The sequence below is a fragment of the Haliotis rubra genome, unplaced genomic scaffold, assembly GCF_003918875.1.
Source record: "Haliotis rubra isolate DU_JTF1 unplaced genomic scaffold, ASM391887v1 Scf641, whole genome shotgun sequence".
NCBI lineage: Eukaryota > Metazoa > Mollusca > Gastropoda > Lepetellida > Haliotidae > Haliotis > Haliotis rubra.
This window is the reverse complement of record NW_025767348.1, coordinates 121,126-265,304: the sequence shown is the minus strand read 5'-3', so window position 1 is coordinate 265,304 and position 144,179 is coordinate 121,126. Positions and strand designations below refer to the sequence as shown.

The 144,179-nt window shown below is 41.5% G+C and overlaps 2 protein-coding genes and 1 long non-coding RNA gene across 3 annotated transcripts; 1 reads left to right on the top strand and 2 right to left on the bottom strand.

The window, feature by feature from the left end:
• Positions 1 to 19,752: 19,752 nt before the first annotated feature.
• On the bottom strand, positions 19,753 to 32,548 carry LOC124256882 (renin receptor-like). The gene is made up of 8 exons (XM_046690850.1): positions 32,463 to 32,548; positions 30,536 to 30,681; positions 29,024 to 29,155; positions 28,160 to 28,258; positions 27,319 to 27,507; positions 26,600 to 26,749; positions 25,326 to 25,448; positions 19,753 to 20,033 (listed from the first exon to the last, which is right to left on the bottom strand). The coding sequence occupies exons 1-8, from the start codon at positions 32,524 to 32,526 to the stop codon at positions 19,839 to 19,841; spliced, it is 1,098 nt and encodes a 365-aa protein (XP_046546806.1). The 5' UTR covers positions 32,527 to 32,548; the 3' UTR covers positions 19,753 to 19,838.
• Positions 32,549 to 39,430: 6,882 nt separating this feature from the next.
• Positions 39,431 to 91,525, bottom strand: LOC124256880 (protein FAM124A-like). Its single transcript, XM_046690849.1, has 3 exons — positions 91,097 to 91,525; positions 52,873 to 52,916; positions 39,431 to 41,804 (listed from the first exon to the last, which is right to left on the bottom strand). Exons 1-3 carry the CDS (start codon positions 91,174 to 91,176, stop codon positions 40,354 to 40,356), a joined length of 1,575 nt encoding a protein of 524 aa, XP_046546805.1. The 5' UTR covers positions 91,177 to 91,525; the 3' UTR covers positions 39,431 to 40,353.
• Positions 91,526 to 110,056: 18,531 nt separating this feature from the next.
• Positions 110,057 to 111,417, top strand: LOC124256883. Its single transcript, XR_006893121.1, has 3 exons — positions 110,057 to 110,115; positions 110,272 to 110,379; positions 111,256 to 111,417. It is a non-coding gene; the product is annotated as an uncharacterized LOC124256883 (long non-coding RNA).
• Positions 111,418 to 144,179: the final 32,762 nt, after the last annotated feature.

Here is a 144,179-nt window from a genome sequence, read left to right as displayed (position 1 = left end):
AAATGCTAAAAGCCTGTTGCACGTGCAAATCGTTGAAAACACAGTTCATGTAGAGGGTTTTAAAAGCACGCGTAGTTTGTAATTTTTCTCTCATAATTTGCTCTGCAAATCAAGTTCGAAAATGCCCCGTTTGAGTACAGCAAATCGAAATATTGCCATTGGTCGCATTGAGGCCGGGGAAAGCTTTGGAACAGTTGCCCGTCATCTAAACGTACACAAAACAACAATCTCACGACTTTGGAATCGTTACACACAGTTCCATGCAATTGAAGATCGTCCCAGGAGCGGTAGACCTAGGATCACCACACCGGCTCAGGATCGCTTTATTCGACTCAGCCACCTACGTAATCGGCATGCCACACCCACCATCACTGCAACACAGGTGCCAGGTTTGAGGAGAGTATCGGCCCAAACCATCAGGAACCGTTTACATGAGGCAAATTTACGTGCAAGAAGACCAGTTGTTGGGCCCGTCTTGAAACGCCAACATCGACGCCAACGTCTCAGGTGGTGTACTAACGTAAGGAGATGGACCCTAAGAAACTGGAGAAGAGTCTGGTTTAGTGACGAGTCTCGTTTTCTTCTTCAACGACGTGACGGTAGACAACGTGTCTATAGACGAGCAAATGAACGTTTTGCACCGAACTGCGTTCGACAGGTCGACAGATTTGGAGGAGGAAGCATCATGGTATGGGGAGCCATGTCTTACAACCAACGGTCAGACTTGGTCATCATTCGTGGCAATTTGACGGCACAACGGTACATTGATGACGTCTTACAGCCACATCTTCTGCCGATAATCGACCAACAGAGGAGTTGTTTCAACATGACAATGCCCGCCCTCATACAGCTCGTGCAACAGTGGCATTCCTACAGAATTCAAACGTCAACGTGATGTCGTGGCCCTCCAGATCGCCAGACATCAATCCTATCGAACATCTGTGGGACCAGCTGGATCGTCGTGTTCGTGCACGTACACCACAACCGCACACGTTGGTTGAACTGGCCGCAGCACTCCAGGAAGAGTGGGGAGCAATCCCCCAGGAAAACATCCGCCGTCTGATTCGTTCTGTTCCGAGGAGGTGCACTGCTGTGATTAGAGCTCGTGGCTCTACAACGAGATACTGAAGACAACGCCCCCTAGCGTAAATTGAGAGTTCGATACTGACCTGCATTAACTGTTACCTTATACCGTGCTGACCTAAGGTTCACCATGTCAAATTTCATGGCATTATCTTTAAAAATACAAATGTAATAACCTGTTAAAATTGATATAAACATTACCAAAAAAAACAGGGGTTGCGTTTCTTTTTTGAGAGAGTGTATATATTCCTCATCTGACAAGGATGAGTTTTAACATGTTTCTTTCATTGTATCTGAACAAAAAACATATTCAACTTCTGAAAATGTCACTCAAAGAAATTTTTCCTCGTCGTTAAACTTTAAGGGGGATACGGGTGGGAGTCTTACCCGGAAAACAACCCTCATCCAACACATATATAGGTTCATTCTAGAATACATATTTTAGATCGATGTTCCGTTACAGAAAGTGCGCCCCTTTTTTGTCCCAGGATCCGGTGATTGCAGATGTGAGAGAATGAAGTCTTTAGGATTGTTTTTCACTACAATGTGTACGGGAACTGAACGCCGCCCGGAACAGCAACACCGCCGGTAACAGCAACGACACCGGGAAGAGCAGCGACGCCACGACAGTACTTAAATACAGTCTTAGTGAAGATTGTACGGAGAAACTCTGCTTCATACCAAATAGCGTAAATGTTTGGTCAATATTTTTATCACAGCACATTCAGTCTTCTGCAAACCATGCTTGTCGTAAGAGGCGACTAACGGGATCGGGTGGTCAGGCTGGCTGGCTTGGTTGACACATGTCATCGGTTCCCAATTGCGTAGATCGATGTCAATGCTGTTGATCACATGATTGTCTGGTCCAGATTCGATTATTTACAGACCGCCGCCATAGGGTTTGAACAATACTAATTGCAGCATCAAACATCAAACATCAAACAAACAACAATAACACATTCCCCCATAAACCCCATTCCTGGTTATGGGGAATCCAAGGGACAAGGAGAGAGATGTTACTACAACATGACCAGAGTTTATATCGACTGTGACCACCATTTGCGTTAATATACTCGAGACGGTGGTTGTGCACTGAAGACACAGCTCAAGTTACATCTTTCATTCCCAGGCGGTGTTTGGCAGAGAGGTCTGGACAAAGACAGACATAGTCTGTCGTACAGACCTAGACTAACAACTAGTCTCTGAAATGAACATATTTTACTGAAAAAAGTTCATAGTAAAAAAAAAAATAATAATGAAAAGGAGCCCTGAGACTTTCTTCATTTTCAGACAGACTAGTACAGACCCTGAAGCAAATATATCCAAGAAAGCCAAAGTCTAGAAAATGTGGCAAGTCTAGATTTCCTCAGCTTCTGAAAATGAAGAAAGTCTCAGGGCTCCTTTTCATGATATTTTTTTTTTTTACTATGAACTGTGCATTAAAAACTAAACTCACTCACTCAGTTTTAAACCTACATGCGTTGCAATTGCGTAACGAAGTTAATGTTCTATTATTGCACGAAGCAGTGATATAAAGAATGGACGCTGGGTGTAAAGATTTGGAAAACTGTTCCCATATGTAGTTGAATCTTGGGGTGTTTGTGAATGGGGTGCGTGTGTATTTAGCTGGAAGAAGGGAGGGTAGGGGTGATGGGGGGTGTCAGTATACTCAGCTGGCTAATCTGTGACGGGTTTGGAGGTTAAAGAGGTAGATAAGACGGATGATTGTTTATTATCTATCAAGCGAGCGTTGGTTGGGAATTGGGATGGATTTACACCCATTGACCCCAGCTTACTCTCGCCTGATGACGAGGTTGTTTTTTCTAATTGTCTTTGAAGTCTGAAGTCGCTTGTGTGGAACCAGTGTGATTAATGCTGTACTCCCTCATAATTTCCCATTGAAATATGCCAGGTTTGTCGATGTGCGTCACTACAGAGAAATACGACAGGCAAACCATATTTGGTCACTGTTCACAAACACTTGGCGGAGTCAGAATCACAGGTGGAAGTGAAACAACATGGTTAAAACAACACGGCGAGTGAGTGAGTGAGTGAGTGAGTGAGTGAGTGCACATAACAATATCATAGGGTTTTTTAAACTTTGTGAATTGATAGGTACACAAATAACAAACATGTTTATATTACTGCCAAAACCTGCTTTTATATACTTCAAAGAAGAAAACAGCTTTTATATGGCTAATTTTATATTGTTACTTTTATCCTATCTGTCACTTTTATGCAATACATTTGCATACCTTAAATATAATCTCTCATAACCCTTAAACGGTGGCCCTTTCTATGTATATTATGTGTATATATCTGTACTTTTACACAAGGTGAGACTTAAATATAAAATCTGTCTGTCTCTCTGAGATAGTGTTGGGTACATGGTATTCATTGTCATGTCTGGTTGTTAATAAACTATGCCCGATTTTGTGTTTTTTTGAAATTCAGTGTTTTCATTTGGTGACAAACGGACTGTACACCTGTGTGTCCTTTCAAATAGTCCGGACACCACCCAAGTGAGTGTGAGTGAGTGAGTGTAGTTTTACGCCACTTTTAGCAATATTCCAGCAATGTCACGGCGGGGAGACCAGAAATGGGCTTCACACATTGTACCCATGTGGGGAATCGAACCCGGGCGTGACGAGCGAACGATTTAACCACTAGGCTACCCCATCGCCCACCACCCTCCACCCAGGTGAGATACAATTAATGCCTCACAGACACATCCTACTCCGAGCCCACCAATCCCTGTGTCCCCTTGTGGAAACAGTGTCTGGCCAGAGGACGGACTGTCGGTCATTCTTTCCCCGGTTGGGTCAATGCAAAATATGGCACTTGTTGTTACCAAGCCTTGTGTTGAGAATTTAGTCGGTAAATGAAGGACAAGTCGGTTTGGAGAGAGTACACTATGTGGGAGGGTGGAGAGTCTCCAATACCAAGGTTAGTTCTTACGACTAGCCCGCTTGCCCGGGGCTACTACAAATCTGTGCGGGTTAGTTAAAATTTCCAATTTTCCATGTTGTATGAACATTACAAAAGCATCTTATCTTTAAAGTTCGAGCAAATATTTTGAGGTGAGTTCTAACCCTATATACGGGAGTCCATAAAGAACATTTCGTGCATAGGTTCCATAACCGTTTCTCGATCTGTCTTTAAGAAAAGGGGCGGTGGGGTAGCCTAGTGGTTAAAGCGTTGGCTCGTCACGCCAAAGACCCGGGTTCGATTCCCCACATGGGTACAATGTGGATAGCCTATTTCTGGTGTCCCCCGCCGTGATGTTGCTGGAATATTGCTAAAAGCGGCGTAAAACCAAACTCAGTCAGTCAGTCAGTCTTTAAGAAAATTCCTAAACAACAAAATAACGGGGTATCCTGTTTATTATGAATTATTTGGTAAATTCGGTCACTAAACCGAGAACAAAACACAGAGTTGTTCTTTAATGTTGAGTGCCCTCTGACACCGTTGATAACTGAAGGGTTTTAATAGATAAACATGCCATCGATGTAAGGTCTTGGCGTTTACCGAAACTCTTCCAGATACAAACATCACCGACACATGGCCGCCTGATCATTCACTGGGTTTAAATTAGTGAATGATTTATGATGTTTGGGTGCAAATTGTTACTTAATGTCAGTAGAGATCCCTCTGCTCGTGTGTCAACAGAGTGCATGCGTATCTCGTGTTTAATTAGTTATCGTGAGCGGCACTTATGTACCGTTATTTAGTTGTGTCGTTGTGGCACCTGTGTTGATGTTGAGTAATTCAGATCTTAACTATTCAACTTATCAAAGTACATTTTTAAATGTAAAAGAAACAGATGGGGATGCTGAACGCATCACGTTGTTCCTTGGTGCCAGATCTTAATTACAAGATCGATGTCTGCTTCTCAGTGCCAAATGATTGTACACCCGTGAAGATCCGGGTTAGAATTGGTCTTCAGCAACCCATGCCTGTTGTAAGAGGTGACTAATGGGATTGGGTGGTCAGGCTCGCTGACTTTGCTAACATGTCATCGTATCCCCAATTCGATTCTCATGGTGTTGATCACAGGATTGTCTGGTCCAGATTCGATTGTTTACAGACCACCGCCATATAGCTGAAATATTGCTGAGAGCGGTGACAGACAAAACAATGGAACTAGTGTTACCCTGTCTGGAATTTGGCTTTAAGAGGATAAACTAGGGATCGGTCAGCTCGGCGTCTGTGTACTGTGTCTAAGGGCATACTGTAAAACATGGAGTGGAGTCTTGGAGTGGGGTCTTGGAGCGGAGTCTTGGAATGGAGTTTAAATGTAAATATTTTGAAGACCGAGTTTGTTTTGTTTTGATCATAAGGGGAAACTAAACCAGCGCATTCGTTCCAACATCTGTAGCTGGTTGGTGTTATCAGTTTTATCAGAAGGCAGGAGCCATTTTGTATACACTTATCAATTAGCCCTGTCAACTCCAGAAATGTCATTCTGTAACTGTATTAACTGCGGGTCCTGTTCTGGGGCTTTGTTGACATCAAGAAAAAAAATGTGTAAGAATAGATCGGGAGGATGGATGTGTCAACGCGTAGATATGATCGACAGGGGAACTAGCTTGGAATTATACGTACAATAAGTTGACAAAGACGAAGGATAGGTTGAGTTCAAACTACTTTAGTTGGTTGCACAAGCCAGGACAAACATTAGTAATAGTATATATGAATGAGGTTAGTGGAGTTCCGGCTCAATACCAGGGCGCTTCCTACGAGGGATTATCCTGCTCGTGGTCGTCCCAACAGACAGTCGGAATACCGGACTCCTTGACAATATGGATGTGAGCATATATATACAGTTTTTGACAACAATGGACAGGCGAGCACACAACAGTGGACAGATAGAGAAACAATAGCACTTCTTTGTAACAGTGGATGTGATGGCAGACGCGGCCAAGGGGGATGACCAGTTAAGGTTCTAAATGTCATATTAATGAAAGTGACAAAGTGGTACAGGGTTGCTGACAAGAAAACGATGTACAGTGCGGTAGTGATAATGAGTAAGTATGCAGATTAAATAATTGCAATTAAGTTTCACATGGTTTCGCTACATAGTTTTTTTATCTTTAGGAATATTTGAACGATGGCTGTCCTGAATTAGGCGCCATAACAGATGAATGTATGGATGGAAATGATTTACAACCTATACACCAAATACTAATAATGGCATTATTTATTGTCCAATGAAGGACATACATAACATTGACACATGCAAATGCACATTTGTGTAGAGGAAGCCGTTGTAAGGGAAAGGTACAGAAATACGGTCTATGCTAAGACATATTACATAACAAAGAAATTGAAAACATAAGATACATAGCACTATATTATTCAGGAACAGGATTTTTTTTGTCAGTGATGGCAAACGTAACTGTTGCAATGTCATAATTGTCTTGTGTTTTTTAATAAAAATAGTTATCTTTTTACATCCTTGAACTTACAAACAAAAAGCAAAAATAAATACAGTTGAATATTTTGCAAGCTGATTGTTAGTGAGTTTCATCAGTTCTCTGTGCCTTCGAAAATCTTAACTTTCTGTAAGGTTATGTATGGGCAGTCCATTGGAATGTGACAGATAACAGGCAACACATCACTGATACGATCTGCCCTCAGAATGGCAGAAAGCTAAACCAGTGCTACTGAGGATTGCCATGTAAACATGTTCACACTCTTGATTACGTTGCTGTCTACAAATGAAAGCATAATTGCAGCGAGTTTGAATTTTTGATAATCTTCGCCATTTTAGGTAGTTGCCAAATTTCTGTGTGGGACTGAATTCTTTTCCCTCTTCTTCAGTATACAGACCAAATTTGTATAGATGGAAAGTTTCCACCAATGTTTCAATTATCACTTGGATAAACTGGTGGAAACACCCTTATGGTAGTAAATATAGTAATACTGCAATAGGAATCCTTGTATAGCCAAGAATCTTTCCATTATAAACTGTCTTCTCCTTGAAAGTGCAAATATATTTTCCAGTTAAAGTATTGTAGACATTGTATTCATTGTTATTTGTTGACAATATTTCTTTTTTAAAGAAATTAATGAAATATTTCGAGGAATTACCGTTTTCCAACTACAGGATGTTTAGTTCTGATAAACATCTACAATGTCAATGCCTTGATAAAGTTCCAGGCAAACCCTTTTCCAAGAATGAATGACCAGTCCTCAACCCATGACACTTGACAGCCATCCCAGGGATTCAGCACAAATTTCAGTATGGCAGGATATATCGTTCATCGTTTAGATAGTTTGTTTTATAAATATGTCACATGTAACATATTTTGAACTGAAAAAGATTTGAAATGACATCAGGAGTCCCATCAGCAAAATATAAACGTGAATACAGTATTGTTGTTTGGTTTTATGTTTTACATAACAAATAGCACAATTACAAAGACAAAACCATCTACCCATTCATGATTTATATACTTGTATTAACTTTCCCTCATAAATATCAAATTTCAGAAATAAAACATAACTATCTGGACTGTAAATGTGTTGGATTATCTTTAGGATTTGCATCTCTATGTATAGATATGAACAATGACAATTTCCCAAATCTGTAAGGCAAGAAAGACTAATATCTAAGATGAATTAGATAACATATTTATTGCATAGCAGTCAATGAAGGAACAGTGGCAACATCCTGTATAAACTACAAATATAATATATAGTTACATTATATTTGTAAAAAAAATAGGTATTTCAGCATGTATATGAATTTGCAGTACTTTTTTAAACCGGTGATTCAAAAGGTATAAATGACAACTAGGAAGAGCCATTAATGGTATATTTCTAAACAGTAATCAGTATTTACTGAAGTGGCAAGTGCACATATACTCCAGACTCCAGACTCCACTCCAAGAATCCACTCCAACCCTCCACTCCAAGACTCCACTCCATGTTTTACAGTATGCCGTGTCTAAGTGGGGTATTCCTACCAAGTTGCGGCCAGGGCCCCGTTCCTCAAAGCGATCGTAGCGCTACGATAGTCGTAAGCGTATGTTAAAGTATGGGAGTTAGGATCATCTTAGCAATACGATCGGTTTGAGCACAGGCAAATTGTAGCGCAAATAGGGTTGCGCAACAAAGAGAAAATGACCAGTCTTCGCATATGCGAGCCGAAGACTGGTAATTTTTTCTTTGTTGCGCAACCCTATTTGCGCTACAATTTGCCTGTGCTTTGAGGACCGGGCCCCGGTATCTCAGTGGGCTAGCACCAAAAGAAAATTGATCCGGATTAGTAGTCTACAAACGCACCCGCCCGCGCATTCACGTACGCACTCACCTACAAACGCACACTGTGCGTAAAACCATACTCTTTCAAATATTCTTCAATGTCTACTGAAGCGTCTATGAAATATGCCAAGACATTTTTTGCAACCTATCCCTCATATTCTTACAGCGAAATGATTTATAGGAATTCCGAATTCTGGAATACTAAGCCTCTTTAAAAGTAGACCTGATTTTTTTACCTGAAATTTCTGCAAAACATAAAATGACCACATTCGTTAGAAGTAGTGTGGATTTGCAAGCGTCAGAATGCCCGACCCTCTTTTTGTACGCGGACAATCCCCCAAATCTGAGGAGGACCGACTACCTTTTAAATTGAACAGTATTATTTTCAAAAGTAATGAAATTCGTTTTGTTAGAACAGGTAAACCTCATAGTCGACTTTGTCGGCATGATAAGTTAAATGTCCTGCGCAGTTTCACGACCAGAATGAATCATACATAATATTATGTATACCACTGAAGATGTATATCGTGATGTCTTTTCACTTTACAGTGTGAAGAGTAATATTTCAAAATTCCAAAATGAATGATACACAGATTCCATGCTACACTGTTTTGCGAAATTTCACATAAGTTTCGCATTGAGAAGCGAACAGTTCAGGTCTTAGACGGAAGCCTTGGCGTACACACTCAGACAAAGGTTGAAATTGTTGACTCAGACTGTCGGAAATAGATCTATGTCATAAAGGTGACCCTACGCAAGCGATGAAAATAACCAGTACGATTTCTCAGATAACCTCCCACCTAGGGTAAATAAATCTTGCCTTTAACACTCGCGGTTTGATTTCAACATTAGATATAATTAACTTGTGTTAGCGTCATCGTTTTCTATATTTCGTGGTTATTTACGTTATGTCTCGGCTTGTAGTAACAAGGATATGAGATGCCATGATAAAGTCGGCAGTGTCTGGGGTGAAATACTGGTCGCCATTATCCGATACCGTTATCGGCCAATCTCGTATCACGGAGTATATATCCCTATCAGCAAGTCAAGCGCTTACGTCTGCTGGGGACTATTTTAAGCTAGAGGGAATACAGTATGTTCCTCAGGGAGCTGATCACACAAAATGATAACACACGCACGTTGGTCAGGGTAATATTGAGCACTTGTGGAATATGTGAATGGACTTTAGTCTTGTGATTATTAACATCATAATCATCATTGAATTGGTCATCATGAATGAGTGAGTGTGGTTTTACGCCGCTTTTAGCAATATTCCAACAATATCACGGCGGGGGACACCAGAAATGGGCTTCACACATTGTACCCATTTTGGGTATCGAACCCGGGTCTTCGGCGTGACGAGCGGCGCTACCCCACCGCCCTTGGTAATTTTGAGCACGTGTGGAATAGGCGAATGCACATTAGTATTATGATAATTATCATCATAATCATCGTTGAATTGGTCATCGTGAATGAGTATGGTTTTACGCCGCTTTTAGCAATATTCCAGCAATATCACGGCAGGGGACACGTACCAGAAATAATGGGCTTCACACATTGTAGGGGCGGTGGGGTAGCCTAGTGGTTAAAGCGTTCGCTCGTCACGCAGAAAAGGCCCGGGTTCGATTCCCCACATGGGCACAATGTGTGAAGCCCATTTCTGGCGTCTCCCGCCGTGATAATGCTGGAATATTGCTAAAAGCGGCGTAAAACTCACTCACTCACTCACACATTGTACCAGGACGCTTTAACCATTAGGCTACCCCCAACGCCGCTGTTTTTTTTTTATAAATACATGTTTGTCGTATTAGGTAACTAATAGAATCGGGTGGTTAAGTTCGTTGACTATGTTGATGAATGTCATGGATGTTCTTGATGTTAGTCACTGGATTGTATGGTACAGACTTGATCATTTACAGACCACCGCCATACATATTTGAAATATTGCTGATTGCGGCTTTAAACAAAATGCATTTGGTTGTATTTAGGGACACCGTCCAACTGCTCTTTGGGAGATGACATTCGTCACCAGTCGGGCCTTTCCGTAGTTCGTAAGTTAATATTCGACTTGTCTCGGAATGGTTCCGAATAGTGTTTGTTGATTGTCGCTGAACGCTGCATCCCCAGCTGCATGACAGCTGCCTGCGAATAATCCAATCCGGGCTTGACAAACCAGTGATCGATATCATGAACAACGATCCACGCAGTTGGGGTACGATGACATGAATTAACCAAGTCACTCGGCCACTGGATTCAATAGATGTGACAGTCTGGACCTGCACTACAAAATCGCCACCTCAGTGAAATAATCTTGAGCGAGACGCTGAACCCCAGAGCCCCGAAACACACTCACACCGGACGTTCGAGGTAGCCATGTGTGTAGACAGTCAAGTTAAAATGTGCACTCAGCAATATTCCAGCTACATGACGGCTGTCTGTAAATAATCGAGTCTGGACCAGACAATCCAGTGATCAACATCATGAGCACCGTAGAACCGACCTACGCAATAGGGACAATTAGTCGCCTCTTAGGACAACCATAGGCTGCCGAAGACCAATTCTAACCCGGACCTTCACTGGTAAAATTAATCTGTGCATCCAATTAAGTTAATCTTGGCATAGAACGATAAGTTGTCTGTGTATACAGTCATAAGTAAAGTTTCTGTTTTGACAACATACAATAAAGTACTTGAAAAGGTCTTCAATTTCGAGCAAAACCTCCAACTAACACCCCATCTAAAACTTTGTTTGTCATATGAATCCTTCGCAATGATTTATGTCTGTAGTCCGCCTTAGCTCTCGAGTCACGTCGACTGCTCTTTCGCTCAACTTTTTCTGGTACTTCCGACGGAGGTGGCGTTCATGTTAAACTCAATATGGCTATTTGGGCTGTTATTTATTGACTTGAACTGAATATCCCGTGAAAAGTAGAGTTTGCCTGGTGGTAAAACTTGCAAAACATGCTTGTCTGAGATTCCCCAGATTTGTCAACTTTATGACCCTCTTGTGTGTGCGTGAAAATTCAAACATGCGGATATTAAGCAAGCTAATAGTAGCAACATTGAACAGTATTGCAGATACATCAGGAACAATATTTCAGTTACACCACTTCAGATACACCGGAGAACGTACGCACTTCAGATCTACCAAAGACCGCACTTCAGATAAACCAGAGTGAGTAAGTGAGTAGTTTTACACCGCTTTTATCAATGTTCCAGCAATATCACGACGGGGACACCAGAAATGGGCTTCACACATTGGGGAATCAAACCCGGGTCTTCGGCGTGACGAACGAATTCTTTAACCACTGGCCTGACCCACCGCTAAGGCCGCACTTCAGATATACCCGAGACCGCACTTCAGACACACCAAAGACCGCATGTCAGACATTCCAAAGACCGCATGTCAGACACACCAAAGACTGCATGTCAGACATTCCAAAGACCGCATGTCAGACACACCAAAGACTGCATGTCAGGCACACCAAAGACTACATGTCAGGCATACCAAAGACTACATGTCAGACATACCAAAGACGGCATGTCAGACATACCAAAGACTACATGTCAGACATACCAAAGACGGCATGTCAGACATACCAAAGACTACATGTCAGACATACCAAAGACTACATGTCAGACATACCAAAGACTACATGTCAGGCACACCAAAGACTACATGTCAGACATACCAAAGACTACATGTCAGGCACACCAAAGACCGCATGTCAGACATTCCAAAGATCGCATGTCAGACACACCAAAGACCGCATGTCAGACACACCAAAGACCGCTTGTCAGACACACCAAAGACTGCATGTCAGGCACACCAAAGACTACATGTCAGACATACCAAAGATCGCATGTAAGACACACCAGAGACTGCATGTAAGACACACCAGAGACTGCATGTAAGACACACCAGAGACTACATGTCAGACATACCAAAGACTACATGTCAGGCACATCAAAGACTGCATGTCAGACATTCCAAAGACCGCATGTCAGACATACCAAAGACTACATGTCAGACACACCAAAGACTACATGTCAGACATACCAAAGACTACATGTCAGACATACCAAAGACGGCATGTCAGACATACCAAAGACTACATGTCAGACATACCAAAGACGGCATGTCAGACATACCAAAGACTACATGTCAGACATACCAAAGACTACATGTCAGACACACCAAAGACTACATGTCAGGCACACCAAAGACTACATGTCAGACATACCAAAGACTACATGTCAGGCACACCAAAGACCGCATGTCAGACATTCCAAAGATCGCATGTCAGACACACCAAAGACCGCATGTCAGACACACCAAAGACCGCATGTCAGACACACCAAAGACTGCATGTCAGGCACACCAAAGACTACATGTCAGACATACCAAAGATCGCATGTAAGACACACCAGAGACTGCATGTAAGACACACCAGAGACTGCATGTAAGACACACCAGAGACTACATGTCAGACATACCAAAGACTACATGTCAGGCACATCAAAGACCGCATGTCAGACATTCCAAAGATCGCATGTCAGACATACCAAAGACCGCATGTCAGACATTCCAAAGATCGCATGTCAGACACACCAAAGACTGCATGTCAGACGACATTCCAAAGACCGCATGTCAGACACACCAAAGACCGCATGTCAGACACACCAAAGACCGCATGTCAAACACACCAAAGACTGCATGTCAGGCACACCAAAGACTACATGTCAGACATACCAAAGACCGCATGTAAGACACACCAGAGACTGCATGTAATACACACCAGAGACTGCATGTAAGACACACCAGAGACTACATGTCAGACATACCAAAGACCGCATGTCAGGCACACCAAAGACCGCATGTCAGACACACCAAAGACTGCATGTCAGGCACACCAAAGACCGCATGTCAGACATACCAAAAACCGCATGTCAGACACACCAAAGACCGCATGTCAGACACACCAAAGATTACATGTCAGGCACACCAAAGACTACATGTCAGACATACCAAAGACCGCATGTCAGACACACCAAAGACCGCATGTCAGACACACCAGAGACCGCATGTCAGGCACACCAAAGACTACATGTCAGACATACCAAAGACCGCATGTCAGACATACCAAAGACCGCATGTCAGGCATACCAAAGACTACATGTCAGACACACCAAAGACTACATGTCAGACATACCAAAGGCTACATGTCAGACATACCAAACACGCATGTCAGGCACACCAAAGACGGCATGTCAGACATACCAAAGACTACATGTCAGACACCCCAAAGACCGCATGTCAGGCACACCAAAGACCGCATGTCAGACATACCAAAGACCGTGTCAAAGACCGCGATGTCAGACACACCAAAGACTGCATGTCAGGCACACCAAAGACTACATGTCAGACATTCCAAAGACCGCATGTCAGACACACCAAAGACCGCATGTCAGACCCACCAAAGACCGCATGTCAGACATTCCAAAGACGGCATGTCAGACACACCAAAGACTGCATGTCAGACATACCAAAGACTGCATGTAAGACACACCAGAGACTGCATGTCAGACCCACCAAAGACTGCATGTAAGACACACCAGAGACTGCATGTCAGACCCACCAGAGACCGCATGTCAGACCCACCAAAGACCGCATGTCAGACATTCCAAAGACGGCATGTCAGACACACCAAAGACTGCATGTAAGACATACCAGAGACAGCACTTCAGACACACCAGACACACCAGAGACCGCATGTCAGACACACCAGAGACCACATGTCAGACACACCAGAGACCGCATGTCTCATAACAAAAACAGCACTTAAGAAATACCCGGATTTCATTTCCACCAAAGACTTCACTTCAGACATACAAGGTCCAAATGCTGCTGTCTTCAGAGTCTACCACTTTGGTGAGAACCATGGTGATTAAAAACACCAAGAATTTTCAACCTGTGGTAATTCAGGATTTAAAAATATATCTGCTAATTACACACCTGCAACACTTGAAGTCGGCATCAACACAAACGTGTGTGTCTGGTGCTTGACAAAGACATTACAATGCCAGGAATGATCTGTTCAGGAAATAAACTGCAACATGACACATTAAATATTCTATCCAGCGTTTATTGCCACATAATCAACATTCATACACATATGACGTCATCTACAACTAATCTCGTAATATACAAACATAAACTTTGTTCATAGGACATCTGGATTACATTACAACCTGACTGATACCTATTCAAGGCAAGACATATACAGCTAGGACCGGGTCATACAGCTAGGACCAAGTCATAGAGCTAGGCCCGAGGCATAGAGCTAGGACCGGGTCATAGAGCTAGGACCGAGGCATAGAGCTAGAACCGGGTCATAGAGCTAGGACCGAGGCATAGAGCTAGGACCGGGTCAAAAGGCTAGGACCGAGGCATAGAGCTAGGACTGAGTCATAGAGCTAGGACCGAGTCATAGAGCTAGGACCGAGGCATAGAGCTAGGACCGAGGCATAGAGCTAGGACCGAGTCAAAGAACTAGGACAGAGGCATAGAGCTAGGACCGAGTCAAAGAACTAGGACCGAGTCAAAGAACTAGGACCGAGGCATAGAGCTAGGACTGAGTCAAAGAACTAGGACCGAGTCATAGAGCTAGGACCGAGTCATAGAGCTAGGACCGAGTCAAAGAACTAGGACCGAGTCAAAGAACTAGGACCGAGTCAAAGAACTAGGACCGGGTCATAGAGCTAGGACTGAATCAAAGAGCTAGGACCAAGTGACAAAGTTAGGGTAATGCCATAGACAAAGAACTAGAGCTAGGATGATGACAGAGGTTGCACTATGACAAAGAGCTGGGACTATACCAAAGTGCAAGGACAGTAACAGATGTCGGACAATGCCATAGAGCTTGGACAATCCCATAGTGCTTAGACTATGGTAACAAGTTATAAACAATGACATTGATACACAGTATCATCATACACCCAAGACAATGACAAAACTGAATGAAGCCATCCTGCTATGTAATAGAGATGTAGGACTGACTGACTGACTGAGTTTGGTTTTACGCCACTTTTAGCAATATTCCAGCAACATCACGGCAGGGGACACCAGAAATGGGCTTCACACAATGCACCCATGTGGGGATTCAAACCCGGGTCTTCGGCGTGACGAGCCAACGCTTTAACCACTAGGCTACCCCACCGCCCAGAGATGTAGGACATGTATAAAGCTGCATATAATAAGCACTGTATTTGCAGCAGATATAGAATTCCTATGTTCCCAAATACTTCCAGCTGTTAACAATATAGCTCTGTTCTTTTGCAATGTACGATTGCTTTGCAAGCATTCCATCAAAAGGATGAGATAAAACATACCCCAACCTAACCACACAGATAAGCCGTGTGTTGAGGAGCCGCCCATCCAGCTGTGATGGATGACGAATGGATGAAAGATGTGTCGCTGATGTCATAAAACTGCCTGAGGCATGCTCCAGTTCCTGTGACCCCCATCACCAAGGCATTCACTACATCAGGAACATTCATCATAAACTAACATCCAGATAACCTCAGCTGCAGGAAACATAATTCATATATCATAAACTGCCCCGCCCACTTGAGCTGCCAAGGTCCACGACACTGCATGTACAAATCAGGTGTCTTGCAGTCTGGAGATAAAACCTACGGGGATAAGATCTGGCGCTGGTACACATCCAAGCTTTCTTTCTTTAATCTAACTCATCTACCTGGCATAGATCCCTCAGTTAGTCCTGCTCTATGGCGTTAGAACATCAGTTACATTTAGAGTTTACACACTTTAATGATATGGGTGCCACATATTCCCTGCAGAGGTATATCAACACAGAAAGTTTACATTCAGATCACAAATATATTACTATTATGTCCATACATGCACCTACAGAATCAGCTTTCAATATGACAGAAAATGCCTGACCAACTTTACATATACTTTCATACTTTCTGAATCAGTGCCAAAGAAAAAACTTGGAAAATTATGAAAAAGAAGATGTGAAAAATGTTTTCCTTCTAAAATTGATTAAGATAAATTCAACACTAAAAAATTAAATTAAAATTATTTAACAGAAATGTTTTCTAAAGAGCCTCATTTGTGTCAAAACAATAACATAGTGCTGGCTTATACACACATTTCAGGAACAAATATACAACTGTCACCCTGACTGAAGGATCTCAGAACTGTATCTACACATATCATGGAACATCTGACAAGGAGGAAGAAGCAATATGATGAAAATGAGAGAAAAAACAAATAAATTTGTAAATAAAACAAAAACGTATGGTCAAGCTTGTGATAATACTGCAAGCTATATACAGATTCCTTGTGCACATAGGGATGTCATTGTATATCGTGCACCTCTAAATGTTTAATGAAACAAATTTATAAATATTTTTATACTACACTAAGAATCAACTGCCACAGAAATGTTGAGATTAGTTTACATTAATCTGGTTAGGATGGACAATAAAAAGTCCAAAAATATACATTTTCATTTCAACATTGAGAGGATCCAGCAAGTTCATATTTTCTATGCACTTGATTGACTGCAGGTTTGGATAGGAGAGTGAGTGAGAGAGTTGGGTTTTATGCCGGTCTGAGCAGTATTCCACTTTCATTATGGTGTTTAGATAAGACAGCGTCCAGATAAAGTTTTGACCCTACAGAAGAGCTAATTTTGCTACTGACCTGTCAATGCTGTACATTACAGTCGATATATAAACACAAACATTTCCAATCAATGACACCCCTAATCACATATGAGAACAGGTAACAGAATGTAATCAGTATCACAATAATCATAATTTGATTAACTATGGTAATATACAATGGTTGCAGGAATGTTATTAATCGTTATCGTGCACTAGCTCCGCAGCACATACATTAACTGCTTTCAGTGTCGTGTATAACAGCTATATTACCCTCTAACACAATGTACTACCGTATTCGCTGTCTAAAAGCCCCCTGCTCGAATAAGCACCCTCTGACCAACTTCTAGACCAATCTGTACATAACCCTTATAAGCCCCTATTATAATAAAAGTGCACAGGTTAGTCAATATTTGCATATTTATGACAGATCTGCAGCAGAAAACCAAAGAGTGGAAGGGTTATTAATTAATTATAATATAACTATTTTGGATAGAAGTGCTAGTATCACTGATGTTTGAACTAAGGTAATCCACTTCCGTTGATCGCAAAACAACTCCATAATACACCCCCCCAATATTCTGAGCAAAAGTGTCGTTTATGGCGAATACGGTATGTCAAATATGATATGACACCATCACAGGTATGCATTAAAGACCAACCACACTCTCCATCTACACGAGTATGAGATAAACCATGATTATTATTCCTTCTCCAAAAAATGGTCAAACTAAAGATTATACACAATAGTCATAAATGACTTGAAATACACAGTGGGAAATAGCACAGCCTTGTCTTGAGGGAGTTTACCGTTCACTTGGGTGTTGTCAACGGTTACGGTGCAGCACTGGAAGTACCAACATCTGTTATCACATAGTCATGGATCTCATATTCGGGATAAAAAGTGAGTGAGTGGATTGTACGGATTAATCTGAATCAGCAGTATTTCAGCGTTACTAGGACTTTACATAATGGACTCTGAGTGAGTGAGTTTTTGTTTTACAGTGCTTTTCACAATGTTCCAGCAAAATCACGGCGGGGTACACCAGAAATGGGCTTCACACATTGTACCCATGTGGGCAGTCGGGTCTTGCTTGATTTAGAAATAAAATAGCTCCATAACAAGAGTGGTAGCATTATTGTTCTGAGATACAAATTGTCCAGCTTTGTTCAAGAACTGACTTAAAGATGACTCGTGTCATATCTTGACAGTCACAAGGTCAATAGTGATCCTGGATCATAAACTTGAAGCTTTAGCACAGATACACATTCAGCACCTCAAGGGAGGTGAAGTACAGTATTTGCTGTATTAAGCCTGTATCGGACACACCTATGGACCAATATGAAAGCAATCCTTACAATCATCTGTACAGACTGAAAACTTCCACGTCTTTACTTCAATATCAAAAACATATTTTCGTCTTTACTTCAATATCAAATACATATTTTCAGGAAACTGAGTAAAAAGGGCATATAAATTCCAAATTACCATTACCAAAACAATTTTCTTTTTCAATGACATTTGGACAAACTTGATCACTACTGCTCGATATCTGACAACACATTTAACAAGATTGTAATGACAAATCCGGTAGATCCATTGACAACACCCCTGGTGACAGTCCCAGTCATTGGTACTGACTAGTGTAAGACCATCTACAGCTGCGGAACAGACAGCGGTAAACTAGTACCAAATGTTACAAATCAAACACTTGTGGAATGCAGTGTACGCCTATCAGGTATTTTAACTGTTTTAAGATGAAGTACAAATTTAGAAGGTACCAGAGCTGGTTTCATAACCTGGTACCAATTAGGGGGAAAGTCTGTGTATCCATAGTTTCCCTAACACAAGAGCAGAGTCCTCAATGGTTCTTGTTAGAACCACATGTTCTGACATTTACCACTCACTTTTAACAACGACATGCCATGTTATTAAAAATTAAGGTGCATGGCCTTGTTCCACAAAACTGTCTTAGCGCTACGATGATCGTAAGCCTATCTTGTTTCACAAAGCTGTCTTAGCGCTACGATGATCGTAAGCCTATCTTGTTTCACAAAGCTGTCTTAGCGCTATGATGATCGTAAGCCTATCTTGTTCCACAAAGCTGTCTTAGCGCTACGATGATCGTAAGCCTATCGTAACGTAATGGAGTTAGGATCACCTTAGTGTTAATATCGCTTTGTGGACTGACTGAGTTTAGTTTTATGCCGCTTTTAGCAATATTCCAGCAATATCACGGCGGGGGACACCAGAGATGGGCTTATCGCTTTGTGGAACTAGCCCCAGATGGGGATCCAGTTTCGTATCTCCTGGAGCATTATGTGTACTCTAAATGGTCCAGAATGACGTGTACAGATCTCTTTGTAAAATTGAAATGCACTTGTACATCTAGTAGACTGTCACATAAACGAAAGAATAATTCGTTGGAATGGTTTTAGACTTAGAATATGCATGTCTGTTCCATAGGTGTGATGGGTTTTGACATGCACATTCCCTCAGTGTCCCAACAACTAGAAATAGTCAGTTCAAAATGAAAACTTTAACAATCAACTCTACATTTACAGAGATTTGGGTCAACCAGTCTTTCCATGTAAGGTAGTAAGAGTTACCTCCCTTTGACATGATTAACCTTAAATCACAAAAAACAAGTATACTTCGTTTCTAATTTTCATTTTTTAGAATATTTCAAAGCATTTGATATTAGAAAATGTTTTTGAAGGGATTAAATATATATATGACCATGGTTAAGTTCAGGGACACAGAAGGAACACGGTGGATCAACTTGAAATTTAATCTTTCTTGAGTCGTTGACTGGTCATCCTGTAGATGATGCTGTCCACGCCGGGGTCCATGTACCACATGCCGTAGACGATGGCATACACTGCGATGGCCAGAACCAGCATCAACCACAGGACGATGTTGAAGATGGCAGGGTACTCCTGACTGTAGTCATCTGCCAGATTCAAATTGTTCGAGGTTGGCTTCTGTAAGAAGAATATTGGACATTATACAGAAGTATGACTTTGACCCTTACATTGTTCTGTCTAGACCAGACCAGAGGCCAATATCAGGTCCCAAGTCTGCAGTAGACGTCAGTCAAATTTCCTTAATCAGCAACAGAAACTGACATTTTTACTCCACTATGCTTACGAACATGAAACATAGGAATACCCTTAAAACTGCCAAATTTCTAACAGACCCTATGATAAGTGAATGAATGAGTTGGGTTTTTATGCCGCTTTTAGCAATACATGTATTACAGCAACATCACCTCGGGGACACCAGAAATGGGCTTCACACATTGTACCCACGTGGGGAATCGAACCCGGGTCTTCGGCGTGACGTGCAATCGCTTCAACCACTAGGCTACCCAACCGCCCCCTATGATAAGTAACTGCAGGACTAGTGCCAACTTCTGTCTTTGAAACTGAGAATATAAACATTCTCAAGTAATATTAATCATGTATACTTATTACTTATGTCTTAATGTAGGGCAAGGTGACTGATATTTTACTGAAAGTATAAAATTTACAAAGTATTTAAGTTTACACTGATATTGCATTGAATACAAAATTAAGACACCTGTTAAATGAACAAAAAATAAAATAAAACATAAGAGAATAAAAGTTTTGAACCACACAACTTTACTATTTGCTGCAAAAAAGCACATAGTTCCAAATCCTCAAGAACTACTAGCCTCATTAATCACATTTCAAGGAACCGAGCCAAAGGTGATTTCGTGGATTCCTGGTTTTTTACCACAAACAACATGTCGTCTGATCACGCACATACTGACATTAATCAATTGCATGCAGTTTTATATACACAAGTCTACAACACGATAAACAACTCCCCAATTAATCAGATTTTGGCCCAGTCGTGATTCTCAACGTGTGTGTTTTGCTAATCATCTGCTGCCAGTAAGTTGGGCCACGCCTTCGCAGTGTTTATGCTTACCTGTACAGTTGTCAGTCTAAGATGACAACAGATTACCGGTAAATGTATCTAGTAATCAAATGTTAAATAGATGTTAAACGACTCGGCAAGGACCCAGTGAAATTATCTAGTTTTTTCTAGTGAAGTGGTGAGACTGCTTCAGAGCAGGTAAATACTGAAAAGCCTGCCTTTCAATAGTTCATGCTGCTGCAAATTGAGAGTGTTGTTTTTACTGTAACTAAAAACACTGGCCTGACACCTATGTCAATTAAAATTCTGTTCGGTCTAGTTAAATCAGTGAATGACGGTTCATGGTACGACACTCAACTCATCTGAATTCAATAATGAAACATATGACTGTATGCCTAACATCTTGTTTATTGCACAGAGCAACATTTCAGCATAGATTCTTACACCTTTATCAAACAAAAGTGAGACATCGCTCTGTACAATGAACAAAGTTGTTATCCTGAACATAACATGCTTCATTATTGACTCACCAACTTCTATAACACAGATCTAACAATAAAACAATCTACTGAGTTTGATGCTTAAAGCCACATTCAGGGCAGCTGACTCATAAGCACAGACTGTTAATATTAGATTGATTACAGCTATATCAAGGATGGCACATTGGTTGATCCAAAAGAGTGGGGTGGGGTGTTGGTGGTGAAGGTGGTGGGTGTGGGGGTGGTTTCAGGGGTTTAAAAAAAACCTTTTGAAAATGACTAAAGACCACATTGAAGTTAGTGTTTTGCACTGGTGGAGCCAAGGGGGGATTCAGGGGGTTTGAACCAACCCACTCCGTATCCGCCTTTGTGGGTCCACTGTAAAGGGTTTCACTCATTGTATCAGTGAATTGGGTCAATCCTTGGTCTACTTCCACATTAAGCTACACCATTATTAGCTGAAGTGGACATCCTGTATGTAGATCATAGAGCATGCAGCTCAGAGAGTGAAAGGTGGTCTGATCCCAGACACGTCTCAGCAAAACAGTGAGTGAGTGAGTAATATATTTCAGCAATATTTCAGCAATATCACGGCGAGGGACACCACAAATGGGCTTCACACATTGTACCCATGTGGGGAATCGAACCCTGGTCTTCGGCGTGACGAGCAAATGCTTTAACCACTAGGCTTCCCCACCGCCCCCTCCGCAAAAGATGTTTAAAGACGGTAGTTAAGGCTGCCCTTCCTGGCGTGAGGTATTAAAGCAAAAAACAGTGACTAGTTGTCTTGGAATCAGCAAATTCTGTTTGAAAAGGGTATCCATGTTCAGGTATGGTACACCAAAGCTCTAGCATCAAGGAACCAGCATTAGTTTAGACATACCATCACTAGTTTAGACTGACCATCGCTATATAACTGCAATAAGCACTAGGGCTGCAACGATTCGGTTCGATTCATCGAAAATCGAATCTGACATCTTAGTTTCGATTTTCGATAACCATTATCACGATTTTGATATGATATTTGAATACCTATTTAAATTATTTCACCACGAGGCTATTCCAAAACCCCCAAAGAGAGAAAAGAGTAATCACTATGATGAGAATAATTAGGCTGTGGTTGTTCAGTAATTCAAACCTTGCACACAAGGCAAATGCTATGATGATGCTGATAGATGCCACAGATATATCAAGAGTGAGTAAGTGAGTTTAGTTTTACGCCGCTTTTAGCAATATTTCAGCAACATCATAGTGGGGACACCAGGAATGGGCTTCACACCTAGTACCCACATGGGGAATCGAACCCGGATCTTCGGCATGATAAGCAAAAGCTTTAACCACTAGGCTACCCCACCGCACCTTAGGAATGTCGCACTGATGGCTATAAAAGTTAAACCAATTCTCAGAAATACATTCAAGTTAAAATTTAGACTAAATAGAGACTGTCACCTTGGTCAATTTTATTAGGTCAGCAAATTATTAAAAATCGTTTTCCTTGAACACTTTTGATAAGCATTGAGCATGCTGGAGGCATACAGGTCCGCTGCTGTGATACTGCTGGAATATTGCTGTGAGTGGAGTAAACATGGTGAAGGAGCCTTTATAATTAATGTTTGTTTGCTTGTTGTTTAATGCCACACATAGCACAGTCCAGCTATACAACAGCAGTCTGGAAATATCTGGGCCAGACTGAGTGAGTGAGTTTAGTCTTACGCCGCACTCAGCAATATTCCAGCTATATTGCGGCGGTCTGTAAATAATTGAGTCTGGACCAGACAATCCAGTGATCAACAGCATGAGCATTGATCTGCGCAATATCTGGGCCAGACATGCTAGTGATTGACATAATGATCATCAATCTCAGCAGTTGTGATATGACGACATGCATCACCTAAGTCAGTGAGTCTGACCCTGTCACCCACTGATACCATTAGTGAGGTGAGGTGAAATTGGGTTTAACGTCGTGCTTGAGAATATTTCACTCATATGGCCACGTGCATGCACGTGTATGTGTATGTGTGGCTGCTTGTACTAGCTGCTTGTACTAGACTTAAGCTGGTTTTATAGTGCTAGCCCACTGAGATACCACGCCGCAGTGAAGCATGAATACCCCACTCAGACACATTATACTGACTCCGAGCTGACCAGTCCTTGTTGTACCCATTAATGCCGAGCGCCAGGCAGGAACCAACAAGTACCATATTTTAACGTGTTTCGGTATGACGCGGTCGGGGATCGAACCCGCGACCTTCCGCTCTTCGGGCGGACGCTCTAACCAATACACCACGGAGGCGGTCGATACCATTAGTTGCATCCTTTGACAAGCATGGGTTGCTGAAGGTCAGTTCAAACCTGAATCTTCACAGGTCATCAAATTCATGACCACGAAAAGTTCTGTAAAGAACTCTTGAAATAAAATAAAGCTGCTGTAACAGCATTTTTAGAAGGCAAGATATCATACCTTTCCAAATATGATACCACAACAGCAGGTTTGGAAACATGATAATACACCACAGTCTACATCTACGGGGATCACATTTTCGTAACCCTCCACTAACCCCTGGATCCATTCCTGTGCTTCTTACAATCACAAATTACCTTCCCTTGACCTTGTCATTAACATTTCACCCTCGTCTTGGAATCTGCGAGTTTCATTCTTTTTGCCTCTCAATTAGATCACGTTGTGACGGAACTACTTTTTCATTCATAACAAACACGTGAATTCATTCATTCTACAACTTATATGAATTGTGGGAATGTAAACATTGCGAACGTTGCCGTATCGCTGTTTAATTGTCAGTCGAACTGAGACATTATATGCGTCGAAAAACAAATGCAAAGTTTCCACCAGTGATGTTATCCGAGTGTGCTACGGAGTAGTTTAATGTAGGAGGCTGTACGAGGCGATGACAACTGACATGTATCGTGACGTCGGTCATTACAGTGTGACATCATGCAAAAAGTGTACTACAAAACAACATTCTTCCGCAACCTCTTTATGAAACCGGTTTCAGTTTGAAAAAAACATAAAAATAACAAATATACGCTATTTTGTTATAATAATACAAATATAATAATATAAAGCATGTAAGACGTGGGTAATAAATATAATGGCACACTCGGTCTTATAACATACGAATTATACGAAACTCGGACATTCCTATGGTTTCTGACCTCGCTTTCACTAGGTCAGATACCATAGGAAGGACACTGGTTTTGTATAATTCGTATGGTAATGAGACCTCGTGTAGTATTCTCTATTTACAGAGAAACCATTTTAAGACATTGTTTCCTTCCATGTTTTGAAGGCTTTTTCTTGGTGTTGTGGATTCTTTCAATACTGAATTTGTTGGATCACAATCAATTCGACTGGCCACCATGTTTGTCCATATTGCCAACTCAATACTGAGGCTGGAACGTAAATTGCATTCAGGCTGCTACATTAGACCTTGTAGAGTACCTATCAAATTGTCAAATGGAAGTCAAGGGCAGGTAATTTGTGACTACAAGAAACACAGGTTTGTGCAGGTTTATGAAGATGATAGCCCTGGTGAGTGAGTGAGTTTAGTTTTTACGCCGCTTTTAGCAATATTCCAGCAATATCATGGCGGGGGACACCAGAAATGGGCTTCACACATTGTACCCATGTGGAGAATTGAACCCGGGTCCTCGGCGTGACAAGCGAAAGCTTTAACCACTAGGCTACCCCACCGCCCCTATAGCCCTTGAGATATCAAGGCTGACTATAATAAACATCAGACTAAAGCACCTTGCTTCTAGCTAACACAATTATGAAACTGCAAACAATTCCCATCTATGGCATTTCTAAAGTTTTCAAGATTTCTGACCAACAACACTGAACAACATTGACAGTCCGTGTTGACCACTTACACTGGGTGCTGGAGTTGTAGCCATGAGACTGCGGACTTTACGGACATGTCCCTTCTCTGGGGCGGCACTGAGCACCTCCACCACAACATTATCCTTGTACAGCGACTTGAAGTGATCAGTCACCTGGAACACAAGCAAGCAACTGTTGTCATAGCAACCAGAACTCATACAGGTGATAATATCTAAAGATCAACATGATCAACAACTTTAGCCTGAATGGCATCAATAAACAAGCTAAAGACTCATCCAATGATATTGTTTTCTACACCGTATCAATTTCAAGGGTAGACATGCCACTAGTCCTGTATTTGGAGGCTTGTATACTGACTGACTGAGTGAGTTTGGTTTTACGCCGCTTTTAGCAATATTCCAGCAACATCACGGCGAGGGACACCAGAAATGGGCTTCAAACATTGTGCCCATGTGGGGATTCGAACCCGGGTCTTCGGTGTGACGAGCTAACGCTTTAACCAATAGGCTACCCCACCGCCCCGGAGGTTTGTATAAATCTGGACAGCTAGTGGTACTAGTTATTTCACATAAACCACCAGTACAAAATAAACTGTGGATTTTTAGAGAAATGATCAATGTGTTTAATCCAAGGAAATTGCTTTTGGAAATGAACAAAACCACAGGTAAACAGTGACCCGACATGTTTACAGTTTCTACTGATGGACAAGCAGGTCATAACACAAGGTAGTCACCTGGCCGTTAGTGTTGGGAATTGGTTAAAATCTCAAAATGGATGATTGCTTCATTACAACCGACCAATCATCGAAAATAATTGGTTAGCGTCATTTATGAATTTTTCCAGGTTATTTTTGTTAATGCACAAAAACATAAAGAAAAAACATGAAGTTCTTTGGTTGTTGTTTTTTGGCAAATTTCACATCTTGAAAGGATGACTAATATGTTAGGAACATAACTTTCTTGGGTTTTTTAAAATATATTCAATCATGACTTGGAACGAGCTTGTAGTGCTCATGAAATGTAACTGATAAAACCAACCTTGTGAAAAATATTGTTAATGCAAAAAGTGTTCCAGAATTGCTTGTGTTCGATTATGAGAAAACATGATCGATTGCTTGGTCGTTTAGTCACTGCGACCAATCTTCGATTGTTTCAATTAATCGACCACCAATACTGGCCGTAATAGCTTATCCATTAAGTAAGTGAAAGAAAAATAATCAGTAACATATTTTCTGATAGACGGGATGTGCCCGAGACGGATCATTATTTCGACGGACTAACGTTAACGCCACGAGTACACTTACATGATCTACGAAGTCTGAGACCATCTTGGTTGCATCCTTGGCTTGTTCCGACTTTGGTCCATGTTTATCAGCCACGTTCCGGAGACCGTAGATGGTGAAGGAGAAGAGATCTGGCGTCTTGTTCTTCACCAGCTTGGGGTTCTCTGACATCTGTGGAGCCAAGAAATTCAGGATTAGAACTAACAGGGAAACATACATACACCACTATAAGGAGCTGAGTCATGTTTTGACTTGTAATTTTTACTCTGCTTGAGTGTTTTAAGAGGCCGTCTTCTGCTTTAGCTTTGGCCTGGTTGTTGTTGAACGCCCCACTCAGCAATGTTCCAGCTATATGACGGCGGTCCTTAAATAATCGAGTCTGGACCAGACAATCCAGTGAACAGCAGCATGAGCATTGTTCTACGCATATGGGATATGATGACGTGTCAACCCAGTCAGAGAGCCTGACCACCCGATCCTGTTAGTTGCTTCTTACGACAAGCATGGGTTGCTGAAGATCAAATCTAACCCTTCGCGGGTCTTCTTTAGCAGATCTGACTGACTTGCATCTCTCTGGGACCAAGAATCCCAACAGAGGAACTATTTCTGTCGAACCTGTAGTGATTTGATACATTTCATCATCTTAGCCCTCAGGGCCATCTCGTTCTCCACCCAACCTAAACCACCCCAAGAATACAACAATGACACAATCATATCAGAGACACCAAGAAAACACTCACAGTCTTCATAACGTCAGCAATCATCTGCATCTCACTCATCAAGGACAGGTCAGAGTTCACGGTCATGTTCAATGATCCAGACGACAGTTTATGGATGATGGAGTCTGAGTCCAGGAGACGGTCGCTGAGTTTGCGGATGGAATTTGGCAGCTTCCTAAACAGCTGCTCCTCCGTCTTCAAGTCAAACATCTGTGTTGGGAAGGAAGGAGACACAATCAATGAATGTATAAGGGAGAAATGTGGCCATACAACATTATTCCATGGTATGACACCAATCTACAAAGTAAGCTAGTCCTTGGTTCTAATTTGTAGGGGTCAAAGGCATTTGGGGGTTCCAAGGTGTCCACCATGAAAACAGCAAGTAGAATACAACGTACCGGTGCTGCCAAACCATGCCAAAATCATACGAGTTTAGTATCCGAAACATGGCTCTCAATATCATTTTAGCATAAACATTATTTAGTGTTATTAAGTGGGTGCCGTTGTACAGAACAACCTAAGCGCTAAGACTGTCGTAAGTGTTTGCTAAGGTGTGGGAGTTACGCTCACCTTAGCACTATGATTGTTTTATACAATGGAACCACCATCAGCTATGTTTAGTGGACCAAACAGATTTTTACTAGACATGGACTTAGGACTAGCGGTTAAGTCATATACTGTGATCTTTTATGCTTATTATAGACAGACATTTACTTCAAACCTGATTGAGTGACAAAATATTTTACAAGGGACAGTCCCAAAATTAATCATGAAAATCAAGGAAGACCAGACGAGAGATGCAGGTTCTCTTGATTCAAGCACTACGGGAACAAACCCCTACAAATGTGTAAACTGGTCTTACATTGTTGTCTGCGTGTAGATCAAGCATGAGCGGGCTCTGCTCCAGGAACATGCCCTGCAAGGAGTTCATCACTCCCTCCACGTCCGGAAACGCCACATCCTGAAGCAGTCAAAGCGGAGTGAGCATACTGGCAACTCTGGGAAGTAGGTTAAACCCAAACATACAGGTTAAACGATACTACAAGTACAATACATGGAATCTGTGTTTGCTAGAGGCAACCATGCTACCACAAAGCTGGATACAGAAAGTTGACTGTTATGTAACAGGGTGTTCTACAATATTCAAGAGTATGAGGACAGTCTGTAAAGTATACATAATTGAAGTGAGGTGAGGTGAGGTGAGGTGAGGTGAGGTGAGGTGGGGTGAGGTGGAATTGGGTTTAACGTGGTGATTGAGAATATGACGACGTGCATGCGTGTGTATGTGTATGTGTGGCTGCTTGTACTAGCCCAGACTTAAGCTGGTTTTATAGTGGTCCGAGCCGACCAGTCCTTGTTGTACCCATAAATGCTGAGCGTCAGACAGGGACCAACAAGTACCATATTTTAACGTCTTTTGGTATGACGCGGTCGGGGATCGAACCCGCGACCTTCCGCTCTCCGGGCGGCAAAGGAGTACAGAAAAGTCCTATGTGACTCAGGTTATATTCTCAATACTACTCATAAAAATCTCATCATAATCGCAAAATGAGAAGTGGTGATTCAATCCACATAACATTGATAAGGGAGACAACTCACCACGGTCTGTCGGTGGTCTTGTGTGTGCTTAGTACAATAATGTACATATCATTACATGAGTATACCCCTATGATATGGATGTTTAAATGGGCTGTACATATGAAACCTGACAGCATTGTTGACTTACATCATTGACAGGGAACTTGGCCAGTTTCTTGAGGGGCAGAGGCTGGTCAGGGTGGGTGACAATCGTCATGAGAACATTGGCCTTTGGCCTCTTGAACAGTGAGCCCTGTACCATCCCCTTCCATCCCAGGTCCTGAAATAGATGCAAGAAGACTTCAGATTGCTATTACCATGGCTACCAAACTCGCCTCACTCCAAATGAATTGCAGGAACTTGGCTCGTAACCTTTGTATCATTAGTGAAGAAAAATGGATGAAAATACACAATGCCATTTTAGAAAGTGGTCAAATGTAACATATTTGTAACTTATGTTACATTTGACCACTTTTTAAAATGGCATTGTGTATTTTCATAGCTTTCGGCCATGGGCACCGTGCCAATTAACACTTATCAGAGGGGTACACAAAGTCCGCAGTCTAGACTACCAGTTGTCCGACTTCCATTTTTGTGGAAGCCGCAGTAGCTGAGCGGTCTAGGCGTCTGACTTTGTGTGCTGGAAGATTAGGTGCCTGACTTTGAGGGTGTGGGTTTGAATCCCGGATGGGACTCAACCCCAGAAAAGTACCAGAATCTGTACTTTACTAAGAAAGTGTAATCCCAAATATAGCATGTCTTACAAGCAAAATGGAGTTTAACATAATGTCCAACAATATGACATAAACAGTGATGTGCACACACTCAGGTGAGTGTCTGTGTGTGGTTTTGTGGCTGTTTGTACTGGCCCACTTGTATCACTTGTATAGTGCTAACCTGCTGATATACCCTGCCACAGCTTAACATGGATCCCCTATTCACACTGACTGACTATGGTTTTACGCCGTTTTTAAGCAATATTCCAGTAATATCGCGGCAGGGGACACCAGAAATGGGCTTCACAAATTGTACCCATGTTGGGAATCAAACCCGGGTCTTCGGCATGACTAGCGAACACTTTAACCACAAGGCTACCCCACCGCCCCTATTCAGAAACTGAACACCAACTCTGAGCCAATCATTCCGTGTTTTATCCCCTTAACACCGACTGCAAGGCAGAGCAACAACAAGTACAATCTTATTCATGGTTTTGGAGATAAGACCAAGTCTGAACCACTGGCTTTAACTTCCTGATTAATGCTCTCTCAAAACATGACAGAAATTTCCAAAGGTGTCAAGGGAACATGCTAATACCCCACTTCTACAGTTCTGTATATACAGCTGAATAGTGTAATATAGTTTGTTGTTTATATTTGATCTGTTATATGAGAAACGATAAGAAAGACTGCAAGTTGCCAAGTTCAGGTGCTGAAATAGACAATCTGAACCTCCCAATATACCATGTAATGTCAAATTTATTGAGTTTTTACAAAACTTTAAGCGTACTTGTACGCAATAGACTTAAAAGGAATTGAGTTTTCACATTTATAATTATTTGCGTAATGTACGCAGATACGCAGCGTATCTGTACCTCTGAATTCAGATATAGCATGTATAGGAAGACAATGAGTAGCCATGCTCATGCCTGTCCTGTACTTACTGATTCTGTCTTCAAACCAAGAGTGTGAGCGAGGACTTTGGGCACCTCACTGGTGTGCAGTTGATCTGCTTGTTGCTGGAATGACACATAACTCGGGGCGTGTGTGATCACCAGCTCCTGGCCAGCCAGACACACACTCAACACAGCTGAAATACATAACAGGGACATGATAAGTGGACAAAGATTGGTGGGTTGGAGGGACACTACAACATGTGCTGACCTGGCACATACTAGTTCTTGTATTTACCTATTCACATTAAGCTTGCTGATTTCTGATTGTGAGTTCATTTAAATGGTCAACTGAGCCATTTTTGCATGCAAAATCTACCAATATTTCTGCTTGTCCATACCTTAATAGATGAATAGCATAAATTATTAAATATTTCTTATTTCGGGACACGTATTAGTATTTTGTCTTAGACAGGCCTGTAAGAAACTGGTTCACCTCTTACTTTCCAGCACTGTGTTAAAACCCTTGCTAACAGATTCAGCACAACCCTGTCTGTGTAGACAAGTAATTCCACAGCAAGGTTACCAAGTTGTCACGACATGTGTATAACTAGAATCACTCAACTGCTATTAACTGGAGAAGATTAACTCTTATTATTAGTCTTAAGCATGTTAACCCTTTTGTACATGCACTGTCAGCTACTCTTGACGAATGGAGCAATTTTGCCACTCTTTATAAAAAACCCAGTTGTTTATACACAGAAGATCTAATCCATGTCAGGTGATGGTTATACAAGTCTTTCATAAACATGATAAAGTTATATAAATCAAGATTTGAGTTAAACTACAGGGAAGAAGGTCTATGGTTAGCTAATTAAGTAATGATCTACGTCAACGATATATTGCCTAGAAATATTACGAATATCCTACTATGACAAAATTAAATATACTCATGTCGTCTAACCAAACATCTGTTGTTAGAAATTTAGCCAGTTTTATTTACCATGCCTCGCAGCTTAGACATGCTGTTGTAAAGTAAACTACCTCATACCTCATGTACATCTCTGTAACACATATATACATGTATGTACATACTTATGTGTAATGGACCAATTAATGTTGTACCTGGGGCCTGTTGGCCCACATTTGTAATGAAATAACGAACAAATAGAAGTAATAATCAATGTTGAATGCATCTCTAAATCTAACCTGCTAACATACTGTAACCTGGTGTAAGAAGGTTCTGTGAAATTGTGTTAAAATACAATCATTTCTTACCATACATTACATGGACATTTCACACAGTAATACAAAATACGCTATTTAACACCTAATATTAATAAATGTAATCACTGATCCATCTCCAAACTTATTTAATTATACAATGAGCCACGTTTTCAGCACATAATACCATATGCCACTGAGTAGTGTGTTCAGGAATTCAAGATAATTAGATAATCCATACATCACATTATAAAATATTGCCAGTAAATTTATTCCGACAGAATACTGATACTATCAGTGATAAATCATAGAGGGTAAGTCCTTGTATCATCATGATACTTGATCTTTCCGAAAGGAATTTAACAAAAACTGGTGTTTATATTTTAATCTAGATACACCATAAATATCATCTCAAGTAAACTCAAGTAAACAGATGCTAACAACAAACTAGTAAGAGATCCTTTACGGTATTGAAAATTAAGAAAGGTTTACAATCTTCATATCGACTTGGAAGATAGACAAAGTGAGACATACTAGTCACTACATGACCGTGTGATCCGTGTAAACAGTGACATGGTCATATCCGTGTGATCATGTGTGCAGATTTTGTGACGGCTGGCCACACCAATATAAAACAGTTCTGTTTGAGTACAACAGTGAAATATTCGAAGATAAAATGGTATAAATGGTGGTATAGTGAGATATCAACCTTTCCGTAATGTTATGAAAACATTTTAACATAAAATCAGCTTACCACTGAATACTAAAACACTGAACCGGGTCATTACGGACGTCCTCCACAGCTTCAATGTCGCCATTTTCGTTGATCATGTGATTATCAAAGGGAGGTAATCTGGTAACAAACCATGATATGCTGCCCCGTAAAAATATAACTGTGACTCTGTGTTTGACGGTTATTAAAGATTATGATACATATATCTAGTTCTTCACTTTGAATTTATGAATTTAGTTAAGTATTACACATAAGTTATAAGCGATGGGATTCTTGGCCTTTTTTAATTGGGAATCGCTACTGGATGAAAAAAACTGATGTTCCGTTTTCCAGCTGTGCTCTTACATACCAGCAGTCCTTAGACCCGGAAGTATTTGACCTATTTACATCATAGCTGGAGGTAAAGCGCGTCAGACCTGTTAATTTTGCCGGAGGAGGACATGACACTTATTTACCTGTCGTTATATCAGATATTAAGTATATTTATAATTGAATGTTCAGTAGTCCACATAGACTAAGGCTTAGTCTCTGAATATATATAATTTTGATAGTAACAAACAAGCCCATTTATATTGAAAAGGAGCCCCAGGGAGACCAGAGATTCAGAACCTGAGGAAATCTAGACTTGCTTCATTTAGGGCTTTAGCACTGCAGAGAGGGCTTGGCAGTAGGGAAATTAATGTGGTTCAGGGACTGTGAGACAGACTATAGTCCACATTGCTCTCTCTCTTTCTCTCTCTGTGTGTCTCTCTCCGTCTCTCTGTGTCATTGTCTTTCTGTCTCTCTCTTTCTTCTCTCTCCCTCTGTGTCAGACCGCCGCCATATTGCTGGAATATTGCTGAGTGCGGTGTAAAACTAAGCTCACTCACTCAGTCATTCACTCACTCTCTGTGTCATTGTCTCTCTCTCTCTCTCTCTGTCACTCTTTCCCTTCGCTCTCTCTGTGTGTCTCTGTCTCACTCTCTCTGTCATTGTCTCTCTGTCTCCCTCTTTCTTTCTCTCTCTCTGTGGCTCTCTCTGTGTGTCATGACCCGTTCAGACGAAGATACGGGGTCGAATAAGGTCTTCAGCAACCCATGCTTGCCACAAAAGGCAACTGTGCTTGTCGTAAGAGGCGACTAATGGGATCGGGTGGTCAGGCTCGCTGACTTGGTTGACACATGTCATCGGTTCCCAATTGCGCAGATCGATGCTCATGCTGTTGATTACTGGATTGTCTGGTCCAGACTCGATTATTTACAGACTTTCGTTGCATTAAGAATCCGCTAGAAACACCGACTGACTTCAATACACACCCTGACCTCTCTCTTTGTCTCTTTCTCACCGTCTCTCTCATTACTAGTGATGTTTTAAAAGTGTATAATGCAATCCTAATACTGAGAAGTGCATATCTGTCTAGGAAGTAGGGGAGATGTGGCGCCCGGTGACCTCATCCTAATGACAAACTGGCGTCCGAAATAGTCACATCCGCACGTGATCTTATTAGGGATCACCCGTTTCATTTCAAGAGAAGAGGGAAGGGGAGCGTTTTTAATGTTTGTTCAGAAATATCCCCTGAATGAATACATGTATTTTATTGGCAGTTAGTTTGTTGAAAATACCCAGATATCACACATTTTGAATTAATAATGAAAATGAATAGATCATATCCCCCATCCCTCTTCGTTTCTTCTTCACAGTTTGTTCATGGTAATTGGTTAAACATGTCTTATATCAGGGGATATTTTCCTTAATGCAGCGTTCAACAATAAAACACCAAAAGATTCTGATTATTTTTTATGACGTGTATGCCTTATGGTGAAAGGTTTTCCCCATCAGGCCCGGGTTCGATTCCCATATGTGTTCAATGTGTGGAACGCGTTTCTGGTGTGCCCCGCCGTAATATACAATGTAGCTTGTATACTGCTAAAAGCGTATTGAGACAATATATGCAATATAGGCCTTGATTTCGTGTAATTTACAATTGACAGAGGTTTCGTAAAATCTTCCAACTGTTCCTGGTCGCAGGCACCTTTCTGATATCGTTGTATGTTTATATAGTTTGATATCGTTGTGGAGTTCACACCAATGCCAGAGTAAGATATCAAAGGCATGGGGAAAGCCAACGGGTGCATGTATTTAGATGTGGTCGTTTGAGCCACATTAGAGAGCCGTACAACATAGCAAACAAGTACAAGATATGTTAAAAGAAGTCGTCTTTGAAAATTTCGTCTGTGTACGTTGTATTATCGATGAGCAATTCATGTTGTCAACGAATTCGTAGCCATCTTCTATTTTCTAAACATATGATGATTACAAACTGATATTCTTATAAACTGATATTCTTAATGCATTTTTCCATGTGTGCGTTTATGTGATTTCAATCAGATACATTTCGTCTCAGTACGTTAAGGGGCGGTGGGGTAGCTTTGTGGTTAAAGCGTTCGCTCGTCACGCCGAAGACCCGGGTTCGATTCTCCACATGGGTACAATGTATGAAGGCCATTTGTGGTGTCCCCCGCAGTGATATTGCTGTCATCTAAAGGCGGCTTAAAACTTAACCCAGTCACTCTACGAACTTCAGGAAACGGACGTAAAATACGCCACTCTGACTTATTTATGCTTCAGAAAGGGAGTCTTCAAAAAGCATTGTGATTAATCAGCGACTCTGAATGCCCTATTGCACTCACCAATGGCTTCGGATATAAAGGCTGCAAATTCGATCCACTTAAATACGCATACACACAAATTAATTTCCATTTGATTTTTCGTCATTCTGCTCATTTCCCCGTGTGTATTTTAAAGTATATCTCAAGCGAGGGAAGACGTATATTTTTAGTCCTTGTTACACGATATAAAATACTTGAGATGCTATAACATCCCCGACTGGAGAATAAACGAGCGATAGGAAATAAGTTATAAGAAATAATTACAATTTTAATATCCCTGTCATCGACCGTTTTTCAAATCAGTCTTATAATTGTAACACATTTGTCCACCCGTAGACAAATTTTGATATTCTAAATCTCTGCAAAATTTACTAATCTGACACGGTGATCTACCTTCAGCTGCTGGCGATCTGTAGTCCAATTTTATAGCGTTGTGCATAGAAATATCTTCTTATGGTTACCGGCTAGCAGAGCGCCTCCGCTGTGTAGTGGTTTGAGCGTCCGCCCGGAGAGCGGAAGGTTGCGGGTTCGATCCCCGACCGCGTCATAACCAAAAGATGTTAAAATATGGTACTTGTTGGCCCCTGCCTGGCGCTCGGCATTAATGGGTACAACAAAGACTGGTCGGCTCGGAGTCAGTATAGTGTCTGAGTGGGGTATTCATGCTTCACTGCGGCGTGGTATCTCAGTGGACTAGCACTATAAAACCAGCTTAAGTCTGGGCTAGTACAAGCAGCCGCACATACACATACACACGCATGCACGTCTTCATATGAGCGAAATATTCTCAAGCACGACGTTAAACCCAATTTCACCTCACCTCACCGGCTAGCATTAAATATCAATGTATGATAGCCTAGGTATTTAACTGTGCTCTGTCGACAGGTATTTATATAATCTAAGTTTGTTTCTATTAATCTATAACTTTCATAATCACGACATGGCTGAAATAATGCCGACGTGTCTTAAAATTCTAACTCACTCACTGTAACATACCAAGCATTGTAACGGACGGAGATACGTCATTATAGGCGCTTCCGATGTGTGTGTCGTGCTTGAGAATATTTCGCTCATATGACGACGTGCACGCGTGTGTATGTGTATGTGTGGCTGCTTGTACTAGCCCAGACTGAAGCTGGTTTTATAGTGCTAGCCCATTGAGATACCATGCCGCAGTGAAGCATGAATACCCCACTCAGACACATTATACTGACTCCGAGCCGACCAGTCCTTGTTGTACCCATTAATGCCGAGCGCCAGGCAGGGACCAACAAGTACCATATTTTAACCTCATTTGGTATGACGCGGTCGAGGATCGAACCCGCGACCTTCCGCTCTCCGGGCGGACGCTGCAGGTGGGGAATCGAACCCTGAACTTTGCCGCTTCGAGCAAACGCTTAAACCGCATGGCTACCCAGCGTCCTTTCAAGTTTAAACGATTACTATGCTTTTCATAAAACTGATGAAAGCAATGGCGGATGCTGTGCTCATCTACACCCCTACCCCGTACAGAACAAATCAACAACCTCCACAACACCCCCTTCCCCCCAAAATAAATAATAAATAAGATAAAACCAACAATACGAAATAAAGAGCCATCATAATCGAGATGAATCTTGGATTGGAACCCGTAACCAGCGTTAACATGGTAATTGCAATACATAATAAAGACAAACTATATATGCATATGAATTTATTACTGACCAGAACACAGGAAATGCAGACAAAGACAAGGTCACGATGACACAAGGGAAACACTTCGATGGTGTTGACGTCAGTGGTGTTGACGGTTCTAGTTCGGATGTACATGCTAAGCCTACGGATACGCCAAGGATCAAGAAGACGTTCACGTTGACGTAGTTCCAACAATCTCTTGTTGTGTCTCTAACATCATCGTCACTGGATGCATCATGTTAATTCCTGGGGGTATTTGTTGGAAGGAACAGTTTATTTTGTAAAGTCAACTATCACAGTATTGACAACTTTACTTGACCCCAATGCTTGTATAGCATTGCATTCCCACGAGCAAAAAAAAATTGTGATCACATTAAGTTTTGAATGTCAAAAGAACAATATTGATGTATAAAAGTGTGGATTTGACTTTCCACAGTTCCAATATTTCAATAACCTGAAAATCGGTCTGGTCTGGTTTCAGGCCAAATGGTGCCATACGACTAACAAGAATAGAGTTTGAATTTGGGCATAAATTCTAATATATCAAAACAACGATCTTCTGACCTTCAGGCCTCAACTTTAAGAATGTTCATGAGTATGCTATTCACCTAGAAACACATCATATTTAGGACTTGTTGAATACTTTACTGAATAGACTTCAAGTACATTCCTTGACATCTAAACGCACGTGGGATCGTCTAGGGTCTACCTCTGAGCCTGCCTGAGACAGTTGTCACGAATACTGTATCTGGAACAATATCCCATACGAATCTGAAGTTCTGAATTATATAATTATATTTGAGTATATTTAGTATCAAATACACGTGTATTATAGACATAAACAACAGGAATGAGCCACTGATATGGTTTAGCGTCGCTATGAGCGAGTGAGTGAGTATGGTTTTACGCCGTTTTAGCAATATTCCAGCAATATCACTGCGGGGGACACCGGAAATCGGCTTCACATATTGTATCCATACAGGGGAATCGAACCCGGGTCTTCGGCGTGACGAGCGAACGCTTTAACCACTAGGCTACCCCAACGTCGCTTTGAACAGTACTCAATGAACATGTATTTCATTATCGCGGGGAAGGCCGAAAAGATGCAGGTTTCATATATGTATTGCCACCACGAGCTTGGGAATGGTGTTGATAAGCTTAAACCATAACGTAACACATGTAATATTTGGGATAACTCTTTCTCAGTAAAGTACAGATGCTAGTACTTTTGTTGAGTTGAGTTCCAACTGGGATTCGAACACACAATCTCAGAGCCTGATCGCCAGCACCTATGGTAGCCGCGGTGGCTGAATGGGTTAGACGAAGTGAAAAGATAATGTTTACTACTGTTGTATTAGTGATATACAGGTTTAGTAAGTACTAACATGAATGGCACATCGCTAAAGAGAAAATACTACAGTGAAACCCCGTTTATCCGGCCTGTCGCTGAGACCGTGATTTTCTCAGTAAGGGGATTTACTACCCAACCTGGGTAAACGGGTTTCACTGTACATCATAGACAGACATGACGTTCAAGCCTTGTTTACTGGAAATGTATTTTTGAAAAATCTTTTGTATTCATTTAAGAAGCAACCTCATGTATTTGTGACTTAGATGTGATTAAACCGGGTGGCCAAGGGACACAACTCCGTGCAGAAACATGCTACCATAATTGATGTTCTTCTGAACGTCCCGTTGAATATAGTATGACCAGAAATTATTGAGAATTTTAGGAATATGTTTAATTGGATTTCTAGTATAAACAACCTTGACCAGCTATCAGGTGCTTGGTTTCATTCAAGAGAGACAACTCCGTTAATCCTTTTTCATTAGTTTGTGAAGAGTTATCCCCCCTTTGTTTACTTGCTAGCAGACGACATTTTCAGTGATCCTCAGAATGGATGATTTAGAGAAGAGGAAGTTGATTTTAGAGTATTATAACAAGGACATCAGATCAGCTTAAGTGATTTCATGTAGAACAGGCACTCCTTTGTCCACTGTTTATCGTGTTTTGAAAAATATAGCAAATGGATATGGCATTGAGCACCAGGGTATCGAGAAATGAGTGAAATTGTTTTTTTAAAAATTTAAAATTCTCAATAATTTCTGGTTGTACTGTATAAATATACGTCACTTTTTAACCAAATCTGTCTTTACTTACCAAACCTCCTGATTTATCTAAGAGTATTTTCTCAAATATGATGTTAAATACACAACACAAAACAATACAAAAACACAACAACATTAATATAATGTAGATTTCTCTGTAACAGTCTACATAAATATTGTCTTCAAGAAGGAATACTCTTTCGTGACTCATTGTAAAGAACACAAAACAATGTTGTTTATAACAGTTTTCTTATTTGTTATTAAAAACAAATACATATAAACGAATATATACTCTCTATGTAATAATGTTCTATGCCAGAACAGACTTCCGCGGTATTGAACAATTATGTTGAGATTCTTGTTTATAAATTAGACTTAATCAGAAGAAAACCATCAATGCCAAATGTGATGCTAATAACGCTTGTTTCATATCATCACGATATCCAGGGCCCCGTTCCACAAAGCGATCGTAGCGCTAAGATGATCGCAACTCCCATACTTTAACATGGACTTACGACTGTCGTAGCGCTACGATCGCTTTGAGGAACGGGGCCCTGATCGTGAATCACAATGTGACAAAAGAGGTTCCCTAAATGGAATCTATAACCAATGACACATACTGAAGAAATGTTCCGTCATCGGAACGTGTTAAATAAATATATGATGACGATGATGATGATGATACTGTACACTTAGTTTCAATGAGAAACATGTGGGTGATTATTTACATATCAACATAAGACCAGCAGCTGACTATTTACATATCAACATGGGTATAGATATTCTGTGTCTTGACCTCACGCTGGACTCCTTCCTGGCTGTGCGCATAACAGTCGACAATGAAAGTATGACCCGGATGGAGAATGTCTATATCGAGAGTGTGACCCGGAAGTAGAATGTCTCATCGAGGGCAGGACCATGACTCAGGTCGCCGAGGTGGCTGTGAATGACGAAGCACTTAGTGATCAAGGTCCTGTTCCACTGGTCGTTTCAATGTCTGGCAAGATAAATCTGTGGAAGTTTACTGTCGTCTACTCGTGATCACGCTATGCCTTCAACGAGTCTTTTGTACACACGTCCTTTCCATCGTTTGTCTCCACCGCCAGTGTTGGTTATATGGTTAGTGAAAGCATAGATTGTGTGTCTCTGATCTGTACCACGATGTCAAACATGTGTGCGTTCAAGCTTGTTCTATTACTGTATAATCAACACATTTTCTGTAAGAGGAACATCATGGCTCCCTTCTTATAAACAAACGCGGTGTTTTTTCTGGACATTAAGCTTTTGAAATCTCCCAAGTCCAAAAATACCCTTTCTAAGTCACACCGCGTTTGTTCTTTGTGGAGATTTTTTTGATTGACGTGTGAGCGTGAAAACGACTTTATGACTCAGTCTTCTTGGTACTGGTTAAACCACCCGACGGGTAGTGGTCAGGTCTCTGGTACACTTCAACACAGTTCGAGAGAATTGTCGAGTAGCGGTCATACATAGAAGCCCTGTGCCTCAGTCTGTGGGTTCCCTGCCTTGGCGTCTATATAATAAGCAGGCGAGTTGTACGGTTGGGAATTGTTTGTATACACACCGCGGGAATGTGGATGATCCTTGTGGACCAGAGAGTGTTGCTTGTCACTTTGAGAGTTTCTATTCTCAGCAGGAGATGGAGAGTTAAGTGTCTTGCTTTGAATTGAATTATTCAAGTCATTGTGTCTTTGCTCTTGTTCCTTAAATGAGGAACAGACCCGTGGATCTCGTTCCTTGAAAGACCAGTTCACATCCGTGTCCTTAAAGGAGTTCTTTGGATCCCGTTCCTTGAATGAAGAGCAGTTTCTCGGTTCTCCACCTTTGAAGGAGCTTAACTGTCCCCTTTCCTGAAAGGAAGTTCTTTGAGCTTGCTCCTTGAAAGAAGAACAGTTCCTCAATTCTGCTTCCTTGAAACAGTTCCTCTGTACCTGTTCTTTGAAGGAGGGTGTCCTGTCCTGGTGTGTCTCTTTGTTGCTGAAGACACTACTGGATGAGGAAGAGACACTCATCTGACCATGTGACCGGTCAAGAGAAGAGTCCAGCGTGGTCAGTCTTGAGAAGGACTTATCCAATGACGTATTAGGCGAGGAACCTGTCACCTCCAGCACGATGGAGTTACCATCGTGGTCGGTCGTCTCCCAGCGGTTGTCACACAGAGGACGACATATGTTGGGGAAGAGGGGGACAATGTGTCCAACTTCAGCGACTTTGAACTGCAACGTGACCGACTGGAGGATCTTTGGGGACGTGGTGGACGGTAGACGCTTCAGGGCGAACTGAACGTTGTAGTGTATCTGGGCATGGATCGTGAAGAGACAGAAGTCTGTTCTTGTCAGCTCAGGGTCAGCTCCCAGAATGAGTTTGTAAAAGTCAAGCATGTCATCCCAGTTTTCATCACTCGCGTACACAACCAACCGGATGTGCTCCTTCCCATAATGCACTTGTCTCACCGCCCACAATGGCAGATCGGATGACGTGTAGTAAAATTCTTGTGAATTATAGGGATACGGATTTATCTTTCCTTTCACTAGCTGCTCGGAATGATGAAATTTCCATGGCGGTTTTTCAAAATGTCGCCTGGCTGATTGAATCCGTTCACACCCAAGCATACCTTCTTCATGCAGGAACACAATTATCGCGAGACTGGACACGTGCTCTGAGAGTGTTTCTTCGCGAACAGTATTGGAACTTCTTTCTCTGATTTTGAAGAGCTGAAGGTCGGAGTCTATCCAACTCAGGACCGGCTGGTAGAGGTCAAGCAGGGGAATGACCTCATGGGTGTCCGCATAGAACTGGACGGTCAACTTGGTGGGGTCGTTCTGGAGCAGTGAGTCCGAGTCGGAACCAGACAGACTAACACTTTCACTCTCCGCGTCAGACCGGCTTGAGCTCATCGAAGACACGCTGCTTCCTGCAAACAGAAATACATCTGTGAATATGTGAGTGAGTGAGTTTAGTTTTACGCCGCACTCAGCAATATTCCAGCTATATGGAGGCGGTCTGTAAATAATCGAGTCAGGACGAGACAATCCAGTGATCAACAGCATGAACATCGATCTGCGCAATTAGGAACCGATGACATGTCTCAACCAAGTCAGCGAGCCTGACCACCCGATCCCGTTAGTCGCCTCTTACGACAAGCATAGTCGCCTTTTGTGGCAAGCATGGGTTGCTGAAGACCTATTCGACCCCGGATCTTCACGGGTCGTGAATATGTGACACAATGTGCAATAGCGAGTTAAAGACAGTCTGTCTATAATCAGGCCTCACAATTTCGAAAAGCCAGTGGTTGATAGTATGAGCTAGGTTCTCATAATAGCGACATACATGGGACTTTCTCCAAATTAATTACCATTAAAAATAACTACAAATACAAATTGCCCCACGGCATATACAGTAATTAGGTTTCACTTGGGTGAGGATAGTTTTATGTCGCTTAAAGCAACATTCCTTCTCTTGATCGGTTGAGGACACCAAAACACGTTTCTATCGTCTTCATCCCGAGCTATAGCGGCTTTATACTCCTATTGGCGTAAAACTATATTCACTCACCCATTGGTAGACTCACATGCCTACCTACAATACTGCCAAAGTCTCCTCCTTACAATAAATAAGTTATGCGCAATACGTGTCTTATCTTTTAATGGACTGTTGTGGTATAAAAGGTTTAAATTCCATATCATACTTTATCGAATGTACGTTCATGAATGACATGCGTATCTACTTTAGGGATATACATTAACTTGGTAAATACTACAAATAGTTAGGTCAAGTATCGCTTAATACCCAACATCAAGTACATGCTTGAAGTTCCGCTCTTATGCATGAAGAAATATGAATTATTAAACATTATTACACTTCCGAAGTCCAATATCATAAACATATAAGGAACTTATGTTCTTAAATCTGAAATGCACTTTTAACATTACCTGTTGGTCCTAAAAGGAAATCCCATATGTCGAACCATTAGAAAGGAAGCAGGATTTATCTACAGCGATCAAGATGCCTTTTAGAATCACATGAAGTTTTATTTGAATGACATTTCAGAAAAAGGTTCGCTGCACAAAATGGGGTCACCTCCAGGATATATCAAGTCAGTTAAAGACAAACGAGTTTTTCAGCATTGACAACATTGAGGTATAGCATGAGTTGACTGATCTAACAGGAGGTCGTGGCAACCAGGTGTTTATCTGGCAAGCAGGAAGAGATCACATTTGATTACGCCTTTGCAAAAATAGATTTTAAAAATAAACGAATCCTAAAATAGTAACCATGGGATAAATAGAGGTCGCGATTATTGTTATACGTCATTTCCGCTTGATTGGGTTCCGGGATTGGAATTGGGTCTCCAGCAACTTGTGTTTAATGAATCGGGTATTCAGGCTTTCTTGATTGGTTGATGGTGCAAGACCTGATCTTGTCGTACAATGTGACTTCATGACTAGCGGGATGTGACTTTGTGAATTGGTTGATTGTGGAAGACCTGTGCTTGTGTTGGAGGCAAGTTGATGAAAGAGTGGTTGTTTGCACGCGATCTATGTCTTGGAGCCGACTTAAAGAAAGTGTGGTTGGACTCGGTCACTTGGTTGGGTGCGTGTCATCTTACGCCGTAGGACGTAGCTCATAATATTAATCACTGGTTTGTCTGCTACAGACTGTCATCGTATAGCTGGACTGAGGCGTTATGCAACAACAACAGCAGCAGCAACATCACCAACAACAAACTGAATAAAACGTTCAGGTAATCACAGCGAATTGCATAATACAATTATAAGTATATGATGAAGGATAGCAGCTTCATTCCAAGACAGTATATCTTAAGAAAGATTTCAGCTTAAGATGTCATTGCACTACGCATAATCATTTCAATGATACCCCTAAAAGAAAAGAATCTTGAAGACTTTATAAATATTGCATTAATGAAGCCTCAGCCCCCCCCAACAAAAAAAAAATAAAAACATGTTAACGATTAAGTTTATCCTTTTGAGATGACATGCGGGTTATTTCCTGGTTCTGGGATTCCACGTGAATACCCCGAGCCCTGGAATGTACGTACAGGGCGTCAATTGGTCTGGGTAATCAATGCCAAACAATACAAACATGGTAAAGTATGTTGATTGTCTCAGTGACTCCGGCTCCAGCAGTAACGTGTTAGTCGTCTTAGGTCGTGACTTCACTCACAGAATCCCTGTCGTCTAATCAATGTGCCCCTATGTACAGCGCTAATGTGTCAAGAGCTAATTTGCACAAACTGACGACGTTTGTTGTTCGTGTCAACCCCGTTGTGAGGAAGTCGGATGTGGATGACGGAGGAACGAGGAAGATGAGGTGAAGGTGTGGGTGTGAGAATATTATACTCAGAGGCCAGGGGATGAAATGAGAAGCATCTGTACAGTCGATGATCGCAGGTGTGAAAGGTATCGATACACGGAATGTGAAGGTGGGGTGATGTATGGAGAAACTGGATATAAAAATTGAAAACGAGGTGGATAGAGGGATTTTGACGTAGAAATCTGACGGGAAGAATAGAGAAACTGGGCAAGAAAAATATGACGACGAGTTAAAGTATAACGTCTTTGAAGTTGGCGTGATGAACAACGAGGAGCGTCCTATGGGTATAAAAACTTCTTTCTTATCAATATGAGCGACGTTTAAGTGTAGCTAATAATACCGTTATCCAGCAGGTTATTGACAATGCTGCAGGAAAGGCTATTTTACACATGAGTTGAAGAATATATTTGGACGTAAAGATTTGTCGGAAAGTTTCGAGAAACTGGGACAGAGAAATATGACGACGAGTTACAGAATAGAGAGGTGTGGACGGAGAATTTGACGAAATGTGTAGAGAAACTGGGACAGAGAAATATGACGACGGGTTACAGAACAGAGAGGTTTGGACGGAGTATTTGACGAAATGAGTAGAGAAACTGGGACAGAGAAATATGACGACGGGTTACAGAATAGAGAGGTTTGGACGGAGTATTTGACGAAATGAGTAGAGAAACTGGGACAGAGAAATATGACGACGGGTTACAGAATAGAGAGGTTTGGACGGAGTATTTGACGAAATGTGTAGAGAAACTGGGACAGAGAAATATGACGACGGGTTACAGAACAGAGAGGTTTGGACGGAGTATTTGACGAAATGAGTAGAGAAACTGGGACAGAGAAATATGACGACGGGTTACAGAATAGAGAGGTTTGGACGGAGAATTTGACGAAATGTGTAGAGAAACTGGGACAGAGAAATATGACGACGGGTTACAGAACAGAGAGGTTTGGACGGAGTATTTGACGAAATGAGTAGAGAAACTGGGACAGAGAAATATGACGACGGGTTACAGAATAGAGAGGTTTGGACGGAGTATTTGACGAAATGTGTAGAGAAACTGGGACAGAGAAATATACTGAGAGAAACAAATAAAGGATCACACGAAAATTCCAGCATTCCTTTAATACTTTCCTGTTTTCATCACCACAGCTCTATTCAAAACTGGTGATGAAAACAGGAAAATGTTAAAGGAACGCTGGAATTTTCCTGTGATCCTTTATTTGTTTCTCCCAGTATATGACGATCAGTTGAATATTAGAGAGATTTGGATACAGAAATGTGGCGATAAGATGGAGTATAGATAGACTGGGCAAAGAAAAGTGAAGTTGAGGAGATGTATAGACAGACTGGGTCATTAAACTTGGAAAGAATAGAAAGATTTGGGTAGACAAATGTGACGATAAGGTGTATTATAGAGAGAACGGGTCAGGGAAATTGGAAATGAGGTGACGTATTTAGAGTATTGAGAACTATAAGACCAAACGGTGATGTATGGAGGAATTTGTATCGAAGAATGACACGATACGGTGACGTATAGAAGGATTTGGCAATGGAAATGTGACGATATGGTGAAGAGGAGAGAGACTGCCCATAGAAATATGGAGATAAGATGAAGTACAAAGATTGACTGAGTTTGGTTTTACGCCGCTTTTAGCAATATTCCAGCAATATCACGGCGGGGGACACCAGAAATGGGCTTCACACATTGTACCCATGTGGGGATTCGAACCCGGGTCTTCGGCGTGAAGTACAAAGAGAGCCTGGGGCATGTGATGTGATGGGTCAACGAAACGCGACGATGAGATGAGGTCTAGAGAAATTGAGCGAAAACACCATCGAACCTGGGTTCGATCACACAGTCATAGTATTCTGGAGTGTCCAAGGGAGAGAACTCTACACAGTGAACTGCACCACCTCAAGAATACCGCTTCAGTAGAGACATAATTAAACAGCTGGTGAACACGCGCAGTGACCTTGAGGATTCGGTAGTTGTTCGACCCGTGAAGATCCGGGTTAGAAATGATCTTCAGTACCCCATGCTTGTCGTAAGAGGCGACTAACTGGGTCGGGTGGTCAGGTTCGCTGACTTGGTTGACACATGTCATCGGTTCCCAATTGTGCAGATGCTCATGCTGTTAATAACAGGATTGTCTGGTCCAGACCCGATTATTTACAGACCGCCGGTGTATAGTTGGAATATTGCTGAGTGCGGCGCAAAAATAAACGCACTCACTCACTAGAGTCGTTCAAACAATCGTCATTGAAAACAACGGAAGTGATTCCAAGAACCGAATAGGATAGTTAATATCAGAGACTGCGTGGCTAATAAACAGCGACCCGGAAGTAAAATAGGTTGATTTGAACAGAGGCAAACATTTTATGACTAGCACAAATTAAGTAACACATCCACCGAAAGAGACCTTCAGACTTTGTTCCTAGGTTACTGAGCACCGGCATACAACGAGGTCTTAAGTGTGGTGAAGCATGGGAGATACGATCGTCTTAGCGCTGAGGTCGCTTTGTGCAGGCGGGCAATAATGGGCCTTTAATAAATGAACGTTAGACACTCTACTTTGTAATGTTTGGGTCAGCTGACCACTAGGGGTGGGTATTGCAGAGAATTTTCATATTGCGATATATTGCGATTCGAAAGCATATATTGCGATACGTATTGCAATATATTGCAAGAATATTTTTTTCATAAAAAATTACTCATAATCGAGTTAATGCTTGATTTATAAAGCAAAAACACAACAAAAGCACTATGCTTGATTAAGCTTTAATACAAACTTTTAATCATGTTAAAATGAAGGAAACAAGGAAAAGAACAATTTAACATTAACACAGTGGCTACTAGTTTGAACTAGTTTCTCCACTCTCAAAAAAGCCCTGAGATTTTAGACAGCAAATTGACCTGGTCAGGACATATCAGGGATCACTGGTCAATAATGAGTAAATATATATATAACATTCAGATCCAAAACATGGCGAAACACTTGAACAAAAATTAAGAACACAACTTCAAACCGAACTTAACTTGATTTCCGGTGTGAAAAACGGAAATATCCGAAGATTTCCGAGTGTTACGAAGTTTTCCGAATGCATGTCGAAAAACCGGTTTTCGATCCGGGTATCGCAATACGTATCGATTTCATGTCTGAACCGGTAAATACCGGTAAACCGGATATATTGCGCAGCCCTCCTGACCACCCATTATTTACGTCAATCTGAAACTCTGGGAAACCATGACAGTCATTATTTCGCGAAACGATCGGGACCAGACTTTGTGAAACAAGCCCATATTACTTCGCAGTATGTGCTCTAAAAGACTATCTCTTTTGCCAGATACTTTAGAAATGTTGTGGTACTGCAGTACCGTGCCGGAGACGAATTCCACCGTGTATGCAGTTTCAGGTCACATGTTATGTTTGGTATTCCAGTCTTTTAGTATCACTTGATTACTACCTTTAACACGGGTAGGAAAACATGTACAAATTGAGACAAACGGAATCCGATACCAGACTATAGTGTCGGTAATAGTTTTGTCATGACATTTCAATCACTGGGGACATACGGTTATAACGAACTCAAAGGGAACACAAATTTTAGTCCGCAGTAACCTAGTTCTCTAATAGCATTGGACCCGTGAAGGTCCGGGTTAGAATGTGCCTTCAGTAACCCATGCTTGTCGTAAGAGGCGACTAACGGGATCGGGTGGTCAGACTCGCTGACTTGGTTGACACATGTCATCGGTTCCCAATTGCGCAGATCGATGCTCATGCTGTTGATCACTGGATTGTCTGGTCCAGACTCGATTATTTACAGACCGCCGCCATATATCTGGAATATTGCTGAAAACTCAACTCACTCACTCTAAACGCATTGTCCGGGGCCAAAACATTTCGTAATATCCGTTCTTTATAAGCGTGTTCGCGTTAAAAGAAGTTTACTGTAGCTGACAGTAACTGTATGAGGACACAACTACCTACTTGATCACGGAATTAAACTATTATACCGCCATAATATACAACTAGATAGCGCGTTATAAGGAGATTCCCGGTTTCATTGATTTTTTAAAATTCCGGTTGCTCGCGTCTGGAAGGTGATGACGATATACCACAATGATTTTGTTGAGTGCATTCAATCAGATGACTTCACGGGTTCTTCATACAAAGAGCTTTTTTCACAGCGTGTTTGTCTCCTATTTGTCGTTTATCTCAACAACAAAATGAGAAATACTTTTGCTGTGTACACACGGGCATTAGGATCTTGCACCAGACTGTGTAATCGTCAGCTGAATTTCGCACTTGGTGATACCGTCACCAACGATTCCTGCATTGTGTCGGAATTGATATCATCTAATTTAAATTATTTTATTTTTTATCGCGTTAGGTTAGGTCATCTCATGGGAACAGAACTGTTTCAGTTTTGTGTGTGTTTTTGTTGTCAATGAATAATGTCGATAATAAAATACATAATGAAATAATTTTGAGTATTTTATGATTTTCTTGCCTAAATGATAACACTGAATAGCAATACTGACGTACAAAAGAAAGTATACATCTGTTTGGGGATTATTTTCCAAAACACAAATTTAATATTTTGAAAAGTGTTTTGATTGTGACTTACAAGCCATACACACTGTGTACATATTAAGATGTAATTATCAGAAATATGACAGTTTTGTACCAATGTTCACGGGGTGTTTGTAAGGTGAATACCTGACTTGCCGCTGCATGTGTTTGTAGCAGGCGGACCGATGCGGCAGGATATGCCAAACTTTTCGCCTACACCCTACGTCACCACTATTGGACAGTAATTCATAAACACATGCTACAATGTGTACAATCGAGTCTGATTTTAGCAGATGAATCTCGTGTGCATTTACATATTTGAATAATTAAGGCAGAAACGTATGCCATGCCTGTTCAATAAATGGATTCGTTTTAGTCTTTATCAAAGAAACGGGAACATCAATATCTTCATTCCGCCTAAATATCAGGTATTTGCAAGGAGTCGCAAACATAGGAAGAACAGAGCACACACCTACACCACGTGTTCTATAGTATACCTAGTCGCTGGCTGACAAGATGCGCTACTCAGTTGATGTGATTTTGATTTTTAAATATAAATATTTCCACTTCATGTTATACAAAGTTTAGGATGTTCTCCGTACAATTTACAAAATATAAACATCAGTGAATACTAGTACAGATACAGATGACAGGATGGAGCTATTCATGACAAATATTTACACATATTATTAACTTATTAAATATTAGACGATATTATATGACATGAAATGCTTGAAAGATTGTTAGGTTGGATCAAAATGCAGCACAATCGTAAATAACAGGTTAAAAAAATATTAGGTTCTTTCAAATAAATTATGGAATGATGGCTAGAACGCATAAAACTTGTCATTTGCGCATGTTAAAAAGCACTATATTTTGTAGCTTGATAGTATGTGAAATGTGAATTTTTTATGATGTTGATTTTTAAGGTGTATGCTTTCTTTCAGTTTGCAGCAGAGAGGGGAAAACCAACATATGAACGCAGAAACAGGGCAATGGGTAAAATCAAATCTAGGCCCTGAACATGTCTGTAAAGCTGTGGTCGCTTCAGCGAAGACCGCCCGAGAAACTGTCCACTTTTCGGACACTGGCCCGCCTCCGTCAGTCCATGTGAGAGAGTGTGAGATGGCTTGGACTTGTGGGGATTATCATGTTTAATCTCTAGGCGGCTTAATCTCAACAAACGTCGATTTCTTCTGCCAAGACGATGTATTTACCTTTTGAAAATAATCAATGTACAGAGAGCTCATTAGTTGACATAGAGGCTCAGAGGGAATTTTCAAATTAGCAGTTTACTGTTAACGTTTAAGGGCGTTAGACTGTGAGACAGTAGAGAACTGATGGGCGGGCAAGGGGAAGACAATTGCCGTCCTGGTTTGAGGCTTGGGGAACAAAAGAGATTTATTGTCAAGGTGTGATACACCACAGCCTTACACTGAAAAAAGGTGGCAATGATTCGCCACAATCCGGATTATCTGTCGTTTGTGATAACCTAGTATATTCCTTAGCTGCTTCAGTGTTACTTATGTTTAAAAGAAGAAAATTATTATAACATATGATATTACACCATCCATCTTATCTCTAAGTTTTACTATGTGTGTATAGGGATATGTGTGTATAGGGATATTTTATCTATGCATTGTTTTATGGATTTTATGTGTCTCGTAGGCCTGTAAAGGCCGGGCAGATGTTTCATATGTGATACAGAAGATTTTATTTATTATGTAAACATCTGTGTGACACAATAAAAAAATAATTTCTCTCTCTCTCTCTCTCTCTCTCTCTCTCTCTCTCTCTCTCTCTCTCTCTCTCTCTCTCTCTCTCTCTCTCTCTCTCTCTCTCTCTCTCTCTCTCTCTCTCTCTCTCTCTCTGTATCAGTTATTACATGAGGTAAGATAGGGTTTAACGTCGTTTGCAAGATTATGGTATTTATCTGACGGTGTGCATGCAGGTGTGTTTGTGTGTGTGTAATTGCTTGTACTAGTCGGTGTCAATGCCAGTTTTATAGCTCCAGCCCACTGAGATGACGCAGTTAAACATGAATATTGAAGACACACACAACATACTGACTCTGAACCGACCAGTTCTTGTTTTGTCCCACTACTGCCGAACGACAGTCAGGGTAACATCAAGTACCATCTTTGAACGTGATTTGGTTTCACGCGGCAGGGGATCGAACTCTGTTGTTACGTCAAGGGGAAGACTGGATGTTGTCGACGTACGAGCAGAAACCCGGTTATAACTTGGTTCAACAGATTAATAAGGGGAAAGCTAGGGGCTTAATAAAGGACCAACGGTTATACAGAACGGACATGGGACTCTTACGAAGAGTGGATCCTGACAAACATAGAATCAGGAAAACTGATATAAACAATGAATTATCTTAAAATAGATGGAATATGTGGATCAGGTATGACTCTATATACATTTAGTTTTGGAATGCTTCTCGGTGAGTGGGTTTTCCGTCGCTTTAGCATCATTCCCACAATATCATGTTGCCAGACACAAGAAATGGCTTTCACATATAATACTGAAGTAGGATCCGAACCTGTACCTTCGTGGCAATGATCGAACGTAAGATCAGGGTTAGCATTAGGCTTGAGCAACCCATGCTTGTCGTAAGAGCCTACTAACGGGATAGGGCGGTCAGGCTCACTGACACAGTTGACACATGTCATCGTATCCCAATTGTGTAGATCGATGCTCATCATGTTGATCACTGGATTGTCTGGTCCAGACTAGATTATTTACAGGCCGCCACCATATAGCTGGAATATTGCTGAGTGCGGCGTTAAACAACAAACAAACTATGATCAAACGCGTTAACCTAGAGGCTACCCACCCTCCCTCTTTTGGAAGGCTGATAGGAAGAGATAGACAAGTACGATAGTGGCCGAGGACGGCTGTTGGCACCTGCTGATCTGTTCCGGGGGTCAGTGATGATGTTGGCTCAACGACTGCCCCGCCCCTTCCCCCTTTGAAGCAGTGTGGGATGGGAATGTATGGGTGAGGGTGGCGACAGGCCTTGCCCCTGATACACACGGGAGGCGCATGGGTACAGTGAAAGGCAAACTGGCTGTGAGGCGGGATATTGAAACAGAAGTGTTGTATATGGCTCGTGTACAACTCAAATAGTGACCCATGACCTAGTCCTTTACTTATACCGCTGCTCTGAACGTGAAAGGACATTTACACTTTTAGAAGTTGGTGTGATGAACAAGAGGGGTGGTTCTATGGATATACAATGTCTTTGATACAATATATGCAACGTTTCGCTGTAGATGCTAACACCGTTTTCAAGCAAGTGTTGAATAGTACTGTACATAAAGTATTTATACATACACCGAGAAATTAATTAAGCACCCCCTGTTTTTTAACCATGTCTATTCAGACACAAGGTATCACATGTCAAACTTGAGTAAGTGAGTGAGTGAGTTGGGTTTTACGCCGGTTTCAGCCTTATTCCAGCAATATCAAGGTGGGGGACACCAGAAATGGGCTTCACACATTGTGCCCATGTGGGGATTCGAACCCGGATCGTCAGCGTGACGAGCCGACGCCTTAACCATTAGGTTACCCCACCGCCCATGTCAAACTTTAGGTATGGTGAAGAACCATACGTTAAATGAAAAATAAGGCTCTTGAAAACACCGATCCTAACAATATTCAATATTTAAATGGCTTCAATAGCCCTGTTCCTAAGGTATGGTAGTAAAGCACAATTGGGAAGGTTCCATGAAGACTATAGATCTGTACGGTTACTACATAATGTTTGATAGTACGAGTGACGATCCACGTATCGAAAATTGTGGTAAACTACACTAACCCCGAGATCTATTCCCGTGGTAGTCCCGATCTCAAATTGCCTGCTTATATTTTCATTGAAATTTAATCACTATGCATAATAAAGAACGTCTCTGCGGAAGAATACCCAGTCTTGACTATCCTCAGAAACCAATTTCTGTTGACGTAAAGGGAAATAGCTTGAGACATTGTATGAATTGATTTCTAAAATCAGTGATGACGCCGGGTGTTCGTGAACGCCGCCCTGACGTCACGATGACGTTACTTACCGTCACTGGACGACGTGGACGTGGAGAAACTTCCTCTGCGAGACCTGAAACATGGGAGACAGCATACATTAGAGAAGCAGGGATGATGCAAGGATGACGGGGAGATGCTGGGGGCTGGGTCCCGATCCACTACGGGACCACTACGACACTCGTAAGCCTATGATAAACTGTAGAGTCGTAACGTTACGAGTGCTTTGTTGATCGGAACCCTGGTCCCTTCTTCTCGAAACGTTCGTAGCCCTACGAATTCTTAACTTTGATCGTAGCCAATGTGTTAAGAATGGGCTTAAGAAGTTCGTATTGCTACGAACGGTTCGAGAATAGCCGGCCTGGGCCCTTATTCTCGAAACTTTCGTAGCCCTAAGAATCCTAATTTTGATCGTAGCCAATGTGTTAATAATGGGCTTAAGAAGTGCATAGGACTACGAACGTTTCGAGAATAGCCGTCCAGGTTCGGAGATTTTACGTACGACATACAATAATAACCCCAGTTAAGAAAAAACAGTACACCCTTTTTATTTAAAAAATGAAATATGACATCCTGTAGGATGTAGTATCTGACAACTGCATGAAGGACAAATGGCAGAATTTCTGTCGGGAATTAAACGTATGCACTGTCAGAATGCATACATCGTTGTTATACCATTCTTCACCATCCTTATATACATCTTATAATATATGTATCTTACATTCATATTCTGCTGATTCCTATTAGAAAACCCGTATTTACATTCTCATTGGACAAGAATATGATCTAAAACAACAAAAGCCAAAAACATATATAAAACGTAAAACTATATCATTTGTTGAGGACAAAGTCAGGTGTGTGTAGGTGTGTATGCATATATGCTTCTTTGAGTGGCATTTTAGAAGTTGGGAAGTACAATATAGAACAAACTTTATGGATAACAACTTCTTTTTATTCGTGAGTGCGACGTTTCGATACGGATTCTTGTACCGTTGTAGCATGTACAAGAATCTGTATCGAAACGTCGCACTCACGAATAAAAAGAAGTGGTTATCCATAAAGTTTGTTCTATATTGTATGCATATATGCACAGAAATACTGTTATCGTATTTAAACATATATCTATATATCAATATCTAGACCCAAGAGCGATGTTTAATTTCAGACTCGACTTCCCAAGTCATTCTCGACTTGCGTTGGATTCGTCTTTGAAATAAATTCAGTCGGGTTTGGAGACAGACCCTAGGGAGTGTTGCATGTAACTAATCCCATCTAGGCGGTATCTGAAGCCTTGTGTACACTAGGGTTACTGGAGTGTTGACCTAGCCCCTGGGGTTAGACCAGCCCCGCTGACACAAACACTACAGTGGGCACCGTGATATCACATAGAGAATATTGCTACAGTATCGATAACCTGGGATAAACACATGTTATGGTATTCAGATTAAGTTGTGGGACGGGACGCTATACTTGGCCACGGTGGTGTTATCACCAGCTGCAGCTGGCCCGTGAGAACGGCTTTTTGTTGCTGCTTGTAACAGTATATTGTCGTATTCATTTCAATTATTACTTATGTAACAGTTTTCCGTGAATAAATGTAAGTGGCTGAGATTTCGTGTTATAGTGACAAAATCACCTTCTTGGTATTGTAACTGAGTGCAACTGTGTTCGTTCTTTGTGATGATGGGGTGTTATGTAATTGGGGATTTCGAAGATGGACATTTTTAGTACATTCTGGAATATTATAATTAATCTCAGTTCGGAAGATGTGACACTGAGAGAGACAATGAATGCATGTACAATGGGTAGATATTAAAATGCACAATCGGGAGCGGAACGAAAAACTAATGTATTTTTTTTGGTATGAATGCACATTTTTAGGGTCGATAATCACGATACACGTGAGTGTGTCCCTCACGCTGATGAGTTCATTTGATTCGCCGCATGTGCTTTGGCACGTCATACATGGATTCAAACTCCACATTGCAAGCAAACACGTTGGCAGTTGAGGAACCTGAGATCTATAATAATAATAATAATAGTCCATTTATATTCCGCGTTTATCCATGCGCATTGCATGCTCAAAGCGCTGACATATTACCCCTGGTCAACGAGTACAGAACACACCATGTGGAGAATACAACCGGTCGCCTGTCAGGCGCTCAAAGTTCAAATTCAGACTACCATCATATCATACCAGGTACCCAATTTCACTGCTGAGTGGACAGAGGCAATTTTGAACAAACTCACTTGCCTAAGGTGAGACCACATGCGTCACATGTGCTTCGTTGTGGGGCAGGACTGAAGTCCTAGAAACTTTCAGGAGTCAAGCTGCCAAACACGGTCACCCATCCGAGGACTGTCCGCGACCAACGTTGCTTAACTTCAACTGATTGTGACCTGAGCTCTACGCACAGGACCACACACCGCCACATTATAACTGAACTATCATTTCTAACCTTCAGCATGAGTTCAGATGTGGGGTCCCACCACACAAAAACACACACATTCACAGCCACACAGACAGACGGACGAACACCCATATACACAAACACAAACACAAACATAAACACAAACAAAGCACGTTTACAGGCCAGTCACTCTCTCTCTCACCCGTGAAGAAGAACCCATGCTTGTCGTAAGAGGCGACTAACGGGTTCGGTTGGTCAGACTCGCTGGCTTGGTTGACACATGTCATCGTATCCCAGTTGTGTAGATCGATGCTCATGCTGTTGATCACTGGACCGTTTGGTCCAGACTCGATCATTTACAGACCGCCGCCATATAGCTGGAATATTGCTGAGTGCGGCGTTAAACAACAAACAAACTTCCCCTCTCTCTGTCCGTCTCTCTCTCTCTCTCCCTCTTTGTCTTTCTCTCCCTCTCTTTCTCTCTCACTCTCTTTCTCTCTCTCTTTCCCCTCTCACTTTCTTTCTCTCTTTCACACACACACACACACACTCTCTCTCTCTCTCTCTCTCTCTCTCACACACACACACACACTCTCTCCCTCTCTCTCTCGTTCTCAGAAGCACGTACGCCGTCTTTTAAGTGCGATATTTCAAAATCTTGAACATGACCGTAATCCCCACTTCACCCCACTTCACCTAAAAGATGTAAAAACTATCTGATCACCCCCTGGGGCTATTTACATCAACACATACCTGGAAGGTGATTGATTGGTACACTGATCCAACTTCCTAGCACCAGATTTTACAGGCATGGTACAACTATGTCCTTCCTCTGCCGCATACCAAACCTCTAGTCCGTTTGGTGACAGAGGCTCTGCGACCACAAGGGAGCGCTAACGTCTCGTGCTGGGGCCTCGTGCGGGCAGCAGAGAATTTCAGTCACGCAATTTTTGAAGAAACTCTACATATAAATACAAAGGTCTATTGTTCACCGCGCGTTCCTTGAAACCGATAAGCCGTTTCTCCACACACGAGAGTGTGAGTGTGGGCTCGGGGCAATATTGGGTAATTGTTCGAAATACTGAATGGAATTTCGCAAAACATTTATAGGCCACTTAGGGTCGTTTGTGGAACGCTAGCGTAGTGAACACGCGAGTGTGGTAATTCATTCAGAGTGCATGAACCTATTTCTAAACCAGTTCATTCACCAGTGCTAATGGCTGCCATGTTTTGTGGCGATTCCTTGCTGTGTATCCGGTATTTGTTTCTTCATCATTGAACAATGGCTTCTCTTTCAGGAACAACGTGAATACCCATTAATCCGGATGATGAAGGGTCTGGATTAATGGGTGGCATGGAGTCACGTGCGTGTGAGGGTGTGTGTGTGGGTGTACCTGTCGTGACTTATGTCGGGTTTATAGTCCACTAAGATATTTGTTTGATTGATCGATGTTTAACTAAGCACTCAGCAGTATTCCAGCTATTTGGCGGCGGTCTGTAAACATATTGAGCCTGGACCAGACGATCCAGTGATCAGCATCATGAGCATCGATCTACGCAATTGGGACACGGTGTACAGTGACATAATGCCGTAGTTTAACTTGGATGTTCTACTCAGACGTTATCTCCTTAACGCCGAGGGGCAGCCAGGGTAACAACAAGTACCAGCTTTAAACTATATCGGCAACACAACGTTTGTTGGTTTCACCAAAGGGTTATACTAATACGACCTACATCACAATTAGCTGTTTGTTTAAACATATTTTATTCTTGAGAAAAGGATTGGGTACTAGTTATACAACACCCTCTCCGTAGTATTTACATAATATTATTTACACTCATTCTACAAGATGGACAGACAAGAACAGACTGATGGGAAAGAGTGGAACATTTGCAATAATTAAGAACATCTTTTTGATTGACAAATACATGAATAATTTTAAATATGTTTTGATTTATGTGAACAGTCAGATCTGCATTGCTATGTAATAGACCCAGAGGCGCCAGGTGGTCGGCAGAACCAGACATCACTCATCAGGATGGCAAGCAGAACCCGACAGAAACTAAGACCAAAGGAGCCCAAGGATTTGTCATTTGAGGTACTTAATTATTATTCAGTAACAGTGCTTTCCGGAGTATGTCTTGAATGCAAGTATATATCTTTATAGTTTACATTTGAATTGAGCGCCTTTTAAATGAACATTTTAATAACTTGTACTGTTATTGCAGATTGCTGAAGACTTCTTTCAACTATTGTCAATTCATGCTTTTGCTCGTATTGGGCAGGACATGAAGATGTTGCCTCTTGCTTTTGTGATAATGTCTCGCCGTCGGACCAGTGGCTACGTCAGCGTATTGCGACATCTCATTAGCATCTTACCTGCTGTGCCTGACGTCACGACCATTGTCGCCGATTTTGAGCTGGCAACGTGGAAGGCTGCCAGGACTGTCTTGGGCAACATAAGAATCCGTGGATGTTTATTACACCTAACTCGGGCAATATGGCGCAAGTGCCAAGAACTTGGACATCAGGTAAGAGGTTTAAATATACTAAATCTAAAATCTGTCGGGCTTTCATTGATAATGACCTAAATTATGAGTTTCTTTTGACTGATTTTTGTACTATTCTTTCTTACTAGGTTGCATATATGAAAGAGGGCTCAACACACAAGTTCATCAAGAAATTAATGGCTTTGTCGTTCCTGCCCGCTTCACACATCTCAAGCCTGTTTGAAAGGATGTCAGAGAGAGTGCCTCCCCATGGAAAGCTGCGGGACCTGGTGTCGTATGTCTCAAGACAGTGGATTGAGCACCCTACATTCACACCAAAGTCCTGGTCAGTGTTCAATGTGACAGTTCGGACAAACATCCATGTCGAGGGTGGGTTTCTTTCAGTATATCAATATATATACCCTATATACAAGATAACTGACTGGCTGAGTATGGTTTTACGCCGCTTTAACCACTAGGCTACCCCACCGCCCCACAAGATAACTAAAATGTATGAAAGAGAAATAAAGATCTATGTAATGTTTTAAACATTTGATTGGATTCAATATTTGATGGATAGCATTGGGGTATTGTTAATTGTTTTTGTATTCTTAATAGGCTGGCACAGGCGAATCAACAGTTAAGTTGGCGACCAGCCCCTTGGCATATACGGACTAATCCCTGAATTGCACAGAGAAGCCAGTCTGTTGCCCTTGCAAGTTCGGATGATTCAAGAAGGCCGACTTCGAACCTACCTGCGCAACTCTGCCACAGCGACACAGGAAGATATCTTCGAGAGGTTACAAGGATGGATACCTATCGCTGGGTCAACTTTTGACCAGATGCAGCCAAGTCCATGGACTCATCAGCCGCTGGCTTTATATCTAAGAACTGTTCCCTTGTTGGTATCATTCTAGAACCATTGGAAGACTATTGTCTGTGTCGTTATTCTATTTAATACCCATTATGTAACTTCAGATAACACTAAAATTGAAAACAAATACATGGTCAAGCACGTTGATAGTACTGCTGTGTGTGCCGCAAGGAGTGTATTGTTAGGACTTTTTTCTGTTTTCAATATATGTTACATGTCAATGTAAATGCTCAAATATATTTCACGTCTTTTTTGCAATTGTACGGGGTCATTTCAAGCAATCTCTGGCTGTTTTCACTTAGCAACATCGGGGCCGTTTTGAACTGGGGCCGTTTTAGCCAAGCAAAATTGGGGCCGTTTTGCCATGGGGCCGTTTTAGCCTGATCCCATTATACTGACTGAGTTTGGTTTTACGCCGCTTTTAGCAATATTCCAGCAACATCACGGCGGGGGACACCAGAAATGGGCTTCACACATTGTGCCAATGTGGGGATTCGAACCCGGGTCTTCGGCGTGACGAACCAACGCTTTAACCACTAGGCTACCCCACCGCCCCGATCCCATTATAACACTCAAATAGGTAATGATAAGAATTTTCACAAACATTTCCACAAGAACAACTTGGGTTATCTCTTATACCAGCACGGAATAGATCATAATTCAATTAACTACACATGTAGCGTAGTTTTGTAAGGACGATATTAGTGTTAGCTGTAAATGCGTTCCCTTGACGTGTTATCCCCAAATCACTCATTTTTCTTCCTATAGCTGGAAAATTGCTGAGTGAAACAATAGACAACAAACAAACAAAACGTTTTTTCATTCTGGACAAGCTGCTTTACGTCAACCCAAGACACGATTACAAGTGTAAGTGAAACTGTCCACGGAATACCGCGGGAATATAATACCATCGCCGTTAAGTTCGGGGTCGTTGTTTTAAACAGGTTCGACCGACTGAACATAAACTTTTCAACCACTGACCTCAACGCACTATTTACAGATCATTGTCAAGATATATTCAGAAACACTTGACCTGAAACGCTACCCCCTAGTAAAATGCCGCCCCTCCCCCTTTAGTCCGACTTGACTACACCCGTAACTTAAAATCCCATTAGTATTGTTGGGTTTAACACCGCAGAAAACCCAGCTGCTGACGACGATGTAAGTAATCGGGTCTGCACCAGACACTCCAGGGATTGTGATAACGACATCTAAATATGCAAATGGGATATGATGAAGTATATCAACCACATCATCATGACAACCCGATCCCGTTATTCGCCTCCAGCGACAAGCATAGGTTGCCGAAGACCAATTCTAACCCACATCATCACGAGTAGCAATCCGGTCTTGAAACTCTAACCACGAACACGCTCAATCTGTTCACCGTTATGACAAAACAAGGGATATCGAAAAACACCAACTTAGGATTGTTTGCCTAACATATTACACCGCAGTTAACAAACAAAGGGCTGTGAGTCCATACAATGTTTTAGGATTGTTCACATAGCATGGTGTTTGCTGATAGGCAAACAAAGGTATTTACAAGACGGAACGGGGTCGTGTGTGTGACATGTACATTGGTTATGAGATATGAGTGCGCGATGACAACCTTGCATGTCTAACGTAGGATTTCTGGTTGAGCAGTCGTTCCTGATATCCTTAATTTCCTTGACAGGAAATAATGCCGCTTTGTGAAGACACACAAGCTTAATGTAGCTCACTACAGCTATCAGGTTGAAAGTGCTGTAATATCTTCTTTTGGATTGTAAAGAATTCCTTAGTGACATTCCAGAAGTAGATCTATATTAGCCGATGACAAATGTCTTTGTCTTGTCAAAGATCCTAGAAGGCGACAACATGCACCTTCACATTAAGTTGTAACTGGTCCAATTTCGTGTTTTGTGAATGTGTTTTTTCTGACATGACATGTGAATGGTAATTGGCTTCTAATTCTTGATGCCAAAATGATTATCTTGTCATTAGTTATGATAAGACTGTATATCTGTACTTCTTAAGGGCTTAACAAACATAAACAAAGACGGTAGTTAACAGAAAAACTTTTGAAAAAATATTGACAGGGTGAGTAAGGACATGAAATTGAATTGCTCCATGGAATGAAGTACCAATGACACATGTCTCGTAGTGATACTATTTGTATTCAACAATGCTCCAACTTTAATGTATTTTGTTTGTTGTTAAACGCCGCACTCAGCAATACGCACGCTATATGGCAGCGGTCTGTGAATAATTGAGTCTGGACCCGACAATCCAGTGATCAACACCATGAGCATCGATCTACGTAATTGGGATTCGATGACATGTTTCAACCAAGTCAGCGAACCTGACCACCCGATCCCGTTAGTCACCTGCATGGGTTACTGAAGACCAATTCTAACCCGGAGTTCATGGGTTTCTAACTTCAATAACTCTATAGACAACAATACATTGACAAACTATCTCCGGTCTTATTTGAAGGGTGAAACACAAACACAAGCTACGTACACTTCTGGACAAAAGAAAGTATACATCATTTTTAAAATGGCTGAAATGAAACAAACAAAAAATCGTGATGTATTTTCCTATTATGTTTAGACCTAAACCTTGCAGTCTTCCGGCCAAATCCAATATACTAGCGTAATCTATACTTTCTTTTGCCCGACAGTTTACGTTTCCCCCTTTCGCGCCATGAGTATACAATCAAGTTCGGCGCCTTCATAAAAGGGGAATCAAAACGTTAGTAACGGTTCGTTTGGCAATCTGGTAAAGAACACAATAAATTTGCCATTCCACGGAATATATTGAGCCTAAACGCATAACCATAAAGTTATACCCAATAGACGCCAAGTACTAACCGATCTGTGATTCCTTTGATAAGGAATTTATTTTCGTTGTGTGTTACCCATTTGACGCATAAAACGTCAATATAGGCGATCAGTTGACAGTCAATACGTATCGCTGTACAACTCGGGTTGCAGGTTGTACAGGTACATAATAGTACGGAGATTGGGCCATTAAGCTCCGTAATACGTAGTCATCGATATCGTCAAACACAGGAGCAAATCGCAGCAAACAATATTAGCTCCTGAAAGAACTTACTCGGCACGGTCGCCGTCGTAATTGGCATATATCGAGTTCAAAGTCAGATGTGACTCCGTCATGTCGTCACAAGATCCTCACGGGAGCATGGACAGATTAGTAATCGAACATACCACGTGGTGAAGAATAGGGAATAATCTGAGGATTATAGAGGCTAATCCGTTAATCCGCGACCCAACAGATGTCCCCTGTGCGTAGAGAGCTGCTTATAGTTGTCATGCAGCGGATCTGGCCTCCGCTCGTTTGGAAGCATCTTACGTGAATAATTTTGTCACAATTCCAACTGAGCTTTACAGATTTTATTTTAATTCCCAAGAAAGGTTTTAAAACATTGGTGAATTTGGCGTTCACTCGTTAAGGTTAATTAACCCATCGATTCTTGATCTAGTTTCAGTGACTGTGAAAACATGCATGATTGGTATTCTAATGAATGGAATCAATCATAAACAATCAATCAATCTGTAGGTGTAGTGACTTGTCATACTTAGCTCGCACGCATCTGGGCGGTAGTGCGGTAAAGAATTTCTAATTACTAATTGCTAATCAATGATCTGATATCGTTCAGTAACGGTCTCATGGACAATGTCCTTTCTGATTCAGCCATCTGAATGAGAAGTAAAGGAGGCCAGTGAGACGATTGCATTCTTGTCATATTTCGATCTATGCAAATATATTCACATTAACAAAAAGACTGTATGACAAATTCTATACCCTCATGGCATCCCAAAATCAAACAGCCACAAAATACCTTGCAATGTATATATACCATGCCATGAATATGAGATCCTCTGCTTTACAGATGTGATATTATTTACTGTATATTCATTTATATTGCACCCTCTGCTACTGTATGTTAAATGTACTATAGGCGTAAGAATACATGCTTGGACGGGTCGGATACTGTCTGTAATGGTGTAGACTATTCCGTGTGCTTGTATTAGCGATACTCCAAGTACAGGCTCATTATATACATTGATCAGGATTATCATAATAATAATAATAATAATTATAATAATATAGTTTATTTTGGTGTCATGTGTACAGGTGGATAAAATACTTATACATTCATTATTAACACACCGGGCCATTACTGGCAGAAAAGACACCTAAGCGTAAAATTACAAACATTTCCAAACATTCTTTAAAAAAAAATAAAAATAAAAATAATTCAACATTCATAAAATTCAACCAATACAATATCTTCTTACATACCTCACACACACACATCCCGACTGATAAACTTTACCACTCCACACCTCACACCACATCCACCCACTCACCAACCTCCTCATGCACGCTCACACACACACACACGTGCACGCTCTGACATACTCTGCACTTCAGCCCACCCCCCTCACACACCAGCTGTCACTGAAACACCCTCTTCACTGATTTTCAGCTACATTTTTCCAATCAAAGCCGTTTTATCCAATTATCCCGAACTTGCCAAATAAGGAGGAATAATGATGTTTTGAAATAAATGCAAACAATACATTTTGGGGTCATCGACAATAGTCTGATGTCATATAACAAACAGGTGGCATTGTTAAAATGCAGTCGATTAACTAATAACTTTCCAACGGATCTTTGAGGTGAAATCTGTTTGTCAGGAAACAAACAATTATACTATATTCTCTTAAGGTTCGCACCTGTGTCTTTTCTGCTTAAATAGGAAAGAGTAAACTACTTTAAGTTTCTTTACAATTGTTTTAAACTATTCTTCAGACTTACAATTACACTTAATAATTAATTACACGAGTGTCTCGTTTCATGACTATTGTTAATCCCAGTGTTCGGGCTATTGTTAAATGTTAATCCTTGTGTTCGGTAGGGGTGGGTATTGCAGAGAATTTTCATTTTGCGATATATTGCGATGCGGAAGCATATACATGTATTGCGATATATATTGCAAGGATTATTTTTTTGACAAAAACTACTTATAATCGAGTTAATGCTTGATTATAAAGCAAAAACACAACAAAATCACTATGATTGATTAACCTTTTATAAAAACTTTTAATCATGACAAAATAAAAATGTAAGTAACATTTGGCACTAATGAAACAGGCAAAAGAACACTTAAAAAACGGAAATATCCGAAGATTTCCGAGTGTTACGAAGTTTTCCGAATGCATGTCAAAATACCGGTTTTCGTTCAGCGTATCGCAATACGTATCGTTTTCATGTCTGAACCGGTAAATACCGGTAAACCGGTTATATTGCGCAGCCCTAGTGTTCGGGCTCTTGTTAAACCTAATGTCCTGACTAATAAGCTTTGTACTATTTCGCCTGTCGTAGCTATTGCAATTATTCAATTTAACGTTGGTAAATGTTTTTATGAACTTATTTGCTCAGAGTACAACCTTTAGTGACCTTCATGTCTGCCAGGGTTCTCACAACTATACATTCTAAGTGAAAGGTGCTTTTTCAAAGGCATATTTTTCGTCATACACGAGCCAAATGATATCTGCCATCAGATACAATGATCCTGGTTTTGACACACTCTCTGAGAGTTCCACGTATTCCACAACTGTGCCCCAGGTCGCTATGTTTCAATTGTGTATGAAGTGCTGTTCTCAAACAAACACCAAGCTACCTATACAAGTGTCACAGCACCAATCGTGAACCCAAACACATACACCATAAACCACAACATGACCTGCTATTGACGCGGGACCGACACAGGAGATACACGCACCTGCCGTGTACATGGCAGCTATTGACGACCCTGTCAATCACTTTGACAGCAATGTAAGTCATACATGACTGTTTGCCAGACGTGGGCTAAATGCATGGACAGGCGGCCTGATTCCAAAATACCATACTGTTTTATTGGTCAGTGGAAAATTTGCTGACTTTAGCTGTTTTGTAGTGTTTTATTAGTGACAGACACAATTTTTTTCATGGCTGAAAAATTTCAATATAAAACAAAGTATATTTACAACTTGTTAACGCTGTCATCATTTAATTGGTAGATCGTTTCATTCGTCACCTTTTGGTCCTATCTGACACAATGGTATACTAATCCCCTTATCTCGAACAATGGACCAACTCGAAAATTTCCCATGGTAATATGAGTTCCATATTGTAAACAACATCTTCAAAAGTGTTACATGACGTATCCCGGTTTAATCGAATTTGTAAACGACCTTTTGATACTGTTATGATACTGAGGTTCATGCTACAACGACTGAATTACAACAAACAAATGACAATGAACTGCCGCTTAATCACCACTGCTTCCACAACGACGTCACCACATACACACTTCTTTATGTGAGCTTCGATCACACGGACCCGTGAAGATCCGGGTTAGAATTGATCTTCAGTAACCCATGCTGGTCGCACGGTATCGATAGCTCGCTGACTTGGTTGACACAAGTCATCGTATCCCAATCAAGTTTATATAAACTTAAACTCGTATCCCAATTGTGTAGCCCGCTGCCCCTCTTGTTGATCACTGGTTTGTCTGGTCAAGACTCCATTATTTACAGACCACCGCCATATAGCTAGAATATTGCTTAGTGCGGCGTAAAACTAAACTCACTCACACTCGATCACACGGCAATACGCGATCACACGGCAACACATATTCGACAGTGGGAAAGAAATAAAATTAATTTCACCCTGACCAAACATATAGCTCACAGATGACACATATATGTCATATGTCCAAAATACATCTCAAAGATCCTACAAGATGGCATCCATCACACATTTACAGCTTATAATACTGGTCGTGTAGTATCCATCTCACACAATATTCATAATACTGACGATGAAAAGAAACGTAGAGAATATAGAATTGATATTCAACCCAAAACGTCTTCAAGTCGTGGAGTGGTAGCTAAGCACATGAATTGACCTCATTTGTCTACAGAGTTTCCCTAACTCTCCCACCCCACCCACGTTCCACGTCTACCACCCAAATTCCCCCCCCCCCTTAACAAAAACTGCCATAATCGCTCCGCCACCACCCCACAGACCTCTCTTGTAACATCTACCGTTGAACGTGTAAACGTCTTAAACAGCGATTACATTGCAGACAAAACACCTTTGTGAGACAGCTTTGTTTGTTCTTATAATTAGCAGAACCAGATCTACGGCTTTGCTGCCCTTTGTGAAATCTACCGTCCACACAGAGACTTGTAGACCGTTAGGCGGGTCACACACCACGACATGTAAGTCCAACAGAGGCGGTAACGCTACGACGTCGAAAAGGCTTTAAGTAGTCAGAGCCCTGTCCAAACCATACGTAACCTCGACGTGCAAACACATCGCAACGTGCAGATACTTTAGATAATGACGGATTATATCTACTTAACTTAGTTAAACATCTTTAAACAAAACAATTTTGTCAGTTCAAACTGGAAATACAAACTGCACTTCAACGCCGAGCGACTTAAAGCAAGCGGATTTACGTGATATGTTAAACACTGAAAATACATCGGCATCTTAATATGCTCTATCTTACAACAAATATGTTTTATGTTTTAAAATGACATATATAAATATAGACGGTGGGTCAGGTCGAGTGCAGAACCGCGTGCCAGTGCTTGTATTGACCGGAGTATTTATATATCTTGACTTCAAAGGGAATATTGTATCTTATGTGTATTGTACGTTTGTTGTCATCGTGAACACGTTCGTAAATGTCTGGATCAGAAGCAACTATTGCAAAGCGACATTTTCCTTCGAGACGAAATTCCTTAACCGACATTTTTTTACAATTTTGTCATGTATAACTTAACACATGCTCCGGACATTAACGTTTGAAGCACAACACTAAAACCAGCTTGTTAAAATTTTTAAAAGAAATACAAAAAGTGGACCCTTTTAATTCTAAATATTCACTCGGTAATCCTATTCGGAAATACATTTGTTTGAAATAGAAATCGTGTTGTTTGGCACAGATGCTGATGTTGATATGATGCGTTGATGGTTTTTCTGTAAGACTCAATTTTAAATAACTCAGATACAAACGTAGGAATAGAGAATCGAGTAAAATTCGTTTGTAACGAACATGATTATAACGAGCTGACAGATAATACGAACATGTAGTCCCGCCCACTTAATTATTAATACTGTACTCGAAATGCATAAAACAAACATACAGCGTGTATGTGTATATTGTTGGGGATTGAGTGACGAGCGTTAAGTTTATATTATTGGGGTACGGGTGCAGGGTGCAGAATGAATAGGTTTGAAGTGTATATTGTTGGGGTTTGGGGGTTAAACTCTACACCCAACAAAATTCACATAAATGCTTCTTATTGGGTCTAGAGGTTAGAACGTGGAGCGTTTTTGTGTATACTCTTGTTGTGCGGGTGTAGGGTGAAGAACGAACATGTTTGACGTGCATTTAGTTGGGGGTGTGGTATTTAGAAAGTGGGGCGTATATGTGCAATTATTAGTACTATTATTTTTTATCATTTATTTTTATTTATTGATTTTATTTATGCATTTATTTATATTTTTGTTGTTGTTGTCTTTTTTGGATTTTTTGGGGGGAGGGGAGGGAGGGAGGATGGGAGTGGGTGACTGTAGCGTGTGTTGGAAAGTAGAGAGTAGTAACATGTACCTTTCGGGTTTGGGTTTCCGGTGTATAAAGGAGAGGGTTGGTGTGTGTTGTTGTGGTGGTGTCTGGGTGGAGGGGGATAGGATCGTTGATGTATATAATTTTTTAAGCTGAATGGAGAAATACGTAGAACAGTGCGTCAATATTGTTTGTGTTTGGATGAGGTCAGTAGTATCTTGACACAGACAATATATACAAACACTTAAGTCAACACAGAGGAACATTCCCTTACAGGTTTAATTCTTTACACAGACAACGCTGATTACACACACTGTGGCTTTGTTAACTCACGTTTGCCTCCGACTGATTTGGGAACCGGCGCATATCGCACGTTGAGTTAATATTAATAAATCTATGAAAACATCATTTTCCCTTTGTGATTGCAACGTGTGCACACAGATGCTTGTGGTTTATCTTTATATACTGGGAGATTCTATGTACAAGATATTGACAAGTAAACAGCTCAGGTTATTACATAAAAACATAGTTGTCTCCCCTTAAACATATATGGAGATCTGTTTAATATAATCGCATAAGTATTTGGCAGTGACGTAATGTTTGCGAGCTGGTTCTGTATTGGCGGGTCACCAAGATAGATTGTCTCAGTGTCTAGTCAATGCAATGGAGTCACAAGGTGTGGGTATATTTAGAAATATAATTTACTTTTGAATGATGTGGCTCAAGTATGAATTTGAACAGTTTGGATACACAAATCAAGAACACATTTTGTGTTTGCGAAGGCTCAGTTCTCGTCGAATTCACGAACAAGGTTGGAAATATATAGCTTTATTGATATTTCTCACATCTACTCTTAGATGTACAGCCGTTCTAATCTGATGTCTGCATCGAAGTCGACACGTAGATCTTGAGTTCAACGTTTCTCAATTTTCGCACACACAAATAATTGACATACGTATGGTTTAGCTGTAGAAATAGTGATCTAAATTCAGATTTGTTGTGAAATACTCCATGATTTTCGATATCCTTTCGTTAAAGTGTTTTTTAATCCATTTCATGTAATATGTGTTTCATGCACAATCGTATGTTTGTCAAAGGGTGATAACTGCATTAAAATCTGTGTACCCCGGACTACTGTCTAATTCTGACTCTTTAGTCGGTCCAAGGCCGGTCCGAATTAGACAGAGTGTACTGTAAGTACACGAGACAGTATGTGAGATCACTTATGCTCACTTACCGTGATATGATTTGGTTTCCGATGATCATTAAAACCAACTTTTCTGCCCAAATTGTATAACATGACTTACTGTAAGGCCATACACCAAGAACCAACAGTATTAGAGATAGAGAAACATTGGAACGAAATGAAACGGACTCCGGAATATTTGTGTGGTTTTGTATTGTGAAGTGTGTAAGTGAGTGAGTGCGTTTAGTTATACGCCGAACTCAGCAATATTCCAGCTATATGGCGGCAGTCTGTAAATAATCGAGTCTGGACCAGACAATCCAGTGATCAACAGCATGAGCATCGATTTACACAATTGGGAAACGGTGACATGTGTTAAGCAAGTCAGCGACCCTGACCACTTCGATCCCGTTAGTGGCCTCTTACGACAAGCATGGGTTACTGAAGATCAAACCCGTGAAGGTCCGGGTTAGAATATTGATCTTCAGTAACCCATGCTTGTTACACATGGTTGACACATGTCATCGGTTCCCAATTGCGCAGATCGATGCTCATGCTGTTGATCACTGGGTTGTCTGGTCCTGACTCGATTATTTACATCCCTTTTCATTTATGTTGCGGTGGCCCGCCTAAAGAAGGTTTCCTTATTAACCAGGTTTCCAAACAAACAGGATTTCCAGTCCAGCTGGATTCCCGGATTAAATTGGTTTCCCGAAAAACGAGTTTTACAAATCAAAGGTGTGTCCAAATTAATGGGGTTTCCAAATTCACTCGATTTCCGAACTAATGGACCCCGTTAATCCAGAATCCTTTTCAGTCTGGAAAGACTAGAGGGGAATCTGGATTAACGGGGTTTCACTGTTTAGAACATCTGTGATCTTACATGTGAGTATCGTCGACAGGAACAGCTGCACTCATATTTTTTTCTGTTACATTTAAACATGCCCTAACTACGATTCCACTCTGGTAAAAAGTCACTTAAAGACATCAATGTTTTATTGAATTTGAATTAAAAATATTTTTAAAATACTCGGTTGTCGTTTAAAGGAAATGCTGAAGATTGCTTAAGGTTGACAGGTTGTGTAACATGTCTCTGTCTGTTGCTGCGGAAGTGCAACTTACTCGCAGTCATCTTTGAGACATGTCGACCATCCTTTAAGTCATCAGAGACTTCCATTAATTTTATTTTATAAAATTAAAACTAAAAAAAATTATTTACTTCAGGAAAAGAACTTGATTACTCGCACTTTGACTATATTTATCGTTTGTAAAATTAATATTTTCTGTTTTAATTTGATCAAGAATAGCATCATCAATGTTTTATTCTCAGCAAATATTTCGGAAGTCGCATCTGGGTAATCACCGTTGTACTGTCAACAAGTTGGGGGTTCGTGTATTCAGTGCATATGACAAGGCTAGTAATTACACAACACAAACACGCCTGTACATTCAGTGGATCCCAACACCCCGGGAAGAGTCAGGTCCGAGTCAATATTACTATTTGACGACAAGGAGTTACTCCAGCAATTTACATTCTTATGCCCATGTCGCCTTTCGACTGCGTTGTTGGAGACGTTGCTAGGATAAACACGTCGTCATTACGTCTTTCCTGAACAGGGTTCGGCCTCCACTCCAGGTTGCAATTAATTATGATTGTAAAGTTAAATTAATGCCGAAAGGGCTAACCGATGTCGTAAACATTGGATAGTAACGTAATCACGTCTGAAATCACGTGAAAACTCGTTGTGGTAATTGGACGGTAACGTGTTCTGGGTATGGGTTCTGGGGGATATCACCATACATGATCGTTGAGAAATCAGGTCGTGGATTCCAATTCATCAGATATCGAAGTTCAGTATCATTAATGATTTTAAAACTACGTCAGTTTGTATTAATAAATACCGTTGTGCTTAAACACAGTGACAGACAGTTCTTTGATCGGAGGCATATCTTTTCTATGACATCATGTTGAAGAAATTCCACCTTTCAACGTCAGAGGTGGAAAGGTATCGTGGTTACTTCATCTGAAGTCAAGTAGCCGCGGGGAAGCCTAATGCTCAAAGCGTCCGTTCGTCACGCAGAAGACCCGTTTTCGATTCCCAACATGGGTACAATGTGTGAAGCCCATTTCTGGTGATATTGCTGAAATAATGCTAAAAGCGGCGTAAAACCATACTCACTCACTCGTTTAGCCAAGCAGATAAAGCGTTCGCTCGTCCCAGTGAACTCCAGGTTCTGGTCCTATAAGTTTAAATGTCTGATGCCTATACGGGATGACCATGATATTGTTGTTACATTTAGGGGCGGTGGGGTAGCCTAGTGGTTAAAGAGTTGGCTCGTCACGCCGAAGACCCGGGTTCGAATCCCCACATGGGTACAATGTGTGAAGCCCATTTCTCGTGTCCCCCGCCGTGATGTTGCTGGAATATTGCTGAAAGCGGCGTAAAACCAAACTCAGTCAGTGTTACATTTGAACTCTGGTGCATTATGGTACGGTTAAAGTTTTTAAAAAAATATACGGAAAAAAAGAAAAGGATAAAATAGAAGAATTGTGGTGCATAAACACATACACCGGACCACCACTCTGAAATACTGTAAGGTAAATTAGAAGAGTAGATGTGACGGTTGATGGTATTGTGCTTGGGTTCACTTACACAAAGAGATTTCAGAGATAATACCAGTTTAAGCCTACATATACGTATCGAACACTAACCTTTGATCACATTCAAATGTGAATCCAGGGTATCACCAATAAACCGTTCTGAAGTTACACCGTACCAAGCAAGGGTTTATCATAGGCTAAGCACGGATTAGCAGATGTTAGGCATTAGTAAGCACTTTGTAAGAGCTAAGCGCAAGTTCAGCATAGGTTCATCTGACGGAGATAACTGGACTTCAGTAACACATCGGTACTCATGCGTCTGTTGACTTGTTTAGCTCATGTTTGCTACAAACGTCTTCCATGGGTTTAATGGTGAACATCTAGCACATCCCGGTCCTGTATTTACAAACATCAGACCCATGTGTCTTGACCTTCACCTTTGGTGAGGTCACGCCCCTGTCCGAGCTGCCATGTGACCAGTGGTGTTGTCACAGTAACTCCTATGGTCATCTCAACAAATATTTCCCCTGACCATACACTCCGGACCCTCCCAGCAGACGACGCAACACGTGCTTGGACAGACGACGCGGAGGATGGTGAAGGTGGCATTTTTGCACTCCGAGCTGTGACACTGTTTGGGCTTGTCTGGAATCTCCAACGTCTTTGACGTCACATTCCCCAGTAAGCTTGGAATATTGGAACACTCTCTGGTGCAAACATCTCCACACATACAGCGTTTCTGGTACATTACACACACACACGTGATCCGTGATACTGCGTTCGTTTCGAAGGATCTGTGACCCAAAGAACCAGATTTCCTTTGATGCTGAAATATTGCAGGCATGGTTTGACGTTGAGAGTGATAACGAGAGGGAAAAAATGTGAATCATAGCTACCGCTAATCCTCCATTGCTAGCATGGTTAGGAAGTTACACCGTCAACGTTGACGTAATGCGGCCATAGTTGGCGTTGAGGCGATAACGATTCGAACGATTTGAATCACAGATAGGTCAACCTCCGATACCGTTGTAATATTTCTGGCTTGGTTCGATGTTGAGATCGATCAGTAGTGTCGTCATGTTTGATTGACGTCTACGCATTGCTGGCATGGCGTGATATTAATACCGACAACGTTGGCGTTAAGATCAATTAAGGCTGAAGATTTTCTAGCATAGTTGAGGGATCTGCGAATCACTGGTACAATCATCTTTGATAATGTTGGCATATTTCTCGCTTGGTTCGAAGCTAAGGTCGATTAACGTTGACATATTTCTAGCTTGATTCGATGTTGAGATCGAATAACTTTGACATATCGAATTTCGAAAGGATGGTAATGCGAGATATTTTATACGGGAGTCAGTTGTAAGAATGCTTATGATATGAAGCGCGAAATATTTATGGAAATCAATTTTGGCTAATGATCTAAATATATCAAGTAAAACTTAAACAAACGGAGTATATACACCTCAAACTCACCTCATTGTGATGACGTCATCGAAGGAAATGTTTATAGTATGGGAGGGGCAGTCACGTCAGACGCCACACCACGGTGCAGATATGTGTCCCAAATCCGTGGCATGTACATGAACCGTGGGTCCGAACTAGATACTCGAGCACCTAAGAATGGGTTTTCACTTAGGTGACATTAAGGTGACATGCAGTCAAAAGCACACCCTCTCAAATGCTGTTCAAAGCGGCGTAAAACACAATTCATTTGCAGGGTAGATCTGTAGATGCAGTACATTAGTGAGTGAGTGAGTGAGTGAGTATGGTTTTACACCGCTTTTAGCAATATTCCAGCAACATCACGGCGGGGGACACCAGAAATAGGCTTCACACATTGTACCCATGTGGGGAATAGAACCCGGGTCTTAAGCGTGACGAGCGAACGCTTTAACCACTAGGCTACCCCACCGCCCCTGCAGTAAATGAACCCACAGGGGCTGCAATTGTTAATTGGTAACTTAATTTACAGAAGGACGTAGTTCCCTTCCCCAACAACAGATGTTTGGTGCATCATTCGGAGCGATAGATATTTGAAAGTTCCAGAACATACAAGCATGCATTTATAGGTGAACTTGTTGGCCCTTTAGTCACAAAATAATGTTTTATATCGACCTATTCAATACATCTCGAGAAAGTTTTGTTTTGTCGAAATTTGTTTTTGACTACGGTTGTTGTGTGTGATAATACTTTAGCAGGGGATTTGGTATCTGTAAGATTAAGATTAGCAGCCGGATTTGGATTTCAGTAACACTTTTCTAACGCCAGTCCTAATCCAGTGATTATAGTTAATCTACAGTTGATATACAGTGAGTGAGTTGGATTGGAAGCCCTTCATACAATAGAATAGAGAATCAAAATCAACAAGGTTCCATGGTTGCTGTCTACAGATTTGGAGTGAGTTAGTGAGTGAATTTTGCTTAATGCCGCCCTTAACCGTATTCAAGTATTCAAGTTTCACCAGCTTGAGGGGCGGTTGGGTAGCCTGATGGTTAAGGCGTTCGCTCGTCACGCCGAAGACCCGGGTTCGATTCCCCACATGGGTACAATGTGTGAAGCTCATTTCTGGTGTCCCCCGCCGTGATATTGCTGGAATATTGCTAAAAGCGGCGTAAAACCAAACTCACTCACTCACTCACCAGCTTGATGTGGGAGTAGAGCATGATAAATGTTGCTGTATTGTACCAGATTGCTGAAACCGTCGAGCTCGGGCATGGTACAGACAAACCTAGAAACATGATCGGGCAACCCGGGATTCGAACTCACGATCACAAGATCCCGGTGTACTCAAGGGACACAACTCTTCATTGTGAATCACAGCGCCTTAATCTCATGGGTTAACCTTGACATGGCCGAAACAACTGCACGGGTGAAAGGGGGTCTTAGTATTAAGACTGCTTTGTGAAGACGGCGCCTGGGCCTTTAACCGAAATAACCCTCCTCGGTGCGTCGACCTTTACAAGAAATGTACCGAACGATCTAACAAGCTACTACTTTGCTTGGGGACATTCTTTCAGTAACTGTCGACATCAATCTAGTGTTTTCCGATCTCTCGCTTCGCTCGCGCCATTCATCAAGACCAGAATTGTGGCATTCAGAGACACCAAATCAGCATTTCGCAAAGTCCCGAAGTCGGTCTAGATGAAACAAATCAAAACCATTGCGGTATTTTTGGAATAAGAAAACTGCCTTCCTTTAATGCACAATGGAAACCTTAGCAACTTTCTACCCCAGCTTCCGACGAACCTATTGACGTATTGATTACCCTGGACACTGGGTCGGTTACACGTAATTCAGCAATAGCGACGGAATATTATGATGTAAATTCTGACAAAGTAATCTTCTGAAAAATAAGTCCTTCAAAAGGGTTCCAAATAATCTGCCAATTTCATCACGACAAAATATTTAAGACGCTTTTGTATCGACATGATTTTATCTTCGAGGGACAGCTTTAGAAAGTATTTGAAAAACATTAATAACGTGTTTGTTCAAGTATTATTTCTACATTATTAACTTTAATGACACATTGAAACATAACCGACACAGTCGAACGAGTAGGCCTAGAGGTTTTGAAGATGTAATGAGCTGTGCATTTGCACCGACGCTGGTGATGCAGCGTGCACTAGAAAGGTCAGTATGGTGTCGTACGTAACTAATGTCATCACGTCTACAACGTCGTGTTGACACAGTTGAACACGGGCAGAGAAAGCCTCGGGGATGCTAAATGTATACCTGTAGATTCAGTGAGTGAGTGATGTTCTACGCTACGACTGTCGCAAGTGAGTGAGTTTAGTTTTACGCCGCACTCAGCAATATTCCAGCTATATGGCGGTGATCTGTAAATAATCGAGTCTGGACCAGACAATCCTGTGATCAAGACCATGAACATCAATCTACGCAATTGGAAACCGATGACATGTGTCAACCAAGTCAGCGAGCCTGACCACCCGATCCCGTTAGTCGCCTCTTACGACAAGCATGGGTAACTGAAGATCAATATTCTAACCCGGACCTTCACGGGTGGACTGTTGTAAGTCTATGTTAAGGTATTGGAGTTACGATCACCGTAAGATGTCTGATGGACTGTGACTGGCATTGGTTGTGAACGGGGCCGAACTGTGAGGTGACAGAGCTGAGGCATTATATTATTTTCACATACTGTTTGCCATGTGCGTTAATATAACACAGCGTTCGTAAATTATGAATCCAGGTTTTAAAACCTGTGACTGACAGAGTGAGCAACATCGCTAAGTTGCCGTGGCCTCAGCATCCCATTATCCTCTTGTCAGTAGCGTCACCGCCCAACCTTGTACAAAGTGTGTAAATATACTCATGGACACTAATAAGGGAACATCTGAAAGTACAAGTGTTCCTTTATTCTTTTCCAGAATTTCACCCACAGTGCAATACAAAGCTTGTGAAGAAACGTGGGAAAAGAATAAAGAAACATTTGGACTTTTCAGGTGTTCCCTTATTTGTTTCCATGAGTATATTTTGTTTGCTTGTTGCAGCGATATGATGGCGGTCTGTACGAATCTGGACCTGACAATCCAGTGATTGACATCATGAGCGTCGATCTATCCAATTGGGATAGTATGCCATGTCAGCGAGTCTGACCACCCGATCCCGTTAATCGAACTCTTACAACAAGCCCGGGTAACTGAAGACCAGTCTATACCCGGTTGTTTCAATTTGCGTGATAGGATTAACACTGACACTAAATCATGAACTAAAGTACTGTCGGAAATAGAAAAAAACCTGTTTTTAGGCTGTTACTCTGTATCCCTAAACTTTACACAACTGCAAACAGCAAATGTCGAAATAACCCACTTCGGCCTAACTTGGCATTCAGTGGGATGCGTAATAGAATATCCAGAAAAGCATGTTTACTCGTAAAATTGGGCAAAACTGAAACTATAGATCAGACTATAGATGGCAATTAGGTCGCTCAGCCAGGTATGACGACGGACCGTCGACTCACCTGGCATGGAATGCACGTGCTGCCTACAGGCACAAGGGGTCATCTCAAAGATATTTTGTGCTTTTTCATGTGTGTTGACTATGCCTCATCTATTGATAAACATCTTACGTGTCTTTCTTTCATGAAGTTTATGTTGAGATATGTAAAAGAGTATGATAGGACTGGATATTATTTGTAAATTGTTATGACATGCCGTGTACTTCCCCAGTATAATTGCCCTAAAGGATTATCGTATCTTAGCGGATATCTCTATCCCCAAGCCCGACCCCAACGATCGTCTGCGACACCCGTCCAGGTTTTGCTTTTGAGACACTTTGCACACTTTTGATTGAAAGTGATCCATTTTGAAACCGCACATCCGGTACCAGATTTCAAACACAAAATGGCAGCATCAACGAACGCCTCTATATAGTTATAACTAGCCACACGATCACAAATGTACATGGTTCTTTCCAATAAGAATGATGACGCTTTCGGGTATCAACAGAGAAATAAAATACCCTTCCGTGAAAAGTCGTACACCGCCTTCAGAAATACCACATCGGGAACAGGGTTCCCATATTGTATACATGTTGGGAAGCAAACCCGTGTCTTCTGTGAGAGGCGCGAACGCTTTAACCAACTAACCGCTTTCACTACCTAACCGCCCCTTGAGACATGGAGTTTTACTGTCACTTGAGAAGTGATGCACATTGTTCACAATTCTATATACTTTCCACGAAGATGCCATGAGTAAGCTACTTGCATACATTAACACTCAGCTCTCAAATATCTTCACATAATTGCTTTTTGTGAACATAAAGATCAAATAGGGAGAAAATATTCTCAAATTTATCTAAATGTGAAGATCATAAAAAAACAATTGAGGTTGAAAATGAAAACCTCAAAGAAATCTCTTTCAACCAAAACAGACAAACGCCCCTTATCCGTGATTTATCAATTGTAAAACGATTCAGTGCCAGAGGAGCAGGTGCTTACGCATAATTTAACATTGCGTGTTTAAAACTAGATCATGCGAACCTGCATTGAAACCCTGAATCTTGATGAGGAAAAAATACGGTTCATTTTTAACAACCGCCTTCGTCTATCAAAGTAATATCACTAACGTCATGCATGACGACTATGTAAACTTTATGGCCCATTTCAAGATAATGATTATTGATTAGCGGTGTTTTACGATTCATTGTAAATTATAACCGTGTTTGTTTGGATGTTTGGCAAGATCACAACGCTGGTGTTCACACGAGAAAAGCAAACAAATACTAGGCACAGCCTGACTCACCCCAAGTAGATAGTAGACATAGAATTCATAACAGGTATATACCAACATAAACACCAGTCTCAGTCACGCCCGGACAATAGCCCGTGACGTCGCGCCGCAAACAATGACACGGTACAATTTTGGGTAAGGGAGGTAAATTACGAGAAGTTGTTGGTGCATATTGTATACATGTAGTAAGATGCATATCGTGCAGAAAAGTGAGTCAATCTTGTGCTGATTTAGCCGGCTGGTTTGTAAAATTTACCGTCCGGAAATGGAAACAGCGTATCCGTTACAGACAGTCACTTTTACAACGTAAGGGATTCTTTTAATGGAAATTGACAGGAAGGTGAGGTTTCCGGATATCTGAGGTCCCGGTATCTGGGGTCTCACTCTATACAGCGGTCTGAAAAAAATCGACCAGTCAATCCAGTGATCAGCATTATGAGCACTGATCTACATAGCTAGGATACCATGACAAGCATCACCCAGGTCATCAAGCCTGCTCACCCCACCCCGTTAGTCGCTTCTCATGCAACCTTGAGCTGCTGAAGACCAATTCAAACCCCGAATCTTCACGGGTCTCAAAATTCCTGTACAACCGAATGTTGTATTTTGTGTAATAAGTGATTGGAAGTTACCACTTTGTTTCATTGATATTGACATAGGTTTAGTTACTTGGGCATTTATACGTGATTATACCGAGTAGAAGGTTTGAGATTGGTAGTGTAATACGTAACAGATCGTCAGGCTTATGATCAAATAAAATCAACTTTCCCGAGGTTATATAATTGCTATCAACAAAGAACAGCACAGTATGGAATCCAAGAAGGGTCATTGTCGCGTTGTCGCCTCACAAAGACAAGCAAAAATTGTAAAATTCACCAAGATGCGACAACGCGACATTTTGGCCATTTGTCGCGTTGTCGCGCTTTGAATGATATTATCATATTCATCAAAACGGCGACGTCAATGCGACATAGCGACATTTTTTCAACGTCCAAATATGTCGCATTGTCGCCCCATTTAAGATGTGTGAAAAAATGCTGGACAACGACGACGATGCGACATTATGAATGTGTCGCATTTTCGCGAAATTTTAAGGCTTTTTTACACATCTTAGATGGGGCGACAATGCGATAACTTGACAATGTCCCTTCTAAGATTCCATAGTATAGGTACTGTTATAATGAACAGCGTCTCAATCCGAGATGGGAATTAAAGGGACCAAACAAGGACAAGATCGCATTGTGTCTTAGTTGCGGGTCCATGTTGAAATGTGGCTTGGTATCTCAGTGTGCAAGCACTGAAAGATCGGCATTAATCTCGTCTTTATCAAACAGTGTCGTATGCGCACGCACGTACGCACACACACCTTATTTCAGTTCAGTAATCTTGAACACAGCATATTTCACTCAGTCTGACCTAAAACAAGTAAAACACTCTCACCTGATAGCAATGAACTCGAAAGCTCTGACTCAACACCAAATGTATCATCACTCAAAGTAGGATTCGCTTTGAAATCTCTTTGCGCATGTCAACAATTCTGGGTATGTTTAAACACTAAAAGAATGAATTGGTGGTTGATTTTTAAATTTTTAACTCTTGACTGCTCCTTTACCAAGTAATGACCACTTGGGCTAGAACGTGACACAAAGGTGTGACATTTGTCACACTGGTACGAAAAGGGTTAAAAAAACGCAGATAAACACAGCAGATTTACTGCCCTTTGAAGGCGGATTTATACTCATTGTACTCTTACTGCGCATGACCAAACGTTAAGGCTTTGCAGTCTTCGCAAGCAGTTGTGTGAGCTTTCGGGCAAGTTTAGCGTGTTATTGAAAAGGTCGAAGGATGACGAATGGGTTTTATGGATTTAATTCGTTTCAAATGTGAAATTGTAATATACATTAAATGTAATCGTGTTATCACTTCTAAACTGGGGGTCTGACGTTTAGAACTGCGTAAATTGGTCGATTCATTCATTTTGATTTTGGGTTTACGACGCACTCAATTGTCCCACCTATATGACGGGGTATTGTAAATAATCGAATCTGGGCAAGACAATCCAGTGATTGACATCATGAGCATCGATCTACGCAACTGGGATACGATGATGTGTCAACTAAGTCAGCGAGTCTGACCACCCGATCCCGTTAGTTGCCTCATACCTGCCGGCTCTTGTTATGGTATATACGGTAAGTAATAACGCTGGAAAGTATAATAACTGTCACTGATAACGGGATATCCAGCATGTAGAAGTCAGTCGGTCGTTGTTATGTAGATACCGTCAAGACGTGTCTTTGACTTGTCAGTGTGTACGGATAGAAAAACAGATCTTCCGAGTTTATTTGTCTCAAACCAGATTAGGTAGATATATACGTGGAAATTCTCCTATTGAACTTTGAACTGAATAAACTAATTGTTTAATTAAACCAGATACGCCGAGGAAAGAGACGGAATGGAGGTCTGAAATGGCATCCAATTCCTAAATTAACATTCTGTGGGTGATTGGTAATAAAACTGTTTATTTTGAATAAAATATAAAATAAATAAATTCGGATTGAATTTAGAACTTGTATGCTTGCTTCTAAATGTTCGCAGAATAGCTTCACCTAAAACACATTGACGTCGACAATGTCGACTCCAGCATATACTCCACTAGATCGGCGTAGTGAGGACGTTGCCGCTATACATGCACGTATGTCGGATGACCAATGAACGGTGACCTGTTGAAAGTAGGTCACACGTCAACATCGATTACCAAATCCTTCTTTCGTAGATAACAGTCCAGTTTGCACACCCTCATTGTAAAACCGGTCCCCCCTCAGCAATCCCGCAGGGGCGTGAGATAACGATACGATCATAATTATACAGTCGCCATGTGCATGACCGTATCCCATCCCCAACCATGTTCGGAGTTTGTAATGTTCACACGTTTAAACCATATCATTGGCTTAATGGGCATTTCAACACACGTTCAACCTCCTTGCAGCGTCACGCTGAGCGCCTGAGACCTGACGCACCCTGAGGGGGCATCGTGTTCAACATGTCGCCTCGTTGCGACGACAACATTAGAACACTTGACCCTCGGCCTGGTCAGTCAGGCGTGGCGTTTTATTGAATTTAATTGCCCAATTTCAAGGCAACATGTGAGAGACTGCTGGTAAGTTTAATCCCATTTAAGGTGATAATGGTGTCTGAGCTTGACTGTGAGAATAGCTGATGCCTTATTGAACAGAACAGTGTCTTAGATATAAAATATGTCAATAAAACTAAATGGACATAGTGCGTATCTTGTTTGTAAAAGCTGAATATATGCTTAAACATAAATGACTGGTGATTTAACCCACAAAAACGCGATTATGAAAGTAATATGTTTTAAAGTGGAGCTGTTAAATTTACGACATCGATGTCGCATTTGAATTCGTAGTTGCGTAACTAAATCTGTAAAGTATAACTGTACTTTAGAGGGCAGGGAGCATTACACTTGACGAACGCTCATGAGAAAGACTGTCGTGAGTAATGGCAATATGGTGTAATTATTACACATAAATTCTTACATAAAAAAACTGTTTTTCAGTGAAGAGCTATGCAACCTGTATAACTGACGCTGATAAACTGAATATGGACTGACTGACTGAGTTTAGTTTTACGCCGCTTTTAGCAATATTCCAGCAATATCATGGCGGGGGACACCAGAAATGGGCTTCAAACATTTTGCCCATGTGGGGAATCGAACCCGGGTCTTCGGCGTGACGAGCCAACGCTTTAACCACTTGGCTACCCCGCCGCCCTACTGAATATGGAACACACAGGAAATAAGAAGTATCGGATCCTGTTACAGATACGGGCGCATATCTGCAGTGCATGAATAACTTTGTTGCGTGTGCCACCACAATTAAGAATAACAAGACATAAAGTGACGTAGTGAAAGAGTATGGTTTTACGCCGCTTCTAACAGTATTCCAGCAATGTCACGGTTGGGAATTGAACCCGGGTCTTCCGCTTGAAGAGCGAACGCTTAACCGCTAGGCTACCTTATCGCTCTTTAGGAGAATATTTATAACTAAACTATACGCTTATTACTGATCTTGCACAATTTAACGGCTTTAACAAATTATCTAAATCTATGACTTCAGTTACATTTGTTCAGCTTCAAGCTCTGCGGAAGATTCAGCTTTCCTGGATAAGAAAGAGCATCTTACGGTGGTTTTACAAGTGTGACATTTGAATGTCAATGTCCCAGAAATATACCTGAAGATAATCACATCAAAGATTGCTTCCGAGTTTACTAGTATTCATCGCTACAGCTCTATTCTACGAGTAAATGACTTTAGTGTTATGTAGCTGTTAGCAATATTCCAGCAATATGACGGCGGGGGTCACCAGAAATGGGCTTCACACATTGTACCCATGTGGGGAATCGAACCCGGGTCTTCGGCGTGACTAACCAACGCTTTAACCACATGGCTACGCCGCCCCCAATATTCCGCGAATGTTTACTTACACTTTCTAAAGTCTTTACAGCTCCAGAAAAACAGGACATACGGCATGTCCATTTTTGGAATTCTTCATACATAAATATACACCTACATACACGGAGATAAGACATTGTCACACCTACTGAGTCAGGGGATATTTTAAACATCCTCCCGTACGCCGTTCTAGCCGTATGTCAAACACTGTATGGCATAATCTCACATATGGCATTGTCCTTATTCTGACTCAAGCTATAGGTACACATGATCACAGGGAACTGACCGGGAAGTCAATAGAGATATAGGCACAGGCCTAGAGAACACATAGGGATATATACATAGGCGTGCAGTACACATATACATAACATTCAGGTTATGAGCAAACAAAACCCTCCTCTAGTCGTCTCGATGGCGACATGGCCGCCCTTGGCTGACCAGGTGGATTGACCAGACTGGCCGGACCGAGGTCGACATTGATCATAAACACATTGCCCACCGGAACTGAATTCCTTTTGAGTGGATTATCGAATGGACTTTGTAAATGGAGCAAGAATGTTTATAAAGTTTGTGTAAATATTGTTAAGGCAGACTATTGCTGACCTCGTGTCACGAGGGTGAGAGTACGAGTGTTGAACAAAGGTGACTGAGGGGTGGCGGCTGGGTAGGATGTGGTGTGTCAACATTGAGGTGGGTGGTCAGCGCGGGGGGAGGGGTGGGGGCTGTGTGGGAGAAAGTAGATGTGTTCGGTGTCGCGGTGTTAACTGTGATCATGAATGTTTGATCTGATGTTGGGATGGTTAAATGTGTTTAAGTGTTTGTTGGAGACAAAGAAAATAGCTTCTGTTTGATCTGTGACCTACAGGATGGAATGGCGGGGTTCTGAAAGTTAATTAATTTAAAACTAATAGGACAAGTGATGAAGTCGCACTTGTGGAATTGGTGAACATGTTGCTCTAGATTCAGTACGTTTGAGCGGCTTTACGCAACTTTTAGTCGTCTAGATCTTTCAGCAATGTCACGATGGAGGACGCCAGAACTCGCTCTTTGATGATCAGATAGTGAGTGAGTTTAGTTTTACGCCGCTTTTTAGCAATATTCCAACACTATCACTACGGGGGACACAAGAAATGGGCTTCACACATTGCACCCATGTGGGAAATCGAACCCGGGTTGTCGGCGTGACGGGCGAACGCTTTAACCACTAGACTACCCCACCGCCCCTGATGATCACATAATTAACAAAGCATCCTGATGTATGTGAGGGACTGACTGAGTTTGGTTTTACGCCGGTTTTAGCAATATTCCAGCAACATCACGGCGGGGGACACCAGAAATGGGCTTCACACATTGTACCCATGTGGGAAATCGAACCCGGGTCTTCGGCGTGACGAGCCAACACTTTAACCATTAGGCTACCCCACCGACCCTGTTTTCTATGTGCAAAAGCACGGTTACATGCATTCTACAAAGCATGAAGACGGCATCTTGATGATGATGATGATGATGTTGATGATGACAATGATGTTGATGGCGACGGCAACGTGCTTTTTGATGGTTTGCTGTGACGATTATGGCGATGACGTTATATGATAATGATGATGATATGATGATGATAATTTTCATCATCATCCGAATACGTTCGGGACAATCCAGTGATTGGTATTGCGAACAACGACCCAGGAGGTCGGGTACAACATCACCCTATGACCAAAGTCACCACCACCAACCATGGACCACACAATCCATAGTCTTCCCCTTCGACTAGCATAGACAACTCTCGCCGAGACAGCAGGAACGTCAGTTTCAAACGCGCCCATATAGAGACAGAACATGGGAACACACACGGACTTACATCACACCAAGGTCATAAAACAGGAAATGCGACGAAGAGAGAAGAGCATGCAAATCGTGCATACACGATTCAAGGCCACAGCAGCAATCCCCCGAACTCCTTAACAGTGCTTGAATAATGTGTGTGGAGTTTCAAAAAACACCCGGACTCGCTTCAAATGATTCACGATGTTCTGGCGAATCTTCGCAATGGACTACATCCCATGTCATACACAAACATTTTTCCTTCCCTCTGTCAATCCTTCTCCCAATCTTTAAGTAGTATTTAGCAAGATTACATCAGATCAGCGATGTTTCAGTTGCCAATTCATCTGAGCTTGGCATCAGAGGATGAATAATTGTGATTAAGTGTGAAGGACGTGTCGACGATGTTGCGATGGTTTCATCACGTGTATGTTGTGCTGCTGTCGTGGAGATGTCAAGAGTTCTTCCTACATAGTACTGCTCGATAGAGACGTGCTATCGAACACACTTAAGTGCTAGTTTGTGTTCAGCAGATCAAGAGCTTCATCGTATCTTGCGCCTAAAGTGTGTTTGTGTCTCACAGAGTAGAACGATACGGTTGGAATGTGAAAGATAACCTTCGACCACCGTCTGAGAAGTCAACATATTGTCTTGTAGCAGTTTTGACATTATCTCAAGTTGTTTAGATACTAAACTAGGTTGGATTAAAGTTTTGTGATAGCCTATCTGCCACTCGCAACGTTCCTCCATCACCCAACCACATATCTGACGATTTTGAACCACAAATGGTTGATAACGCTACTCATACAACTGATGGCGGGAAAACTCGCCGGGAAGTCAAACATCTTGCTGTTTGATGAAAAGTTGAAACGAAAAAAGATATGATAACACATGCTTGAAAAGTTTTAAAAAGATATGATAAAAAACACGAGTCAATGTTTGTTGAGTAACAATTCAATTCATTTGAATTGACTCCGCAAATAGACATGTTGCTCAAAAGCGCCATGTGTTGAACATACTCGGTGAACAGACAAGCCGTGTTTAGGAAATTGTACGACTACAAAGATATCTGTCTTCGCGGTAAAGGGGGTGTACAGCGCGCTATTATCCGCCATCTATAATGTATAGCGTTGAACCCACCATTGTATTCGTCTTGTAACGTTACGGGTATACGTCAGCTGGTCCACGTGGAGCACGAGCAGGTGGCTCGTGCAGGGTCATGAGCGCACGTGCTGGGGCGTGAGTAAACGACATAATGATTGACGGGGCTGTCATTATTGGTTTTGGCTATTGTGCGTTGAAATTGATATGGTTTGATGTTGATGCCCATGAAAGGTTGAGTCGTGTAACAAAAAGTGAAAACGTTGTAATTTCACGATCTTGAACAGATGTAATATGCGAACAACATAGTTACAGAAGGTATTTGAGGAAAAGTATTGGGTTTTTTAAGCTAACTTAACTATGCAATATGGTTTAATTCGGGAGTAGAGTTTTGTGGAAATGTACACTTGACAAATAACACTGCACTCGAACACTGCTTTGGGTATATTGACATCTTTTGAAGTTTCGAAGATGTATAATTTCATAGAGTGTTTTTAAATATCCATTATTACATCTTACATCTTATCTTTTACATATTTTCTTGTCCTCAAGTTTGACTAAATATCATGTATTAGTAAGTGACTTTACAACATTTGATTTGAAATGTAAATGTTATTGACATTTAAAGATTGGATTTACTTCCCGTTCGTCATGTCTGAATTCAATATCGTATTAATAAACGTAATTTAATCTTAATGATAAAACAGGGTGGGTTGAAATAGGAGATTCGAGGGAGAGGGCTGATGGTCCATTTATATTGACATTTAAAGATTTGATTTACTTTCTTCGTTCGTCATGTCTGTTTCAATATCGTATTAATAAACGTAATTTTGTGTTGATAATAAAACAGGCTGGGTTGAAATAGGAGATTTGAGGGAGAGGGCTGATTGTCGATTTCTGTATAAGTCGTTAATCGCCATTGACCAGCGTGTTGCCAACGACGGACCTATGATTATCCCCAGTGACCTTGAGACGCTGAGGTTCCCCAGAAGCGTGATCATAACAAACCTTTTACCTTGGGTAGATTTACGTCAGTGGTGGCCGGGCTTCAAAACCAACCGCCTAAGCGGCCTTGTCCACTGAATAAAATTGGTATCGGTCGGTTATTTGGCTCGACATCTGACGGTCGATTAACATTTGGCGAGTATTGCCGAATAATTTAAGCGATTGACCTGACCCAGGAATAGAGCTCAATCTTCAATAAACCGAGTTCGCCTTGACGGATAAAATCACAAGTATTTCAGGTAAAGTAAACAATTTGTCGGCAAGCATCCTGGCCGAGCGATCGGTATTCCGGGGTCGGTTGACGAATACGTAAGATCGCGATCGCGAGACAGGGAAGTGCCGATATCCTGAGTTGAAGTACAGCTCTTTACATAAGGAAATCTGAGAATATTAGATGCTTGACGTGAGTTATGCATGGTAGAAGTTTAAAGTAGATTTCAACCTGACCTTCAGATTCCTGGCTAGATACTTTTGTTACACGATTAATATAATGAAATGAAACAGATTTTTGGAGATTTCGGGTTAAATTGTCAAAACGGATATTTCATAATTCCATAATTCTTTCAAGTTTTGATATGGCGAATAGGCAGCAGAAAACATGTTACAGTGTCCTTGACCTTCAGAGTTAATGGCACGACATCTAAATACAAAATACGTCTCCCAAGGGTTCTATATCATTGAGTGAGTGAGTGAGTGAGTGAGTTTGTTTTAGGCCGCTTTTAGCAATATTCCAGCAATATCACTGCGGGGGACACCAGAAATGGGAATCACGCATTGTAGCCACGTGGGGGGAAACGAACCCGGGTCTTCTGCGTGACGAGCGAACGCTTTAACCACTAGGCTACCCGACTGCCTCGTATATCACATGTTCATCATACAACGCAATGTTTATCCAAGCTGTGGTAGACGCGTTGAGGATCACTTCCTTTCTTGACTAACAAGATCTTTTTATTAGACAACTGCATTTTGATGTCTATTTCCGGTCTACGTCTCGTGACTTTGATTACTGCCATATTTGTAACAAAGACATATCTTATAAGTGAGTGAGTTTAGTTTTACGCCGCCCTCAGCAATATTCCAGCTGTTTGGCGGCGTTCTGTAAATAATCGAGTCTGGACCAGACAATCTAGTGATCAACAGCATGAGCATCGATCTGTGCAATTGGGAACCGATGCCATGTGTTAACCAAGTCAGCGAGCCTGACCACCCGATCTCGTTAGTCGCCTCTTATAAGTGACTGAGTTGGGGTCAACAAAGAAGATGACTTTTGTACACTATCACAAAGTTTCTGAATGACTAAATTCAAAGTTACTTTCAGTGTCGAACCTTCGCTCCTCTTAAAGGACCTTTATAATGCTTATCCATGTGAATACCGAATTTTAATCTAAGGTCCAGTGTTTAGTTTTCTTCTGGTTTTGTATTCGAAATTTGCATGTCTATTACAATCCAAGATATTATCATGAACAATCATTGTTTCTAAGATATACCGTTTGCGAATTTTGTGTGATTGTAGTTTTACTCCGCACCTATCAATAGCAATAATCAAGCAATATAACGGGGGGCAATATAACGATTCAGGATCAGACAATCCAGTGATTGATATCACGAGCATCGGTGCTTAAAGTCACGTGTTTCGCTTGATTTCAAGTAAAATTATCTTTATCTACCCATGTTTATCGTAAGAGAGAAAGAGTGAATTTAGTTTTACTCCGCTTTTTGCAATAATCCGCTTTTACAGCAATACCACGTCGGGGGAACTTATCGTAAGAGGCGAGTAACGGGATCGGGAATTCAGGCTTGCTTGAAATTTAGTTCACACTTGTCGTACTGTGATGATCGCTGCTCTTGCGAAGTCACTGGATTGTCTGGCCCCGATTTGAATAATTACACACTGCTCTCATTTATATGTGTAGCTGAATATTACCGCGGGGCAATATTCAAAGACAACCATACATCCAAAACACCCAAGCACTAACTGTCCTGTATGTGGAGTTCTCGGATTAACGGGGTCCAGACTAACTGCTTCACTGTATGACATATTGAACCTATACTTGGCGTATACAGCGTAGCGTGAGCGTCGCCTGAAACGTACGGCGTCTTCGAAGAGTTTGGGTAAACAAGCGTTGTGTACAGACCAACATGTACGTACTGAAGATGAGACGCTCATCGAGGGCAATTAACAATTCTGACAGTACATGTACATCAACTACAGAACACGTGGTCTACCGAACATGTGTTTGTTTGTCATCAGCGTGATGACTGTTGGATAACAAACATACAATGACTGATATGTTAGATATAGTATACATTATACATATATACACATGGTATATATGCATATGCCTACACATGAGATAAAATAATACGCGTCTAAACAGATGGACGCGCGTTGTTATTGTCCAGGGAGCCTTCAAAATGCTGAATTAAACTACTTGAACTTTTTAAATTAAGTTCGATGAAATTACAGTGTTTGTGACGAGGCGATCAATCAATTAGTCAACGATAACGAAACAAGCCCCCTCCCCTCTCATACACGCACGCACGCACACACACGCACACGCCAAAACAAATTTGAATTTAAATAATTATTAAAAATACCCGTCGAAATTCAAGTCTTTCGTCGGCTTCTACGCATAATGACCTCACAGCAAGAATGTAGTCTTGTATACGAACTCGATGTATACTGAACCCCAAAAATTATGATGAATATTTTCTAGTCATTTTAAAGAAATTGTCTACAAAATTAATGACTAGTTCCAACATATCCGAGGCCTCACACACGTTCAAGGTTTTTATTAAATTATATATCTGCGAACGTGCTTCCTGTTCATTACGTGTCGCGCTAATATTAATCAAGAGTGACAGTTATATCAAGTACAACGTTCTACCTGTCAATCAGTGTCAGGCATGAAATAGATTACAGTCATCACCAGGTGTAACTAAATACACACTAAATTAGTGTGTTTAACCACATATACACGGTATGCATCCGATGAAGCGGAACCAAAAAGAATGCAAGTGATTCATAACGGAGGTAGGATCTACGCCGAAACGAAATTGCAATAATATAGTTGTCTATCCATACAAAATTGTTCCTCTTCACCATACTAACTTCTAAATGCCTCTTAAGAAGTCGATGAAGACTTGTTTGATGAAGATACCACCATCTGCACCGGAACGTGGCTTTAACGCCACAAGGAAACTGAAATCCTTATGTCAACCCGTGCTCATTCAAACGGCGACATCTTAACTTGCACTTAACGAGATTGTATGGTGTTTGATCGATCACAGGTACCATTTCCGTACCTGGAATAATTGATTGTGTAAACTTGGAGACGGAGGAAGAGGGTCCACTTACTGAGTCAACTTTTAACGTAATTGGAAGTCGAAAGAATTGTTGTTAAATGTGATTATGTCTGTTTTTTAAGCAGCGCTCATTCCCGAAACTGTTTGTGTAAAACCTTTGGCTGAGTTAAAGGAAATGTGTTCAGTGAAGACTGGGGTAAGACGTCACCACATGACCCCTGTCATGTTTGAATTGTAAGTTTGTGCCGAAAATATTGATTTTCAGAGATAAAGCGTCAACAGTTGTACATTATCAACTTTAAAGTTTTGCAACAGCTCAACCAAATTATGAAAGTAAAACAAAATCATCTTAAGTGAGGGATGAGTACGGTTTTACGCCACTTATAGCAGTCTTTCAGCAATATGACGGCGGGAGAGACCAGAAATGGACTTCACACATTGTACCCATGTGGGAATCGAACCCTGATCTCCGGCGTGACGGGGTACGCTTTAACCACAAGACTACCGTATTTGCAAGTGCTGACAGCGCCAGACAAGAGTTCACTTTGGGATAAAATATCGCTAAGAAAAGCTTTCAATTCGAAATCAAACACGATACAGTAAACTAGAAGGAAGAGTTTCTTTGCCCCCAGGGTTTCTGTCGGGTGTAATTAATTTATACTTTCCGTTTGCATTATCGAGTGTAACTGTTTCCACTACTTTGTAAGGACTAGGTGGTACCATATATGGTATAAGAAACAGTTGGTTATAGGCCTTCAAGTTTGGTCCGAGATAGGTGGGTTGGACTGTATGTTATCTGGTGTGGCTACGGATACAAGGTAAATAACACTTACGTAACGAGGAAATCAGAGCCATGTAATAAACTCGTATCACGTTTGCTCGTGGACATGCATAGTAATCCGATATATTTGATGCATATACTTATCCTTGTATGACAGCGACTGAGTGAGAATAATTTTACGCCGCGTTTAGCAAAATCACGACAATGTCACAGGGACAACAGAAATGGACATCACACATTATGTCAATGTGGGAATCGAACGTCGGACTTAACGGGTCGACCGAACGCTTTGCCAATGAGGCTACTCCACCACCCTGTTAACGTGTGGTAGGCATCCCTATCTTCAGTTTAACAAACATGGGCGTCACACATTATATACTCATGCCAATAATGGTTGTCACCCCCTTCAATTTTTTTAATTGGAGAGGGGTTGGGGTTGTGAGGTGTGTGTGGGGTTGGGGTGGGGAGGGGGGTGACAACCATTATTGGCATAAGTATACATGTGTATATGCCAGGCCTTAACATGTCGATTGAAGGCTTTGTCCACAAAGCTCCCCCGCCCCCACCCCATATGTGATAGGCATTTGGAGATTGTTCAGTTTTATTCGAAATAAAAATGGGAGATCAGGAATATTTCTTATTGAATTGAGTAGTATATTTTCTGCTTTTAGGTCAATAATGTTACAGGTGTTGCTAGATAACGTTACCTATATTACAACGACATCGTTAACAGAGTCGCTCTGTAGACATCGTGGTTTGCGTCTATGCATAATATTTCTGTTGTTAGGGTTAACCGAAATTAATATTGGACGGTCGATATAATTAAACGTGTAAATATTGAAGTTCAAATGGTAGCCCCGCAAATTATATTTGGGGGAATATATATGACGCGTCTACATATGATAGTACAATATTATAAATTGAATCAATAATATTGTGCTTTTATGGAAAAAAACAACATGTTACTATATTTTGAATTGCAAAACAGATTGTGGTATTTGTGAACTGCTCTCTCTCTCTCTCTCTCTCTATCTCTCTCTCTCATTAATTCTCAAATTACGTACCGCCCTCATTGTAAATTTATAATTATTAATCTGTCTAATTATGTATCTGTCCCTGTTCTCCAATATTCATAACGAAGTTGACAGTATTTGACAAATATCAACACACTGCAATATCATCAATATCAACACGCGGGTACCTTCATCAATATCAATACACATACATTGCAATTTTCTGGAAATAAAACATTTCTGTAAGTAACTGTGTAGCAAAGAACATTACAACCACGAGTCCAGATTGAGATATGGTGTATACACTGTACCTGTAGTCCCAGAAAGGAAAGTTCCGTTGGTCCCCCGTCTGTTTCTTGTGGCCGTACGTCCGTTGTAGGTACGTCTCCATGCTTGTCTCACGACTACACGGGTACGAGGGAATATCCGAGTGGTTGTTGATGCGTCAACAGGTATATGTTTAGATCACTGCTGTCACCGTCGACATAACGACTTTTTAAGTGTGTCACACTTTCAGTAACGGTCACGCACTCCTGTCACAGATTGTCACATATAGGTAAAACGTTCCACTCCAAACTTCACAACGTTTCCGCGTATACTTTTAAATCCATATGAAATAAAATGGCGTCGTCTATCAATGCGAGTCAGACAAGTTATCGCAGCCGTTCCATATCAACACCGTCCGTCACTTAACCGACATAATCTGAACAAGGCGAACTCGCTCCGCACTGCTTGGCGAATAGGACTCGCTCAATGGTGGATTAACAGCCAAGAAGCTACCAACGGTGAACTGATCTCCTAAACTCCACACACTGTTTGAATTCTCTCATACCTTATCGCCTCACCGCTGAGCTCCATACAGCGCCAGACAGGTAAGCTGAATAGGGTTAGCGGTAAACAAAGCCACTTTGGACTGTGACGTGAATGGGGGGCTGTGTACAATAAGACAGGGGTTAGGGGAGCGAGGGTTGTCAGAGCGTATACCTTAATGCCGTATTAATCTGGCTATGTGCCAATAGTTTATATATAACTACTACCGATAAAGAATGCCCTGACACCTACTGAGGTTGACTAGGGTTAATAATGAAGGCAAGCTCTGGAACAAAGCCGCGCGATATTACAATGACCTGTAATGACTGGGAATAAATGAAATCCGTATTTTGGTAAGTGTTTCGAGAAATAGCTAGATTGTATCTCTTATTAATACGTTTGTTTAAGTATGTAGTAGTGATCTGTGTAGACATCGTGTGGCGAACTGTCTGTGAAATGGACAGAGAGCTGAGGTGACAGCCCAGCGAACTACTGCGGGAGATTTATTAATTTTCTACACACTGATATAAGATTAATCTGTCATGTTGTCGAAGCCTTGCAACCCTAGTGTAAAGGTCAAAACATGACACCATGTTTTGGTAAGGAATATAGTACCAGGAGTATGACTCAACATGTTGCTTGTTTGTTTGTTTGTTTATTTATGTGTTTGTTTGTTTGTTTAACGCCGCACTCATTGATCAACATCATGAGCATCGATCTACGCAGTTGGGATACGATGACATGTGTCAACCAAGTCAGCGAGCCTGACCACTCGATCCTGTTCGTCGCCTCTTGTAAGCATGGGATGCAAAAGACCTCAGACAATATGTAATGTTGTATTCTGATGGTTTAAGCTTATTTCAGTTTGGTTCCAATTCACACCAGCACCAGGCCAGTGTCCGGCTATGTGAAACCGGCCTGTGACTACTTAAACCAGACAATTCAGTGATTGGTATTATGCGAAACATCTCACGCAGTCGGAGTAAAGTGCAACGCTTGAACCACCAAACCTTCCCAAGATAATTTTACTGGCTTTTTACTACTAACGAAGAGGGAATCCTTCTGACAAGGAATTTAGACCGTGGGACATCTGATCAACACTTAGAAATACAACTAATTTTTAGATGTTTTCAATAGTTTGAAACAGAAAAAAATGGGATAACAATAATTGTGATTGTATGAAATGTTTAGTTCACATATTGAGAGAAATTCAAATATTCAAACTATGAGAATATGTACCAGTGCAGCTTCTTGTCCCTTTAACGGGTATTTTGGTTGTACTGATGACAGTTTAGTGCTAGTCCACTTACATAACTTACGGGGCGATGGGGTGGCCTTGTGGTTAAAGCGTTCGCTCGTCACGCCGAAGGTCCGGGTTCGATTCTCCACATGGGTACGATGTGTGAAGCCCATTCCTTGTGTCAAACGTCGTGATATTGCTGAAATATTACTAAAAGCGGCGTAAAACCCAACTCACTCACCGAATACTTTCAAATTGCCTTTAAGAAACGCCATGATATTTTACGTGCGTTTCATAAATGTATTGCGTTGGGGCGCCTGGTCCATCTGAAACTGACTGACTGAGTTTTGGTTTTACGCCGCTTTTAGCAATATTCCAGCAACATCACGGCGGGGGACACCAGAAATGGGCTTCAAACATTGTACCCATGTGGGGATTCGAACCCGGGTCTTCGGCGTGACGAGCCAACGCTTTAACCATTAGGCTACCCCACCGCCCCGGTCCATCTGAAAGAAGTACCAAAATGCAAGTGTAAATTCTTAAGACTTTCACGTGTGAGGTCCGACTAAGAGGAAATTTTGGATACAGCGATGTCTTTTCAAAACACTTTTTACCTTGCGTTTGGAGAGAGCCAGATCAAGAAAGACGAACTTAAGAAACGTAGTTACGAAAATTCGAGGGCATAATTGAAAAAAGATGCCTGCCAACTAAGTTTTGAAAGAAGAAATTTGACGAACATAACTTCCCTACGACCCCCTACGGGAAATTTTCTTTGATATTCACTACACATACAACCCTTGAAGGTCTGGGTTAGAATATTGATCTTCAGTAGCCCATGCTTGTCGTTGGAGGCGACTAACGGGATCGTGTGGTCCGGCTCGCTGACCTGGTTGACACATGTGGAATCCATTTCTCTGGAACCAGGAATTCTTCTAATCATGGGCGATTTCAACATCCATGTGGACAATCATGCTGATCGCATGACTAAGATGTTTAATGAATTGTTGAGTACATTTAATCTTGAGCAACATGTGACAGAGCCCACTCACAGATCAGGCCACACACTCGACTTCGTCATTATTAAGGAGATGTCACAGAATCACAGAAGTTATCGACGAACAAATGTCAGATCACTTTGCTGTTCACTGCACAGTCGATGTTGACAGACCAAAACCACAGCGGAAGAAGCTGCCATACAGAAAAACTAGGAACATTAACATTGCAAATTTCTAATCTGATGTTGATGCTGCTGACTTGGTCCCTGCCCTGTCCAAAATCAGCAATATTGATGAGAAGGTTGCCTTGTTTGACCATTCTCTGGAGGTGACACTCGATACTCACGCACCAATGAAAACACAAACTGTAGTAGTACGTCCTCACACATCCTGGTACAACGATGACATTCGAGCAAAGAAGAAGACCATGCTTCTGAGAAACAGTGGCGTTCTACAAAGTTAGAAGTTCATCGTCAAATCTTCAAAAAAGCTCGATATGACGTCAATGATGCCTTGAAACTGGCTAAGCAGAACTTCGTACAGAAGAGCATCAAGCAGAGTAAAAACAACTTCAAACAGATGTTTGCTCTGGTGAATAACTTACTTGCACCTAAGACTAACTATAACCTTCCCGATCATGACGACAAAGAAGAATTGGCTGGGAGATTTGCTGAATTCTTCCACACAAGATTCACTCCATTCGACAGGAACTGGAACTGAAACGCCAAGTTCACGACATCACTACACTGGAGTCCTTGGACAGTGTCCCAACAATGAATTCACTCAACTGGACCACTCTTGGAGAAGTTCGAGACGTAATGATCAAGTCCAAAACCAAATCATCTTCACTAGACCCAATTCCAACATGGCTCACAGAGTCTATAATTGACCATCTTGCTGAAGCAATCCTGGATATCATCAACACATCCCTTGTCTCCGGTAAAGTACCACGTGCCTTTAAGCATGCCTTGTGACACCAATTCTGAAGAAACCAACACTTGATCCAGTGAACTTTAAGAGCTATAGGCCGGTATCTAATTTGTCATTTTTATCGAAGTGTCTGCAAAGAATTGTTGCTAAGAGGCTCCTTGATCATCTTCACGCTAACAATCTCTTGGAAATCTATCAATCAGCATATAAATCCAAACACAGCACAGAGACAGCTCTTGTGTACATTCACAACGATATCATGACTTCAAGGGACCATCAGCAAGTTACTCTTCTAATTCTCCTGGACTTATCAGCGGCCTTCGTAAAGATCGGTGACAAAACCTCAATACCATCATTGGTTCGTTATGGAGTGCCACAGGGTTCTGTTCTGGGACCCCTTCTCTTTAGCATGTACATTCTACCAATTGGAGACATCGTGAGGAGTCATTCCCTAAAATTCCATCTATACGCTGACGATAATCAGTTGTATATTTCCATCAAACCATCAGAAGTTTCACAAGGAGTTCATAAGATCGAACGCTGCATTATGGATATCCGGGAATGGATGGCTGTCAACTATTTGAAGTTGAACGACAGCAAGACTGAATTCCTTGCCATAGGCTCACGGCAACAGCTGGAGAAGATGCCACCTGGAATCACACTCAAGATAGGAACTGAGGCTGTGAAGACCTCAAACTTAGCCAGAAATCTGGGCATCATCTTCCAGTCCAAAATGGCCCTAGATGAATATGTCAAGTCCCTCTGCAAGTCATGCTTCTTTCACATCTACATCATCGGCAAGATCCTCAACTTCCTAGATACTGAGACAACAAAGCTCCTAATGCAAACACTTGCAATCTCAATGCTTGACTATTGCAACTCGTTCATTTGCAACACGACATCTTGAACACTTTCTAAATTGCAGAAAATTCAAAACGCAGCAGCTCGTGTGGTCTCTCGAAACCATCACCATGACCATATATCGCTAGTTCCGAAATCCCTTCACTGGCTTCCAGTAAAGTACAGGATCTACTTCAAGATTCTGCTACTGACGCATGACTGCCTCTACGATGACCAGTTCTGTGACTACCTTCGCCAGCTTGTCCATCTGCATGTACCCACCAGAGCTCTTAGATGAATAGATACGATAAGACTAACACAGCCAAGCACTAAAACCTCCATTGGTGATAGAGCCTTTTCTGTAGCAGCACCAGCTCTATGGAACAATCTTCCAGTCACCCTCAGACAAACTGAGTCCCAGTCACTTTTCAAGAACTTGCTCAAAACCCACTTCTTCAAAATGGCTTCTGAATAGAACTCTTTTCACACTTACTGTGTTTTTAACGATGTAAAAACGATGCGCTGTTGAGCATCTGTGATGGAAACTAGGCGCTATACAAGCCAATTATTATTATGGTTTACAGATTAAAGATGAAAATGTAGCAGAGAGGGTTTGGGTGATCCTGACACAGTCAGGCTGGTAAGGCTCATCATCAGCTCAGGGCCCTCTCCCCCCTCTACACGCAGCCCAGACAGCGAATGGGACTTCTCCCAGGAAATATGAAGGCTCCCCAACACTGCAGCCTTCTGCATTACCCAGAGTGTCAGAAGGGCTGTGCTCCCGGTGGAGAGCCAGACACTCTCCTGATCTGCGCCAAGAGATCAGGAGGTACCAAACCAAGGGCACCGAGAACAATGGGGAGCCTGACGACAGTGTACTTGGGATACAAGCGAGACATTTCAAAGGCGAGGTCCGCATATTTATCATGCTTTTCCTGAATCTTGCTAATCACATTGGTGTCAAAAGGGACAGAAAATTCAATGATATAAATAAATTCATTGGCTTTATAAAAAAGGACAAGATCAGGTTTGTTGGCTGGAATTCTTCTGAGGCTGTATATGGGCCTATTCCACAGAAGTTTGAGAGCATCATTTTCCATGACGCCCTGGACATGTTCAGGGTCGTACCATGGACGGACTTCGGAGTCAAAGCCACCGACATGGCGGAGACGGTAGTAAAAGCAACGAGCCATGTCATTATGTCGTTTAAGATATGCTGTTTGTGCCAAGGACGGGCATCCACTGACAAGGTGTTGGACAGTCTCTGTAAATCCATTACATAGTCGACATTTCATATTGATGCTTTCTTTAAGAATCACATTTTGGCGATTACGAGTGGGAAGTGACTGGTCCTGAGCAGCAAAAAGGAAGCCCTCAGTTTCACATTTAAGACCAGCCGACTTCATCCAGGCGAAGGAGTCGGTGGGATTGCTATTCTGTTCCACACACTGCATGTGCACACGATGCAATGGCTAGCTTCTCAGAAAGCTTCTCCACAAAAGACCGACTCTGGGCAGACTTGGTGAATAACTTCACCTGGTTTACTCCCATCGCTGTACCGTCCAGCAGCACATTGCCATCAGCAAAATCAACCTCAAATTTCAGATTCTGTCCAACAACCTTGGCACGCTTAAAATAGCTATGGAATTCCTTGTTTTCATCATGTGTCTTGACATGCATCACCAGAGGATCATCCGATAAATAAATATGTGCAAAAGTACACAATAAAATTCTGTCATGAAGAGCCTCCACATTAATCAAACCCCGACCTCCAGAATTGATTGGCATATATAAACGGTTAAGAGAGGAAGGAGGGTGGTGGGCTCTGTTATCAGACATGATCCTTCTGGTCAGGTGGTCAAGACTCTGGATGTCTTGTTTCGTCCAATCAACTACTCCAAAGGAATAGGAGGGACTGGCACAGCAAAAGTATTGGTGGCTTTGACCTTGTTTCGAGCATTTAGCTCTGAGCTCCAGATTTTCTTTAAGCGAGATTTGTACCCGGCCCGAAGTTTTTCTTGAATTTGGGCATTCTGGAGCTTGTCTCGAACTTGCATTCCAAGATAGGTGTAGGCCTGATCTTCCACAAGATGCTCAATAACTCCTCCTTCCTGTAACTTGACCTATCCACCATTAACTACCTTGCCACGTTTTAAATGAAAAGTATTACATTTGTCGAGTTCAAATGTCACGCCAATATCATTAGAAAAGGACTCGACAAGGAGAACCTGCTCTTTCAAATTTTAATCTCCTTTGGCAAGGAGCTCGATGTCATCCATGTAAAGCAGATGAGTAAGCGGTGTTAGGGATCTGTGCTGAGGAGGTCCAGGATGGTAACCCTCCTCTCTATTGAGTAGAAAGTTCAAAGGATTTAAAGACAAACAAAAAAGCAAAAGACTGAAGGAGTCTTCCTGGAAAATTCCCGTTCTGATTGGAATAGATTCTGAGTGCGGCGTAAAACTTAACTTACTCACTCACTCACACATACAACATGAATTTTTAGACGATGTTTCAGGAAGCCTTTTGGTATACTAGGCTTAAGAATAGTATATGCACAGAATCTATGAGCCCTTTCAATTTATGTTTCATTTAAATATTCATATGTAAATGGTCAATACTCACGCCACTTTAAACACAGCTTTTTACAAACAAAGCCAGCTTAACTGATAATATGGTCTTGGCGCCGGGTTCGAGAGAGAAAAAATACCGCATCTACTATCCTGGTACTGGTCATCCTACGTCTAACTGGAGGGGTCGGGAGAAGGAAAACCCACGTGCTGTAATAACCCGATGCTTTAAGAAACTCATTTGCTATACCATCAGGTCCAGGGGACTTATTGTTAGGAGAATGTAAAATGTGAAACAAAACTTTCTGCTAAGTAATAGCAGCATTAAGTATTGACACATCAGTAGCATTTACAAACATCAGGTTGGTCAATACAAAGTAATGATAGAAAGTGATCAAACCACTGATTACATGAGATAAATGAGGGAAGACTGTCACGCATTCTATATCGTTTCAATAATTTCCCAAATTGGCTTGAGTCACTGCTGGAATCCACTAGTTTCTGTCTCTACTTACACTGATAATTCTCCTTTTTGGATATGAATGCCTTTCTCAATAGCTTTTACAGTTGTCGAAATATATCCAAGTCCTGATTATTGTCTCTATGCGCACGTAATGCAGAATATTTATCGTGTTTTAGTTGTTGCAGCTCTGCATCCCACCAGGGGGCTGTGATCTGTCCCTGTGTTTATCAAAGCTACGATACACAGTTCTAGTATGGGAAGCAGTTTGTTGTACGGATTGAATATACGATTCCCTCCAAGACATGCACAGAACATTAAACAAAACATGCTCGAAAACGAACACACTAGTATGATAGGACGACCGAAGTAAAAATGCAGAACAATTACATACATACATGCAAGCAAGCAAGCATGCATGCATGCATGCATAGATACATACATGCATAGATGCACGCACGCATGCATAGATGCACGCATACATGCATGCATAGATACATACATACATACATGCATGCATGCATCGATGCACGCATGCACACACTCTCTCTCACACACACACACACACACACACACTCACACATACATACATACATACATACATACATACATACATACATACATACATACATACATACATACATACATACATACATACATACATACATACATACATACATACATACATACATACATACATACATACATACATACATACATGAACTAACAATTACGCATTCCTATAGAGGGGCCATTAGCGACGAAAGAATCATGGAAGAAAACAAGCTCATGTTCGAAGGCCTGACACAATGGTTAGACAAAAATGCAAACCAGACGCACTCCTAAAATGAACACCAGTACTTGTCACAACCATCACAAGCATTCGTCACAACTCGCCCCTTGTTTCTGTATTTCATCGTCTGTGACGTCATTAAACAATTGAACGTGACGTCAATGAAGAAGGCCGTCACTCTTGCTTACTGTGTTTTACTGCACAAAAGTACATGAAAAAATATGGATGATAAAGAAATTATTACACCCTCAAGTGTGTCATACGATGTATACACTTGCTCGTGTAACAATCTCTATATCTAACACATTTTAAACTATCATTTAACACTCTAAAACACTATGATGCCAACCGACATTGCTACTCCTAACTCAAGCTATGCTCAGAGAGTACCTGAAGACCTACGATGGGAGACATGGACACCGGATACAACGATCTACCAAATGAGATGTTAGCAGTGCAGCTACAACAGACAACTATTAGACTGCGGATGTAATTCATCATAAGTTGCATGCTGTATCTGTGGACAACCCGAAACAGACCACTGCGACAACATATACACTGTGTTATCGATAATCTACATATATTATACTCAATTTTGCCTCGGGAAATTACCCTCTTAAGAAAAAAGAACAAACTGAAAAAAGGTTTACTGGAAAAACATGTGTGTGTTTCAATGGATATAGGTTTATTAGTGATCATTAATGATCAGCCAGAGGTAGATCTAGGGTTTAGCAATAGGATAATTGTGTGCCAAAAAGCTCTTATAGGGATAGAAAATAAGAATGGTGCGTAGATTTGTCTATAAACGACACTGTGATAGCTATATTTACCTGTAATACTGCCAGTTTTCTTTTAATTATGATAAAAACTTTGACAATAGAGTAAATGCAACAAAAACATTTGATTAAATCACATTCCACAATCGTAAGATCTTCCTTCTTAAACCAGAATTCATTGTACGATTTCGACTATATCAGGAACCAAGTATACTTATAAATATAGGAACACATGAAAATTCAAGTGTTCCTTTAATATTTTCCAGTTTTCATCACCAAGTTTGAATAGCGCTGTGGGAGGAAATCTGAAATAGGTAAAGTGGTGTTCCCTTAATTGTTTCCTTCAGTATATAAAGACGCATTAATACGTGTGAGGTATCATCTCATCTTAAAATGTTTGAAGGAATCGTGTATCATAACTATTTTATTTGTGCTACAATGACTACCTGCTTTGATTTTGGACATATCTACAATCTCCAAACGACGCTGAGAGTATTTAAGGCAAGTACAGTGTCAGTGGTCTAGCTTATCTTAGTTAATTTATAACAGAACGGATTATCTTCTGTCAGTAGAAACTAGCATGGATTTGTTTAATGATACAGCAATATAATATTGATGGACAATTTCTATTTGAAGCATTTCATTGGTCACCTGATATTTACTACCTCAGGAAAGATAAAGATTTTCTCATTTGAACCGATCAACCTTCAGCTCTTGAAATGAACTCCTCAGTGTCAGGCGATGAGTATCAGTACATTTGGACTGTGCCCCGACAAGAATCATTGACACGTTTTGTGTTGTTCACAAAAGTCTTCAAAACGATGTTGCCTTGGTTGAAGTTCCTGTTCCTTGTATCATGTACCATGTATCCTAATACTGTTGAATCCACAAGCCCACCGATCCAGTCTAATCTTCAACACATACTTTATGGACAGTGTCGTCTGCTACTGGAGCCGGCAAGCTGTCAGCATGGACCATGGGCAGTACAAATTTGCGAAAGAGCTGTTTCACAAGTAGTCATGAAGAAGAAGGAACAACAAACGACTATATCACAGCCTAAACATGAACTGAAAGAAAAGGACAGAAGAGAAGAAAGGGGTCATTCTCCTACGGTTGGGAAAGAACCAGTTCAATCAACTTTCCTTGGCGCAATGACTTCTAAAGTGGGATGTTCCCTTTTTCCGAGTCACAAACGTCTAGTATTTGTACTGTTGAGACGGGCATCAATGGACTTCATAGCGTATGACAGTTCAAGAAATACATTTGACACGTTTTTGCATTTGAAAATTGGTAATGCTATCAATGTTGAGCTGGATTCCTCCAAGTGTCATGTCTACGTCCTGAAGAGGAATATACTAGATCTTCTCCGATTTCGGATAGGACCCGGGAAAGCAGTTTCACAGGAAGTATTGTGCAAAAAGGTTTTTGCTTTTGCTGTTGACTGGAAGAAGAAAGAAATATATTTGATGCAAAGTACTTTTTCTCGACGTTTGCTAGTGCTATCTCTGGATGACCTGAAGGAACGGATCATAGCAGAACTAACAGACAGAAAGTTTCGCACTCTGTGGTATGATGCAGGCATCAGGAGCTTGTACTGGTGGTCGCGATCCGGCCTGAAAACATACAACCTCAACACCAACACAAAGATGTCCGTGAATCTCGCCAGGACAGGTTTGAAGAAATGCATTGCAGTTGACTCCGGTAATATATACTTCTTTAACAACGTCTTAAATATGTATGACGTAATCACCAATACTGTCCACCGCCTGAAAACCATTCGCTCGGTGCATGGAATGTCTTTCCTGGCAGTGCGACGGGAAACCATTGTCACAGTCAACCGAGTTCCTGGAGCAGTGAAGGTCACTTTGTACAAGAGAGGACACGCGGATGCATCCTATATGACAGACGTTCAGTTACATGGCATTCAAGTGATTGTTGTGTGAGGGCTTTGATATCTTTCAAAACATTGATTGACACACAATGATTGTGCTAAATTTAACTGATTTGACCCACACAAAACCAGTAAGGTAGGCAGTTGGTAAAAGTCTTTTTTCATTATGCTAAAGACCTGTTTTCGATTGCCCTCATATGTGAACGTCATTTCTGATGTCCATGGTGTTTAATTGCAGTACATGCTTTAAAACACTCTTAAGCAGAGGCAGTAGTTCATCAAACGTATCAAAGAGGAATCACAGCCCAGTTTATAATGCTTCACAATGGAAGTGTTGGTATAAACCGGTGAGGAATTCGCTCAGTATGCTTGCCACTTTGGTTTGTAGAAGTAACGACCCCACAGAAAGTTCAAAATGTTTGATATCTGCAGATATGAGTTTAAACAATATCACTTGAAAAGATTTCTGCTTTTCGGAATATGCCTTTTCTGATGACCATGGGTGCAGGTCGTTGTCGAATTTCTTGTATACACCAGTATATATTGTGGAAAATACCTACATCAGTTTCAGATGTGAAAGTGTCTGAATTAATGAATGTGATAATCAGTTGGATCTTGACATCGATAGTTGATCAAATAAAATACTTCACACTATGTATATATACTTCTCATGATTTGGTTGTAGTCACTTGTAGCTTGATAAAAATGTAAGAATCAACATCGAAACGTTGTTCTTTGTAATAAAGAAGAAGTTGACCTCCATAAAGTTGTATGTTTCATAGATGGTCGTTGGAATATTTTGTACCAAAAAGTAAGAACTTGAAAACAACTTAAATTGTACATTTTTTTTGTTTTTATATTATGTAACTGGCATAAACACTACAGATCATTACAGACACCTTTGTTCTTGAGTCACTGTACTCGACAATGTATCTGATTTACACATTCAAGTTTGAGCTGGTCCTCTCTTATGCTCTGGTGGACACATAGACAAACATTTCGAGAATTCCGGTAACACCAAACATTTTTCTAGTGTCATTTTGTTTTTGGTCTTAGCCTTGTTATTTTCTGTCCTTGTCCTTATCTTCACAACTGGGTGATAGTGTTCTGAAAGGTCCCTTTAGACAATGGCAACGACAATAGCAACATTTCAAACAAGAACAACATGCCACAATCAAAAGGAAACTCTTCTTAAAACAGAATCCATTATACGATATCAGGAAAGAAGTATATTTACACGGGTGAGGGGTCATCATTTTAAAATATTTGAAGAAGTTTCGTGTATCATGAATATCAGATGTGCTACAATGATGAATTGCTTTACGCTTGACATATCTATGAGCTCTAGACGACACTGTGAATATTAAAGGAAAAATTAATGTCAGTGGATCAGTTTATGGTAGTGAACTTATAACAGAATGGATTTTCTTTTGCCAACAGACAGTAGCATCAATTTGTTTCGTGATACTGCAGTGCAATATTGATGAAGAATTCCTATTTGAAGCATTTCATGGGTCAACTGATATTTACTATCCCAGGAAAGGTAAAGATTTTCTCATTCGAACCGATCAGTTTTCAACTCTTGAAATAAACGCTTTAATTAATTGCCAGACTATGAGTATCAGTTCATTTGGTCTGCCTTCTGTTATCAATCAGTGACACGATTTGTTTTCTTCACAAATTCTTCAAGACGATGTTGCTTTGGTTGGAGCTACTATTCCTTGTATCATGTACCATGTATCGTAATACTGTTGAATCCACAAGCCTGCCGGCCCAGTTTAATCTTCAAAGCACACTTCATCAAACAGTGTCGTCTGCTACAGGAGCAGGCAGCTTCTTGTTCTTGCAACGGGTATTTCGGTTGTACTGATACTACTGATGACAGTTTAGTGCTCGTCACGCCAAAGGCCCGGGTTCCATTCCCCACATGGGTACGATGTGATATTGATGGAATATTACTAAAAGTGGCGTAAAACCCAACCCAACTCACTCATTCACCAAATACTTTCAAACTGCCTTTAAGAAAAACATTGATATTTTACGTGCGTTTCATAATTGTATGGCGTTGGGGTGCCCGAGTCAATCTGAAAGTAGTACCAAAATGCAAGTGTAACTTCTTGAGACTTTCACGTGTGAGATCCGACTAAGAGGAAATTTTGGATACAGCGATGTCTTTTCAAAAGACTTTTTACTTTGCGTTTGGAGAGAACCACATCAAGAAAGACGAACCAAAGAAAAGTAGTTACGGAAATTGTAGGGCATAATTACAAAAAGATGCCTGCCAACTACGTTGTAAAAGAAGACATTTGACGAACATAACTTCCCTACGGCCCCCTACGGGAAATTTTCTCTGATATTCACGACACATACAACCCTTGAAGGTCTGGGTTAGAATATTGATCTTCAGTAACCCATGCTTGTCGTAGGAGGCGACTAACGGGATCGGGTAGTCAGGCTCGCTGACTTGGTTTACACATGTCATCGGTTCTCAATTGCACAGATCGATGCTCATGCTGTTGATCACTGGATTGTCTGGTCCAGACTCGATTATTTACAGACCGCCACCATATAGGTGGAATATATCTGAGTGCGGCGTAAAACTTAACTCACTCACTCACTCGCACATACAACATGAATTTCTAGATGATGTTTAGGAAGCCTTTGGTAAACTAGGCTTAAGAATAGTATATGCACAGAATCTATAAGCCCTTAACATCAATATATGTTTCATTTAAATATTCAAATGTAAATGGTCAATACTCACACCACTTTAAACACAGCTTTTTACAAACAAAGCCAGCTTAACTCATAATGTGTTCTTGGCGCCGGGTTCGAGAGAGAAAAATATACCGCTTCTCCCATCCTGGTACTGGCCATGCTACGTCTAATTGGAGGAGGTCCAGCGGACTTATTGTTAGGAGAATGTAAAATGTGAAACAAAACTTTCTGCTCAGTAATAGCAGCATTAAGTATTGACTCATCAGTAGCATTTACAACATGTGGTGAAACAATAGGTAAAACATCAGGTTGGTCAACACAAAGTAATGATACAAAGTGATCAAACCACTGATTACATGAGATAGATGAGGGAAGACTGTTACACATTCTATGTCGTTTCAATAAGTTCCCAAATTGGCTTGACTCACTGCTGGAATCCACCAGTTTCTTTCTCTGCTTACACTGATAATTCCCCTTTTTGGAGATGAACGTCTTTTTAAATAGGTTTTACAATTGTCGAAATATAAGTCCTGACTATTGTCTCTATGCGCACGTAGTGCAGAATATTTATCGTGTTTTAGTTGTTCCAGCTCTGCATCTCACCAGGGGGCTGTGATCTGTCCCTGTGTTTATCAAAGCTACGATACACAGTTCTAGTATGGGAAGCAGTTTGTTGTACGGATGGAATATACGATTCCCTCCAAGACATGCACAAAACATTAAACAAAACATGCTCGAAAACGAACACACTAGTATGATAGGACGACCGAAGTAAAAATGCAGAACAATTACATACATACATGCAAGCAAGCAAGCAAGCAAGCAAGCAAGCAAGCAAGCAAGCAAGCAAGCAAGCACGCAAGCAAGCAAGCAAGCAAGCACGCACGCACGCACATCCATACATACATACATACATAAATGTACTAACAATTACGCATTCCTATAGAGGGGCCATTAGAGACGAAAGTATCATGGAAGAAAACAAGCTCATATTCGAAGGCCTCACACAATGGTTAGACAAAAAATGAGAACCAGACGCACTCCTAAAACGAACACCAGTACTTGTCACAAGCATTCGTCACAACTCGCCCCTTTCCGTAACCTCCAAGAAGACGTCTCGATGTGCGAAAATACGACAAACCAATCACAACGCGCGCACTGACTACGGTGCTTTGGAAAAAAATAATCCTGAGTACTAAAAAACGTTTATGGCATTAAGTCATTGTCTAAAAAATCCTGAAAAATATATGTCGTCACATTGAATGTACACAGAACTTAGCAAACACATAATTCTGTTGCCTCTCGTGAAGTTGTGAATAAGGATAATACCATGGATGGGGAGAGACTGAGATACTAACGTGAGTTTGTTCACATTCGTTTTGCTCTCACTCGTTCAGTTGAGTGTATTTCCGGGCTTGCTTTGGAGATTGTACGTGCGCTTCTAACATTTTTAGGACATATCATTATAAATCACAACGAGGTTTAAAACAATACTATAAAATCTATACCCATCCCCGGCCGAAGCCCGACAAGTCCTGAAATATGGACCATTCACCACATCAGCCAAACTAACCCACAGAAACTTCAACAGGTCTATATCCCCGATCACAGTACAGACAGCACCTCCCAGTCCTGATCAGGTACTCGACGCTCAAGACCAACACTGTAACCCAGCACCTGAACTGGAAAGAAGAGCATCAAGGACAAACTACAGACATATCTATCAAACATTACAAGCAAGAAATTTAGAAATACAGTTATTAGATTTAGACTTGGCTTGACAGATATAATGATCATTACTGGCCGTAACAAGTCACTAGCCAAACATCTCAGATTTTGCCCTGTCTGTATGGCGGATATCGAAGACGAATATCATCTGTTATTTATATGTGACGCTTATGCCGATTTAAGAAAGGAGTACATTCCACAAAAAGATCTGGGTCACCCTACAAGGGAAACACTTATAAGAATTTTATCATCAAAAGACGAATCTGTCCATGTAAAATTAGCCATGTTTTTAACACATTCCCTGTCTTTAAGGAAGAGTTTAATTTCTCCTGTCAACTAATCTAACAATGTTATGATGCTTTCCACTGTTTGCAATGTCCATACCTTGCCTGTCATTACAATACTATGTATACGGGCCAGAGGCCTTATGTACAATAAACCATCTTGATCTTGATCTTGATCTTGACAAACTACAGATCCTAGATCCACACCAGACAAAACCCATTGGGCCACCCTAAAAGCGCCCCAAAAAGCAAAAATACGCCCGAAGAACGTGTAGACGTGCTTTCATAAAAGTTTGGCGAAGCTTTACATACCAATTATTATCCATATAGTGGAACATAGGTCGTGTCGTATTTTAAATATGTGCACTAGTCCACATATCACTTTTGTCTAGCAACCATTGTTTCTGTATTTCGTCGTCGGTGACGTCATTAAACAATTGGACGTGACGTCAATGAAGAGGGCCGTCACTCTTGCTTACTGTGTTTTACTGCACAAAAGTACATAAAAATATGGATAATATAGAAATGATTACACTCTCAAGTGTGTCATACGATATATACGAAACTCTCGGGCAATACAAAATATGAATAAATTGTACGACACACTTGCTCGTGTAATAATCTCTATATCTAACACATTTTAAACTATCATTTCAGACTCTAAAACACTACGATGCCAACCGACAGTCGACATTGCTACTCTTAACTCAAGCTATGCCCAGAGAGTACCTGAAGACCTACGATGGGAAACATGGACACCGGATTATAATGTATTATAATGTATGAAACTGTATGTATATGGGCCCGTTGGCCTTTGTACGGAAGTAAAGTGTTGATTGATTGATACAACGATCTACCAAATGAGATGTAAGCAGTGCAGCTACAACAGACAACTATTAGACTACGTATGTAATTCATCATAAGTTGCAGCTGTATCTGTGGACAACCCGAAACTGACCACTGCGACAACGTGTACAGTGTGTTATCGATAATCTAAATATATTATACTCAATTTTTAGCCTCGGGAAATTACCCTCTTTAGGAAAAGAACAAACTGAAAAATGTTTTACTGGATAAACATGTGTGTGTTTCAATGGATATACGTTTATTAGTGATCATTTATGATCAGCCAGAGGTAGATCTAGGGTTTAGCAATAGGATAATTGTGTGCCAAAAAGCTCTTATAGGGATAGAAAATAAGAATGGTGCGTAGATTTGTCTATAAACGACACTGTGATAGCTATATTTACCTGTAATACTGCCAGTTTTCTTTTAATTATGATAAACACTTTGACAATAATAACACCAAGAGTAAATGCAACAAAAACATTTGATTAAATCACATTCCACAATCGTAAGATCTTCCTTCTTAAACCAGAATTCATTGTACGATTTCGACTATATCAGGAACCGAGTATACTTATAAATATAGGAACACATGAAAATTCAAGTGTTCCTTTAATATTTCCCAGTTTTCATCACTGAAGCCCACAAGCCCACCAATCCAGTCTAATCTTCAACACATACTTCATCGACAGTGTCGTCTGCTACTGGAGCAGGCAAGCTGTCAGCGTGGACCATGGGCAGTACAAATTTGTGAAAGAGCTGTTTCACAAGTAGGCATAAAGAAGAAGGAACAACAAACGACTATATCACAGCCTAAACATGAAATGAAAGAAAAGGACAGAAGAGAAGAAAGGGGTCATTCTCCTACGGTTGGGAAAGAACCAGTTCAATCAACGTTCCTTGGCGCAATGACTTCTAAAGTGGGATGTTCCCTTTCTCCGAGTCACAGACGTCTAGTATTTGTACTGTTGAGAAGGGTATCAATGGACTTCATAGCGTATGACAGTTCAAGAAATACATTGGAAATGTGTTTGCATTTGAGAATTGGTAATGCTATCAATGTGCAGCTGGATTCCTCCAAGTGTCATGTCTACGTCCTGGTGAGGAATAAACTAGATCTTCTCCGATTTCGGATAGCACACGCGATTGTGCAAAAAGGTTTTTGCTTTTGTTGTTGACTGGACGAAGAAAGAAATTTATTTGATGAAGTTTGCTAGTGCTGTCTCTGGATGACCTGAAGGAACGGATCATAGCAGAACAAACAGACAGAAAGTTTCGCACTCTGTGGTATGATGCAGGCATCAGGAGCTTGTACTGGTGGTCACGATCCGGCCTGAAAACATACAACCTCAACACCAACACAAAGATGTTGCAAAATTCCAGCAACATCACGGCGAGGAACACCAGAAATGGGCTTCACACCAGTCAACAACAAAAGCAAAAGCTAAAGTTATAGACTTGATGGAACTCGATAAGCAATTGCGTGTCGAAATGTTGGCAAGAGATATGGCTTCCTTTACTTAGTCAACTCAAGAACTCGATTGTGATTTGGATCAGGTCACATACGACTAAATGGTTCATTATCGTAATGTATGAAATATTATCTTTGCAAGAACAATATCTACCACAAATATATCAAGCAACGTCACGACTTAAGATAACTTCCAAACGTATTTAGAAGTATTCAAATATTATTGCAAGAAATCCAATGATTGGAAGTTCTATTTTAAAGTTTGTTATTGAAAATTGCTTTTGATATTTGTACCACTGAAAACAATTCTGTGGGGGATGGTGAGTCATTTTGCATTGATAGGAATTCTCTGACCAGAATTGGTGCATGGTTAGAGTGAAGTTTCAAAAGTCTTTGTCTAGTTATTAGAGTTACAAGACAGCCTATGACAAAAAAAATCGACAATATTTTTCAGCCAACTTTTAAGACGATATTTATCATGATACTATAATGCTGTTGAGTGGATAAATTGTCAACACAATATTTTTGGAAACTGTTTTTTAAAGGTTTTCAAGTCAGTATAGGATAGATTACTAATGTATGAGGTAATTTAAGTTAATCATCTGATGTAAACAATTTTACACTTAGAATGTCAAGATATTTAACTCTGAATGAAGAGATGTGGATTTTGTTAGATCCACAAAAGAAGTTTGCAAAGAAAGTTGGATATATAGAACGTTTAATAGGATATGTTGGGGATACATTGATGTACATCGTCAACCTAAAATTATATGAACTTGTTAATTTTGCTTCTTTTGATATTAACATATCTACACCTTGCAAATTGATATTTATTCTTCTATGTTCATGCCCTATTGTTATCAAGAGTACAATATCACTTAGAAAGTTCCTGATTTTTCCCTTAATTTCTATATTTACAGCATTCCATTGGGGCAGTGTTGGAAAAACTGAAGATGACTAACTGATCTTGACCTGCAACAGGTATGTGTAATCCAAACCCTTCAGTAAATGATGTACATAAAATTATCCAAATAATGTAAATCCTATGAATCAGAAAAATACAAAAAAAATTACACAACCACTATATTCGTAACTTCCAACTGGAAATATTTTCCACTTATACACATCTCCTTTCAGAAGCAGTTTGTCGGTTTTGAACGAACAAGAGGGTTCGTTCACCTAGAAGACAAAGAAGTGGGAAAGCAGAGGCCTTTGTCCGCAAAGAACAACAAAAGATTCATATGTGTAAGTAAATTCCAACCGTACACAGGTTAAAATATAAGGAAAACCTTATTTGAAATAAAATCAAGTTAATGTAATTTCTTGAAAATGAACTTTCAAAATAAACACTGCAATGTATAATTAGAAATATGCAGCTAAAAGAATTTTAAATAGTACATAGTAAAGCGCCAATGTACATTATGTTTTGGTCTGGACATATTTCACCTTGCACACATCAATTAACAATTTATTAACAATACCCCACTAAATAGTAGCTGCAAACACATTGTCAATAGCAGTATGAGATTTTAGTTATGGAGGTCCGCCTATGACCCCATTCAATTTCTTGTCTGCCAGAATGACCCCACATTATTTTTTTTTTAAACCCAAATATTTCTTTTCACATTATTTTCAGAATAATGGATAATTCGTAGTTCTATACATATAATATCAAAGCATAATGCATGTCACATTCAGAAAATGAGTTATAGCTTTCACGTGAGAATTTCTCGGAAATATAGGCAATGATAGCATGAATTTAGTGTGCATTTCTAAGAAATGTTATTAATTCAATGTCAATGTTTTCTATAAGTCACAACTGTTATTTAGTGAAAGAAAATCTTTTTTGTCAGTCATCACATGTCCAACCCAAGCTAAGGAAATACGTCCTTCTCTCGCTTGTCTCTCTACTCTTACAAATGTCATTAAGTTCTTGTGCGATTGAAACTTTTGTCACTTTTCAGGTCAAATGATCAGTTTTGATTTATTGAACTTCGTGCTTATTGGACAGTGGTTACAGTTTTTTTATCCTCAAGCTTAAGGAACATTTCTTTCTCCAGCTAGCTATATTGTTGACGAATGCTTGTTTGTACTGATTGTTTATTGTTTTCTAACTTTCAGAAGCTGGAAAGCAGGAGTAAGGTCCTGACAACGATTGATTGGCCGGAGAAGAAACAGAAAGTTCTTCCTCTCTTGGGGAAAGAGTTAACACTTCTCAAAATGGAAAACCAAATAATATGGATTCATCTACATTGATGAGTTTAAGAAAACATCCCATACTCACTGCTATTTACTCCCTTATTGAAAAACATTCGCTCGTTGCATGGAATGTCTTTCCTGGCAGTGAGACGGGAAACCATTGTCACAGTCAACCGAGTTCCTGGAGCAGTGAAGGTCACTTTATACAAGAGAGGACATACGGATGCATCCTATATCACAGACGTTCAGTTACATGGCATTCAAGTGATTGTTGTGTGAGGGCTTTGATATCTTTCAAAACATTGATTGACACACAATGATTGTGCTAAATCTAACTGATTTGACCCACACAAAACCAGTAAGGTAGGCAGTTGGTAAAAGGCTTTTTTCATTATGCTAAATACCTGTTTTCGATTGCTCTCATATGTGAACGTCATTTCTGGCGTCCAGGACGTTTAATTGGAGTACATGCTTTAAAACACTCTCATACAGAGGCAGTAGCCCATCAAACGTATCATAGAAGAATCACAGCCCAGTTTATAATGCTTCACAATGGAAGTGTTGGTATAAACCGGTGAGGAATTCGCTCAGTATGCTAGCCACTTTGGTTTGTAGAAGTAACGACCCCACAGAAAGTTCAAAATGTCTAATATATGCAGATATGAGTTTAAACAATATCACTGAAAAATATATTTCTGCTTTTCGGAATATGCCTTTTCTGATGACCATGGGTGCAGGTCGTTGTCACATTTCTTGTATACACCAATATATATTGTGGAAAATACCTACATCAGTTTCAGATGTGAAAGTGTCTGAATTAATGAGTGTGATAATCAGTTGGATCTTGACATCAATAGTTGAGCAAAAAAAATATTTCACACTATGTATATATACTTCTCATGATTTGGTTGTAGTCACTTGTAGCTTGATAAAAATGTAAGAATCAACATCGAAACGTTGTTCTTTGTAATAAAGAAGAAGTTGACCTCCATAAAGTTGTTTGTTTCATAGATGGTCGTTTGAATATTTTGTACCAAAAGGTAAGAACTTAAAAACAACTGAAATTATACATTTTTTTGTTTTTATATTATGTAACTGGCATAAACACTACAGATCATTACAGACACCTCTCTGTACTCGACAATGTATCTGATTTACACATTCAAGTTTTAGCTGGTCCTCTCTTATAGACAAAAATTTCGAGAATTCCGGTAACACCAAACATGTTTCTAGTGTCATTTTGTTTTTGGTCTTAGCCTTGTTATATTCTGTCCTTGTTCTTATCTTCACAACTGGGTGATAGTGTTCTGAAAGGTCCTTTTAGACAATGGCAACGACAATAGCAACATTTCAAACAAGAACAACATTCCACAATCAAAAGGAAACTCTTCTTAAAACAGAATCCATTATACGATATCAGGAAAAAAAGTATATTTACAGGGGTCATCATTTTAAAATATTTGAAGAAGTTTCGTGTATCATGAATATCAGATGTGCTACAATGATGAATTGCTTTATGCTTGACATATCTATGAGCTCTAGACGACACTGTGAATATTTAAGGAAAAATTAATGTCAGTGGATCAGTTTATGGTAGTGAACTTATAACAGAATGGATTTTCTTTTGCCAACAGACAGTAGCATCAATTTGTTTCATGATACTGCAGTGCAATATTGATGAAGAATTTCTATTTGAAGCATTTCATTGGTCACCTGATATTTACTACCCCAGGAAAAGTAAAGATTTTCCCATTCGAACCGATCAGTTTTCAACTCTTGAAAAAAACGCTTTAATTTATTGCCAGACTATGAGTATCAGTTCATTTGGTCTGCCTTCTGTTATCAATCAGTGACACGATTTGTGTTCTTCACAAATTCTTCAAGACGATGTTGCTTTGGTTGGGGTTACTATTCCTTGTATCATGTACCATGTATTCTAATACTGTTGAATCCACAAGCCCGCCGGCCCAGTTTAATCTTCAAAGCACACTTCATCGACAGTGTCGTCTGCTGCTGGAGCCGGCAAGCTGTCAGCGTGGACCATGGGCAGTACTAATTTGTGCAAGAGCTGTTTCACAAGTAGGCATAAAGAAGAAGGAACAACAAACGACTATATCACAGCCTAAACATGAACTGAAAGAAAAGGACAGAAGAGAAGAAAGGAGTCATTCTCCTACGGTTGGGAAAGAACCAGTTCAATCAACGTTCCTTGGCGCAATGACTTCTAAAGTGGGATGTTCCCTTTCTCCGAGTCACAAACGTCTAGTATTTGTACTGTTGAGACGGGCATCAATGGACTTCATTGCGTATGAGAGTTCAAGAAATACATTTGACAAGTTTTTGCGTTTGAGAATTGGTAATGCTGTCAATGTGCAGCTGGATTCCTCCAAGTGTCATGTCTATGTCTTGGAGAAAGGTAAAAAAAATCTAAATGAATATGGGATAAAAAGCGAAAAAGCAGTTTTCAAAGAAGTATTGTACAAACATGTTTTCGCTTTCGTTGCTGACAGCACAAAGAAGAAAATGTATATTATGAACAATGTCTATCCTCGGCGTTTGCTAATCCTGTCTCTAGATGATCGGAAGAAACGAATTATAGCCAAGCAAACCAACAGTCTTGTTCGCATTCTGTTATATGACGCACATATCGGGAGCTTGTACTGGTGGTCGCTATCCCATCTGACGCGTTACAACCTCAACACCAGCACACAAACGTCCCTGAATGACCTCGGGACAATATGTAAGAGTTGCATTGCAGTTGACTCAGGAAAAATATACTTCTTCACCAAAGTCTTCAGCATGTATGACGTAATCACCAATACTGTCCACCACCTGAAGAACATTCACCCTTTGAATGGAATGTATTCCCTGGCAGTGAGACGGGAAACCATTGTCATACTCAGCCGTGTTTCTAGAACAGTTAATGTCACTTTGTACAAGAGAGGACACAAAGATGCATCCTTTATCAGAAACGTTTACTTATCTGGCATTCAAGTGTTTGTTGTCTGAGGACCTGTTACATGGCATCCAAGTGATCGTTGTGTGATGGCCTGTAACATGGCATTCAAGTGATTGTTGTGTGAGGGCCTGTTACTTGGAATTCAAGTGATTGTTGTGTGAGGGCCTGTTACTTGGAATTCAAGTGATTGTTGTGTGAGGGCCTGTTACATGGGGTTCAAGTGATTGTTGTGTGAGGGCTTTGATATATTTGGATCTCTACATAGGCAGTTGAGCCAATGAAATATTAGATATAACTGATTGATGAACATATTTCTTTCACTGAAAGGTTAGAACTAGATACAACTTCAATCACACATTTGTTGTTTGTATATTTTGCAACTGATAAAAATAAAAATCAGTATACATTTTGTTCTTGCTTTTCCGCACTCGAAAATGGGTGTGATGTAATAATCTTCATCGCTCAAAATGAACGCCTTATTGTCAGACGATGGGTGTCAGCTTTTTGGACTGCAATCCGTTATCTCCCATCCGCACAGACCGCCGTCCTATAGATGGGATATTGCGGCGTTAAGCAACAATCAATCAGTCTTCCTGTGACACGATTTTTATTGGTCTCAAAATTCTCCAAGACGATGTTGCGTTGGTTGGAGCTCCTATTCCCTGTATGATGTACCATGTGTCCATTTGTTGTTTTCAGCAGACTTATATTTTCCTCCAAATCTATCAGGGATTAAGTTAAAAATGACAGAGAGGGAAACATTGAGATAAATCGTTTATGTATTATGTGTCTAGCGGTGTATACATATGTATGATGTAGTCCGTCCGGAGAGGGGAAGGTCGCGGGTTCGATCCCCGACCGCGTCATACCAAAAGACGTTAAAATATGGTACTTGTTGGTCCCTGCCTGGCGCTCGGCATTAATGGGTACAAAGGCTGGTCGGCTCGGAGTCAGTATAATGTTTCTGAGTGGGGTATTCATGCTTCACTGTGGCATGGTATCTCAGTTGGCTAGCACTATATTTTTGCAAAATATACATGATAAAAGAAACATAAAATACTGGACAGCGATTTTTCATCGTGGATCACAGTGTTTTCCCGTCCTGTGTGTAATAAATAGATCACAAAACTCGTGGATGTTGCTATACGTCAAATTATATATCCGGAAACAGTAATCAGTTGTGTCAAAGTGGTACGCTTATAGTTATGATTATTTTAGATACATATGTAGTAAACACTGGAACTAAAATAACACAGTATTGGAATATATTATTCCTTTTATCAAAGTAGTTGCAGATACATGCTTGCCATTGTGTTGAACGTCTTTGGTTTATATTGTTGCAATAATAATTTCGTCGAAATTAAATAAATATAACAAGAATAAATGAAATTTTGAAAATATTTTATTTTAATAGATTCCAAACATAACCCCAATATACGACGAACAAGTATATTACAAGTAGTATGTTGTGTGATGACATGATTAGATAATACAGACCACATGATACTCGGCCCTTTATCGGTGGCGGGGGACACCAGAAATAGTCTTCACACATTGTACCCATGTGGGGAATCGAACCCGGGTCTTCGGTGTGACGAGCTAACACTTTAAACACTAGGCTACCCTACCGCCCCTACGGGGTGATGAATTGCACAAGACATATCGTCAAGGGTGGTTGTTGAGGCAATGCTCGGTGTGACGAGCGAACGCTTAATCAGAAGGCTATACCAACGACCTTTTTACTCAAAGTGACAGAAGTTTTTGTAAAGTATTTCACTTACATCGATTTTGCACTATTTTGTTTGGGTGGTGGGGTAGGGGGATAACATATCATCTCATAGAAACACAGAACAAATCAGTGATTAGAAAATGATATATATCCTCGAATGTATATGTCTGTATATGTGAGACTGATCGTATATTTGTTAGTGCGTGCGTGAGTGCGTGTGTGTTGATCGACTAAATAATAATATTAATTATTATAGCACATTGACTTTTTTAAATAATAATAACCTCATAACTATATATTAATTATAGATCTTTGAAATGAAGAGATAATGCCATGTGACATTCACGAGATATAAAAGTACTCCTTGTCCTGGCTTATTTATTCAGTAGTGAAAACTGCTTCTCATTTTACACTCTCAAATAAAACAAATGCAAGGTCCAAAGTTTCCTTGAAAATATTTAACTTTATTTTACGACTTTTAATATTTGAAGAGAAAGTACCATTGATTCAAAATAAAATGACTTCTGAACGTTTTCATGGTGTGAACACACGAAAAACTCAATACATTGTATCGTAATTCGCGCCTAAAACATGCATGAAATTGATCTGCTTTAAAAACACGCACGTGTTAAATATTAACATTGGTTTGTGGGAAAGCTACTTTTAACTACGTTTTTGTGTTAAAATAATAAACGCACCTGAAAATATACAAGCCTTAACTCGAGTGATAAAACACTTTTTGCAAGAACTTTTTTCAGACCACTTTGAAAACGATATATGCTAAAGGCCATTAAAAATGCAATTTGACATTCATACTTACTTTACTCACACTAATTTCAACATATATAAACCTAACTGGCAGGTATGTTTTAAGTGAACATCTGTGAATAATTTCATCTGAAATTGTCCAGTCAACAACAACATCAGTGACTCAACAACGACATCACACAAAGGAAGGGTCACTTGGGGCATTGAAAGACACACATTTCTCGGGAACAGCTGTTGGATGGTCTGCAGCCTCTGATGGTCTGTGGTCTGATCATGACACCCCTCCCCCCCCCCCTCCCTCCAAAACGATCATGTTCAAGGACACAGTTTGGCGCAAGTCTTTATCCTTTACGTAGATAAATCTGTTGACGTCCTTCTGCAAAGGATAAGTTAAACCTGGATTCATCTGAAAAAATGACATCTGGCCATGTCCTGTTGCCAAGATTGGCCCCATTTGCTGCCCATCGCTGTCTGGCAAGTCTGTTGCGATGCAATAAGGTTGGACCACGGTACGGGTGACGACACCGGATGTTGAAGGCAGCAAGGCGTCCTTGCACCTTTTGGGCGCTGAAATGACGTTGACTTGTCCCAATTGTCCTCCTTGCCTAATCATCAGCTGTTTGGAGCCTATTTCGCAAGTGTGAAACTCTGATGTTGCGGTTTTGTCGAGCTGTTATCACAGGTGGTGCACCAGGTCGCGGACGATCAGCAACACTTCAGGTAGCCCGAAAACGTTGTCTGAGTCGACTTACAGTGGATGGATGCACATTAAAGTGCCTGGCAATCATCACATCTGGAGCACCTTGGCTGACCATACCGATAACCTGATTCCTTTCGTCTTGTGTCAAGTGTGGCATTTTCTCAAAGTGATTGAGTTCCACAATTCCTTGTGCTTTAACAGGGCCTGGCTGCAGGTAATGCATGTGCACAACGTGATTCATGAATGTGGTTGTGTTTACGAGAAATGTCAAAGGTTCAGTTTTAAGTATCAAAGTTCATTTGAGAGGAATGCTCCGGGACTCGAAGTCGAAATGGGCCAGAATAACAGCCTTTTATCCCTACATCCTCTGTATCGCAGGAAAAAAATCTTCAATAGAACTTTTGTAAGTTTCAGGACAACAAATACCAATTGCGTTTTTAGTGGCTTACAGTATAGTTTTCATAGAAAGAGAAAGGTCAGTCCGCGTGATTAGAATATTCCGTGCTTTCGTCGATATCTCCACTAAATGAAACTTTACTCTCTCATTTATGGACACAGGTATGGTGCCAACAGACCATGAATCAGCATCAGAGCAAATCGTGGCTTCGAACCCCCCAGACTAGTGGGCGGAAGTGTGCATGGCGTAATGCAGTTCACTGACCCTCACATTGCAACCCGTGATTACCTCATGGTTGCTTCATACGAAACATGAAATACGTACTTGATCGTGATAAATTAGATGAGCAATTGTGTGATTGCTATGGTGTCTGTCCGTGTGTGTGTGTGAGTGAGTGCGCGCGTGTTTGTGTGTCAGTTGTATTTGTACGTGCTTGGTGCGTGTGTCTGTGTGGTGGTGGATGGATAAATATGTCTGTCTGTCATACATATACACCAATGTACAGATATACATACACACCCACATGCACGCACACACATATATACACATACACACACAGACACACGTACACGTAATATGGACTATATATGTTTTGAATTTTATTTTTTTGTGTTAAATTAGTATACGTGTGTTGTTCAATTGGGTCCAGCAGTGTTCAACATGCTCTGAAAATACATTTAGTTATGTTTATGACGAAAATGCTCTGCCAAAACCTAAAAGATGAAAATACGAGTTATACAAAAATAGTAAATCTATACTGTAGTTAGAGTCATTACTTGTAAATATTAATGCAGAGTAATGCGCACATCTCAAATTATGTTACCCAAATATTTATATCTGTTTGTTTTTTATCAGTTGTAGACATTGTATTGCGATATTATCAATATTCTGCTACAGTCAAGGAAGGTACTTTTTACATTATATTTTAATAAATCCTCAATAGGCGTTAAACCTTGTTGTACAACAAATATAAAGATTCAAGATTCATTCTTTAATCTTGAAAACAAATATCTTTCACCGTATGTATACATGTGTCATACCAATTCTCTATAAATACGTTCCATTGTATAATTAGAACAACACACTTGATATGGATGTGCAACTTCTTTATTATTTACACACGACGTTTCTGGGCTAATGCTTGCCCCTTAATCAGGTGAATGACAGTGAGTAGTTACAGAGGTATATATAGTATGTACAGGAAGCCACAGAGTTGTTTTTACAAACGTATATATATCATTTACAGGAAGCCACAGAGTTGTTATTACAATAGATTGGTGAGGAGATTAAGTTAAGTAGGGTATACATACTGTTTGTACAACATGTTTACATAGAGTGAATGGCCATAGATGGAAGCCAGTAACGGATATACAGTGATAGAGATTAGGTGATTGGGATGTACAATAATGGAAATTACGCAATTGGATGTACAGCAGGTTTGGTAAACACCATTGTTGGAGGGAAATTAGTTAATGTACCAAGCATTGGGAAGGAAGACACCCTGGCCCCTATTCAACTCCGGTTTGGAACGTTTGATGTGAATAGCTTCCATTAATTTTCGTTTACGCCAATTGCTAATGTTGACGGCTAAGATTTTCTGTGTGTTGCCAGTTGATGGTATGGTCAAGATTCTTAACTAAGTGTTCAGACAGAACTGATTTTAAGTCAGTGTTGACAGATGTTTTGTGCTCTTTTATCCCATTGGCAATAGGTCTGCCAGTCTCACCGATGTAAGTGTCACCACAGTTACATTCTAATTTGAAGACACATCCTCTTGGGTTAGGAGTGATGTTGCAGGTGCCTTTGCCATTGGCTTTTAGTAAGGTTTTTAGTGTTCTACCGGACGTTAGTCAGACGTGCCAAATCCATCTGCAGCCCCTCCAACAAGAACTAGACCACCTCAAGACCACTTTCATAACCCTCAATGGCTACCCGAGAAAACTAGTGGAAACCAGCATCAAGTCAACTCTCCAACATCAAGACCGAACCAGACCCAAGCCTAAACCACCCCCCATCCTTATTAACATCCCCTAGGTGGGATCCATCAGCTATCAAATCAGCAGACTACTGAAGAAAACGGCCAGAATTGACACCACATTTTCGTCCGGTAGAACACTAAAACCTTACTAAAAGCCAATGGCAATGGCACCTGCAACATCACTGGAACTTTGATACTAAGAATATTGTCTGTTTTGTTTTCTTTCTCACAGTCGGTCGGTGAACTTGTTGGGGAGGGGAACGGCTTCATACACTTCGGGGGTTGAAATAGAAATATCCTGCAGTTGCCGCTCAGACGGTCGCTTATAATCTCTCACTGTGGTGCTGCGATGGTCGCTTCTGGCCATGACCTGCTTTTCGTAAAATCCCTGCTGACACATTGATGAACGACAGTACACCCTGGCGGAATGATTCGTGACCTTTCTGTCCCCTGTATCAGTGCCCGCTGTACTAAACATAGTAGGTAAATACTTAGTCAAAGTGTTTACACCAATCGGTTGCTGAGAATATTTCGGCGTCTCGTCGTCCACTGAAAGGGGTCGGCGGTAGAGATGGCTCGCTGCAGGAATGAATTTAAAGTAGGTGTCAAACAGGTTAACAACATCACCAGGGCTAGAACCGTCACTATACTGCACTACACGTTTCGGCTCTACTTTTCCGTGATTGAGACCCGCTGAACTGTTTCACTCACGTGGTCCTGGTACAGCAGTGCTTTCTGTCCGCTAGACTCCACTGTAACACTGAACTGCTCCACATTACACTCTCTGTGTTCACTGTATCCCCTAAAAGCAAACACTTTCACACAATGGAAAAACACACTGTAACTTAATCCAGTTGCATTTGTCATATTTATCACACCAGAATCCCACAGCTTATTTTCATCCTCCTGAGTAATAGGATCAGTTCGTTTTCGCACATCGAGTCCCTTTCCAGATAATTCCTTCATTCGCGCGTCCACAGTTTGTCTCAAGGATTGAAACAAATGATCGTCCTTCGACAGAAAGTTCAGGACATGCCCACATTCTTCACGTGGATAGCGCTGAATACCCATCACAATGCAAATCAAAACATTGATTACACAACAGTCTCGTTTTCTGTTGACTGTGTTACGTCCTATCGCTCAACTTAGTACAATAACCGGTCCAGAATGTCTAGACCAATTCGTTTAACTGGATACATAAATATTAATCAGTGCCAGAATGGATTGTCGTATGCCAGCTTGAAACTAGCATGAGTTTGTTTCATGTTACTGCATACAATATTGATGAACAACCACTGTTTGAAACATTTCATTGGTTACCTGATATTTTCTATGTTGGGAGAGGTAAAGTTGTTCATCCCAAGCGATCAATCTTCAGCTCTTGAAATGAACGCCTCTGTGTTAGGCGATTAGTATCAGTACATTTGGCCTGTGCCCCGTGACCGGTCATTGACTTGTTTTGTGTTTTCACAAACGTCTACAAGACGATGTTGTTTTGGTTGGATCTCTTATTCCTTGTATCATGTACCATGTATCCTAATACTGTTGAATCCACAAGCCCACCGATCCAGTCTAATCATCAATATATACTTCATCGACAGTGTCGTCTGCTACAGAAACAGGCAAGCTGTCAGCGTGGACCATGGGCAGTACAACTTTGTGAAAGAGCTGTTTCACAAGTAGGCATAAAGAAGAAGGAACAACAAACGATCATATCACAGCCTAAACATGAACTGACAGAAAACCACAGAAGAGAAGAAAGGGGTCATTCTCCTACGGTTGGGAAAGAACCAGTTCAATCAACTCACCTTGGCGCGATGACTTCTAAAGTGGGATGTTGCCTTTCCTCTGGTCAGAAACTTCTAGTATTTGTACAAATAGAAAAAAGATCGCTGATCTTCAGACCGTATGACAGTTCAAGAAATACATTTGACAATTATTTGCGTTTGAGAATCGGTAATGCTAGCAATGTCCAGCTGGATTCCTCTAAGTGTAATGTCTATGTCTTGGTGAGTAATAAACAAGATCTTCTCCGATATCGGATAGGACACGGGAAAGCAGTTTCACACGAAGTATTGAACAAACATGTTGTTGCTTTTGTAGCTGACACGACAAGGAACGAAATGTATATTGTAAAAGGCCACTCTGCTCGGCGTTTGGTAGTGCTGTCTCTGGATGACCGAAAGGAACGGATCATAGCAGAGCAAACTGACAGAACGTTTCGCACTCTGTGGTATGATGCAGGCATCAGGAGCTTGTACTGGTGGTCGCGATCCGTCCTGAAAAGATACAACCTCAACACCAACACAAAGATGTCCGTGAATCTCGTCAGGACACGTTTAAAGAGATGCATTGCAGTTGACTCCGGTAAAATATACTTCTTTACCAACGTCTTCAACATGTATGACGTAATCACCAATACTGTCCACCGTCTGAAATACATTCACCCTTTGAATCGAATGTATTCCCTGGCAGTGAGACGGGAAACCATTGTCAAACTCAGCCGTGTTTCTAAAAAAGTTAAGGTCACTTTGTACAAGAGAGGACACAGAGATGCACACCTTATCAGAAACGTTTACTTACCTGGCATTCAAGTGTTTGTTGTCTGAGGACCTGTTACATGGCATTCAAGTGATCGTTGTGTGATGGCCTGTAACATGGCATTCAAGTGACCGTTGTGTGAGGGCCTGTTACTTGGCATTCAAGTGATTGTTGTGTGAGGGCCTGTTACTTGGCATTCAAGTGATTGTTGTGTGAGGGCCTGTTACATGGTATTCAAGTGATTGTTGTGTGAGGGCCTGTTACTTGGCATTCAAGTGATTGTTGTTTGAGGGCCTGTTACATGGTATTCAAGTGATTGTTGTGTGAAGGCCTGTTACATGGGGTTCAAGTGATTGTTGTGTGAGGGCTTTGATATGTTTGGATCTCTACATAGGCAGTTGAGCCAATGAAATATTAGATATAACTGATTGATGAACATATTTCTTTCACTGAAAGGTAAGAACTAGAAACAACTTCAATCACACATTTGTTGTTTGTATATTTTGCAACTGATAAAAATAAAAATCAGTATACATTTTGTTCTTGCTTTTCCGCACTCGAAAATGGGTGTGATGTAATAATCTTCATCGCTCAAAATGAACGCCTTATAGTCTGACGATTGGTGTCAGCTTTTTGGACTGCAATCCGTTATCTACCATCCGCACAGACCACCGTCCTATAGATGGGATATTGCGGCGTTAAGCAACAATCAATCAGTCTTCCTGTGACACGATTTCTATTGGTCTCAAAATTCTGCAAGACGATGTTGTGTTAGTTGGAGCTCCTATTCCCTGTATGATGTACCATGTGTCCATTTGTTGTTTTCAGCAGACTTATATTTTCCTCCAAATCTATCAGGGCTTAAGTTAAAAATGACAGAGAGGGAAACATTGAGATAAATCGTTTATGTATTATGTGTCTAGCGGTGTATACATAAAAATTACATAAATAACATCACAACATGAAAATTACGCATTGCCCGGCCAGCATGGGCCTATTGGACACAAAAGTACTTAAAGCATTGTAAGTGCTAAAATTGTACGAATACATAGTGATATTTAATAATTATTTATATTGCATAATATACATGATAAAAGAAACATAAAATACCGGACAGCGATTTTTCATCGTGGATCACAGTGTTTTCCCGTCCTGTGTGTAGTAAATAGATCACAAAACTCGTGGATGTTGCTATACGTCAAATTATATATCCAGAAACAGTAATCAGTTGTGTCAAAGTGGTACGCTTATAGTTATGACTTTTTAGATACATATGTAGTAAACACTGGAACTAAAATAACACAATATTAGAATATATTATTCCTGCTGGCCATTGTGTTGATCTTCTTTGCTTTATATTGTTGCAATAATAATTTCGTCGAAATTAAATATATGTAACAGTATTGAATGTAATTTTCAAAATATTGTATTTTAATAGATTCCAAACATAACCCCAATATACGATGAACAAGTATATTACAAGTAGTATGTGTGATGACATGATCAGATAAACACAGACACGTGACACTCGGTCCTTTATCGGTGGCGGGGGACACCAGAAATGGTCTTCACACATTGTACCCGTGGGGAATCGAACCCGGGTCTTCGGCGTGACGAGCGAACGCTTAATCACAAGGCTACACCAACGACCTTTTTACTCAAAGTGACAGAATTTTTTTGTAAAGTATACTGAGTCAAAAAAGAAACTTCACAAAATGTAACTTGAACATAATGAATTATTTTTCTCTGATGATACATCTATGTATCCGAAATGGAATCCCTATCTTTCGACTCTAGAAAAACGTTAGCAAAACCCACTCAGACCCATCCATTCGTCGTGCAAAGGACGTTAGTGCCAAATCAGGTTTTGCACGTGCAGTCGATCACGTGATCTTCGCATCGAAGTTTTCTTCATATGCACGTGTTTGCATTGGCCTCAAGAATTGAAAGAACACTTTTAAACCACAGTTCTAACGGTACTTGAAATGCTGTTGCAAGCGAGAAGATCGGTTATTGACGTCGCAAGAGCAATGAGATGCAGCCGTCGTACTGTGTATGACTTGCGAGGTCGTCTACAACAAACTGGCACCACTTCTGATCGCCCAAGGTCGGGTCGTCCACGTGTGACGTCACGAGCAGAAGACCGTCAAATCGTCCTACGTCACCTACGTGACAGATTTCTGCCGGCTACACGAACCAGGGCTGAGATGTTTAGAGGTCGACTGTTCTCACAGACCATTCGAAATCGATTGCAGGCTGCCAATCTCCATTATCGACGTCCATATCGTGGGCCAATATTGACGCCGTTTCATCAACGTCAACGTCTGCTGTGGGCCCAACGCCACCTCCGATGGACCCAGAGAGACTGGAATCGAGTCGGCAGGCATAGAGTCTGGAGACGACGTCGTGAACGGTATGCCCAATGTTGTGTACAGGAAGTCGACAGATTCGTTGGTGTGGGGTGCTTTCTGTGGGAACAACCGTTCCCGACTTCTGGTCATCCGTGGAAACCTCACAGCTGCTGCTTACTGCGACCAGGTGCTCACCCCTGAACTCGTTCCTTTCATGGCGGCTCATGGCCCAGGTCTACAGTTCCAGCATGATAATGCTCGGCCGCATACCGCGATGTTGACACGAAATTTCCTTCAAAACGGTGGAATCAACGTCATGGACTGGCCATCGAGGTCCCCTGACCTTAATCCAATGGAGCACGTTTGGGATGCACTTGGGAGAAGGCTTCGTGGTCTTAGGAACCAACCTCAGAATTTGCAGGAACTTGGCGCTGCCTTGCAAGAGCAATGGTGCAGAATCCGACAGAATATTAGAGTCGCCTTTTTTCATTATATTTTAATAAATCCTCAATAGGCGTTAAACCTGTTGTACAACAAATATCAAGATTCAAGAATCATTCTTGAATCTTGAAACCAAATATCTTTTACCGTACGTATACATTTGTTATACCAATTCTCCATAAATACATTCCATTGTATAATTAGTGATAAAATTAAATGGTCCAAACATAATATTATTTCGCTGTTTGGGGATAATTTTCTTTTATTTCTTTTTATAGGGGCGTTGGGGTAGCCTAATGGTTAAAGCGTTGGTTTGTCACGCCGAAGACCCGGGTTCGAATCCCCACATGGGTACAATGTGTGAAGCCCATTTCTGGTGTCCCCCGCCGTGATGTTGCTGGAATATTGCTAAAAGCGGCGTAAAACCAAACTCAGTCAGTCAGTCAGTCTTTTTATAAAATCTACTCCAACTGTAAGTTAATTCAGTCAACCTTATTTTTTGCTATTTGATATATCTAAGCACCTAGCCAGAAGATGTCCTTTGTATACGATTTTTTTTTTTGAATTTCAAAAAAGTGTATAAAGGGTTGCGCATTAAGTTTGATAGTTTCAAAGCTTCAATAAATGTGTTCACGTCTACCATTCGTCGAGCCCATCTTACACATTCCTAGAGTCCATCTTCTGCATTCCTCTTTGTCAGGTTAGATCTGCTGATTGTGTTAGTTGTACACGTGGTTAAAGAAACACACAAGCCATGCTACAAATGAACACGTTTTATTTCAGTAATTTTACAGTGACAGCTGGACTTTCTGCCCATCTTTTCCAATAACGACATTTACAGAACTAGGAACTTTGATACTAAGAATATTGTCCCTTTTGTTCTGCAAAGCGTCTGTTTTGTTTTCTTTCTCACTGTCGGTCGGTGAAGTTGTTTGGGAAGGGTAACGGCTTCATACACTTCGGGAGTTGAAATAGAAATATCTTATGAATTATTACAGAAAAAAGTTTTCGGGTATCAAAATATTAATCCCCAAGTATCGACTCAAGAAAATACACACCATAGCACATTTAAGTCAATCCAAACATCATGCACCCCCAATAGTGCTAAAACGTGATTTTAGCGTGTGACTGGTCACGTGATCTTATCATTGCACGTGCATTCGCGCATGTTCCCATCAACTGTGCAAAGTGAAAAACACTTTCAAGCACTATTCAGAACACCCAAAATTCATATGCCGCGCCTCTCAAATGTGCATCGTGAACGTTGGCATGCTGGAAGCGGGAACGTCAGTAAGTGACGTTGCAAGGACAATGGGGTGCAGCCGTCTGACTGTTTATGATTTACAGACTCGACTGCAACAAACTGGCATCACTGCTGATCGCCCTTGGCCAGGTCGACCACATGTGGCAACGCCACAGGCGGAGGACCGTGAAATTGTGTAACGTCACCTCCGTAACCAGTTTTTAACGGCTACAGGAGCCAGATATGGGGCTGTTTAGGGGTCGACTGTCGGCACAAACCATCCGTAACCGGCTGCGAGCTGCTTGCGTTCGTTAGGCCGTATCGCTGAACCATTTTGACGCCATTACATCGACGTCAGCGTTTGCTGTGGGCCCGACGACACCTCCGACGGAGTCGAGTTATCTTCAGTGATGAATCAAGATTTACCCTCAGATTCGCTGATGGTATGAGAAGAGTGCGGAGGCGACGCCGTGAACGCTATGCTCAGAGTTGTGTACAGGATGTTGACAGATTTTGGGCGGAAGTCTTATGGTTTGGGATGCTTTCTGGGATTGCCCGTTCCCGACTTCTGGTTATCCGTGGGAACCTCAATGCTGCAGGTTACCGCAACCAGCTAGCCTTATTCGATTACACGTACTCGATTCATGACAGCACTTTGTCCAGGTCTGCACTTTCAACATAAAATGTCGTCAAGAGTGGTTGTTGAGACAATAGTCTGTATTTTCCACAGTTGCTAATTACAATTACATGGAGCAGTTTAAATGTGTGTGCGCGCGCGCCTGCGTGCGTGTGTGTGTGTTTGTGTGTGTGCTTACGTGCGTTCGTAGAAATCCGCAAAACTATGTCACAGCATGAATTGGCGTCCCTCAGCTGCTTGTAGTAACTTTGTGGAAAGTTACTTTTCGACTCGGGCGGATGTCATTATTGGGGTACTCCCTGTGCATGTATACAGGTGATTGGCTCGTCACGCCGAAGACCCGGGTTCGAATCCCCACCTGGGTACAATGTGTGAAGCCCATTTCTGGTGCCCCCCGCCATGATGTTGCTGGAATATTGCTAAAAGCGGCGTAAAACCAAACTCAGTCAGTCAGTCTGGTATACAGGTGAGAGGTCATCGAGACCTTCCCGTGAAGGTCCAGGTTAGAAATGGTCTTCAGCAACCCAGGCGACTAACGGGATCGGGTGGTCAGGCTCGCTGACTTGGTCGACGCATGTCATCGTATCACAATTGCGTAGATCGACGTTCATGATGTTGATCATTGGATTGTCTGGTCCAGACTTGATTATTTACAGACCGCCGCCATATAGCAGGAATATTGCTGAGTGCGGCGTTAAACAACAAACAAACGACATATTGTGTACTTATTTCTGGTACTATCTTACCAACTGAAAACATGGTGTTAAGTTTAGTAACACACCACCCAACCAGATCACCCAGACCAGTAATAATACTCAATAATAAGTGACAGAAGCTTTTGTAAAATATTTCACTTACTTCGATTTTGCACTACATGTATTTTGTTTGGGTGGCGGGGTAAGGGGATAAAATATTATCTCACAGAAACACAGAACAATTCAGTGGTTAGAAAATGATATATAGCCTAGAATGTATATGTCTGCGTGCGTGCGTATGTGCGTGGGTGTTTGTATATGTGAAGGGGGGCGGTGGGGTAGTCTAGTGGTTAAAGCGTCGGCTCGTCACGCCGAAGACCTGGGTTCGAATCCCCTCATGGGTACAATGTGTGAAGCCCATTTCTGGTGTCCCCCGCCGTGAAGTTTCAGGAATATTGCTAAAAGCGGCGTAAAACCAAAACTCAGGCAGTCAGTCAGTCAGTATGTGTGAGTCTGATCGTATATTTGTGAGTGCGTGTATGTGTGATCGACAATGATAAAATAATAATTATAATGGAACACTGACTTCTTTTAATATTGCTAGCTTTATAACTATATATCATATATTCATTACAAGGTTTCCGAAACAAAACTACCATGACATATGACATTCACGAGATATAAATGTACTCTTTGTCCTGGCATATTTATTCATTATTGAAAACTGCTTCTCATTTTACACTCTCAAATAAAACAAATATAATGTCAAAAGTTGACTTGAAACTTTATTTTACGAGAATTAATATTTGAAGAGAAAGTACCACTGATGCAAAATAGAATGACTGCTGATGCTGAACGTTGTCATGTACTCGCTACATTGTGTCGTATTTCGCTCTAAAACATGCATGACATTGATCTGCTTTAAAAACACGCACGTGTTAAATATAAACATTGGTTAGTTGGAAAACTACTTTTAAATACGTTTTTGTGTTAAAATAATATAAGGTCCAAAGTAGACTTTACGAGCTTCATGTTTGAAGAGAAAGTAGTATTGACTGAAAATAGAATGACTGAACGGTTTAATGATGTGAACACACGAAAAACTACCTATATTGGTATTGCACTTCGCTCCTAAAACATACTGACCCGTGAAGATACGGGGTAGAATATTGATCTTCAGTAACTAATGCTTGTCGTAAGAGACGACTGACGGGATCTAGTGGTCAGGCTCGCTGACTTGGTTGACACATGTCATCGGGTCCCAATTGCGCAGATCGATGCTCATGCTGTTGATCACTGGATTGTCTGGTCCAGACTCGATTATTTACAGACCTTTGCCATATGTCTGGCATATAGCTGAGTGCGGCGTAAAAGTAAACTCACTCAAACCGCAGTGTGTATGCCATCATAATTTATGGCTAGATTGTCAATACTTGCTAACATCTGAAGGAATGGTGTAAACCTAGCTAGGGTCCATGCAGGAAGCAAATGTATTGCAAGTCCCAATGGTCCCTAGTATTGCGATCTACCTTCAGTTGTTGGCAATCTATATCCTGTTTTAATATTGTATATATCTATAGTTCAACTGTTTTAAATTAAATTACTAGTTTTAAATTCATATCTGTGATAACCTAGTTATTTTACTGTCCTTCGTTGACAGGTTTTTATAATTTACGATAAATTACTATGTATAACAACCAATTGTTCTCGTCACAATATGGCTGAAATATTGCCGATGTGACCATAAGTTGTAACTCACTCACTCACTCCTAAAACATACTGCCCATAATCATATGGAAAGGCAAGTCAAGACTATAATAATGTAAACATTTCATATCAAACCGTATTTTTTCAGTACATTTTCTGTATTGGTTTGTGGCAAAACTACTTTTAATTACGTTTTTTGTGCTATAATAATAAACGCACACTCTTTGCACGAACTTTTTATCAGGCGACTTCGAAGATACTGTAGTTTTCAGAGAAAGAGAAAGATCAGTCCGAAAATACATGTGAATAAAATATTAACTTGCTTTTGTGGATATCTCTATCAACTGAAACTTTACTCTCTCTCTCTCTCTCATAGTGGAGCAGATAACTGAAAATTTCAAGAGAATCGTTCACTCCGGAAGCAAGCACCAAAATTGGCACACATACTCCTTGGGGATTTCTCCGTTGATAAAACCCGTTAGCCACCTACAAATTCAAGATAGCGGCCATTTTTCAAGATGGCCGCCACTGGATATACTGCAATATTGCATTTCGCAATAAAATCGCAAAGACATGTCTTATTTGAACGATCTTGGTGACAAATCATACATTTTTGACGATGTAGAATCCGAATTTTGAATCTTGGACTCATTCACTTGATTCCTTGTACCATATATCCTAATACTCTGCAAAATAAGAGCTTCATGTTACGTCTGACTCTGCTAAAATGCATGGTAACTTATATCGCAGTTGTCTTTGAGATTTTGTATGTGTAGCATCATTCTATTCAAGGCTTCCAAACTGGGCATTGCACTAAGTGGGTGGATGTGGTGGGGGTGGGGGAGTCTTGAGACACTTGGACGTTGAGAGACTTGCAGCGGAAGGTGTAGAGTAGTAGCTCAACAGAGCGGATGTCAACGCACATCCAGGACATACTGGTGGCAACGCTACTGTGAAGCATGGGGTTCAGTATCAGCTGAATAATTAGTTTAGTATAACTAAATAATTATTTTAGTGAACCAAATGCCCCGCATCAGTTAGCTAGTGTAGAGTACATGTCGTGTAACAAAGATGTTTAGTTAGATAGCCGCGCCTGAATTAACAGGGTGTGCCAGCGCGGGAGAGCCGAGCCAAGGGTAACGGGGGCTGTACATTGCTTTGCATGTCGTTACCTGGATGGTTTACAGATCGCACGGGACTTAAATGATACTGGATGAACGATCGGGCTTGGTGTAGGTCATATATTTTTATTCCCGAACCTAGTCGTATCCCATACCGTATTATGCGTAATTGTGATCAAGGTGGTAAAAGGATAAACCCTCGGCCTTTATTCACTATATATAGATCATTATTATATTGTGATACCTGATAACTATTCACCAAGATGGCAAATACAGATGAATTCCGGACTGACTGGAGCAAGTGTTGTCTTTGCCAGAAGAAGAGTGAAGAGCTCAAGTCACCACGTGTTCAACAACCATCAGAACATGACGGCTACACTATACTTGCGACTAACATTCCCCTCTTTCACGCAATTAATGAGATGCCTATTGTTCGGAGCCAGCAAGACTTGATGATGGTGGTGGCATTGAAGAAACTTTTAGGAGGAACAAAGCGCAATATCACCAAAGCTGTCGCCTTATGTTCAATAACACAAAACTTGAGAGAGCCAGAAAAAGAAGAGCAGAGAGTGCTCAGCCAGTAGAATGCCAGACCAAGCTGCGTAGATCCAGCCTTGAAGGTCAGACGTCCTTCATATGTGACAAAGAAGACCAATCCTCTGACCTCAGACAAGTCATGACATTGAACCTCAGCAACAGACTTAATGAATGTGCCCTAACTCTAACTGATGGAAAACTTCTTGCAAGACTCAGCTGTGGAGATGCTATTGCACAGGAGCTAAAATACCATTTTGCTTGCTTGAAGACCTGTACAATAGAGAGCCACCAAGAGACTAGAACAGGTACATGCACTTGAAGAGGATGCCCACCCACAGGCCTTCTCCGAGCTTGTCATACATCTAGTGGAGACCACCAGATCTGGCGAGGGTCCTGTAGTCTTCCGACTTGCAGACATAGTACATCTGTATGCCCAGCGCCTCGAACAGATGGGTGTTGATGCACCTGCTGTCAACTCCACAAGATTGAAAGAAAACCTGCTGTCACAAATACCTGAGTGTGAAGCTCACAAACAGACAAGGGAGGTTCTTCTGGCTTTCCAGAAAGATGTGGGCTTTGTTTTGTCAGAAGCTTCTGACTATTATAGTGAAGCTATTATCCTGGGCAAAGCAGCTAACATCTTGAGAAGACATATGCTGGACCACAAGTCCACATTTGACGGAAGTTTCCATGAGGGGTGCATAGAGCAGGCCATTCCACTCACTCAGTTTGTGGCTATGCTTGAACATGGAGCGGACATCAAATCTGAACTGAAGTTTGGTGCATAAAAGACAGACCTAGCAATTGCTCAGCTGCTTCAGTAACACTGCTACGCAAGGCACAAAGAAGGAGAGGGAACTCACAGACACTCCAAAGACAGATAAACCCCATTCCCAGTTTACATGAGGATGTCCGTCTACACAAAGACCAGAAAGAGAACGTTGGTGGAAATGCTAAACGAGCACGAAATGCCCACACGAAGTACTTGAAAGACAGAGGTGAACAACCCAATGAGTGCGTGAGTGAGTTTAGTTTTACGCCGCACTCAGCAATATTCCAGCTATATGGCGGCGGTCTGTAAATAATCGAGTCTGGACCAGACAATCCAGTGATCAACAGCATGAGCATCGATCTGCGCAATTGGGAACCGATGACATTTGTCAATCAAGTCAGCGAAACTGACCACCCGATCCCGTTAGTCGCCTCTTACGACAAGATAGTCGCCTTGTTATGGCAAGCACATGGGTTGCTGAAGACCTATTCTACCCCGGATCTTCACGGGTCGAACAACCCAATGAGTTACCTAGCTTCGAAGCTTGGTGTGAGCATCACAAACTGCAAAGTCCCCAGTTTTATTTCTGGGATATGGCTCTGTAAATGGAACTAGTGTTCCTTTTGTTGATCCGGTCAATCAGAGAAGCCAATTTCTCCCTGTCCTGCCAGTCACTTGCTGAGCTGATACCATACTTCTTTGCTAACAACAACGTAAACTATGCACGGTGGCTTCCGATCCACTACAGAGCCATGGTGACCCTGGAACAGAAGCATCTTTAGCTGGCCCTGGAGTTTCAGAGCGGAAACTTAGATGTACACAAATCGAATCCACAGTTCTCACCAAAGGCTATTGACCAAGCCCATTAGCAGGCCAATGCTGTCACCAAGGCCGACGGCGTGCGATTGGCGTGACTGAAGACCCATCAGCACTGAGAAGATGGATGATATCTGGTCCTGAGGTCAGCCACTTGCTTGCACAGTATGAGACAGCATGTTGGGCCAAAGAGGGTACTGAACACACCAGCCACCATGAGGAGACAGAAAGAGTACAAAGAGTGTTCCTTGAGAAAGTAGAAAAGCTCTCACCAGCAATGAAAGATATGGGCAATCCTTTCCAGGAGGAGAGTTGGGACCTGCTTTTTCTTGATACAAAGGATATTGCTCACTACACTGCTGCCGAGCTGATTGGCACAAACTTTGAGAAAGGCAAGGTCCATTCCCAGGAGTTCATGAAGGGATTGGAAGGGGGAAAGAATTCACCTTCTATGAACCAATCAAGAAGAACAGGGTTGACATTTTCCGACAGGTACCAGTCTCTGTTGACTCTTCAAAGCAACAGGTGCTGAAGGAAGACTGTCATCTGTTCTCCAAGCTGTTCATATCATGCCAGAGCAGAGAGTGTGACTTGAAAGAGTTTTTCCGTCATGAGAACCAATCACATCCTGCTGAGCTCAGTGATGGTGGAAAGCTCCACACCTGTCAGAAATCCCCCCTCACAACCATTCTTGAGACACAACTGCTGAGACAGAGCCAGACGCCGACACCATCATCATTGATGGTGCAGCGTTGGTGAACAGTCTGCCCACACGAAGTTTAAAAACGTTCAAAGAATACGCAACGTTCCATGTCCTTCCTACAATACAAGCATACTCTACCAAGTACAAGAGAACTGACATTGTGTTTGATGTCTACCGACCATCTAGTCTGAAAGCTGAAACTAGATCAAAGTGAGGACGCGGAGTGAGACGCAGGGTGACGGGGGAGAGCAAACTTCTTGAGAGAAAATGACAACAAAGCCGAGTTGTTCAACTTTCTGGCTGATAAATTGCACGTGTGGCCACACCAAATGTGGTCACTGTGAACAAGGAAGAAGATGCTGTTAGCAACCGCACTGGCAAACTGGCTGGGCTGGTACCATGCAGTCATGAAGAAGCTGACACGTGGATCAGAACAGAAGCAGGCAGCAAAGTCATCATGGTTAAAGCAAGCGACACTGATGTTGTTGTCATCGCAGTCAGTGTTCGGCAGGCACTTAAACGGGCTAGGACTGCAGCAGCTGTGGGTAGCCTTTGGTCAAGGGCAGAACCAGAGGTGGGTTCCTGTACATGACTTGTGTTGCAGTCTTGCAGAAAAGAGCAAAGGGATTCTCTTCTTCCAGGCTTTCACTGGCTGCGATGTCGTTTCAGCATTTCGTGGCAAAGGGAAGAAGTCTGCTTGGCAAACCTGGGATGTTTGTGATGAGGCTTCTGCTGTCTTCAGCAAACTCAGCCAATACCCACCGGTAGTGGATATTGAGGACATGGGTAGCTTGGAAAAGTTTGTGGTTATGATGTACGACAGATTCAGCACAGCTGAATGTGTTGATGATGCGAGGTTCGACATGTTTGCTCGGAAACAGAGGCCGTACGAAGCCATTCCTCCAACCCGAGCAGCGATAAAGCAACATGTGAAGCGTGCTGCCTACCAGGCAGGCTGCATCTGGAGTCAGTCAATAGTACGTCAACCAGAAACTGAGACTCCTGCCAACTGGGGCTGGGCAAAGAAAGGAGATCTGTGGCAGATAGTTTGGACAGAGCTCCCACCCATTGCAGAGAGTTGCCAACAGTTGACCAAGTATGGATGCAAGTCGGAATGCTGCGGACAATGCAAATGCTACTGCTTTGATCTGACCTGTACGGCAGATGCGAGGTTTAGAAGCGTAATGGTATAGTCACCCAGGAGACAAGACAGCAAGTGTAAGCCCTACTGCATACATGCACATCCAATAATATATTGTTGGTGCCTATGATAAGGTCAATTTTTACCCTAATTATGATTCCGGGACTGATATACGGTACAAGGATGCATGTGAGTGAGTTCACGATTCAAAATTCGAATTCTGCATAGTCAAAAATGTATGATTTGACACCAAGATCATTTAGATAAGACAAATCTTTGCGACTTTAATGCGAAATGTAATATTTCGGTATATCCAGTGACCGCCATCTTGAATTTGTAGGTGGTTAATGGGTTTTATCAAAAGAGCAATCCCCCAGGTGTATGTGTGATTATTTTGGTGCTTGTTTCCAGAAGTGAACGATTGTTTCAGTTATCTGCTTCACTACCAGCTATGGACGCAGGTATGGTGCCAACAGACCGTGAATCAGCATCGGGACAAATCATGGATTCGAACACCAGACTAGTGGACGTAAGTGTGAATGACGTAATGCTGTTCACTGACTCTGACATTGCAACCTGTGCTCATCTCATGATTGCTCAATAAAGAAAATCGAAAAACGTAATCGATCATGATAAATTAGATGAGCCATTTTGTTACTGTGTCTGTCCGTGTTAGTATGTGTGTGTGTGAGCGTGCGTGAGTGCACGCTTGTGTGAGCCAGGTGTTTGTCTCTTTGTGTGGTGGTGGATACATAATTCTGTTATAACATCCATATTCATACACACGCGCGCACACACATACATACACAGACACATATGCATTCCAGACACACATATACATGTAGGTGGTACAGTATTGAGAGTATAGTACCTATCTGGTATCAAACTGGTTTGCACAATTTTCCCATTTTAAGTGAAATCATTCTATAACGTTGTTGTACTTGCCAATTTATGTTTTGTTTTTCTGTTTTGTATATATCACCATGCATTTTAATGAAAGTAAGCAAAATTGGTTGTTCGTGAGTTTTTAATACTTGACTCATATGTGTCTCTTTGAGACGAGAGTGACGTGATTAGCTATGGTCTGTTTAACATTGAATCCAAATAATATGGACTTTATATGATTTGAATTTTGCCTTTTCTGCCCAATTAGCATACACTTATTGTTCCAGTTGAGCCCAGAAGTGTTCAATATGCTCACATTCCAGAAATAAATTTACATGAATAACATTCACAAAATGTATATATATCGTTGTCAACTAGTTTCATCTTAAGCAGGTAATTTCTAGTGTACATTATACGATTGTACATTTTCTGAACTGAGGGAAGATGTTCTACAAGTAAAAGTACCGTCTGGCCATACATCTTCCCACTTTTTACATAGAGGTGACTGACTGACTGAGTTTGGTTTTACGCTGCTTTTAGCAATATTCCAGCAATATCACGGCGGGGGACACCAGAAATGGGCTTCACTCATTGTACCCATGTGGGGATTCGAACCCGGATCTTCGGCGTGACGAGCCAACGCTTTAACCACTAGACTACCCCACCGCCCTACAAAGAGGTGAAAGGTCACAGGTTACCATTAACTTATCGTTAAACCATCTTGGAAGGTGTTTTTGCTTCGAAGGTGTTATTGTTTATTCCTGTGGCATAAATGGCTGACAGTTTCTAAGATGTCAGACTTGTGCTTTGTTTTGACCCATTTGCATAAAGAATTCAAAATTCATAATAATTATTGGGGCCATACTCTACAAAGAAAATACGATTTATGAAACATAGAAATTGTCTAAATTAAATTCACCAAGGTAGGTAATAGACAGATATCTTGAGAAAAGCACCTGTTGTCGCTCTATTCTATTGATCAAGCACAAGCACATTTATGGCCACTTCAGTTTCATTCTATCAAATATCAACTAAAACAAACGTAGTGCATCATATATTTAACATACATAAATAGAAAATATATATAACTTGGTTTCTCAATTATACACGTTACAAGGCGAGTCCCACGCGATTCGCTCAACTCTGATACAAAAGAGTGAGTGAGTGAGTTTAGTTTTACGCCACAATCAGCAATATTCCAGCTATATGGCGGCGGTCTGTAAATAATGGGTCTGGGCCAGACAATACAGTGATCAACAACATGAGCATCGATCTGCACAATTGGGAACCGATGACATGTGTCAACCTGACACCTGTCAGCAACCACCCGTTCCCGTTAGTCGCCTCTTACGACAAGCATGGGTTACGGTAAATCAATATTCTAACCCGGATCTTTACGGGTACCGATACAAAAAAAACTACTAGAGCCTTCTGAAGTCTACAAGGACACAACAAACAGAAAATGAAGTACAGAACTTATTTTAGTGGGACATTTTGCCGGAAGGAGAGTCACCCTGAACCTTTCAATGCTAATATTGAAGTGCTCCAATGTCAGTGGTAGGTACAATATGAGTAGTGAACCATGTCACCCTGGGGCCCTTTTCAACATGGCGACACATCCGGTCCCGTCACCCAAGATGGCATCACGTCCAGTAAGGGGAGATAACTCGGGTTCAGGCTCCAGGAAAGGGGTGCTTCCGGATTGCACCATCGCGATGAGGTCATTTCCGGTTCCTGTGTGCGCGCATCCCGATGACGTCACCTCCGGGCCAAGATGGTCGCCCTGTTCAAAGATGGCGGCCCATCCGGTGGGATCGCGTGAGATCTCGCGGAATCTCGTGGGATCTCGCGAGCGTAGACACAATTCAAGATGGCGGACGGACGGAACGGACGGGAAGGAGAGAGACGGAGGGAGGGTGGGAGAGTGGCATGGACGATGTAGGCCTAGAGAAGTGTGTGGTTCAAGCTTTGTCACTCAGGTTTTCTTTCGAGCGGGATGCGTGGCCCTGAAAACGGTCGTTGGCATGGCAAGGCATGTTTAACACCGGCATAGCAGATCAAGGCCTCGGAAGATAAATTTCCCTGGGCAGACATCATCATGTAGTTGGTGCGCTCCCCTCCTGATCCCTTCCCCACAGTTGATACACACATAAAAGGGAGCCCCCGGGACTACATCGAAGCGATTGGAGGGAAAGGCTTTGAAGCAGGTAGGGCATATAATGAACCGCCATTTTGACGACCATTTTGGTAGGCTTTCAGATGTAGCTGCCGTTGGTGGTGGTGGGGCTGCCGATGTTCTGCTGCCGTTGGTGGTGGTGGGGCTGTTGCTGTTTCTGCTGCCGTTGGTGGTGTAAGTGTCTTCACTTGCAAGCTTGGGCTACATCGTAGACATTGCTTTCTACCGCAATTTTTTCGCTAAGGTGTTGGTCGGATGACTTCAACTTTTCTTGTGTCCAAGTTGCATCGTGATAGCCCTCGCTTACAAATGCTGGAGTTTATATAGGCAACGAGACACTGATGACGTCATGGTCGCGCGTGTGGTGGTGACGTGGCACCAGTGACGTCATGGTCGAGTGTGAGGCGCTGGGGCCATGGCCTTTCATTGGCTGAGCTCTCCTATGTCATGAGGAGGGTAACCGAAGCAGTGTTACAGCCCACACCATGGCAGAGAACTGGGACTAAGAATTGATTTCCCTGGAGACACCGCCCTCACCCTCGCCGACATGGCAGTGTACTCAATGCAGAGGAGGATTACCTGTGTATGCCAAGGGCACCATAGAATATAATAGCACTTTTTGCTGTGTTTACTGCGCCACCAGCCTCAAGGATACCAGTAAGTGTCCGGTAAAAACGAAGCTTGACATTCACTCATGTTAGTGTATGACCCAGCTTACGACACTGTGAGTGAGGTACACCCTCACTCTACAACGGCCCTTTTCACCATCGTAGGCGTGGATTCATTTTCTTAACACCATCCGGGTCAAGGCTGCACCTGGGGCTGAGGGTGTAGCGGCCCTTTTCTTCTTGTTCTCTTTTTGGGTGGGTGACTTGCGACGATGTCCCTGGGGTTTCTTTTGGGCACAGCGGCGATGAGGTGCTGGGTGCTGTTGCCTCTGCTGTTTTTCCTGTAGGTAGGACTGCCAGTTCAGCAAGATACGGGTCAAAACACCAGCCAACGTACCACTTCCACTGCGTTTCATCAGATAACCTACATAGGTAGGCGTGGATTCGCAATCTTGGTCAGCACGTCTTGGTGCCTCGACAGCCAGGTCTTGTGCTGAGTCTTCAAAGGAACACGTCCTGCTCGCAGATTTCTCACGGCAATGACAAAACATTGCAACAGCCGATGACGTCCTTTGACAGCCAGGCTCTCCACTGAAGGCAGTCGTTTCACTATGATAGGTTTGACTTTTCTGCGGGTGGGCATGGTCCTGTGGCTTCTTTTGCGTTGGGTGCCAGGGTTGGGGCGTTTAGCGCCAGTGCGTTTGGTGCCGGTTCAGGTGGTACAAGTTGGGTCAAGGGTTGAAAGTGTTGTATCATGGCAGGAGAGAGGGGAGACGATGGGAATGAAGGGGCAGATGACGGAAAAGAAGAAGGGGGAGAGAAGGCGGCAGGAGAAGCATGATGCATACTCACAGCGACAAAAGTGTTCATGGTGGGTGCTGTTGGTTACAACTGCTTTAAGGAAGGTATTTGTTTGGAGGAGGAAGCAAAGGGAGGAGGAGCACTTAGACTTTCGTACAACCGTTGCACACCCGATCGATATTGTTCGGTGGGATCACGACCCAGGGTGGTCAAGAGTGTTTTACAGAAAGTTTTAAACAACCCTGTGACAACGACACGTTTGCAGGGCTGTGTCTGTTTCCGTCTGTCTCTTATGACAGCTCTGGGTCAACTGACCGTAGGGTAGACAGTTCGCTCTATTTATCACTTGGGAATGTAAAGGGTGGTGGGGTTGCAAAAGAGATGGGTACGTACACGGTGCTCTTTGGCCGAGGTAGGTTTCAAGTCCAGAAACAAATAGGAGTAAGGAGCCAAAGTGGCATCCTCATAGGCTTCCTGAAGGAAGGCCGTCTGTCCTGGAAAAGATTTGCCTGGCCAAGTGATCCATTTGCGAGGCGTCCCTTGGGTTTTTAAACAGCACCATGTAGTGGGCATTTAAACTAATGGTGCGATGATGAGGCGATGAAGCAAAGAGGTTTTGCGTACAACACTGACGTGTTGCGATGATGACTTTCTTTGTAAACCATCGTAGGACATAAGCCTCTTCCTCTTTGGTATTGCCGCCCATCAAATCATCAATGATCAACCAATGGGGCGTAGGCAAACCCTCTGCCTTACCACCAGACCCTGCAGGTAACTGAGTGTTAGCTTCCCCCATGGTTTGCACAAACGCCAGGGGTATCCCTAACCTCGAGGTAAGAACTTCCAAGTCATCATGCACGGGTTGCTATTCACTATACACCCACACGATCCCCTGATGTGGAAGATCGGAAATGCACCGGAAATGACCTCCAGGAGCTAAGATCCCTGAAGATATAGAAGACCAAACCCATTGAAATTGAATTCACATTTTATTGATGAACAAAACAGGTTATGAATTAACAATGATGCATCAACACTTCATCAACACCAGTACATCAACAGATCACCACCAGTTCAGGTGATCCTCAGGATTGCATTGCATTTGTCCTGGATGAAAATGATTTTCATCGTTAAACATGGGGATGTCGATGATGGCCTCTGGCTCCTCTGGAGTCATCACTGAAGCCATCACTGGATCCATCTGCAGAGTCATCACTGGAGTCGTCTCTGAAGCCGTCACAGGAGCCATCTCTGGAGCTGCCTGCTCTGCTTCCGTTGTGACAGGCATCGGGAGTAGATCATACAGTTGTTGAAGATCTGGAGGTAACTCTTCCTGGACCATCATGGAGACCTTGGTGGGTGCCTCCTTTTTTTGCTTCTTCTGTTTCTTTGGAGAAGCCATGGCAAGGGTAACTTTGGGAGGTGGGTGTCTTGGGAAGGGGTGCCTTCATGGTGGAGACCTTTGTGGGGGCTTCCTTCTTCGGCTTCTTCTTCTTTGGAGAAGTCTTGGCAGGGGTGGCCTTGGGAGGCATTCTTTTTTTCGAGGGACGGGCGTCATGTCTGTGACCTCTCGATCGCTGGAGAACAAAGGTAGGGTGCAAGTGGCACGTCGATGATCATAGCTGGGCGGGTGAGCCCAGAGTTTCACCTGGAGTTTGTCCAGCAGCTTGATGTAAGTACTTGATTGCTCAAGGTCACAGGACGACCATTCCTCAACTTGAACACGACGAGGAACGTCTCCCCTGCATTTTCTGCTGCATGTGCATCGTTGATGCCTATGAGCACCAAGAGAAGAGAGTTGTTGGCGCTGTTGGAGAGGAACTCTAAGGCATCTTGGTGATACGCCATCCAGTAATAGTCTTTTGTTCCATCACACGCATCTGGTCCTGGAGATCCATGTAGTTGGTCTTGTACAAGTGGTTTTGAGCCATCATGTTGTTGTGGAGTTGGGCAGTGTCAGAAGTTAGGTCCTTTGCCTGCGAGGCCAAGTTGACGAAGGAAGAAGGGCGGTTGCCTGGAGATGCCATCTTCAATGACTGAGTTGGTGCGACTGATGACCCACTTGATCGTGCGTTGTTATAGGCAGCAGCAGCAGCGCGAGCTATGATGTCACGTCAAATCACGTCACAATCCTGTTGCTTCTGCACAGCGTCTTGCACCGATTGTCTGAACCGTTCTAAAAAGTATCTCTCTTCTAGATACGTTGCAACCACAAAGAGCAGCGTGAACAACATGACTAATAATGACTCGGGCAGAGTCTTTATATACACAGGGTGACGTCACGTGGGTTGTGCACTCACAACAACAACTTTTCACGAACATACATTAACGTTTTTCCCAACTCGTTTTCCCCTGGCCATTTCCAGGGTTTGTCAATATCAGGATGAGATACACCAAGTCCTATTCCCCATCTTTTATCAAAGGGGCTAGCTTCAGCTAACTGCTTAGGGTTGGATTGAATCAATATCTGCTTCAAGTCATTGTTCTGGGAAAATTTAGCCGTTATCGCCTTGGTCATCACATCAAGACTGACAGTATCCCACACTTTTTGAGTAAAGCCTTTCACACATCGCCCCAGACGTTTTTGCTTTGCTGGAACAGCCTCTTGCAGAATATGCGTCACACTGTCCAAATCTCGAAAGTACATGGCTTTAGAGTACATGTAACACTGTTCAAGAGTTGAATGTAACACTATCCAAGGTAAACACAGCTGGACGAAAGTTGCTGAACGGTGACTTGATTCCATAGAAGAATAGCCAGCTGACTGTCACTTGTGACTGTGACTTGTCACTTGGAGTCTCTAGACCCAGCAATGTCATGGTTTCTGTCTCTCCACATTCCTCCAAAGCTTTGCAGAAGAGGGAGTGAGCTTTGGGTCCACATCTGCCTTCATGAAGATGGTAAGGACTTTAAACTCCATTAGTTTATCGACCACAGCTTCTACCTGCTTGATAGCGACCATGAGGCTGGAACGATTTGTACCTAAGCCTATCGTGGCGAACGGGTTCCATCATTTTCTTTCTTAGACAACAGAACCTGTAGAGTAACGACTCTGACAGAAACTCCTCTTTATATACACACGATCGTGATGAAGTCATAGGGTGACGTCAACCATAAAGAGCAACAGTATTCGCAACATAGAAAGAAAAAAAATACATTGTCGTTAGCAGAGCGTGGTTTCGATCCACAGGCCTCTGGGTTATGAGCCCAGCATGCTTCCACTGCCCCACTCTGCTCTCCCCTCTCCTCCCTTTTGTTGCAGTACATGAACATTGTAAACGTGACCATGGACTCCACCAGGTCTGGCCCTGAAGAGAGACGACGCAACACATTTCATTTGAAATTACATTTTATTGATGAACAAGGCAATCACATTTTATGGGTTAAACATCAGTAGATCATGAACAGAGCATGTCATAGGGTACGAGCATGTCGTGGGGTACGAGCATGTCATGAGGTACAAGAAAAGTTCATGGGGATTTGTTCCTAGGTCACTCTTTGAACCCATAGGGGAGGTTTCCCTGGGGACTCCTTGTGGGTCGTACTGGACTCGTCGTTTGGTGTAGACCAAGCGATAGCTTTTGGTGGTGTCCTTGGTCAGCAACGCATTGACCTGGCGAAATCCTCCGCGAATATTGCTGTGCGGGTACGGGACAGTGATGTTGGCTTCATGCCTCTGACAGACGAGGTTCTTCACACTGTCCAAGTTGACAATTTGGCTCGCCCTGTTATTCAGAGTAAATCCTCGGACTTTGCTGGTGCCCACACAGCCGTCAGATTGAGGATGACGCAGCTTTTAGGCATAGTTCTTGGGTCCTGCCGAGACAAAGGTTTGAATGCTGTTGCCCCCTCCCAGTTCATCAGTCAGCTCCCCCAAGGTATCTCCCAGTGGAGGGTTGTAGCTTAGTGGACGGTGAATGTAGATGATACTGTCCGTATCAAAAGAGAGTAAAAGCTTGAGACGGGCTTGTGCTGTCACCCAGGCTGCAATGGCCGCATTGTGGGCTAGATGGGGGTCTTGAAATTCTGTCTGAGGTTTGTGAGAGACACAGATGAGGTCTTCATTGATGATGTTGATGTCTTTCACCATGTCTTTCAGGCATGTAGTCCTGGGTTTTTGCTAATGTGAGCAGGATCCAAGGTGACTCCTTCTTTTTGCTGAATCTCGTTGATGTAAGCGTCTGGGTCTGAACAGCCTTCTGGGTATCCACTTGCCTCTTGCTTGATCTTGAAGAAATTGTCTACATACTTGGCAAACAGCCCTCCCTCTTGAGTGTCAGGGTCGTAGGTGGTGAGCGTGTCAAAGTGCCAAGCCATGCTTCAGATGTGAAGCACTTGATAGCCACGCTTTTCAATGGCATACTGAAGCTCCTTCCTGACGTACGTGCCATCATCCCCGTGGGGGCAGGAAGCATTCAACTGCTCTTCAGCACAGGTACGGCACAACTTACCCTGGACACGGTAAGGAAGAACAGGATGATAGAGGTCGGTGGGTGGCATTACACGGCACTGGATGAGGCCATGTAACTCGAACAAGCCTGACACGGGAGGAAGATCTTTGATCTCGGGATGTCCCACGGGGAAAGTGCCATACTTGCAAATGTAGGGTACAGCGAGCAAACATCTACATATTTGATCTTCTTTGGCTTCATAGTACAGTTTGGTGGCGTCTGTACGTCCTCCAAAGAAGGCATCTCTGGGATCCAACGGGTCAGGCATGTAGGCATGGGGTCCTTGCAGTGTGGTCAGGAAGGCTCTCAGGTCACCATTGTCTTTCTGTTGTTTCAGAGGGTCACCACTATGTCGATGTAGGGATGTTGATGTAACACAGCCAGTCGGTACATCGTATGATGTTATCGTTGCCAAGGTGCTGTACCCAAGCTAGCATGGGGTTCACATCGGCCCGTCTTGTAACAGCGAGTACATCCATGCCAGAAACAGCCCAAGTATTCGTACATGGTGCGTGTCTTAGCGTCGTAGCCATCCACCATGTAGTGACTGTAATCAGCACAGTCAAAGACTACTTCTCTACCATTACGAGCATGTTGAATGTGCATGTCGGGGTGTTGATGCATGACCCAGTAGAACCAGTGGTGCCACTGAAGAGAGTAGTGACGCTGGGCGCGATAACCTTGAGTAG

What these genes read in the sequence shown, in the direction of transcription:
- LOC124256880 (XM_046690849.1), bottom strand. Translation starts at nt 91,176, where the DNA reads ATGGAGACGTACCTACAACGGACGTACGGCCACAAGAAACAGACGGGG. An exon ending in TTTCCTTTCTGGGACTACAG is followed by an intron (nt 52,917 to 91,096) that starts GTACAGTGTATA and finishes CCCATGTTTCAG; the next exon opens with GTCTCGCAGAGGAAGTTTCT. An exon ending in GTCCACGTCGTCCAGTGACG is followed by an intron (nt 41,805 to 52,872) that starts GTAAGTAACGTC and finishes TTCTGTTTGCAG; the next exon opens with GAAGCAGCGTGTCTTCGATG.
- LOC124256882 (XM_046690850.1), bottom strand. Translation starts at nt 32,526, where the DNA reads ATGGCGACATTGAAGCTGTGGAGGACGTCCGTAATGACCCGGTTCAGT. An exon ending in CAGTGTTTTAGTATTCAGTG is followed by an intron (nt 30,682 to 32,462) that starts GTAAGCTGATTT and finishes TATGTATTTCAG; the next exon opens with CTGTGTTGAGTGTGTGTCTG. An exon ending in TCTCAGACTTCGTAGATCAT is followed by an intron (nt 25,449 to 26,599) that starts GTAAGTGTACTC and finishes CTTGTGTTCCAG; the next exon opens with GTGACTGATCACTTCAAGTC.